The following is a 115,097-nucleotide window of genomic DNA, read 5'->3' on the forward strand; positions in this document are numbered from 1 at the left end:
TTGTATTTTCAGTAGAGACCGGGTTTCGCCGTGTTGGCCAGGCTGGTCTCGAACTCCTGACCTCAGGTGATCCGCCCACCTCAGCCTCCCAAAGTGCTGGGATTACAGGTGTGAGCCACCACACCTGGCCTGGCCCCAGATGATTTCATCTCAAAATCCTTGCCTTGATTATATTTGCAAAAATTCATTCCAAATACGGTTACATTCTGATGTTCCAGGTGGATGTATTTTTGGGGGGCCACCATTGGATCTGGGAACAGGCTGAACAGTCCCAGACAAACTCAGTGGCAGACTCCAGCCAGAGCCTTTTCTGGGGTGGCAGTGGTTGCCTCCTCCCTCGGCAGAACCCGAGCTAGAGCCTTGAAGGAACCTGTCTTCAAGTCTGGGTGGGTCAGGGTATGGGTTTTAGATGTGGAAAAGCGACTGAGGATGACTGAAAACCTGAGCTTTGTTCACTTTTTACATAAAATCTTAGTATCATAACTAGAACCTTTTTCAAGAGGGAAAAAAGTACTTTTTTATTAGGATGATTGGGGTCTGTGAGGACCCTGCATGCTGGGGGAGGCTCCTTCCATCCAGCTGTCCTGCTCCAGGCCCTGTCCCCCTCCCCTGCCACCGAAAACATGGCCTCTGTGAGGGCTTCACAAACGAAGACAGTGTCTGTCCAGGGGAAGGTAGGCAGGACCGGACGGTGGGATGCTGACCTCACCAGGAGCCACAGCCTGTGCCGGGCTGGCGAGGGCTCCTGTCCAACTCCAACTGGCCCCAGGCCCCTGCAGCTGAGCTGGGGTCACGTCTAGACCTGACCTCTCGGGTCCCTGCCCAGGCCCCATGGATGCCACGTAAGCATGGGAGCCCTGCCAGCTGTCCTCAGGTCAAGTGGGGCCAGGAAGGCCCCTCTGGGGCAGACCAGCCCACCCCTGGGCAGATGCCAAGGACTTCAGCTGCCAGCCCTCACTATCTGGCGTTCTGCCTTCTTCAGCTGCCCCGGCTCCCTGCTGCCCTGAGGACCCCTGGCCTCGCCTCCTGCTCTCATCCCTTTTTGCCCACTGCTCCTCCCAGGGAGCCCTTATGAGGGCTGCTGGACCCAAGCTTTGACCTCAGATGTGGCCTATTGTTGGAGCTGGATGTTTGGCCTCCTGGCTGAAGCAAAGGCTAGGGCTGCTGGGCTCTGGGCCAGTCCAGCTTGTCCTTGCCGCCTGCAGTGGGCCCCAAGGGTGGGGGGCCACCCTCAGGAGCCTGTGTGAGCTCAGGTTATGCCCTTCCCCACATGGAGCTCCCCTCCCCAGCACCGCCCTCACTCTAACCCAGCTGCTCCTTGCTGCCAGGTTTTCCGAAGGAGCACATGCCCTCAGGCCACAGGGGCCCCAGCACCCTGTCCTGCCTCCCTGGCCTGTGTGTGACTGTGCTGAAGGCCACTGGGAGAAGCCTGGGCAGGACACAGGCTGCACAGATGGCGGGGGATCACACTGGCCTTCCATGAAGGACACACTGCCTGGTGCTGGTGGGGGGAGGGGAAGTGGGGGAGTGGGGAAGGTGGGGGCAGCGGTGGGAGCAGAAGGCAGAAAAGAGGCAGTCCCCGAGGAGTCCTTCCTAGGGGACATGTCAGGCTTGGCCTCCCTGAATGTGGCTCTCCAGCTCCTCTGCCCTCAGGGCCACAGGCCTGGCCCAGCCCTGCAGAGAAGGCAGCTGGGGATGGAAACTGCTCTCCTTCAGCTCTTCAGCCATGCTGAGGACGGGTGCAGGGCCAAGGGCCATCTGGGTCAGAAGCTGCCCTGAGGGCTTCCCAGTAAGCCTGGAGCTCCCAGAAGAGAAGAGAAGCAGGGCCAGTGCATGGGGTGTGGGTTCCTCGGGCTGACACCCCCACCACCAAGAGCCTCCCCTCACCCCTCCGTGCAGTGCATGTTCCTCGCCTGGAGATTTAGACAGAAAGACTCTGGGCCCCGCCGCCCACCCGCCACAGCTCGGATTTCAGCCACAGCATCCCTGACCTCTCCTCGGAGAATGTGGGGGCCACTGGACACCTCAGGCCCTGACACTGGCATAGGCAGAGTCTCCTCTTGTTGCTGGACCAAACTGAGAGTCACGCTGCTGTTTCTCGTGCTCTAGTAACGAGATGCAGAGGAACTGGGGAGGAAGAGGGTTTTTATTTCTGCAACCAGTTACAGGCAGAAGGCCTGGAAATTCCCGCCAGACCAACTCAAATTACAAAGTTTTCCAGAGGTTATGTACCTTCCAAGCTGTATGTCTATGTGTAAGTATGCATTCATCTAAAGACACAAGTGATGAGCTTTTTTTTTTTTTTTTTTTTGGAGACGGAGTCTTGCCCTGTCGCCCAGGCTGGAGTGCAGCGGCGTGATCTCGGCTCACTATTTTTAGTACAGACAGGGTTTCACCGTGTTAGCCAAGATGGTCTCTATCTCCTGACCTCGTGATCCGCCCACCTTGGCCTCCCAAAGTGCTGGGATTGCAGGCGTGAGCCACCGCGCCCAGCCAAGTGATTAACTTCTTTTAGTCTATAATTAAGGTCTGAGTTCTGAAGACCTTCCTCTGGAACCTCAGTAAACTGACTTAATCTTGTCTGCTGCTAAATCATGAAGGTTTGGAGAGTTCCTTCGGGCTCCCAATAAACTTGTCTGTGGAGGCCTGGAGAGTTTCTTCAGACCCCCAATAAACTTGTTTAATCCTAAATGGGTCCTATTAAGAATTCCTGGCCACGCGCAGTGGCTCACGCCTGTAATCCCAGCACTTTGGGAGGCCGAGGTGGGCGGATCACGAGGTCAGGAGATCGAGACCATCCTGGCTAACAAGGTGAAACCCTGTCTCTACTAAAAATACAAAAAATTAGCCAGGCGTGATGGCGGGCGCCTGTAGTCCCAGCTGCTCAGGAGGCTGAGGCAGGAGAATGGCCTGAACCCGGGAGGGGAAGCTTGCAGTGAGCTGAGATTGCACCACTGCACTCCAGCCTGGGCGACAGAGCGAGACTCCATCTCAAAAAAAAAAAAAGAAAAAAGAATTCCTTCATTATCTTGTCATGCTTCAAGGCCCAGGAGAGGACTGGGCACAACTCTTGGTGGGCTTTTGTTACATTTCAGCCTTTGAGGAAGGGTGCTGGCTTTTTTTCTTTAGAGACGGAGTCTTGCTCTGTCACCCAGGCTGGAGTGCAGAGATGTGATCTTGGCTCACTCTAACCTCCGCCTCCCAGGTTCAAGTGATTCTCCTGTTTCAGCCTCCGGAGTAGCTGCAACTACAGGTGCGTGCCACCACACCCGGCATTTTTTTTTTTTTTTTTTTTTTGAGATGGAGTCTCACTCTTTTGCCCAGGCTGGAGTGCAGTGGCATGATCTCGGCTCACTGCAACCTCTGTCTCCCAGGTTCAAGTGATTCTCCTGCCTCAGCCTCTGGAGTAGCTGGGATTATGGGTGCCCACAACCATGCACGGCTAATTGTTTTTTTTTTTTTTTTTAGTAGAGATGGGGTTTCACTAAATTGGCCAGGCTGGTCTCGAACTACTGACCTTAGGTGATCCACCTGCCTGGGCCTCCCAAAGTGCTGGGATTACAGGTGTAAGCCACTGCTCCTGCACAGCTTAGCTTTTAATATTTAACCACTCCGCACTGAAATAATTGTTACGTTACGGAGGCCTGCGTTAGTGAGACCTGGCCTGCCACATTCTCGCATCTGTGGGGCGGGTACAGGAGCCACGAGGGCCGAAGAGGCACATGTCGCGCTTCTGGGTGCACCTCAGCGTGGGGGCCAGGACGTGGGCAGAGTGCAGCCAGGGTTCTGACTCCCGGGATGGAAGGGAGACTCCCAGGGCATCATGTCTCTACCCAAGTCCGGGGGATAAGCCCCTTTTCCTCTTCTTAGATCCAGTCCCAAGACCCAAGCCAAGGGTGACCCTTCACACTGGCTCAGTCCTCTGCAGGCATCTTGGCTGAGGCTCCCCAAGTATGAGTGGTAAACCCTTGCCTACAGCCTCTGCACAAAGCAGCCCAGCACAGACTCCCCCAGCACAGAGCTCCCAACACAGAGCAGCCCAGTAAAGATGCCCCCAGCACAGAGCAGCCCAGCACAGACTCCCCCAGCACAGAGCCCCCAACTCAGAGCAGCCCAGTAAAGACGCCCCCAGCACAGACGCCCCAGCACAGAGTCCCCCAGCACAGAGCCCCCAAGCACAGATCCCCCCAGTACAGACGCCCCCAGCACAGAGTCCCCAACACAGAGCTCCCAAGCACAGAGCCCCCCAGCAGAGTCCCCCAGTACAGACGCCCCCAGCACAGAGTCCCCCAGCACAAAGCCCCCAAGCACAGATCCCCCCAGTACAGACGCCCCCAGCACAGAGTCCCCAACACAGAGCTCCCAAGCACAGAGTCCCCCAGCAGAGTCCCCCAGTACAGACGCCCCCAGCACAGAGTCCCCCAGCACAGAGCTCCCAACTCAGAGCAGCCCAGTAAAGACGCCCCCAGCACAGACGCCCCAGCACAGAGTCCCCCAGCACAGACGCCCCCAGCAGAGTCCCCCAGCACAGAGCTCCCCAGCACAGAGTCCCCAACACAGAGCTCCCAAGCAGAGTCCCCCAGCAGAGTCCCCCAGTACAGACGCCCCCAGCACAGAGTCCCCCAGCACAGAGCTCCCAACTCAGAGCAGCCCAGTAAAGACGCCCCCAGCACAGACGCCCCAGCACAGAGTCCCCCAGCACAGACGCCCCCAGCAGAGTCCCCCAGCACAGAGCTCCCCAGCACAGAGTCCCCCAAGCACAGAGCCCCCAACACAGAGCTCCCCAGCAGATGCCCAACAGAGTCCCCGTGTAGAACCCCCCAGCAAAGCCCCCTTGCACAGACACCTGCAGCACAGGGCCCCCAGTACAGAGCCCCGCAGCACAGGAATCTCCCCAGCACAGGAATCCCAGCACAGGGATCCCAGCACAGGGATCCCCTGGCATAGGGCCCCTCAGCACGGGGACCCCCAGCACAGGTTCTCCTCCAACGCCTGTCAAAGGTGGGCCCCGGGGCTCCCAGGACCCTGCTGGCACATCGCGGCTGACCCCGCAGGGCCCTTGGGACCTGCCGCCAGCAGTCTTGAGTCCGGTGCCCCGGGACTCACCTAGCCTCCAGGCAGCAACTGCCTTCCCGGGCCGCAGGGCGCTTCGTCCGCCCTGGCCTCGCGCCGCCGGGGGCTGGGGCGGGGTTGCTGCCGGCTCCGCCCCCGCCTGCCAGCTTCCCAAAGGGCCCGAGCGCTGCCTCCGCCGCGAGTCCCGGGGTTGGCCCGAGCCCGTGCGGGCCCTTTAAGGGCCGGGGGCGTGTGACGGGCCCGCCCCCTCCCCGCAGCGCCCGCCGTCCGTTAAGTGCGAGCCCGGGCGCAGGGGCCGGATCTGGCCGGGGGCCGGCGGTGGTGTGGAAGCGGCGCGCCATGTACACCATCACCAAGGGGCCCAGCAAGCTGGTCGCGCAGCGCCGCACAGGTGCGCACGGGCCGGGGAACGGGGACGGGGACGGGGCGGGGCGCGGCGGCGGCTGACCGCCCTCCGGTGCCCGCAGGTCCCACGCAGCAGCAGGTGGAGGGCCGGCTGGGCGAGCTCCTGAAATGCCGGCAGCCCGCGCCGCCGACCTCGCAGCCCCCGCGGGCGCAGCCCTTCGCGCAGCCGCCGGGACCTTGGCCCCTGTCGAGGTGAGACGCGAGCGGCCCCGGCCCGGCCCGGCTTCCCCTCCCCCGCCGGCCGCCTGGCGCGGAGGGTGACCTTGGGGGAAATGTTAGTAAGGTCCGGCCACGTGCTGCGGGCGGGGCGAGCGCTGCGAGCGCTCCGGCGGCGGGGGGTGCGCGGGTCCTGCCCACTACGCGCCCGCGGGCCTGCGCCTCGCGCTTCCGCCTCACCTGGCCGGGCCCGGGCCCCCAGCGGGGAGAAAGCTGGCCCGCTCTTGGGTCGCGGGGGCCTCCAGCCTTGGGCGGCGGCTGGAACCCTGACGTGCAGCAGGCCCAGGCCACCGTTCGCGGAGAGCGCCGGGCGCTGCTCCTCAAGGTCTCCCGGCTCTGCCCTTGCAGAGCTCAGTGGGGGAGACGTGCGTGTGCTTCCGTCGGGCAGGGCCTCTGCCCTCCTCCGGCCTTCACCCCAGACACCCTGGGGCAGTGGGGCCTCCTCCTCCCCTTGCTTCTGCCTTTCCTAACCCAGTGCCCTCCCAAGACCACAGGCGCCTCAGTCCGGCCACTGTGGCCTCCCCTTGGAACCTCAAGGGTCCCAGTGGGCAACACCAGGCCCACTGGCTGTTGTCTCTCTTTTTTTTTTGGAGTCGGAGTCTCGCTCTGTCGCCCAGGCTGGCGTGTTCTGGTGCGATCTCAGCTCACTGCAACCTCTGCCTCCCGGGTTCAAGCGATTCTCCTCCCTCAGCCTCCTGAGTAGTTGGGACTACAGGCGCCTGCCACCATGCCCAGCTAATTTGTATTTTTGTATTTCACCATGTTGGCCAGGATGGTCTCGATCTCCTGACCTCGTGATCTGCCCGCCTCAGCCCCCTAAAGTGCTGGGATTACAGGTGTGAGCCACCGCGCCCGGCCTGTTCTCTTAAAGTCCCCATCTGAGGTCCTCTGTCAGCCAGTGAGACATGTGGGAGTCGAGTGGAGTTCACCCCATGTGCGGCAGGGCTGGAGGAGCCCTGGGCAGGGCAGGGTGTGTGCTGCCCTCTGCTCCCTGGGGTCACCCACCTCCCCACCCCCAGGATCCAGTGCTGGGAGCTTCTGGCAGCAGTGGGACCTCTGCATGAAGGCCCCACCCTGCTCCTGCACCTTCTTGGGGCAACCACCTTCCCTCTGTCTTTTTTTTTTTTTTGAAATGGAGTTTCGCTCTTGTTGTCCAGGCTGGAGTGCAATGGCAGGATCTCCACTCACCGCAACCTCCGCCTCCCAGGTTCAAGCGATTCTCCTGCCTCAGCCTCCTGAGTAGCTGGGATTACAGGCACGTGCCACCACACCCAGCTAATCTTGTATTTTTAGTAGAGTCCATGTTTTCTCCATGTTGGTCAGGCTGGTCTCGAACTCCCAACCTCCAGTGATGCGCCCATCTCGGCCTCCCAAAGTGCTAGGATTACAGGTGTGAGCCACCGTGCCTGGCCAACCAACCCCCTTCCCTCTGAACCACCCCACCCCATGCTGCCACCCATCTCCCTGCCTCATTTTATTTTTTTCTTTCTTTTTTTTTTGAGACGGAGTCTCGCTCTGTCGCCCAGGTTGGAGTGCAGTGGCCGGATCTCAGCTCACTGCAAGCTCCGCCTCCCGGGTTCCTGCCATTCTCCTGGCTCAGCCCCCCAAGTAGCTGGGACTACAGGCGCCCGCCACCTCGCCTGGCTAGTTTTTGTATTTTTTTTTAGTGGAGACGGGGTTTCACCATATTAGTTAGGATGCTGTCGATCTCCCGACCTCGTGATCCGCCCATCTCAGCCTCCCAAAGTGCTGGGATTACGGGCTTGAGCCACCGCGCCCGGCCTTATTTTTTTCTTTCTGAGACGAGGTCTTGTTCTGTCACCCAGACCGGGGGGTGCAGTGGTGCAGTCATGGCTCACTGCAGCCTCAACCTCCCAGGTGCAAGCGATCCTCCCACCTCTCAACTTCTTGAGTAGCTGGGACGATAGGCGAGCACCACACCTGGTGAATTGTTAAATTTTATGCAGATGGGTCTCACTATGTTGCCCAGGCTAGTATTCAATTCCTGGGCTCGAGCAATCCTCCCGCCTTGGCCTGTGGAAGCGTTGGGGTTATAGGCGTGGGCCACTGTGCCTGGCCCTGCCCTGCCCTGCCCTTTTTTCTCCTTGCTGCTTTTCGATACTCCTCATCCCTCACTGACTGGGCGCAGGAGGAGGGTGTCGGGGTCCCTGCGCGTCTCCTCTGCTGCACCCGGAGGGTCAAGTCTTGTCATCCACGATGTGTGCTGGCTCTGGTTCCTGCCAGGTATGGGTCTGGGCACTGCCCAGGACAGTGACAGGCCAGATACACCTTTGTTTGTTTTTGAGACGGAGTCTCGCTCTGTCACCAGGCTGGAGTGCAGTGGCGTGATCTCGGCTCACTGCAACCTCCCCCTCCCAGTTTCAAGTGCAACCCCAGCCTCCCGAGTAGCTGATATTACAGGTGCCCGCTACCATGCTTCGCTAATTTTTAGTATTTTTAGTAGAGATGGAGTTTCACCATGTTGGCTAGGCTGGTCTTGAACTCCTGACCTCAGGCGATCCGCCCTCCTCGGCCTCCCAAAGTGCTAGGATTACAGACGTAAGCCACCAGGCCCTGCCCAGATACACCTTTGAAAAGTTCTTTCTCCTGGTGGGAGACAGGTTGGGAGGCAGTAAGATAAACTAAGGTGATATAAGTCATTGAGGAGATAAGATGGGGCCATGTGGTCACCCGACCCCAGGGCAGATGGAGGGCATGGGGACTGCCACAGGAAGGGACAATGGGATGAGCCCCACAGGGTGAGATGGGGCAGCCTGCGAGAGACGGGGGGGTCTGAGGCCCAGTGAGGGCAGGCTGGGGGGTTGGCTTGGGGGCTGTACTAGGTCAGGGCCGTGGACTCTGTTGTTGGATTTTCGATGACATCCTAGCGTTGCCCCCACTCAGCATGTGATGTGCTCAGGTGGATTCTCTCCCAAGCCCAGCTTCATGGGCTGAAAAAATGGTGAACTGTGGAGGGGAGATGAAAGGATACACTCCACAGCTTTCAGCTCCCTGGGCTGAAGTTTGCCCGGAGCAGTGTCCCTGGAAGTGGGAGAGGTTGGCAGTGGTCCACAGGTGCACGCTGGGTGGGTGCCCTTTCCCCCAGAGAGCCGCAGCCTTACGTAACCAGAACCCCTGGGGTGGTGCCTGCCTCCCGGGGCCCATCTCAGCCCGAGGGCCTCCACCTCCGCCCTGCGATTCACAGCCCCTGGCAATGTTCTTCTCTCCTTAGACATTGATAATCCAACCGCCAAGCTTTCTTGGAGTTTTTGGCTTTCCAAGATGGGAGTGGGTTGCAGGCAAGAGAGCTTTCCAAGTGGACAAACTTTATTCCCTGTGGTTTGTGCAGAAACTCAGGCAGCGGGCAGGCCTGGGAGGTGTCGGTGCCCCTGCCCCTGTCCCATCTCCACCACCTGCACGTTTTAAGATCCTCTGCGGCCACCAGACCCTGCCAGCCCCGGAGCCGGCGGGACCCTGCGCCCCTCAAGACGCTCCTCTTTATTTTAGTGCCCCTCTCAGCTGAGGAGGAACCGAGAGCGGCGCTGGGGCACCTGAGCCCAGGAAGGCAAGCAGGCCGGCCGGGACCGCGAGTGCCTGGCGGAGCAGGCGCAGCCCAGGACTCCCGGCTCCCACCTCCGGCTGTAGGTGCGGCCCCATTCCCTCCACAGCCCTGTGCCGGGCTTTGTGTGCTCAGGGCTTGGCTAGCTGGGGCCGCCCATCCCTGCCCTAGGCCCTGCTGGCCTGGACGGGCCCAGGGACCTGCTAGATGTTGCGTGCAGCACTGCGGGAGCCATCTCATTTGGCATCGCCCCTTGTCTCGGGCTGGTGGGGAGTGAGTGAGGGTTATAGTCACTCTCCCCACTCAGGGACTGCCTATCCCGGCACCCAGTGCTCATCCCATGGGACCTGGGGGCAGCCAGGGAGAGGGCAGAAGCCCCTCGTTCCCGTCCAGGTCCATCCGTCCACAGAGGGAAACATCATGGAGATGGAGGCGCTTCTGTGGGGCGAGAATGTGGCCTAGAACCGCACCCAGAGTGGGGGTTTGGGGCAGAGACATGGTCACGGACCAGGTCGTGGCTCAGGTCAGAATCTGGGCTGCTGATGGGATGCAGGTGGCAGCACGGGCACCTGCAAGACCCTTGGAGGGGCACGGAGTGGGGCCCGACCAGGGGTTTGGGACACCAAGACTGAGGCCCCCACCCTACAGTCACTCACTTCCCTCAGGGCAGAGGGCTGCAGGTGTAAGCTGAGCTGCCGATGACTTGGGGCCTGCAAGAGAGAGGCCTGGGCCACTGGCTGCTGCAGGTGGCTGCTCTCTGGGGTTCAGGAAGTGCTTAGGCTGGCCGGGTCTGGGGACAGTGGGCTGGCCCGGGGCTGCTCCTGAGTTCTGCCAGGCAGCACCGGGCCTGGGACGGGCACCAACCATGTCCGTCTCCTCCCTCCCTGCAGTCCAGGGCCAAGGCTTGTGTTCAATCGTGTGAATGGCCGGCGGGCCCCCTCCACGTCCCCATCCCTCGAGGGGACCCAGGAGACCTACACACTGGCCCACGAGGAGAATGTCCGCTTTGTGTCCGAAGGTAGCGAGCAGGGCCAGAGGGTGCGGCTCAGGCTGCTGGGTGCAGTAACATGGACCTGGGATGGCCCCACTTCAAGCTGACCCCCAGCCGCTGCAGGGCTGTGCTTTTCCTTGGCACTCTGCCCTTGTGTCCTGTGACCAGCCCTGTGTGGGGCTGGAGTCCAGGGTGACCATCAGGCCCTGGGTGGGCGATGGGGTGCCTGGGACCTGGCTCAGCCCGACTACCCTCCTCCCACAGCCTGGCAGCAGGTGCAGCAGCAGCTGGATGGTGGCCCAGCCGGTGAGGGCAGGCCAAGGCCTGTGCAGTACGTGGAGAGGACCCCCAATCCCCGGCTGCAGAGTGAGCCCCCCAACCCTGTCCCCCCAGGAGAAACCCCCCAGTCCCTCTGATCCTGACCCAGGCCCTGCCAGGTTCCCACCCCAGGGGATGAGGGAGGGGACTCTTGTGCAGCAACCTCTTCTTCCCAGCGCCTGCCGCACTCAGAGCCCGGGTGAGTGGCTTGTGGTTAGCTCCAGGGGAGAAATGCTGGCCAGCCTGGGAGGCAGCATCACTGTCCAGCATTCTCTGCCCACAGACTTCGTGCCCATTGACCTGGATGAGTGGTGGGCACAACAGTTCCTGGCGAGAATCACCAGCTGTTCGTAGTGGCTGCTGGGAGAGGGCGCTGCTGCACAGCCGACCTGTGGCCAGGAGAGAAGCATGGTGCCCCACCCACCCACTGCACCTGGCTGGGCGCCGGCCACACCTGAAGTGCCAGCATTTGGACTTTTGCACCTGTTGTTCCCTTGGCCCGGCTGTCCCAACCAAGCTGCCATGGCGAGGGGCCGAACCCATCTGACCTCAGCCCTGCTCACTGTGCCCAGGGACCAGCAACCGGCCCCTGGGGCTGGTGGGGAGGAGCTCCAGGCTAATAAAGTCGAGAAACTGCCTTTTTGGAGTGTCTTTGACTTGGGAGGGTGTAGGGGAGTCCTCATGTCCAGTTCCAGTCCGCAGCCTGGGACACCAGGCCCAGCACAAACTCCCCTTGTAGCCCTGTCCCCTCAGGCCCTTGGCTTCTCACCCAGCTGCCCTCTGACAGGTGGGAGGAACGTTGGCCAGCTCACCTTGCTTGGAAGTCTGTGGACCCCACTTTGCTCCTCCTTCCTCTCCCGTTGGCGTTGACTGGGACAAGAGCCGAGACTCAAGGCCTAAAGACATGAAAAGGTCCTGACCACCTCCCCCCACCACCAGGATTGGGGCTATGTCTCAGAACGCCAGGCCCCATTCTGAATCCGCGGGCCCGGCCGCGGGACACTGAGCGAAGGAGTGCGTGGGGAACCTGCCAGGACGAGCACGGGAACCAGGCACTCCGCGGGCGCCGGCACTACCTTCCCTGATGAGCTGGGGTGACCCAGTCCACCTGAGTCAGGACCCAGGGTACCCAGGTGTGGACCAGGGGCCTCCGGACGGCGAGAGAGCGGAAGGGTGAGGCCCGGCTGTCCGTGGCATGGCCAGGCCTCAGTGCAACCTCGCCTTGCTGCTTGCACGCGGCAGGAGCTCCGGCCGAGGCGCTGACAGGTGGGCAGGGGGGAGGGTCCGCAACCTGCCCGGGCTTCGAAGCCGGTCGGGCTAACACGGGGCTGCCTCGGGAGGGCCGCGGGGCAAAGGGCAGCGGGGTCAGCTGCCGGAGCAACCCTGGAGGCTGTCGACGTGAGCGGGGTGCTTACAAGGGGGAGGTCACGTGGCCAGGGTGCCGCCATGACGGCGGAAGTGATGGCGGAAGTAGCACCGTTGTCAGGCAGCCGTTGCCAGGCGCCGCGCTGCGTGTCCCGCGCTGGGCGCGCGGACGCTAAGGCGGGAAGCTCGAGCGGCGCCATGGCCCCAGGTAGCGCGCGGCGGGCGCGGGTCCCGGGTTCCGGGATTCCGGCGTCCAGGGTCGGCGGCCGGGGCGCTCAGGGCCCCCGCCTAGGCCCCGAGGCCAGAGTCCCCGCTCGGGCAGGGTACCGCCTGCCGGGCGCCCACCCTCGGGCTCCCGGAGCTTGGCTTCCCTCGGGCGCCCGGACTCGTCCCGCCCGCCTCGCTGGCGTTGGCGTCGCCGGGGAAGGCGCGGGGAGCCCTGGCCCCACCGGCTCCTGCCTGGTCCCCGAGGCCCGGCTCAGCCCCGCAGTGGCTCCCGCTCGCGTGGCCGGGCCCCCTGACGCCCGCCGCCCGCTCCCCGCAGCGTGGCAGCACCCGTTCCTCAACGTCTTCAGACACTTCCGGGTGGACGAGTGGAAGCGCTCCGCCAAGCAGGGGGACGTGGCCGTGGTGACGGTAGGCGGCCGGGGCTCGCCCGGAGCCCACACCCCTGCCCTGCCCCCGGGAGAACGGCCCCGCCCCCGAGGGCCCCCTCAGCCCCGCTGCACTTCTCCTGGGTGCCGTCGGTGACGCGGGCTCCCGCTTCTCCAGGACAAGACCCTGAAGGGCGCCGTGTATCGCATTCGGGGCTCAGTCTCTGCCGCCAACTACATCCAGCTGCCTAAGAACAGCACCCAGTCCCTGGGGCTGACCGGGCGGTACCTGTATGTGCTCTTTCGGCCCCTGCCCAGCAAGCACTTCGTTATCCACTTGGATGTGTCCACCGAGGTACAGAGCCCGCGGCTGGGGGCTGCATGGGAGCCCCAGCACCCCTGCGGCCGGTCTCCTCAAGGCCCTGCTCCGTCCCCACAGGACAACCAGGTCATCCGTGTGTCTTTCTCCAACCTCTTCAAGGAATTTAAATCTACGGCCACCCGGCTCCAGTTTCCCTTCGTCCTGGAGGCCAGGACACCCCAGAGAGGTGACACTGAGATGGGGTGTGGATGGTCCAGGACAGGCGGCTGGAGAGAGCTGGTGCAGGCCCAGTGAGGCTTCTCTGTGGCCTGGGGGACAACCTGGCAGGGGCACAAGCTCACAGTTCTGGGAGTCGGGCTGTCAGGCGGGTGGGCGCTGACCCTGAGTGCCTGTCCTGCAGCTCTGGTGGGTTTGGTCCCCCATGGAGCCCGCTGGACCTGCCTGCAGCTCGACCTGCAGGACATTCTCCTGGTTTACCTGAACCGTCGCTACGGCCATCTCAAGAGCGTCAGGCTGTGCGCCAGCCTGCTGGTCAGGAACCTTTACACCAGCGACCTGTGCTTTGAGCCTGGTGAGGGCCGCACCTGTGCTCCCCACTCCACGTCTCACCCGTGCTGTCAGCCCTGGAGAGGCCCGAGTCCAGGGTGCTTGGGAAAGTACAGTACTCAAATCTGTGCTGTTTCTGATCTCTGGGAGAACCCCATCCCGGAGGCGCCCAGGGGTGGGGTGGTGGCTGGGCTGGTGGTATGGCGGTGCCTTGGCAGGTGCCCTGTGCTCAGGTGGCCAAACAGCCTCCCTTGACCTGGAACAACCCTGCTCCTTGTAGCCATCTCTGGGGCCCCGTGGGCAAAGCTGCCCGTCACTCCTATGCCTCGGGAAATGGCTTTCCCTGTGCCCAAGGGAGAGAGTTGGCATGACCGCTACGTCCATGTCCGGTGAGTGGTTCTGCTTTTTTCCACGGCGGCCTTGGTGGTGGGAGGGTAGGTGGCCCTTGGGCCCCCAGACGCTGACTCTCCCTCTGCCTGCCAAGGTTTCCAAGCAACAGCTTGAAAGTGCCTTCCAAGCCGATTGACAAGAGCTGTTCACCTCCTGAGGCAGGTGGGCCCGTGGGGTCAGCCGGGACCCAGGTTAAGGCCTATAGGGTGCGTGGGGCTTGGTAGGAGAGGGGAGGGCTGGGAAAGGACCCAGTGGTGTGCTGGCTGCAGCTGGTGCAGGGACCCAGGGAAGGCTGTATGTAGGTTGTCCGAGCTCCCAGAACCACATGGGTGGGAGGTCTGTGTGAGGGGTACCTGGGGTCCCCAAGCTTTCTAGCTGGAAGAGGGGGGTTTCAGGGCCTAGGGCGGAAGTGGGATGCTGGCTGTGGGTCCTGCAGAGCCTGTGAGGCTAGGCCACTTGCTGCTGCTCCTCCCCAGGCGTCACCTTCACCAGGGGTCTGCATAGCTCACCCCTGGGTCACTGGGGGTCTTTGCTCTGTTGTAGTCCTCCTGGGGCTGGGGCCACAGCCTCTCCCTTGCCCGGTGGCCTCCGGCAAACCTGTGCAATTCAGTGTGTCTCCAGTGGTCCAGACACCCAGCCCCACAGCCGTGAGTATCCCCTTCGCCCTCTGAGATGGGGTTGGGGCGTGACGGCCCAGGGCACTGATGGGCACTTGTCCCCCAACAGTCCGGCCAGGCCCCCTTGGCACCCAGGCCCTTCCCAGAGGTCAGCCTGTCCCAAGAGCGCTCAGAGGCCTCCAACTCGGATGGCCCCGTTTTCCATAGCCTTGAGCCCTGGGCCCAGGTGAAGGCCTCTGACGTCCCCACGACTGCTGCCGGCACCCACGTGTTGACTCACGAGTCGACTGAGGTGCCTGTGGCCCTTGAGGACGCCAGCTCCTGCAAGGTGAGTGCCCATCCCACAGCAGGCGGGGTCCGGTGATGTGTGGGCCGGGGCAGCTGGTAGCCTCCCACGAGATGGGTTCAGGATGAATGTGTCTCTGACGGTCTCCTCTGATTCAGCCTCCTGAGGCTGGCGGGAGGCAGCTTTGGGGAAGAATCTCTGTCCACAAAGAGTAAGGAAGCCCCAGCTGGTCTGTGGGGGGCCTTGGAAGGTCTGGCAGTGCAGCCGGAGTCCCAGCTTCCTCCCTAGCACACCAACAGGAGCTACCCAGGAGCAGGGCAGTCTTCTTGAGAGGCAGGACCCAGTTAGGGGTTGGCGGGGCCCGGAGTTGGTCAGGGGCGTTCTGGGGGCCTGGCTGAGCCTTCCAGGGCCTTGATGTGAATGGCTGTTTCAGCGCTTCCTCCCGGACCCTATCCTGAGGCTCAAGGGCGTCATCGGCTTTGGGGGCCACAGCACCAGACAGGTGAGGCTCCTGTGGCTGTGTCCAGAGCAGCTCCTGTTGGCTGACTTGAGCGCTGATATGGGACGGGGAGAAAGGAGAGACCTATATATCCTGTGGTGGCTATGTGGGCTCCCGAGCCCCCTGGCCACAGCGGTCCCGTCCCCCTGCAGACTGCTGCTTCCCGCGTGCTCAGGCATCTGCCCCGCCCACAGCTGCTGTCACCTCCTGGTACCAGGGGGCTCTCAGGGTCACAGGCATCTCTTACTTGCTGGGCTAAGTGCTCCCCCCGAAGACCCAGAGCTCTCACGTCTTTAGAGCTCTGATGGTCCATACCAGCAGCGTGGGGCAAGGCTGTGGGCACAACCTGTGGGTCCCTGATGGGTGGCGACGGCCTTCTAGGAGAAGGCCTGCTGGGTGCCTGCTCTGAGTGTTTGGGGGCCCTTTGGCTTTTTGTTATCCCCACCCCGGAGTTTCTTGCACTGGAGGCAGGGCTTAGAGGACAGGCGTCTGTGCATGTGTGTGCGCGTGCCTGCTTGCATGTTCCAGCTGTTTTGACATCTGCAGCCTGTGACTCGGGTGTGTAGCGTGTGCAGGGTGTTTTCTCTTGCCCCTGGGTGGCTGTGTGCCCAGGTGTATGTGCCGGGCCTGCCACCCCCTCTCCCTCGGCTGGAGTGGGAGGTGAAGCTGACCTCCCAGCAGACAGGAGGGGCCTGGCATAGCACCAGTCCTAAGCTCCCTGCCCCCTTGTGCCAGGCCCTGTGGACCCCGGACGGGACAGCTGTTGTATACCCCTGCCATGCGGTCATCGTCGTCCTGCTCGTGGACACGGGGGAGCAGCGCTTCTTCCTCGGCCACACAGACAAGGTGGGTGCTGCCTGGGCCCAGGGCAGCTCGCACCTGCAGCCTCTGCACCCTCCCTCACCCTTCTGCCTCCTAGGTATCCGCCCTGGCGCTGGATGGCAGCAGCTCACTATTGGCCTCGGCCCAGGCAAGGACCCCCAGTGTGATGCGGCTCTGGGACTTCCAGACCGGGCGGTGCCTGTGCCTGTTCCAGAGCCCAGTGCATGTCGTCTGCTCCCTCAGGTGGGCACAGGTCTGCCCCACGCAGGGGGTGGGGGTCAGCCCAGGCGACACTGACCACCTCCCCCCGTTTACAGCTTCTCTGACAGTGGGGCCCTTCTCTGCGGGGTTGGCAAGGACCGCCACGGGAGGACGGTAACAGGGCCCTGGCCGGGGGCTGGGGGCCGGGGGGGCCGTCCTGATGCACGCAGGCAGCTTAAAGGGTCTTGGTTTTCTGAACCTCCACCTCATGTGATCCTGGGTCCCTGCTCTGTGTCCTCCCTGTGGTGGGGCTCTGTGCACTCCGATGTTCATGCCGCCCCCCTGCTCTCTACAGAAAGCACCAGCAGCTCACATTTCTCACATGTCTTCGTTTATCGGCCATTGGAGTCGGTTTAAGTCAGCGTTTACACACCTTGCCTCGTTCTCTCTGCTGGTGATGCGGTTATGAGATTTTCACATGGCAGAGCCCCTGCAGCTACCCACGCTTGGGCACGTCCACACAGCCAAAGCGCCTGGCGTCTCGGTGGGGGCACTTTTTTAGAACACTTTGTTTTGAGGGAGGGCCTTGTTCTGTCACCTAGGCTGGAATGCATTGGGGCAATCATGGCTCACTGCAGCCTCGACCCCTCCCTGACCTCCCTGCCAGCTGGACTCGAGCCATCCTCCTGCCTCACCTTCCCAGACAGCGGGACACAGGCGCGGGCCACTGCACCTGGCTAGCGTTTTGTTTCTTTAACTTTTTGTAGAGATGGGGTTTCGTTACATTGGCCAGGCTGGTCTCAAACTCCAGGGCTCAAGCAGTCCTCCTACCTCAAGCCCCCCAAAGTGCTAGAATCACAGGCGTGAGCCACTGTGCCCGGCCGCGAGCTGCTTTTTATCTGCCTTCCGGCTTGTGGGGGGGTTTTTACTTCTGTGGATGGGATGCAGCACTCAGCATCGTGGGTCTCTGTAGTCGTCCCAAAGCTGCCACATGTCAGGGCGAGAAGATGGAGGGGCTGGTTTCCTTCCACCCTCCACAGCCACACGCTCAGAGGCTGGTCTCTGCGTGAGAGAAAAGCCACCTCCAGGTGGGGCTCAGCTGGGCCTGGCAGAATCAAGGCGGCACTGACTGGCCCTGCTGTGCGGGCTCAGCCTGGGCTTGTTGCAGATGGTGGTGGCCTGGGGCACTGGCCAGGTGGGCCTCGGTGGCGAGGTGGTCGTTCTGGCAAAGGCGCACACTGACTTTGACGTCCAGGCCTTCCGGGTCACCTTTTTTGATGAAACCAGGTGATGCAGCCACCCATCCACGATGCTGGGAGAGGGACTGGGGTCCGGAGCGGGGACTGGGGCCCGGAGTGGGGACTGCGGCCCGAGCACCTCCCCCTGGCTCGGGGACCGTCGTTCCCAGCCTTGGTTGTGTATCACGTCTCCTGGCGGGTCAGGGCACTGCGGGCTGCTGCGGTGCTCAGTTCTCATTCCTCGCAGGATGGCATCGTGTGGGCAGGGCAGCGTGCGGCTCTGGCGGCTGCGTGGCGGGGCGCTGCGTTCCTGCCCCGTGGACCTGGGGGAGCACCACGTGCTGCAGTTCACCGACCTCGCCTTCAAGCAGGCCCAGGACGGCTGCCCGGAACCCTCGGCTGCCATGCTGTGAGCCCCTGCCCTACCCCACAGCTTGCCCCAGCGTGGGGGCCCTGGTGCTTGGTACCCTGAGGGCCTTACCTCCCCTGTTGCCTTCTTGGGCAGCTTCGTGTGCAGCCGCAGCGGCCACATCTTGGAGATCGACTGTCGGTGCATGGTCGTGCGGCATGCCCGCCGCCTGCTCCCCACACAGACTCCGGGCGGCCCCCACCCGCAGAAACAGACCTTCAGCACAGGTAAGAGGGCTCCTGCCGTGTGGCGAGGGTGGCAGGGACACTGAGGCACTGACGCCCCCTGCCCCCAGGCCCCGGCATTGCCATCAGCAGCCTCAGTGTCTCCCCGGCCATGTGTGCTGTGGGTTCTGCGGACGGCTACTTGCGGCTCTGGCCCCTGGACTTTTCCTCGGTGCTCCTGGAGGCAGGTGAGGTTGTAGGCACGCTCCTCCAACTCGGGGAGAGCCTCGCCTGGATGCTGGGGCAGGGAAGGCCAAGTCCCTGGGGCTCTGCTGTCAGCCGCCCTGGCTCCTGGCTGCACAGGGAGCCACGGGGCCAAGCGATGTGTCCTGAGCCCTGGGGTGGCTGATGCCAGGGTGGCCCACAGGGCAGCCTCACAGAAGGGCTTGGTGGGCCATGGGTAGTGGGCAAAGCCCCTCAGCCTGGGTCCTGCCTAGCCTCAGAGTGGTGGTCTCAAGGGAGCTGCAGCTTGCAGCCATGTGGAGCCTGGGACTTTGAGCAGCAGGGAGTGCATTTGCTCAGGTCTTGGGGACCTGAAGCCTGAGCAGTGGCTGCCCAGGGTTGGCTCTGGCATGCCGCTCACCCCGGGGTGGCCCTGGGAGGTCCCTGATCCTGCCCCACCCACAGAGCACGAGGGCCCCGTCAGCTCAGTCTGTGTCAGCCCCGACGGCCTCCGTGTGCTGTCCGCCACCTCCTCGGGCCACCTGGGCTTCCTGGACACGCCGTCCCGGGTGTACCACATGCTGGCTCGCTCCCACACCGCCCCAGTGCTGGCCCTCGCCACGGAGCAGAGGCGGGGACAGCTGGCCACCGTGTCCCAGGACCGCACCGTCCGCATCTGGGACCTGGCCACCCTGCAGCAGGTGCGGTTGGTGGGGCGGCGCGGCAGAGAAGGCCAGGAGGTCGTGAAGCAGGGGTTTGTCAGCAGGGGTGAGGGGGGCCTATAGGGACCTAGTCTTTCCAGGCTGTGTCGGCCCTGTGGGTTTGGGCCTCCTGGAGAACCTTTGGGCCCTTGTGATCCCTGCCGTCCCCTCAGCACGGCCCCTGTCCCACAGCTGTACGACTTCACATCATCAGAGGAGGCCCCCTGCACCGTCACCTTCCACCCCACAAGGTCGATCTTCTTCTGCGGCTTTAGCAGTGGGGCCGTGCGCTCCTTCAGCCTGGAGGCCGCTGAGGTCCTGGTGGAACACACGTAAGTGCCCAGCCAGCCACCAGCCCCACGGAGACCCGCGGTGGAAGCTGGGGTGGCCAGGCGGGGGTCATATGCAGGATGGCCAGCGCTGGCCGGAGCCCCACCCTTTGCTGCCCCACAGGGACTTCTGTGGCCAGGCTGGTTGGCTGGAGGTCGAGGGACCCTGTGGTTCTTGGGGGTTCACGTCCTAGCTGGGCTTTGGGGCTGGGTCCAGCGGGGTCCCTGTGTGTACTGCAGGTGCCACCAAGGAGCCATCACCGGCCTGACCGCCACCCCTGACGGCCGCCTGCTCTTCAGCTCCTGCTCCCGGGGCTCCCTGGCCCAGTACAACTGTGCGGACCCCCAGTGGCATGTCCTCCGAGTGGCAGGTTGGGCCCCCCGCAGCCGCTCCAGGGGACTCCTCCAGGTGGGAGAGGCCTGGGTCTGGTGCAGGCCAACACCTCGACACACGTGCCGGTTTCCTGGTCCACTGGCTGGGTCCTGTGGGGCGGCGCGGCTGCCTCAGTCACCTTGTCAAGGCCCTGAGATTGTGGTTTAGCGTTTGCCTGCCCCCAAGGCCAGAGGTCAGCCCAGGTCTGTGCCCAGGAGGAGGCAGGCAGCCCAAGCTCCAGGTCAGCAGCTGGGGTCAGACCCAGCCACGGGCACCTGACCTGTCCTGCGGCTACCATAACTTGGGCCACCTGAGTGGTCACTTGTGACCACTGCTGGCCCACAGGGATTCCCAGCTCCCCTGGCAGCGCCTGGCGCCCACTGGCACCTTGGCGTTCCTCTGCCACTGTGACGCATCTGCGCTCCTGGGCTGGTGTTTCCCGAAAGTGGGGGCAGGGGCAGCGGCCTCCTTGGGCCCTGGCCACGTGTACCCTGGCGCTCCCTCCCCCCGAGCTGACCCCTGCCCCGCCCCATGTGGCCACAGCGGACATGGTATGGCCGGATGCCCCTGCGAGCCCCAGCACTCTGGCAGTCAGCAGGGATGGCCGCCTGCTGGCCTTCGTGGGACCCTCCAAGCACACAGTGACACTTATGTGCTCGGCCTCCCTGGACGAGGTGAGTCCAGCCCTCCTGGGTCGACTGGGCCATGAGAGGCTGGCTGCAGGGGCAGGAGGGAGGTCACGGCCACTCGAGCAGGACCTAGGCCCTGTCCCGCCTCCTGTCACAGTACACATCAGCCATGTGGGGTCCAGGTGTGGCCAGGTTCCTGTACAGGGCAGACGCTGCCTGGGTGTCTAGTGAGTGTCCCCGGGGCCTCCCTCCCGAGCCTGGCCCTGGGTGGCACCAGCTCTGCCTGGGGACCTGACTGTCGGCCACTTGCTGCTATCCCAGCTGCTGCGAGTCGACATCAGCACTCTGGACCTGGCCAGCGGCCGCCTGGACTCAGCCATGGCTGTGTGCTTTGGCCCTGCAGCCCTGGGCCACCTGCTGGTGTCCACCTCATCCAACAGAGTCGTGGTGCTGGATGCTGCGTCAGGCCGCATCATCCGGGAGGTGAGCCTCAGGGCTGCAGCCCGCCGACCTGGCCCTCCCTGTGCTGTCCAGGCCCGGCCTCTGTGCCTGCAGCCCCTCCAGCTGGGTGGGGGGCCATCGCCACACCCACAATGAAGGGAGGCCACAGGCTGCCAGCCACTTCCCTGAGACACGGCATTTCCCAAGAGCACTGTGTTCCAGCTGCCCGGTGTCCACCCTGAGCGCTGCTCCTCCTTGATGCTCAGTGAGGATGCCCGCTTCCTGCTGATGGCCGCTGGCCGGGCGGTCAAGGTGTGGGACTACACGACACAGGCCAGCCCAGGCCCCCAGGTGTGTGCGTGGGGAGGCAGGTGGCTTTGGCCATCAGGAAAACCTCCTCAGGTGGCCCGGGAGACCCCTGCAGGTATGGGTGGGGGCAGGGAGAGCAGAAGGTGAGAGGTAAGAGTGAGCCCTCAAGGACCCCCCATGCCTCCAGGGTCTCACGCTGTGTGGGGCTCACCACCCCCAGGGGCTGCGCACACGGCAGCATCCATGCCCTGCCTCAGGGTCCCTGCATGTGACGCCACTACCTCTAGGTGTACATCGGCCACTCGGAGCCTGTGCAGGCTGTGACCTTCTCTCCTGACCAGCAGCAGGTCCTCAGCGCAGGGGACGCCGTCTTCCTCTGGGATATCCTGGCCACTACTGAGAGGCAAGTGCCTACTCTCAGCTGTGTCTGCTTAGGCCCCCCGGCCCTCCTGAAACCCTCTCTCCTCCTTCTCCAGCGACCAAAGGTTCCCTGGGCCCTCCCCAGCCTGCGAGGCAGGTGAGTGGCTGTGCTCTGCAAGGGGGCAGGCACTGCGCTGACTCTGGGGCTGGTCCTGTGTCTGCCCAGCAGCCCTTCCTCTTCCTCCCCAAACATCACAGGGCTCCTTATTCCCCAGGCCTGGGCACAGGACAGCTAGAGGATGCTGCGTCCAGGGCCAGTGAGCTCCCCCAGCAGCAGGTCCCCAAGCCATCTCAGGCATCTCCACCACGGCTGGGCATTTGTGCCAGGCCTCCCGAAGGTGGCGATGGTGAGCAGCAGGGGTCCTGGGGGAGTGGGGGGATTCGGGTCTGAGGGCACAGGCCCAGTGACAGCAGGTACTCACGCATGTCCAGCTCTGGGGTGCAGGTACCATCACTGCTCATCAGGTGGGACACAGTGGGGTGAGGGGATGTGGGCAGCTTTTCCTATCCTCATTGGGCCCAGGCACTTTCACCACGTCGGATGAGGAAGGACCCTGTGAGGAGAGCTGTGACCCCGAGGGGTCACTGCTTACGGAGGAGGAGGCCGGCAGGGCTGGAGACGGGGCCTGGGCTGCTGCAGTGGGCTCCTGGGGGCTTGCCCTATCTCCCCGTTCCCCCAGCCAACGCTGTGAGCAGTGGAGGGCAGGGCAGGGACGCTGGTGCCGGTGCAGGGACCTGAGGGCGGTCGGTGAGTCCACCGTGTGAAGAGGCGAGGTCACCTGCCTGTGCCTGTGGCCCCGGCCTCTGCCCCGCTGTGCATTCTCACTGTGTGGTAGACCAGGGCCTTGTGGGGAGACTGCGTGTAGTGTGTGGGGTCTCTGAAAAGCTACAGGGCAGTGTGATGCCACAGGCTCTGCCTCCTCCCTGCCAGGCACCAGTGTCACCAAGAATTCAGGGGCCCCATGCACCACCTGCCCAGCTTCCCACAAGGCCTTCACACCTGCCAGGGCCAGCCGCGGCCCCCACTCTGCCAAGGTGGGGAGTGGTTTCTGGGAGCCCTCTTTTTCCCCAGCAAGCACAGAGGCCCCCCCAGGGCTCCCCAGCACCTCCTCAGGGTTGTTTTTGGTCTCCAAAGGTGATGCTCTGGCCTTCAGGCACCTGTCTCCTGGAGGCACCTTCATCCCGCACCCCCGCCCCTGCCCTCCGCCGGCCTCCAGACGGCACCCTGTGGTGGCCTCCTGCTGACCCGCCTTCCCCTCTCATCCAGAAGCTGCCCTTGAGAGCCCTACGGGCCTGTGTCCCTCCTGGCTCTGGCACACCGAGTGCCCACACCTCCCACCCCTGCTTCCCCATCTATACCCCTGGGTGCCCTCTGCAGCTGGTCTGGGTGTGCCCCAAAGCAGCCTCCCATGTGCAGGCTTTGGGGCCCAGGTGGCCATGCTGGGCCCCAGCAGCATCCGGGTCTCCTTCCTTGCAGGGCACTTCCCTGCCTCCCGCCAGCGGTGAGTGGCTGCGTCTGAAGGCTGTCGTTGGCTACAGCGGGAATGGGCGGGCCAACATGGTCTGGAGGCCGGACACAGGTGGGGGCCCAGAGCTTACCCCCACCCCCCCCCCCCCCCCGAAGATGCCCCCGCGCGTGGTCCAGCTGTCTCCACCCCAAGGCCAGGCCCTGGCGTCGTATGAGCGCCAGGCATCAATGTGGGGCTCTGTTCTCCCGGTAGCGCCTCCTGGCGATCCAGCCCAGGACATGGGAAGCACTTTGGCGGCCGGGCGATGGGGAGGGCGCGCCTGTGCCTGGGATGATGCTGACCCCGCGCCCCGCCAGGCCCCGCCCCCTGCGCGGCCCCGCCCCCAGGCCCCGCCCTCTCTCCGCACAGGCTTCTTTGCCTACACGTGCGGCCGCCTGGTGGTGGTGGAAGACCTGCACTCTGGCGCCCAGCAGCACTGGCCCGGCCACCCTGCGGAGATCTCCACGCTGGCCCTCAGCCACAGTGCCCAGGTGCCCGCCTTCGTTGCCCTCCTCCTCACCCAGGACCACTGTGCCTGGCAGAACCCAGCTCCCGGACCAATGCAGGCCCTCACCACCACAGACGGAGCCGATGGCCACCCCAGCCTCCACTCCAGCCAGAGCTGGCAGAGCTGAGGTGGGGCCAGCCGGCCGCGGCCTCCCCACTCACTGCATGCCCTCTTGCCTGCCAGGTCTTGGCCTCTGCCTCGGGCCGTAGCAGCATGACTGCCCATTGTCAGATCCGCGTCTGGGACGTGTCTGGTGGCCTCTGCCAGCATCTCATTTCCCACCGTAGCACCACTGTGCTGGCCCTGGCCTTCTCACCAGATGACAGGCTTCTCGTCACATTGGGTCAGTGGCAGAGGTGTCGGAGGCCACGGGCTTCCCTAGACCCCGGAGGGGGCTGCACCTGTGCACCTGACGCGGCTGCTGTGTGTCCTTCCCAGGGGACCACGACGGCCGCACCCTCGCCCTGTGGGGCACGGCCACCTATGACCTTGTGTCCTCCACCCGCCTCCCGGAGCCGGTTCATGGCGTGGCCTTCAACCCCTGGGACGCCGGCGAGCTCACCTGTGTGGGCCAGGGCACTGTCACCTTCTGGCTCCTGCAGCAACGCGGGGCAGACATCAGCCTTCAGGTGCCAGGTCACCCGCTTGGTGTTTGGGCCCAGGGGTCGTTTTGTGGGGTGGAATCTGACTGGGCCCTGGGACACCACTGACCCATGGCTACTCGTACCCTGCCAGGTGCATCGAGAGCAAGTCCCAGAGACAGTGGGGGCTGGAGAGCTGACCTCGCTCTGCTACGGGGCACCTCCCCTGCTTTATTGTGGCACCAGCTCCGGCCAGGTCTGTGTCTGGGACACACGTGCTGGCCGCTGCTTCCTGTCCTGGGAGGCAGACGACGGTGGCATTGGTGAGTGCCCTGCAGAAGCCCTGTGGCCCTCAGGACCCCTACCTGGTATCCTCAGAACTGGGGCAGAGGCCTCGTCTCCAGCCCTGGCGTCCGGGCAGCCTTGTGACCCAGGGCCTCTGGGAGGGCGGCCGTGGCCCCTTATGGCTCCTTCTGCCCCCAGGGCTGTTGCTGTGTTCGAGCTCTCGACTGGTCAGCGGCAGCAGCACAGGGCGGCTTCGCCTGTGGGTTGTGGGGGCTCTGTCGGAGCTGAGGTGTGAGGGCTCAGGCGCCAGGTGAGCCGTTCACCCCTGTGTGTTTGAGCTGCAGGTGGGTGTTGGTGTCCCTGACCGGGGCTTGCAGCCAGTGCCCCCCACTAGGCTGCCTTGTAGACCAGTCGTCTGCTAGCCCCTCCGAGGGACAGGCTTGGGTGTGGCCTGGGCCTCGCTGGCTGCCATTGAGGACGGGCACGGGCCCAGAAGCCCCAGCTCCACGGGCTTTCTCTTCTCCACCAGGAGGGCACAGATGGGTCCCAAGATGCCATGCTGAAGGCCCTGCCTCAGCCGGGGACCCAGCTGGCTCTTGTCAGCCTTGAGACCCGCTATTCTCTCCTCTCTTCTCCTCCCCTGCACCCTCAGGTCCAGTTCTGTGTTCATGGAACGCGAGCTGGTGCTGGACGGGGCTGTGGTGAGCGCCAGCTTCGATGACAGCGTGGACATGGGCGTCGTGGGCACCAGAGCAGGCACGCTCTGGTTCATCAGCTGGGCCGAGGGCACTAGCACACGTCTCATCAGTGGCCACAGGAGCAAGGTGAGGGATTTCCAGCCTGGACAGAGGCAGGGCAGCCGAACCTGGCGCCCTCCTGCCTGCTGGCCCCATCTCCGCCAGCCCGGAGTATTCCAAGTCCTGCAGTCAGTGGCTCACAGTGGCCGCCTGGGGTTCACAGGAGGGAGGCCTTGGGTGTGCACGTCCCTCAGTGCCATCCCGGGTGTGTCTGCACCAGGGAGCCGCCTGGCAGGCCTTGAAGGTATTCTCAAACTGTCCTTTCTATGCTATTGCTGTGCGTTTTTTTGTTTTCTTTTGTTTTGTTTTTTAATTGTCAAACCACATTAATCCGGGTGTGGGGGCTCATGCCCATAATCCCAGCACTTTGGGAGGCCGAGGCAGGCGGATCACCTGAGGTCAGGAGTTTGAGACCAGCTTGGCCAACATGGCGAAACCCTGTCTCTACTAAAAATACAAAAATTAGCTGGGCCTCCTGATGTATACCTGTAATCCCAGTTACTCTGGAAGCTGAGGCAAGAGAATCACTTGAACCCGGCGGGCAGAGGTTGCAGTGAGCCAAGATTGTACCACTGCACTCCAGCCTGGGCGACAGAGCAAGACTCTATCTCAAAGGGAAGAAAAAGATTAAAAACCCCACATCGTCTGTCCCCGCACCTCCCATAGACTGGCTTTGCTGACTCAGTCTCGTGGGCTCAAGAGGTCAGGAGGCCAGGCGGCTACTGGGTCGAGTTCTGCTCTCTCTGGGTCAGATCTGATCAGGTTCTGGTCGGTGTTGGGTCCAGTTCTATAAGGCCCAGCTCTGTCCTGCAGCCTCCTGGTGCTGGAGCCATGTCTCCAAGAAGCACACAGCACTCACCTCTCTGGGACCACCTGGCCTGGAAGCTCCGTGGCCTCATGGGGTTGGGGCAGCCACCGTGTCACCCCCTCACCCGCCAGCTACAGCCTTAGGAGAGGTGGCCTCCCGGGCTGAATTGGGGCAGCAGGACAGGTGCCAGTCCTTCCCTGCTGGACCAGGTTTCTGGTGTGGCGTTGGTCCAGCAGCTGCGGCCACGGGCTTCCTCCTGTGGGTCTAAGAGCTCTGCTTGTGGTCAGCTGGTCCCCACGGGATTGATTGTTCCTTGATGCCGAGTCCCATCTTCCAGTTGTCCCACACTTCTTTCTTTAGGCACCTGTCTTTAGTATTTGAAGATGACGATAGCCAGCAGAGGAAGTTGAGTGTGAGACGGGTGAGGGCTGTTTGCCTTTCTGGCGGCAGGTTTATTGAGGTGTGGTTGTCACAGCATGAGTTCTGTGCACTTCAGTAGGTGAGTTTCAGCATATTGAGCAGCTGTGGAACCAGAGGAAACCTTGTGTGTGCCTGTTCCTCGGTCGCTCTCCGTTTCCCGCCTCCCCAGCCCCTGGCAACCACTGAGCGGCTTTCTGTGTCTAGATTTTCCCGTTCAGGATGTTCTGTAGGAACTGGCTCACCTGGCTTCTCTCCCCGACTGTGGTTTCCAGGGTCATCCCGGCCGCTGTGTGTGCCAAGCCAGTCATTCCTCTTTACGGCCAAATACTGTTCCATTGTATGGGTAGATCATGCGTGTGTCCAACCACCAGGGCCGGGAAATTCAGGTCCTGAGTCCGTGACCTGAGCCTGTGGCCGCTGGTGGCCTCCCTGTGATGTGGAAGTGTAAGGAATTCCGGGCCCCGCCTGTATGGTTCTGCCCGCGCCCGGACTTCACCATTTCCTTACAGGGCCCCGGGCCCCTCCTGGGGAGACAGACTGAGACGTCCCAGTCTGAGTCCCTGCAGTCCCTCATCGCTCAGCTGAACTGATTTTGTTTGTTTGAGACGGAGTTGCTTGTCACCCAGGCTGGAGTGCAGTGGCCCGATCTCAGCTCACTGCAAGCTCCGCCTCCCGGGTTCACGCCATTCTGCCTCAGCCTCCTGAGTAGCTGGGAGTACAGGCGCCCGCCACCTCGCCTGGCTAGTGTTTTTTTGTATTTTTTAGTAGAGATGGGGTTTCACCGTGTCAGCCAAGATGGTCTCAGTCTCCTGAGCTTGTGATCCGCCCGTCTCGGCCTCCCAAAGTGCTGGGGTCACAGGCGTGAGCCACCGCGCCCGGCTGAACTGATTTTCTTAACGAAGTGCATCGTGTTCTCACTTGCACGTAAAGTCCACATTTGGTGCCAGCTGCGTCGCTTCCTCTCACTAGTGAGTGGCACCTGTGTCTCTTTTCTGCCAGTCCAGCAGTCCCAGCTGTCAGTGGCACCCATATAATGACACGTCTGCCTTTCCCCCCGATCGGCGTGCAGCGGTTTTGGGAGGAGAAACGCGACTGCCTGGTGTGCTCGCTGCAACCAGCAGCGTCTGTGCTTTCAACCTCGTTCTGCAGCCTGCTAGGGACACACAGCCACACTGCTGTGTTTCAGGTGCCGTCAAAACAGCTTTCTTCTCGGTATCCCACCGGGTTTGACTGGCTAGTAGGCTTGCTTTGGTTTGGACTCACCCAGATCTAGCGCAGGGACGCACACAGGAGGCTGGAACTGCTCCTTTTCGCCATGTGCAGTTGGCCAGGGCCAGAGGCACGTGCTCTGGTTTGGACAGCCCGGCCCTGGAGGCTGGAATAGAAAATGCCTGTGTCCCTTTCTCCTGCCAAGGGGCCAATACCCCCAGCCTAGCTATGGCTTCCCTCAGGTGAACGAGGTGGTCTTCAGCCCCGGGGAGTCCCACTGTGCCACGTGCGGTGAGGACGGGAGTGTGCGGGTGTGGGCCTTGGCCAGCATGGAGCTTGTGATCCAGTTCCAGGTGCTGAACCAGGTGTGTGGGGAGTGCCCAGGCTGGGGATGGGGTGAGGGCCTGCTCACAGGGGGCCTGGCATGGGTGGGGCAGCTGTATCCTCTCTCTGGCCTGAGTGTGTGTCCCCAGGACCCCTGTGAGTTTTGAAGTTTCCCCACTGTGGGTCCTCAGAGTTGCCTCTGCCTCGCATGGAGCCCCCGGTGCTGTGGCCGCCCTGAGCAGCAGCGGCTAGCGGCAGGCTATGGCGACGGCTCCCTGCGCATCTTCAGCGTCTCCCGCACAGCCATGGAGCTCAAGATGCATCCCCACCCGGTGGCGCTGACCACTGTTACCTTCTCCACCGATGGTGAGGAGTTGGGTGTGTAGGGGATGGTGCCGTCCTCACCTGGCCCAGGTCCAGTCTCTGGGCTGGGGGCTCACAGGGTGACGGTGTGGTCCCAGGTCAGACTGTCCTCTCTGGAGACAAGGATGGGCTCGTGGCTGTGAGCCACTCCCGCACAGGGATGACCTTCCGTGTGCTGAGTGACCACCAGGGCGCCCCGATCTCAACCATCTGTGTCACACGCAAAGAGGTAAAGCAGCCCCAAGAGCCAGGGAGCAGGGGCTGGGGTGTTGGGGGGGCAGGCCCCATCTTGGCAGAAGGCACATATCAGCCTTCACCCACTCCATTCCCAGTGTGAAGACTTAGGGGTGGAGGGCGCAGACCTATGGCTGGCTGCCAGTGGGGACCAGCGGGTCAGTGTCTGGGCCTCCGACTGGCTGCAGAACCGCTGTGAGCTTGTGGACTGGTTGAGTTTCCCAATGCCTGCCACCACGGAGGTAAAGCATGCTTCTGGCACTGTGGGTGGGGCTGGCGCCCGTCCACCCCACCACAGCATGCTGTGCCTTTGCAGACTCAGGGCCACCTGCCGCCCTCCCTCGCTGCCTTCTGCCCCTGGGATGGGGCGCTGCTGATGTACGTGGGCCCTGGCGTTGACAAGGAGGTGATCATCTACGACCTCTCCCAGAAGCAGGTACACGCACCTGCTGCTTGTCACCGGAGCCCCAGGGATCCGGCGTGGTGGGTGGGACCTGGCTGAGCCCTGAGCCCACAGGCCTGGAGCCTCACGCTGGCTGCCCACAGGTGGTGGAGAAGATACCACTGCCCTTTTTTGCCATGTCCCTGAGCCTGTCCCCGGGGACCCGCCTCCTGGCTCTTGGCTTTGCTGGTGAGTACTGGGGTGGGCCGGTCTTAGGTGGGGGCCATGTAGGCTGACTGGTGCCCTGCTCCAAGACAGGTGCCTCACCCGTGCCCGGGCCCCTCGTCTCTGGGGTGGGGTGAGGACACCTGCCCTAGAGAGGGTCCCGGGGCCAGGAGACCATGATGCCGGTGAGGAACCAGGCACGACGCCCAGCACAGGGCCTGAATGCAGGGTGGCCAACAGCCTGGCAGTGATGGGCCCCCTAGTCCCAGTGGCACGTGGAGGGCACAGCCAGGAGCCCTTGTAGCACCGGCTCCCCCGACCAGCATCGCGCCCAGCGGGGATAGTCCGGGTGGGTTGGGGGAGCCCTCTGCGTGCTGCCTGGCCCTGACCCTGGCCCACCTGCGCCATCTGCCGCAGAGTGCATGCTGAGGCTGGTGGACTGTGCCACGGGGACTGCGCAGGACTTTGCTGGCCACAACAATGCAGTGCACCTGTGCAGGTTTACACCGTCTGCCAGGCTGCTCTTCACGGCCGCCTGCAACGAGATCCTGGTGTGGGAGGTCTCTGGCCGCTGAGATGCAGCAGGGACATGGTGCTGTGTGTCACGGCTGGTACCTGGACACAGGCTTGGCAGAGAAGTCAGGTGGTCAGTGGCCTCATGCTGGGACAGGCCAGGATTCATGTAAATCGTCTGGACAAAGCTGTTGTGAATTTCGCGATCTGAAAATACTTTAATCTGTTGCCCTTTTGCCTAAAGAAATTTTAATATATCTTGTAATAAACATGGGCATTTATTGCATTATTGCTGCATTGTTGCACCGGCTGTCTCTGGTCACTCCTGGCCTGAGCTCAGCCTCTGCCCGTCCCTTAATGGGCTGTTTGTCAAGGTTCCTGTAGTGCTCTGAAGCAATGACGGGTCGGCCTGGCGCCGGGAGCCTGCGCTGCCTGCAGTGCCCGGCGCGTCCACGCAGTGGCGCTGCCACACATCTGGCCGTTCTGGCCCGCCCGACTCGCTTGTGCGGCTGTGCGGGCGGGGCCGGAAGTATGGGGCCAGCGCGGGGCCGAATACCGGAAGTGCGGGGCGGGCACGGGGGCAGAGCGAAAGCCTGAGGACCCGGTCGGGGCCGGGTTCCGGGTCCGGGAGCGGCAGCCATGAGGCGGGACGTGCGCATCCTGTTACTGGGCGAGGGTAGGCGCCGGGCCGGGGGTCTCGGAGCTGCGGCGGCCGGGGCGCGAGGTGAGGGTCTCGGGGGTCGGGGGGCGCCTTGACCTTGGTCCCCGCGCTGACCGCCCTGCCCCGCGCAGCCCAGGTGGGGAAGACGTCGCTGATCCTGTCCCTGGTGGGCGAGGAGTTCCCCGAGGAGGTGAGGGGCGCGCCCGCCGTGGGGGTGGGAGCGGGCCCAGCCGGGGGTCCCTGGTGAGCGCGCGGGTCCCTTGCAGGTCCCTCCCCGCGCGGAGGAGATCACGATCCCCGCGGACGTCACCCCGGAGAAGGTGCCCACTCACATCGTGGACTACTCAGGTAGCGGCCGTAGCCTCCCGGGGGCCCGGCCCGGAGCGGTCCGGCGGGCCTGCTGGGTCTGCAGTGGGGTCTCTTCCTCCCCCTAGAAGCCGAGCAGACGGATGAGGAGCTGCGGGAGGAGATCCACAAGGTACCCGTGGTGCGCGGGACGAGGGAGGGGCTGGGCGCGGGCTCGGCCTAATCCGCTTCGCCGGCTGGGGGATTGGACTGAGGTGCTCAGGGTGTCCTTGGCCCTGATCGTTCTGTGACCTCCGCACTGAGGGTTGTTGGGGCCCCCACAGCGCACCCCGCTGGGAGCCGGCACCGCTCAGTCCAGTGGTGCTCCAGGGATAACAGGGCCCTTCCCCGCGGGCTGTTCCTCCCTCCTGCCCAGGTGGCAGCAGCGTTTGCTCTTTCTGTGGGCTCTGTGTGCGCCACCTGCCCCTGCTGTGTACTCCAGCCCACCGCCCCGGCCTCTGGGCACCCGGAGCTCCTAGTACCAGAGCACGTGTGCCGGGGACATCCCAGGCGAGGGCGCAGGCCACAGCCACCTGGCAGCCCCTACTGCCAGCGCCCCTCACTGCGGTCCTGTCACTCTGCAGCCAGGGGAGAGGCAGGGGCCAAGACAGCGGCTGTCTTGCATGGTGTAGGGTTGCAGGTGTGGCCGTGTCTGTCCTGAGCCCTCTGCTCTAAGGGTCTTGCCAGCCACAGCTATGCTGCTGGGGCCTGGTGTGCCTGCACTGGCAGTGGGTGGGGAAGAGGCTTCTCTGAGGGTTCAGCAGCAGCTGTCAGTGTGACAACGGGGAGTGCCTGCTCTGCCAACACCAGGCTGGAGGCAGGTTTTAGGAAAGGCTGGGCTTTCCCGGCCTCAGAGCTGCAGTCATGCTACCTGTGAGCGTCTGGGGCCTCCTGGAGCCTTGAGATGGTGTGGAGCGGCCAGGATCGTCAGTGGTGAGCCAACAGCCCTCACCCACGCCTCGTCACTGTTCCCTCAGGCAAACGTGGTGTGCGTGGTGTACGACGTTTCTGAGGAGGCCACCATTGAGAAGGTGAGCCCTCAGTGCAGACCCCAATGGCAGAGACACAGTGGTCCCTGGTGGCCCTGGTGGCCCCTCACTCAACCCATGACCAGTGCCATCTCTCACAGCATTTTGGGGAGCACAGGCTCTCTCCTGTGATCCCACTTCCCCCTAGAGGATATGGGACGGCCCCATTCTGAGCCATTTAGGCCAGCAGCCCCCTTTCTTCTCCAGTTTCCAAACCCCTGGGGGAACCTCAGAGGGCCTGTGTCAGAGGCTGCCCTGGGCTTGGGCCCCAGTGATCTTGGGGGCATTTGGGAGCCACTGGGGTTGTGCAGATGAGGCTGCACCTGCTGCCTGCCTTCTCCCACCAGCTTGGTTCCTGTGGCCGGGACTTGGGCCATCAGTGGGCCTTGACCTCCCGCTTCTGCTCTCCCCGAGCCAGGCTCGAGCTCCAGCTGGGAGCCATGTGCCCACGGGCAGCCTCACCTCACAGCCAGGCTTTGCTTTTCAGATTCGAACTAAGTGGATTCCACTGGTGAATGGGGGGACCACGCGGGGGCCCAGGTAATGAGGGGGATGTGGAAGGGGCTGGGACCCCCGGCTTCCCTGCCCCTGGTGACCATGGGCCTTCAACCCAGGGTGCCCATCATCCTAGTGGGCAACAAGTCAGATCTGCGGGCAGGGAGCTCCATGGAGGCCGTGCTCCCCATCATGAGCCAGTTTCCTGAGATTGAGACCTGCGTGGAGGTGAGTGGGTCCCGGCTGAGGGGCTGAGCTAGGGGCAGGGCCTCCTTCATTCCTCGTGTCCTCGGTCGGTTCCTCGGGGCATGTCCCTGAGTCTGTTCCCACTTTCCCAGTGTTCAGCCAAGAACCTGAGGAACATCTCAGAGCTGTTCTACTATGCCCAGAAGGCTGTCCTGCACCCCACAGCCCCCCTCTATGACCCTGAGACCAAGCAGGTGAGCATTGGCGGGGGCCCCACACACTGCTTCCTTCCCCAGGGGCCTGGGGCGTGCTGGGTGGGGTGGCGTGGCGGGCGGGCACAGGCCGCCTGAGAGTGCTGAGCCAACATCCCCGCAGTTGAGGCCCGCGTGCGCCCAGGCGCTGACACGCATCTTCAGGCTCTCAGATCAGGACCTGGACCAGGCGCTCAGTGACGAGGAGCTCAACGCCTTCCAGGTGTGCCCCTGCCCCACCCTCGGTGCCCAGCCCCCTCGATCCTCCGCTGCTGTTAGTGACCAGAACAGGCCGTCTCCGGGTAACTGGCTGACTCCCAGCAACGTTCTCTCGGAGGCAGAAATCCTGCTTCGGGCACCCCCTGGCCCCGCAGGCCCTGGAGGACGTGAAGACGGTGGTGTGCAGGAACGTAGCGGGCGGCGTGTGGGAGGACCGGCTGACCCTGGATGGTGAGGCCGGGTGCCCACCTGCGCCTGGGGAGTGTGGGGAGGGTGCTGTGCCTGGTGCTCCCCCTGCTCTGTCTCGGTGCAGGTTTCCTCTTCCTGAACACGCTCTTCATCCAGCGTGGCCGGCACGAGACCACATGGACCATCCTGCGGAGCTTCGGCTACAGCGACACACTGGAGCTGACAGCCGACTATCTCTTCCCTCCGTGAGTGGGCCTGGGGTCGAGGCCTACCCTCCCTGAGGGGAGGTCTCACTCAGCAGGCCGTCTGGCATAGTGCCCTGCCTGGCTGTGCCCTGAATCCCTCAGCATCCACAGAGCTCTGAGTCAGGTGGGGGCTGGCCCCTTGCCAATCCCGCATGCGTGACTTGCTCACCCTGCTGGGGTCAGCAGCTTGGGCTGTGGCCTGGGGGCTTCAGCCAGGCCTCCCATGTGCTGGAGTCAGATAGGCACCCTCCTCCCCATCGCAGCTGCAGGGTTGGGGGCGTACAGGAGCCTCTGGGTCCTACAGGGAGGGTCCGACTGCACAGACGGGGCCGGCAGGGTGACAGGTGCCGAGCGTGGTGGCGCAGAGTCTCCTGGGAACCGGATGGGCTGTCACCTCCCCGCAGGCTCCACGTGCCCCCCGGCTGCAGCACTGAGCTCAACCACCTTGGCTACCAGTTTGTGCAGAGGGTGTTTGAGAAGCACGACCAGGTGAGAGCATGGCGACGCCCCCGCCCCCGCCCCTCGCCGGCACACATGCCACCGCATCCCTCCTCCTGCAGGACCGCGACGGCGCCCTCTCGCCCACGGAGCTGCAGAGCCTCTTCAGTGTGTTCCCAGCAGCCCCCTGGGGCCCTGAGCTCCCGCGCACAGTCCGCACAGAGGCCGGCCGGCTGCCGCTGCACGGATACCTCTGCCAGTGGACGTAAGCACGGCCCGCACCACACCCTCCCGTCGCGCCACCCTCCCCACCGTAACACTGTGTCTCCCGCCCACCCCCAGCCTGGTGACCTACCTGGACGTCCGGAGCTGCCTCGGACACCTGGGCTACCTGGGTTACCCCACCCTCTGTGATCAGGACTCGCAGACTCGTGCCATCACAGGTGGGCACCCACCTCCCTGGGCCTGGGCCCAGCATCCTGGCGGCCGTCCTAACCTGTGTCCATCCTCACAGTCACCCGTGAGAAGAGGCTGGACCAGGAGAAGGGACAGACGCTGCGGAGTGTTCTCCTCTGCAAGGTGGTGGGGGCCCGTGGAGTGGGCAAGTCTGCCTTCCTGCAGGCCTTCCTCGGCCACAGCCTGGGGGTAAGCACCCTAGACCCCCCCACCCCCACCCCAGGGGCTCCAGGTGCGGGGCAGGGCAATCTGGGGGGGCGCCGGAGCCAGCGAATGTCGGGACCTCACCTCCCTCAGCACCAGGACACGAGGGAGCAGCCTCCCGGCTACACCATCGACACGGTGCAGGTCAACGGACAGGAGAAGTACTTGATCGTGAGTGCTGGGGCGGCATGGCCTGTGCCTGAGGGTGGACCCAGGGACACCTGGGCCTGCCTGGCAGAGCTGGCCCAGCACGGCCCTAGGGGGACCGAGCCCAGGGACCCTCCCTAAGGCCACTGTCTGTCCCAGCTGTGTGAGGTGGGCACAGATGATCTGGCCACATCGCTGGACGCCGCCTGTGATGTTGCCTGCTTGATGTTTGATGGCAGTGACCCAAAGTCCTTTGCACATTGTGCCAGCGTCTACAAGGTGGGGTCCTGCAGGGGCCACGTGGCCACGGGGCAGGGTCTGTCCCCCCAGCGGTGCTTCAGCCACCTCAGACTGTACCTCATACCGCTCTCTGCCCACAGCACCATTACATGGACGGGCAGACCCCCTGCCTCTTCGTCTCCTCCAAGGCTGACCTGCCCGAAGGTGGTGTGCTGGTTGGCCCATCGCCAGCCGAGTTTTGCCGCAAGCACCGGCTACCAGCTCCCGTGCCATTCTCCTGTGCTGGCCCAGCTGAGCCCAGCACTGCCATCTTCACCCAGCTTGCCACCATGGCCACCTTCCCGTGGGTACCTGGCAGCACAGCCCTAGGGACTAGCAGCGTCTGTCATCTGGGCAGTGGGCAGCTGTGGTGTCAGGCCTGGAAATGGGGCCAGAGTGACGGATGGGGTGGAGCTTTGTGTGGCAGAGGGAGCCAGTGTCCAGGCGCGCTCCTGCAGGGCCTGGCCTCTGCCGGCTGTGCCTCTGGTCTGGGAACCTGGCTCTGAGGTCCTGTGAGTCCAGGACATGGGAGGGTGCCCAGCAGGAAGCCAGGGACATGTGCCTGAGGCATCTGCCGATGATCCTTTTCTCTTTCAGACATTTGGTCCATGCAGAGCTGCGTCCCTCTTCCTTCTGGCTCCGGGGCCTGCTGGGGGTTCTCGGGGCCGCCATGGCCGCAGTCCTCAGCTTCTCGCTCTACAGGGTCCTGGTGAAGAGCCAGTGAGGCCCCTGGTACCTAAGTCCCCTCCCCTGATGGTGTGGCCCACTGCTGGGGCTCTGCAGGGGCCTCACAGTTGGGGTGCAGGCCGGGCTGCCACTCTGGGAATGCCCTTCTGCCCGGACTTTTTGTTTCTGAAGGCAGTCGGTCTGCAGCAGGGCCTCAGGCTGCCATGCACTGTCCTGGCTCCTGCCAGACCCCCAGGGTGGGCCGTGGCAGGTGGCTGAGCAGGAGCTCCCGAGTGCTGGCCACCGCTGTCAGGGGTTGCCCACCTCTGGGCATCATGTGTGTTGGGCTGGGGAGCACAGGTGTGGGAGCCGGTGACCCCAGACCTGGAATTCTCAGGGCTCTAACCCCCTTTCCTGGTCCTGGGTGGCCAGTGGGTGTGAGGAGGGCTGGAAGGCGGAGCTTTGGGCCAAAAGCAGGCATTGGGGGGTTCCCCCATCAAGTTTGGAGCTATTTCTGTGATTGCAGCAGGGACTGGAGGTTGGGTTCCTGATTAAACTTCACTGTGTCTTTTCCATCTGGGATCCCAGTCTCTGAAGACAACTTGGCTTGATTCAACCTAGAATGTGTTCCTTATCTTCACGTGGGCTGGAAACGCCACCCCTCCCTTTGTCCCTGGGTCACTGTCCTGAGGTCTCAGGCATGTGCATATGGCCTCTGGAAGGTCCACTCTGGGGCGCTGTGGCCTGGGAGCCAGTGTCCCTGGAGGTCTTGCGGTCTGGGAGTAGGAGCTCACTGCATGAGGACGGTGTGTGCCTGGCATGGACTGGGGGGCACCGGTACCTGAGATGTTTTCCTGATGGCCCCTTCTGAGGGTCCAGTGTGCCCTGGCACTGCCCGCCCACTCCCCAGAGTGTCCTGTCGGCCTCGCTGAGCTGCGCCAAGAACCTGGGCTTGTGTGACCAGATGTGGTCACAGAGCAGGGTGACCCTGGGGCCCTGACCCAAGGGAGGGAGGCAGGATGGACCAGAAGGAGGGACAGGCTGGGATTTGAGTCCAGATACCTGCTTCTCGGGACCCAGGGCATGGCCTTCCCAAAGTCACCCAGACACGTCGAAAGGCCTGGTCCCCACCTCCGGTGTCTGCCTGTAGGGAGTGGCAAGTGGGGTTCCCTCCCGAGTCCTGGCCCAGGCGGGCCCTGCCTTGGAGCTTGTGGCATTGGCCCCTGAGGTACCTACCGCCTAATGCTGTTTGAGCCCGCTGTGCCCCACGGCCTGCCTTCTGGGACCACTGCAACCCTAGGAGGAGCCCTCTGAGTGGCTCTTGCAGGGGCTGCCATAGTCACGTGTATCTTTTTTTTTCGAGACAGAGTTTCACTCTTGTTCCCCAGGCTAGAGTGCAATGGCGTGATCTCGGCTCACTGCAACCTCTGCCTCCCGGGTCCTGGTTCAAGCAGTTCTCCTGTGTAGCTGGGATTACAGGCACGTGCCACCACACCCAGCCAATTTTAGAGACCGGGTTTCATCATGTTGGCCAGGCTGGTCTCGAACTCCTGACCTCGTGATCTGCCCGTCTTGACCTCCCAAAGTGCTGGGATTACAGGTGTGAGCCACCGTGCCCGGCAGTCACACGTGTTTTATCTGTCACCTCCATTGTGGAGGGGTTGGCCCACCTTCCCAGGAGTAGGTCCCCTCATCCCAACTGCAGCCCTGCCTCCTGGGGGTTCCACTCAGTGTCGGAATGCCCCTTGTGCCCAGCCCTGGCGCCTTCTTAGGGCGGGAGGTTTTGCTGTCCTTCATGGAGTTGCAAGAGCGGTCAGGGGCCTCCACCCCAGGGTGTGGATGAGTGGGCTGGGCTTGGTCGTCAGAGTCAAGGCGACTGAAGCAGGGTCTTCCTCACCCTAAGGTGGCTGTAGCAGCCATGCAGGGTGAGGGGCTTCCTTGCTGCGGTGCTAGGTGGGGCAGGGCGGGGGGGGGGGGCGGTGTGTCTGCCGCAAGAAAGGATCTGCAGCCCTGGGAACATGAACCGCAGGGAGCACTGGGTCAGCCTGTGGCGGGTGGCAAGCAGTGGTCAGGGAAGGCTTCGTGGAGGCGGTGACGTCCTCACAGGCTTGAGCCCAGGAGGGCTGTGAGAGGACGAACGGACTTACATGGGGGTTTTAGGTGCCCCCTCAACTGCCCTGTGACTCCATTTACCAGCGGCTGCCGCGGAGGTCGTCCAATGTGCTGGAGCTGCGCCAGAGCGGGGGTGGGGGTCGGCACTGAGACGCGGTGCTCGCTGGAGGCGGTTCCTGTCCGGGGTGTGCGTCCGCGTGCAGGGTGCGCGCGTGTCTTGGCCGCGCGTGGCGGCGTGTGCGGCAGGGGCGGGCAGGCGGGCGACTCGGTGACGCGGCCCAAGCGCGGCGCCGAGCGGAGCGGGCGGAGCGGGCCGGCTGGGGCGGAGCGGAGTCGTCCGCAGAGCAGCCCCTCCCGGCCGCGGCCGCCGACCCCGGCCCCCGGCCCGGCTCTATGGACAGGAGCTCCCTGCTGCAGCTCATCCAGGAGCAGGTGCGTCGCGGGGTGGTCTGGGGAGCTGGCACCGCCCCCAATGCGGCCCTCCTGCCGCTGAGCTGAGCTTGTGCAGGACCGAGCTCCCCGAGAGCCCCGCTCGGCACCCACCCCATCCCTGCACGACCTTGGCCCCTGTGTCTGGGACCCCAGGAGAGGGCTGACTGGACCAGGGCTCCTGGCTGGAGAAGGGAGAGTCGGGGGAAGGGAGGGAGGGAGGGAGGGAGAGCGGGCAGCTGGCTGGTCTTGGACCTTGGCCCTCCCCTTCCAGGATGGGTAGGGTGGAAGACGGGGTAACAGCTGAGGAGCTGGAGGACTGGGACCCAGGCACCAGTGCCCTGCCAGCTCCTGGGATCAAGCAGGGTCCCGGGGAACAGGCAGGCATGGGGCGCCTGTCCCAAAAGTGCTGGGAGCCTGAGCCTGATGCTCGCAGCCAGCCTGGCCCAGCCCTTTGGTCCAGGGGTCGGGCGGGCACTCAGGCCTTGGCTGGCGGCTCCTCACTGCAGCAGCTGGACCCCGAGAACACAGGCTTCATCGGTGCGGACACCTTCGCTGGCCTGGTGCACAGCCATGAACTGCCCCTGGACCCGGCCAAGCTGGACATGCTGGTGGCCCTGGCTCAGAGCAACGAGCAGGGCCAGGTCTGCTACCAGGAGCTGGTGGACCTGGTCAGTGCCACGGTGGGCAGGCGGCAGGGGCACGGTGTCCTGGCCAGAGGAGGCGGGAAGGCGACTCCTCACTGCAGGGGTTTTGTGGATGCGGGAAGCTGGGCGAGCCTCCCAGGCAGGGGTGCCGTGAGGAGGTCCATGGCCCATGCTCAGGCCCCTGTCCCCAGATCAGCAGCAAGCGCTCCAGCAGCTTCAAGCGGGCCATTGCTAATGGACAGCGGGCACTGCCCCGGGATGGGTTGCTGGACGAGCCGGGCCTAGGTGTCTACAAGCGGTTTGTGCGTTACGTGGCCTATGAGATCCTGCCCTGCGAGGTGGACCGCCGCTGGTACTTCTACCGTCACCGCAGCTGCCCACCCCCTGTGTTCATGGCCTCGGTCACCCTTGCCCAGGTGGGCCCCCCAGCCGCTGCCCCGGGAGCCTCCGGCGCTCCTGGCCTTGACCAGCCTAACACTCGTGTCCCCAGATCATCGTGTTCCTGTGCTACGGGGCCCGCCTCAACAAGTGGGTGCTGCAGACCTACCACCCCGAGTACATGAAGAGCCCCCTCGTGTACCACCCTGGGCACCGTGCCCGCGCCTGGCGCTTCCTCACGTACATGTTCATGCACGTTGGGTGAGTAGCGCTGCTGCCCGGTGAGCCCCCTCCCTGCACTGCTATTACATCAGAAAGACTAACCCCAGGGCAGGTGGAGCAACTTGAGGCAAGGGCTGGGGGTGGGGCCGGACGGCTGACCCCACCCCTTGTGCCTGTTTGCTGTCCTGTGGCCAGGCTGGAGCAGCTGGGGTTCAACGCTCTCCTGCAGCTGATGATCGGGGTGCCCCTGGAGATGGTGCACGGCCTGCTCCGCATCAGCCTGCTCTACCTGGCAGGCGTGCTGGCAGGTGAGGCAGGCGCGCACCCCCACCCCCTGCCCTGGCCGGCTGCACCCTCACCCGCCGCTTGCTCACACAGGCTCCCTAACTGTCTCCATCACCGACATGCGGGCCCCGGTGGTGGGAGGCTCCGGCGGGGTCTACGCCCTGTGCTCAGCACACCTGGCCAACGTCGTCATGGTAACGGGCCTGCCCGGTGGGGGGTGTGGGGAGGGGCCCCTGGTGAGCCTCACCACTTCTCATCTGCACACCCCCATAGAACTGGGCTGGGATGAGATGTCCCTACAAGTTGCTGAGGATGGTGCTGGCCTTGGTGTGCAGTGAGTAGGGGGCTGGGGGGAGGGCCGGGGGGCCTCTCAGCCTGCAGCCAGGGCACCTCCCACCTGCCGCGTCCCTCTGCAGTGAGCTCCGAGGTGGGCCGGGCCGTGTGGCTGCGCTTCTCCCCGCCGCTGCCCGCCTCGGGCCCGCAGCCCAGCTTCATGGCGCACCTGGCGGGCGCGGTGGTGGGGGTGAGCATGGGCCTGACCATCCTGCGTAGCTACGAGGAGCGCCTGCGGGACCAGTGCGGCTGGTGGGTGGTGCTGCTGGCCTACGGCACCTTCCTGCTCTTCGCCGTCTTCTGGAACGTCTTCGCCTACGACCTGCTGGGCGCCCACATCCCCCCACCGCCCTGACGGGCTACCTGAGGCTGCACAGGCCAGGGCTCGGCATGTGGTGGCCGCCCACCAGGGGCCTTCACGTCTGCCCTTTGCGAACGGACATCTCAGGGCTGCTGCGCCCCTCGGGTGTGGGTGGCCTCAGAGGAGACCCTGTCCCAGCCACCCCCCTACCCCCAGGACTTGCGGTCTGAGCCTTTTTGGATAATTAATAAATATTTTACACAGCACCAGGGGGCTGTCCGGGGCTTTGGAGACTTGTCAGGACCCCCACACCTGCTGAACAGACCATGAGGGCCCTCCCCACCACTAGGGCCCGGACTTCCCTCCCTGTGCACCTCTGCACCTGAGGTCAGGTGTGGGAGTTGTTTGCGGGCCACGGGTGCTGTCTGTGGGAGCTGGAGGCACCCGGGAGGGCTGGGGGCCGGGTGTGCGGTCAGGCCGGGTGTGTCATCACGCGTGAGTCTGGGAAGTGTTTACTGAGCTCCCATAGTGGCTGGCCGACTCTTCAGCCTCCCTCCATCCAGGGAGACCCGGAGGCCTAAGATTGTGTGGCAGGTGAGCAGGCCTGGACTATAGCCAAGTTCACTCGGCCTGGGTCCCATGCTTCTTGGCGGGCCTAGTGTCCTCGTGGGTGGCCAGGCTGGGGCCACGGTTGGGCAGCAGGTCTGGGCACAGCCTCTGCCCCACGGCCCAGGTCCACAGTGCTGTCTCCACTAGGTGGGGAGCACACAGACTCAGGCCCAGGGGCAGGGGCCACCCCAACCTGCCCACACACAGTTCATTCACCTTGGCTCAGAGCTGTGGCCCGCTCTTGAACCTGGCCCAGGTACAGCAGGTAGTACGTGAGGGTGTACTGTGGGGCCGGCAGGCCGGGCACTGTGACCACTGCCTCATCTGACATGAAGGCCTCCGTCTCGAGCTCCAGCCACCAGGACTGCTGTGAGCAGCGAGAAGCAGCCAGACACCCCATCAGGACAAGCTCTGGCTCCGACTCCTGGTCCTAGAGACACACAAGGGCCCAGACTGTCTGCTTCACAGACAAGGACGCTTATGTACCCAAGTCGTGCCCACCCAACTCACCTGAGTCTGTGGCTGTGGTGGGTCCACACCGCAGAGGGCAGACAGCTGGGTGACCCTGGCCCCCACATCTGGCAGGAGGCAGAAGGTGGTGGTCGAACAGTGCACAGCCAGCTCAGGGGGATTGGTGGTCACCAGCTGCTGCAGACGTGGCTGGAAGCGGCCCCTCTGTGGGAAGCCAGGTCAGGGTGCCCGGGGTGGTGGACCCACAGTGAGGCCAACCCACAGGGAGGCCCCGCCCCACGAAGACCCGCTCTGGAGGCCCCGCCCCGCCGATGCCACGCCCGATGAAGACCCGCCCTACGGAGTCCCCGCCCTCGAGTCAGGCCGCCCCTCACCGCCAGCTTCCAGGCCAGCAGCCGCTCCAGCTCCCTGTCACATAGTTCTCCACTCTGCCCCTGATGGCCGCTGGCAACTCCTCCCGATACCTGGGGAAGGGCGGTGAGGGGAGGTCCGGCCACAGGGGACGCTCGCCCCACCGATCCCTTTATCCCCTTCCACTCTACCAGCGGCCCAGGGCTTCCAGCCGCACTCGGGGGTCCGCGCGCGCCCGTAGGACCTCTCGATGGCGCTCCAGAATGGCGGCCCAGCGACTGGGGTCCTCACACCCAACAGCGCGGGAAGGCGCTATGTTCACGCGGAGGGGCGGGGACGCTGCAGGGGGCGGGGCCGGCTGCTGGGGGCGGGGCCTCTGGGTAGGGGCGGGCTGGTAGGGGCGGGGCCTCTGGGTGGGGCGGGCGGTTGGGGGCGGGGCCTCTGCCGATGGGGCGGGCTGCTGGGGGCGGGGCCGGCTGCCGGGGGAAGGGCCTCTGGATGGGGCCCGCTGCTTGGGGAGGGGTCTCTGCGCGTTGCGGCGGGGGCGGAACGCCAGGTGGTCGGGACAGGCTGTTGGGGGAGTGCGCCCTCAGCGAACCAAGTAAGGCATCTCACTGGGAAAGTCGAATGTGTGTGGCGGCCGCCGCCGAGGCCGGTTCCGAAGAGGCCTCAGCAGGGCGGGCCAGGGCCTCCGCGAACGCCGACCCCTAAGAGCGCCGAGCGAAGGAACCGGAGTGTTCCTCCCAGCCCCCGACGCCGCGGGCCTAGCGTCCCCGTCCAGGCTGATTGGGCGCACGCGCAGCCCCACTCGCCCCCACCCGTGCGTCCCCGCTGGTCCCGCCCCCGGCCGGAAGTTCCGGCGGTGGAGCTGGGCCGGGCCCGAGAGGATCGCGGGTTCGAGCTGCGGGGCTCGGGCTGCGGGCGCTGGGCCGCCAGGCGCGGAGCTTGGGAGCGCAGCCCAGGCCGTGCCGCGCGGCGCCATGAAGGGCAAGGAGGAGAAGGAGGGGGGCGCGCGGCTGGGCGCTGGCGGCGGAAGCCCCGAGAAGAGCCCGAGTGCGCAGGAGCTCAAGGAGCAGGGCAACCGTCTGTTCGTGGGCCGAAAGTACCCGGAGGCGGCGGCCTGCTACGGCCGTGCGATCGTGAGTGCGCTCGCGCGGGAAGGGCGGCGGCGGCGGCGCCGGGGAGGGCTGGGCCCGTGCCCGGCTGGCCCCACCGAGGGTCTGGTTCCTCTGCGGGGCATGTCCTGGGCTCCCAAAGCCCAGCCGTGGTTCTCGAGCCCAGCACCGGGTGCCGGAGAACGAGGGTGGGATGCTGGATGGAGGCCGGCCGGGTCGGGGGGAGGGCAGGGACCCTCGCCCCTTGAGGATCCCAGGTCCAAAGCCCGGACTCTCCAAAGATTTGGAAAACTTTACAAAACCAAGTGGAGTCAAGCGGATAGGCTCAGCCAGTACTCCACTGTCTGCAGATCCTTGGATCCAGGGGCTTTGACGACTGAGAAGCCTAGTTTCTTGATTCTAGCCAGAGCGCAGAAGCTGGGACGGGCCGTGGGACAGAGGGGGCGCGCTGAGCCTACACCCTCATGCGGCTGGCCCGGCCTTGGTCCCTAGACCCGGAACCCGCTGGTGGCCGTATATTACACCAACCGTGCCCTGTGCTACCTGAAGATGCAGCAGCACGAGCAGGCCCTGGCCGACTGCCGGCGCGCCCTGGAACTGGACGGGCAGTCTGTGAAGGCGCACTTCTTCCTGGGGCAGTGCCAGCTGGAGATGGAGAGCTATGATGAGGCCATCGCCAATCTGCAGCGAGGTTGGCTGACAAGCTGCCCGATTGTGGGGCCCCTGGGGCCAGGCGGGTGGACTGGCCAGAGAGTGACCTGAAGCCCCCGTTCCCCAGCTTACAGCCTGGCCAAGGAGCAGCGGCTGAACTTCGGGGACGACATCCCCAGCGCTCTTCGAATCGCGAAGAAGAAGCGCTGGAATAGCATCGAGGAGCGGCGCATCCACCAGGAGAGCGAGCTGCACTCCTACCTCTCCAGGCTCATTGCCGCGGAGCGTGAGAGGTGGGACCCTCACCCCAGGTCGCCCTGTCTTGGGATAATTCTGAATCACCAACTACCAACATGAGCATTTATTGAAGGCTTTACTGGCAAGCAGAAAACGTGGGGAAGCAGCATGAATGTTAGCCCTGAGGTTGGGGTGTGGTCAGACATCTGGCCAGGTCCATCTCTTACTGGCTCCTGGTCAACCCCCAGGGAGCTGGAAGAGTGCCAGCGGAACCACGAGGGTGATGAGGACGACAGCCACGTCCGGGCCCAGCAGGCCTGCATTGAGGCTAAGCACGTGAGGGTGCCCCCCTCCCACATGTGGGTCTGTGTGTGTGCCCCTGGCGTGGGAGCATCCCCGCCTTGTGTTGGGTCTGTGCCCCATGGAGGAGGGAGGTGGGGTGTCCTACACAAGTGCAGCACTCAACTCTTCACAGGACAAGTACATGGCGGACATGGACGAGCTCTTCTCTCAGGTGGACGAGAAGAGGAAGGTGAGTGTCTGTCACTTGCCACGGTGGGTGACAGGTGCTGGAGCAGTGCCCCTTCCCAGCCTCTGATCGTGTGCCCCTGTGCCACAGAAGCGTGACATCCCCGACTACCTGTGTGGTAAGATCAGCTTTGAGCTGATGCGGGAGCCGTGCATCACGCCCAGTGGCATCACCTACGACCGCAAGGACATCGAGGAGCACCTGCAGGTGAGGCTGCGGCTGGGGGAGCAGGGCCAGCAGCATGGTCCTGGGCCCACTGACTGCCCTCTGCCCTTCTTGTCACTGCAGCGCGTGGGTCATTTTGACCCCGTGACCCGGAGCCCCCTGACCCAGGAACAGCTCATCCCCAACCTGGCCATGAAGGAGGTTATTGACGCATTCATCTCTGAGAATGGTTGGGTGGAGGACTACTGAGATTCCTTGCCCTGCCCAGCATCCTGGTCCAGGAGAGCCCTGGGCGGAAGCCCTCCACCCCTGTACATAGTTTGTGTTGCTGGCCACCCCGGCCCCTTCCAAGTTCTGCTGTTGGGCTCTGGACTATTCCCCCTCTCAGCATAGCTCTTGCTGGGCCGTGATTGACCCCCTTTGTGGGCTGGAAAAGCAGGTGAGGGTGGGCTGGGCTGAAGCCACTGCCGCCACTGTCTGTGTAATAAAATCCGTGAGCACGAGGTGGGACGTGCTGGTGTGTGGCAGGCATGCCTGCCAGCTGCTTTAGCTAGCCGAGGAAGGTGGAGATGAAGACGCTGGTGTCAAGGTTGAGTGTGGCATGCCACCAGCGGTCAGGGAAGTACAGCACCTGATGGAGAAAAGGGGTGCAGCACAGATTAGCTGGGGGCCTCTGGTCTGGCCTGGCCCTCTCCTGCCAGCTACTGACCTCACCAGCCCGGATGGTACACTCCAGGGGCCGTGCAGACGGTGGCAGGGCTGGGTATGTGTCCCGGAGCCAGGCCAGCGTGGTCTTGTTGGGGTGGAACTCTGGTGTCTTCTCAGGTGGGTAGAGGAACCAGCGCTGGGAGCAGGAGCAGCAGCGTCACCCTTGCCCGTTTTGGTCACCGAACCCCAAGCCTCAACCCCAACCCTGTGCTGACCTTACGGCCGTAGATCACCTCTGAGTACCCGGGCCCATGCCAGTGGAAGGGCACCCCCGAGCCAGCTCCTGTGGGGTTATGAGCACCTGGTGACCAAGCCATTTTGTACCCACCCTCAGAAGCCTCACTCCTCCCCAGTCCCGAGCAGCGTTCACCTGCGATTCCAAAGCTGTAAGCTGGAGCGGTTCCCAGCAGGCCAAACGGGGGTGGGGAGTAGTGCCGAAAGAGAGAGGCCCACTCGGTGAAGTTGTTATCCCCGAAGAAGTACAGGGTGTCTGCCAGCAGAGACGGTGAGGGCAGGGATCCTGGCACCTGGAAACTCCAAGCGTCCCCACCCCCTACCGCCACCTAAGTCTGACTCACCATTGCCCAGGGAGGTGGGGTCCTGGGGGTGCAGCAGCTGCTCCACATACTCCTGGAAGAGCAAGTCCACTGCGGGAGAGAGACGGGTCAGGACCGGCTGGTCCAGCCGTCCCGGTGCTGGCAAACGGGCGGGCCGCAGGGGTGGGGCCGCTCACCTTTCTGGTAGGAGTAGGTGTTGGCGGTGCTCAGGCGGACCACTCTGTCTCCAAACGAGGCCAGCAACCTTTCGCGGGAGCACAGGGCCCGGAACCTCTGCGGGGGCGGGGAGGGGGCTTAGTGGCCGGACCCCAGTATGGGCAAGAGTGGCCGGGGACGGGCGCGCGCTCACCGAGTTGTCCGTGAGTCCCTGCAGGATAACGGGCCTGACGAAGGCGTACCTGGAAAGAAGTGCAGAGTCGCGGCCAGGTCCGACCGTCACCCTCGCCGCCCCCGCCCCACACGCGCGCGCGAGATCAGGGAAGGCGGCCTTGGGCGGTCCGGGCAGACGGGCGTGTGAACAGAGCCCGACCTCCGCGATCAAGGAAGCACGTACTGCTGCACGAACTCGGCGTAGGTGAGGTCGGCCCGACGCTCCACCGTGCAGCGCTCCTCCTCCGCCACGGCCCCCGGCCCGCCCAGGCGCCTGCGGGCACAGCTGGGTCAGCCCGCGCCCCGCCCGCCGCACGTGCCTCCACCGCCCCGGCCCCTCCCGGGCCGCTCACCACCCGCCGTCGCCCTCCTCCCCGGAGCCGGGTAGAGCCACAGCCGCCAACGCCCAGAGCGCGAGCAGCCGCGACGCCGGCGCCATGAGCCCGCCGCCCTCAGACAGCCGCGTTGCACGCCGGGAACCTCGGGCCCGTCCGCCAGCCATTGGCCGGCAGCTTCGTCGTCGTGGCAACGGCCGGCAGCCGGGACGGACGCCGGAAGTGACCTCCTTTGGGCCGCCCCGGAAGAAGCCTCTACGGGAACGCGGGGAAGGCCGCCCGAAAGCGACTATTGGCGCCGCCGGTTACCATGGCGACAGCGCCGAAAGCCCCCGCCCGCCAGCAGCACCGCGGGCATACGGCGGGCCCGCCGCGCGATGGGGTGACACGCAGTGCTGAGAGCCGCTCCACTTCCTTTATTGGGGTCTCAGCCTCCGCCCGTCTCGGGCACAAGACCAGGCGGGGTTCTGCACGCGGTCGGCCGGACAGTCAGGTCCCCAGGCCCCAGGCAAGCCCAGCAGATGCCCCGTCAGGAGTACTCGCAGAGGTGGCCGCAGCCCGCGGGACAGTGGGAGCTGCCTTCCAGCCATTTCATGATGTGCTGCAGGTGGCCGCCGTGGCTGCAGCCCTGGCACCACACAAACAAACCCTTGACCACGTGGTGGCAGACGGCACACATGCTAGCGCAGCGGTGGCACCTGGGGCGGGCAGGAGGGAGGGCGCCTGAGCGGGGGCTCCTGCGCTGCCTGCAGGCCCCTGCCCCACCTCCCAACTCCACTGCCCCACCTGTCGCAGACCCAGCCCCGGCTGCTCATGGGCCGCTTGCAGTGGCTGCAGTTGACGTGCAGGGTGGTGGAGGCCTGGTTGAGGCAGCTGACGGCGCGGCTAGTGCTCAGCTTGACCACCTCGTTGGACACGTTCCAGAGGCGGAAGCGCTGCAGTAGGTCGATGTAGGAAGTGTACCAGTGCTCCTGGAGGAGGGAGCGCCCGGTGGTCAGGATCTGGGTGCCAGGGGCGGCGCTGCAGAGGGGGGAGGCCCCGCCCACCACACACCTGGGTCTGCTCGTCGATGTCCTTGCGCACCCGTTCACCGAGGATAATGAGCACAGACACAGCCATCTGCACGTCGCCCTGCTCGGCGTAGAAATGCAGCATGTCGCGCACCAGCACGCTGAAGAAGTCAGGTGGCAGGCGGCTGTCGTAAAGTGCGTGTGAGACAGACAGGAGCGAGAAAGAGGAGTCCACGGGGGCCAGGGAGGCCACATCCGCCTCGCTGCCGCTCACGTGCGGGGAGTCGGCCTTGTCCTGCAGGTGCTCGGGCCCGGGAGGCGTGTCCACGATCTCGTGGCGCAGTGGAAAGGCCTCTTGCGGCAGCACACACTCAGGCTCCTCGGCTGGGAGGCAGGGACCAGCAGAAGCTCTGAGTCTCTGTCCTCCATTCACCTCTGAACCCCACCCTGCCCAGACCCCCACTCACGGTGCGCGTGTTCTGGATCCAGCAGGTACAGCTCGTCCTCCTCACCCTCCACATCACCCAGCAGGTAGTCGGCAGGTACGTCGCTGCCCTCGGTTTCCTCGTTATCTGCCCGACAATGGGGTGGGCGTTCAGGGTCCTCTGGGACACCCCCACCCCTCTCCCGTCAGCACCCCAGCCTACCCTCGTTGGTGATGAGTGTGGCCGAGGAGTCGAGCAGAACTGTATCGCTCCGTGCATCTCCTTTGCTGCGGTCCAGCCGCGCCTCACTGCCCAACCCTGGGGCCATATCCTTCAGGTTGAAACTGGGGGCAGGAAGGGCCCATGGGTGGGGGGGCTCGAGCAGCCCCAGCCCCTGGGGAGAGCTGCCCCCGGCATCTACCTGTTCATGAGAGGCAGGCCACAGGAGCCACCCTTGCCCACGCTGTGGTTGAGGTTCGCAGTGGGCACCAGGCCAGGGCTGCAGTAGATGATCCGCAGCATGGTCCACGTTTGCGCCACCTAGGGGCGGGCACTGGTCACTTGCGGGCGTCCTGGACACCCAGAACCCCATGCAGGTCCCCCTCTGCCTGGACAGAATCACAAGCCCTCAGCATTCAGCTGTCTCAGGTACCCAATGTCCAGGCCCACCCCAAGTAGGAAAGCTGAGGCTCATGGGAAAGACAAAAATCTCAGGCACTGCCCTAGAGCAGCACAGAGGGAAACAGAACTGGGTGATGGGGACCTGTGGGGCAGCCAGAGATGGGCATGGGAGCGGCAGCTCACAGCTCCACCACTGCTGGTGCGGGGAGAGCTCCAGAAGCAAGAGGGCAGAACAGAGAGCTTCAGTCACACGACTCCCTAGACCACCCCAGAGGACAGTCCAGGGTCTGGCCCACTCTGGAGCCCTGGCCCTGTGTGATCCTCACACCCTCATCGATCGGGGCAAGGGCTGTTGGTGTGACCCGCTGGAATCCATTGCGGAGCTTGAGGTCGGGGGGTGGGCGCAGCTGACAGAGGAACAAGCCCCTGCCCTGAGGTCATGGCCCCGGGGCCCCCAGGCTCAGCACCTACCTACCTGGTTGCGGCCAAGCTCTCGAGCCACCTTTGCGTTGTGGTCACAGAGCTCTGCCAGTGGCCGGCCAGCCAGCGCGTAACGCTCAGCTGTATCTACAAACCAGCGCATGCCACCGCCACCCGGCTCTGTCTCAAAGACGCTGAGAGCGCTGGAGGCCAGGCCTGCGAAGGGCTCGGCAGGGTCCAGCTTGCGCTTAAAGAAGATGGGGTGGCGCCGGTCGCCAGTGTAGGGCTTGCGCCCTGACTCAGCAGCCACTAGGCTTTCCTTGGCGGCAAAGGCCAGGTCCCCGAAGAGGCCGTAGCAGAGGCCCTCGGGGTTGGCGCGCTCAACAGGCTGGCTGGCATCGCGGAACAGGTGCTGGCACAGTGAGCTGTCCTTGGAGCCAGACAGCAGGAAGGAGGGGTCGTGGGGGTGGCGCCAGGCGATTCCCGTAGTGACGTCTCGGTGCTCCTCAAACATGGCAGCTGGCACGAAGGGCCGGCGCACATCCCAGACATAGATGTTGTGGTCCACCATCATGGAGCACGTGGCCAGGTGGTGGCGGCACTCAGGCCGCCACTTGACACGGGCCACTGAGGCGATGGTCTGCACACAGTGCATCTCCTTGGCACGATGTGTGGTCATGTCCCAGACCTTCACCATCTTGTCACGCCCTCCTGTGGCCAACCAGCCCCTGTGGGAAGGCCCACCCAAACCCTCAGTGGCCTTTCCTGTGGAGAGGGGATCCCCCAGCTCTGCTGCTCCGGACTGACTCACAAGTCTGAGGCAGTGAGAGCTTACTGTGAACCTGCTGCCCCCTGCACCCCATGCCACACCTATCCTCGGGGTGCCAGTCGCAGCAGAAGACAGGTCCATTGTGGGCTGTGAACATCCTCTCACACCGGTCAGGACGCCGGATGTCCCAGAGCTGCACGTTGCCATTCTCGAAGGTGGAAGCAAAGGTGAAGTAGTCCCGGACACTGAACTGCACGTCCCGCACGCTCTCAGACTGGCCTGCAGGCAGGGGAGCGATGCAGTGGAGGTGACGCGGCTGGCCCGCGAGGTGCACCCTCAGAGCAGCTGTGGCATGGTGTCACACATCTGCCTGTGGCCCAAAACAGAGGCCCAGAGGGTAGACTGGACATCCCCAAGATCTGCCCAAGAAAGCAGCCACACACAGTCGCCACAAGAGCCTGGGCCCGGGAGCAGGACGCCAGGTGGTTTTTAACACATACTCCCGGGCCTCATTTGCCCTAGATTCTGCATCCTGCATCGGTCCCTGAGCAAAGCTGTGGTGCATCCTCAGGATGCAGCAGCTGAGCACTGGGCGAGCAGGAACCCACCCAGCCGTAACCCACCCCACGGCCCTGTGGGAGGCCCGAGCAGGAACCTGCCCGGCCATAACCCACCCCACGGCCCTGTGGGAGGCCCGAGCAGGAACCTGCCTGGCCATAACCCACCCCACGGCCCTGTGGGAGGCCCGACCGGCCATAACCCACCCCACGGCCCTGTGGGAGGCCCGAGCAGGAACCTGCCCGGCCAGAACCCACCCCACGGCCCTGTGGGAGGCGCAAGGAGGTGTTGACGAGGGTGCCCCAGTCTCGGCCCAGTCCCTTCACCTGGAGCTGGAACTGCCTGGTCCGCCCCAAAGGACTGGATGAGTCAGGGTCCAGGTCCACCCTAGGGCACCACCACACCAAGAGACTGCGAGGGCGGTGCCCAACCTTCCTCTAGGGCCCTCCAGGGGAGGCAGCTCAAGATGTCTCTTTTTTGTGAGATGGAGTGTCCCTCTGTCGCCCAGGCTGGACGGCAGTGGCACGATCTTGGCTCACTGCAGTCTCCGCCTCCCGGGTTCAAGCGATTCTCCTGCCCCAGCCTCACGAGTAGCTAGGATTATAGGCGCGTGCCACCAGGCCTGGCTAATTTTTTGTTTTGTATTTTTAGTAGAGACGGGGTTTCACCGTGTTAGCCAGGATGGTCTCAATCTCCTGACCTCATGATCGGCCCGCCTCGGCCTCCCAAAGTGCTGGGATTACAGGCGTGAGCCACCGCGCCCGGCCAGGATCTGTCTAAAGTGGCCCGTAAATTCTCTGAGTCCCTTGAGGGCTCCGCCTTGTGCTTCATACCTAGTCTCCTCCAGGTGAACAAGGGAGAGCTGGTTCAGATCAGCCATCAGGGAGCTGGGCCTGTTAGGAAAAGGGCCCCGGGGCACTGGACAGCAAACCCACCTCCTCTGCCTCCCTGGGTCAGGAAACCTGGAATTCCTGGTGGACCTCCTGCTATGAGGCGGCCTCTGCAGCTCCGAGGTGAGGGAAGAGAGTCATGCAGTGGCTCTCTGCTCATCACCGGGGCTGGCTGGGAGACTGCTGGGGCTCTGCCCTCCCTTACCCCACAGTTAGCCTCAATTTCTGTTGGTCTCATCTCTTGCCTCTTCCCACTTCACTGCCCTGGCTCACATGCAGTCCAGCCCAACCTGCCCCAACCCTCCCGTGCTGATTCCCTTTCCCCCTGAGAAAGCACTCTGAGTGATCCTGAGGGCCTCTGATGCACGGAGCCCTTCTCCGCCTGCATGGACAGGCTGGGCACTGGCAGAGATGCCCACCTGCCCTGACCCGCCTCTGTGGCCTCACCCGAGAAGGTGCTGACAGAGTCCTTTCTGCGGAGGTCAAAGCACTTCATGAAGCCATCCTGGGAGCCACTGAGCAGCACGTGGGCTTCAGTGGGGTGGAAGCACACTTTGTTCACCGTGCGCTTGTGTTCTGTGAACAGCTGGTCCTGCTTGTTGCGGGACGGCCGGCCCAGGTTCCACGTGACCACCACACCATTGGTGGCTGCTGTGGCCAGCAGGTTCTCATCCATCTGGTGCCACACCACGTCAGCGCAGCTCAGATTAAGTGAAGGCTTACGCCCCACACGCAGGTTCAGCTTCTCCACGAACTGTTCCTCTTCGATGGCATAGATCTTGAAGATGCTACGGCCTGCCACGACCACCTGGGCTGCGTCACGGCACACACTGATGGCATTGGCGGGAGCATCCAGGTGGCAATGCATGGTGCGACCCGTCAGCACGCTGCCACCAAGGGCTGTGGTCACACGGGACATCTTCTCCATGGCTGCACAGGTGATGAGGTCAGGAGTTAGGAGGTCAGTGAGGTGGGCTGGTCTGGTCAGCCTGGGTGGGTCATCAGTTCAGACCTTCCACCCAGGTTGGGACCCCAGAACTGCTTGGGCCCGGGCTGGTCAGCCTTAGTGAGCCAGTCCAGGGCTGTCTATCAACCGATCAGCCTGACAGGCTCAAATTCACTGGAGTCCGTCCGTCCAGTCCATCACCCTGGCTGAGCGGTGAGGGGGCGCCCTAGCTTCCCTTAGGCCTGTCAGTTTCATGTCCAATTTCCATGGAAGACCCTAGCTGGACATTCCCGGCCCAGGCCACCTCTCGGTCCCCCTATCAGCCAGATCCGGGTCAGTCAATCCCAGCAGGGGAGCGAGGAAACTCCCGCCGTCCGCACTGTCAGCCCTGGGGGCCTCCGAGGGCGGCGGGGCTCTAGGGAGGAACAAAAAAGGGGAGGGAACAGAGGGCTAGAACAGTCAGGCATCAGACGCGAGAAGGGCCCAGAGGGACCTCAAGGACCGAGCTACTCAAGGAGCTCGAGGTGTCTGGCGGGACCGGAGGCAGGAGAGAAGCCGGCGACCCGGAGAACAGGGTTCCTGGGAGCGGTGCAGAGGTTCCCCGGCGCAGTGGCGCGGGGGAGCGGACGCTGCGGGACGAGAACCAGAGGTCCCGGGCCGCCGTTCTCGCCGCGCGAACCCCAATCTTTTACTAAAAGCGCACGGCTATCCGGAACCGCCGCGCCGGAAGACGCTGTCTTTCCCGCCCCTCGCCGGAAGTGGTCCTTTCTTACCCTCCCCTCTCAGGTAGTGGGAACAGACTCTCGCCCCACACCACGAAAGTTCCGGGTCAGGAAGCTGCGTTGGCTGAGGCCGGGAGAGGCCCAGGACTGGAGCCTGCGGGCCGCCCTGAGCGTCGCCATTGCGCTTCGGTGCTGTGCTTGTGTGTTGTGTATTTATTTAAACGGAGTCTCGCTCAGTCGCCCAGGCTGGAGGACAGTGGCGGGACCTCGGCTCACTGCAAGCTCCACCTCCCAGGTTCAAGCGATTCTCCTGCCTCAGCCTCCCGAGTAGCTGGCACTACAGGCGCCCAGCACCATGCCCGGCTAATTTTGTATTTTTAGTAGAGACGGGGTTTCACCATGTTGGCCAGGCTGCTCTCAAACTCCTGAACTCAAGCGATCCTCTGGCTTCAGCCTCCCAAACTGCTGAGATTGCAGGTGTGAGCCACCGCGCCTGGTCTGTGTTTTTTAAGTCTCAATTTCAGTATGTTAATACCATCTCCTATTCCAGTCCCCAGGTTCATCATGACGTCTGGTCATCCCTCGACAGGTTCTGAGCTTCCCCTCCTTCCTCACTCCTGGGACCTCAGGAGCAGCCTCCCAGCAGCTTTCCTGGGTCCGTGGTTCCCCTCTGATCTGAAACCCGCACGGAAGTCAGGTACCAGGTCTTCTGCCTGAGGCCTCTGGCAGCTCCCACTCTGCTGTGAATGAACCCCCAACCCCTGGCCTCTGCCTTCCCTGTGTACCTCCAGCCACAGCAGCTTCCACCCCCATTCCCAGCTCACAAGCCCTTTCCTGTCTCGGGGACATTGCACATGCGATGCCTCCTCCACAGAGAGGACCTCCCTGACCACTGTCCTAATGGGCCTTTCCATACTGTGGCCTCCACGGCACTTGTCACCACCCATTCGTTTGTTTACTGGTTGTTGGTCACATACGAGTGTGAATTCCACCAGGGCAGGAAATCACATTCTGGCTCAGTCCCCACCGAATGCTCAGTGCCTGACACACCTGTTCAACCAGTTGCCCTCTTTCTTTTTTCAAAACGTTTTGAAATGGAGTTTTGCTCTTGTTGCCCAGGCTGGAGTGCAGTGGTGCGATCTTGGCTCACCGCAACCTCCGGCTCCCGGGTTCAAGCGATTCTCCTGCCTCAGCTTCCTGAGTAGCTGGGATTACAGGCATGCGCCACCATGCTGGGCTAATTTTGTATTTTTAGTAGAGACGGGGCTTGTCTATGTTGCTCAGGCTGGTCTCAAACTCCCGACCTCAGGTGATCCACCCGCCTTGGCCTCCCAAAGTGCTAGAATTACAGGTGTGAGCCACCGTGCCCAGTATCTTTTTAAAATTTTTTGAGACGGAGTTTTGCAGTTTCACCCAGGTTGGAGTGAGGTGGCGCAATCTGAGCTCACAGCAACCTCCACCCCCTGGGTTCAAGTGATTCTGCTTCAGGCTCCGTAGTAGCTGGGATTACAGGCAACCACCACCACGCCCGGTTAATTTTTTGTATATTTAGTAGAGACAGGGTTTCACCATGTTGGCCAGGCTGGTCTCGAACTCCTGACCTCAGGTGATCCACCCCCGCCCTTTGGCCTCCCTAAGTGCTAGGATTACAGGCGTGAGCCACCATGCCCAGCCTCAGTTACCCTCTTTCGACCTTCCTCCCCTGGGTGTGAGACATTGTCTGCTATTGGTGCATTGTGTAATCTTTTGCGACATCCTTGTCCCTGCCCGTTACTCTGTGCATAGAATAGGGCTCATTTCTGCTTCTCTGGAAGGGTGGGCTAGAGTCTAGATATTTTGGAGGGAATATTATGTGTAGTGACTTTAGTGTCGTCTCTGCCTTCCGTGTAGTCACTGCTGCTTCCATTCTACCACATTGGCATCCAGCCTCTACCCCTTTGTTGCAAGAAAGAATAAATCTGATAAGAGGTACAGGAGAATCCCGAGACCTGGGATGCCCAGGGCAGATATGCCATCCTACACTGTGGTCTGGTGACCTAAAAACAACTCAGACACATATTTTTACAATTTTTTTAATATATATTTTTATAAACAGGTCACGTGATAAAATAGCACAAGAAACACTTACCAAATATAAGGTTATATCTTCCGCATATACAGGAGAATGAGGTCGCTATGTACAATAAGAAAATGTTTTAGGGGTTGGTTGGTTTTGTTTTCCTCTGTCCCCTTAATTTTTCCTCCTACAGTCGTTGGAAATATCACAGCTTCAGTTGCATTAATACTTTGGGCAAATGGACAGCTGCCCCTCCCCACTAGGGGTTGTGGGGAGGAGGGGCTGGAGAAACTGGCTCCTGACCACTCAGCCCTGGAGCTTCCTGGGGCTGGAAAATCTTTGGGCTGTTGATCTGTTTCTGATTCAACAGCATCTCTCTCTCTCTTTCTCTCTCTCTCTCACTCTTTCTCTCTCACTCTCTGGCTCTCTGGAAACTGGTTACTCTCTTCCAACCAGATAGGGAGTGTCCCAAGATTGGGTGTGGGCGCTGTATCTCCTGGGGCTTAAGGTTGGGATGGGAAGGGGCCCCAGCCCCCTCCTCAGCGACGGCTGAGGTTTGCCAGCATCCCCCAGGACTTCCAAATGTCTCGGGCCGACAGAGCACGGTCAGAGCCCATTTGGGCAGGCAGAAGTTTGGGAAGCTGGGGAGGAGTGAAGTGGGGGGGAGGCTAGAAAGGAGCCCTCCCTCCTCGGGGTGTCTAGGGTGTGCTGGCCACTGGAAGATTGGAGTCGCTGACCCAGTGCTGACCCGGACCCTTGGCTGGGTCCACTCTGCAGACTCCACCTGAGGAGATCGCCCAGGGTGAAGCGCGGTGCCCAGGCCTGAACTGAGCCCGGCTGGGTGCAGGAGCTGAGGTGTGGGGTTGGCCCAGGCCTGAGGGTGGCTCCAGCTTGGAGGCTTGCAAGGTGCCTGTGCCACCCCTGGGTTGAGGCCGACCGGAGTCAGCTGGGATAATGTTAATGACTCCAAGTGATCGCCAGCCCTTCTGCCCTCTCCCTGCCCAATTCTGTCTCAGCCTGGCCAGGGACCAAGGCTGGGTTAGGGGGCGGACAGGGGTCTGCCCCACACAGCGGCAATGAGGAAAGGAGGCCACGTGGGTCAGGCTGGATGGGTGAGGAGGTGTGGGTGGGGCTTGGGCTCTCGGCGGCGGGCCATGGCTTTGGCGGTGGCCTGTTTCCCCTGACACCCCTCGGAGGGCTCCAGACATGGTGCGGTGGAAGATGCAGGAAGCCCGTAGGACTCTTCCGGGCCCCTGTGTCCTGGGGGACCCAGCCCCCTCAATTCCCCTGGGCCCTGCCCGGGATGGGGGGACAGTGGGGAAACAGAGCGGGTGTGGCGGGGAAGGCGGTAAGGACAGTCTGGAGAGCTCAAAGCGCCCCCCAAGGACCGAGCCCCGCCCCCCAAGCGGGCGGGCGAGCGAGTGATGGCGGCGGCTGTGGCTGTGGCGTGGCGGAGGGCGGCGTGCAGTGCGGGCACGAGGGGCATGCACAAAGTCCCCGAGTGTGCGTGCGTGCGTGGGGCGGACCCACCCGCCGCCCCCCTGCCCGGGGCGGGGCCGGGAGGGCGGAGGGGCCGAAGGCCGGGGCGGGGCTTTCCCTCGGTTCGCCCCGCCTCCCGCGCTAGGCCGGGGGCGCGGGGACTTCCCCGAGCGCAAGGCGGGAAGAGGGGGCTCGGTGGGGCCCCGCGCCCCCGCCCAGGTCATGGCCGGGTTCCCGCGACCAGGGCGGGGGCCCCGCGCTACTCAATAACGAGGCAGCGGGGCAGGTGCTGCGAGAAGTACTTGAAGAGCTCGGGGGTGGCCCCGGGGCAGTTGGTGAGTTCCAGCTCCTCCAGCTCCTGCAGCTGCACCAAGCCCGACAGCCCGGTGGTGGTGAGCAGCGGGCAGCCTGCGGCGGGGTTAGAGGGCGGCTCAGTGCGCAGGACCCAGGGCTTGGGCGGGGAAGGCGGGGACGGCGGGGTCATGGGGCGGCCCAGTGCCCGCGTCTCCCTCCTCCTCCGCCTCGGTCCCGGGACGGTGTGTCCGCGCCGGGCGTGAGTTTGCACCAGGACCGGGCAGGCTGGGCGGGCGGACTAGGTGGGGGTGGGTGGTCACTGCTCAGCGTCAGAGTAGAAACGGGGGTCTCACCTGCCAGAGACAGGAGGCGCAAACTTCCCAGGGCCAGGAGGTGCTTCAGCCCGAAGTCCTGCACCTGTCGGGCGTGGAGGTGCGACTTAACGATTTCCGCTCGCACCGAGGCGGAGGGCACCCTGGGGTCCATGGAGGGCTAGGCGGGTTCAAGCCCGGGGTTCCTCAGTCATCCCGGAGCCGGGAGGCAGCTGGGAAGTGCTGGTGGGGGCCGCCGGGGACCCCTGGGTTCCGCTTAGGTCGGCTGCTGGATAGGGGAGGGGCCCCAGACTTTCCCAGGATCTGAGTGGGTCCGGGAGCTCTCCCCGCGCCCCCACCTCCCCGCCGATTCCCCAATCCCGGGGTGTTTGAGAGCCGGTACCTGGCAGCACCATCGCAGGTAGAGGCTGCGGAGGGACGACATGGTGGACAGATAGCTGAGGCCAGTGTCCGTGATGCGTACACACCTGTGGTTGCACCAGAGGGGACCCCCTCCTTCAAATCACCTGGCCCGGGCCCTCCCTCGTCTTCCTGGGAGTGCCCCTGGCGTGAATCCCTTCCTGCCCCACCTGGAGCAGCCACAGGCCCCTCCTCGATCCCACCCACCGGGAAGGACAAGGGGCCAACCCGTGCTACGGTTCTCCCGCTCCCCAGGCGCTCTGCCTCCGAGGGCTCTGCCCGCCGCGCCACAGCCTCGGCCCCACCAGAACCCCCTCCCCCTGCCCCGCCTCTCCCCGTGCAGCCCGGCCCGCCGCGGCCCCGCCCCACCCCCCTCCCCCCCGCCCCACCCCCCCCTCCCCCCGCCCTGTGCTGCCCCGCCCGGCGCGGCCCCGGGGCGCGCACCTGTCGAGCACAAGCTCCTCCAGGCGGTGCAGGTCGCAAGCCACGTACTCCAGCGCCATGTCGGTGATGCGTGGGCACCATGAGAGGTCAAGGCTGCGCAGCTTGCGCAGGTTCTCGGCCACGAGCTCCACGCCGTCGTCAGTGACCTTGGAGCAGCCAGAGAGGCTGAGCGCGGTGAGGTTGGGCAGGCTGTGCACCACGTTGACCACACCGTGGTTGGTGATCTCCCAGCAGGAGAGCAGGCGCAGTGTGTGCGTGCTGTGGCCCTGGCGCGCCGTGAAGTAGGCCAGCGCCGTGTCCGTCACATGGTAGGCCTGCAGGCTCAGCTCCGCCAGGTTGGGCAGCAGCTGCGAGATGGCCGCGATGGCGTCGTCGGCCACGTTGATGCAGTCACTCACGCTCAGCGAGGTGATGCGCGCGCTCAGGCTGGACCACAGCCCGGCCTCGGTGAAGTCGTTGCAGCCCGACAGCTCCAGACGCACCACGCCCTGCATCTGTTCAAGCATAACCTGCAGGCGGGCGGGCGCCGGGTCAGCGGGGTGCCGGGCCTGGGCTCCCCGCCCCCAGCTCAGTGCGTTCCTGCCGGCAGCTAGCGCCAGAGGATTGCAGGAGAAGGGGTGGAGCTCGCAGGGAGGAGGCAGTGGTCCTGGGTAGGGTGTAAACATGCAGGGAGCTGAACCCTGAAAACACTTGGCAGTGTGTGAGGAGGTGGGGCATCGGGACGAGAGCCCAGGGCCTGGCAGAGCAGGTGCCAGGGGCGTTGGCACCAATGTTACAATTAAACTACAGGCCCAGCTGCCAGGCGGCTCCTCTGACCTCTGCTCCTGGGAGATCCTTTCCCAGCTGCTCCTCAGCTTCCCCCAGCATCCTCCCCACCCTGCATTTATTTTATTTATTTATGCATTCATTTTGAGATAGTCTTACACTGTTGCCCAGGTTCCAGGCTGGAGTGCAGTGGCATGATCTCAGCTCACTGCACCCTCGGCCTCCCGGGTTCAAGCAATTCTCTTGCCTCAGTGTCCTCCCAAGTAGCTGGGACTACAGGTGCCCGCCACCAGGCCTGGCTAATTTTTGCATTTTAAATAGAAACAGAGTTTCACCATGTTGACCAGGCTGGTCTCCAACTTCTGACCTCCTGACCTCAAGTAAGCGGCCCGCCTTGGCCTCCCATAGTGCTGGGATGACAGGCATGAGCCACCGGGCCTGGGCCCTGCATTTAATTGACTGCTCTGCTGCTGCCATCTTGAATATCTTGATTGTCTTTGAGCAAGGGACGCACATTTTCCCTTTGCTTGAGGTCCCCTGGTAGTCAGTCCTGCTTTCCCCCACCCCAAAGCCACCATCCTCTCCAGCCCGTTGCTGCTGCCTGGCCCTGTCCCCCAGCACTGTCCCCCTCACCCCAGCCTGGGTGCACACCCCCCCACCCCAAAGCCACCATCCTCTCCAGCCACCACAGGGTTGCTGCTGCCCAGCCCTGCCTCCCAGCCCTGTCCCCCTCACCCCAGCCTGGGCACACGCCCCCAACCCCAAAGCCACCATCCTCTCCGGCCCCCACAGGGTTGCTGCTGCCCGACCCTGCCCCCAGCCCTGTCCCCCTGCAGCCTGGCGCACACCTCGAGGCCTGCGTCCGTGATGGTGGAGCGCTTGAGGCTCATGGCTTTGACACCCTTCTTGGAGAGCGCATAGTTGTCAATGAACTCACAGATGTCCAGGTCGGAGACGCCAACCAGGCAGAAGCCCTCGAAGCCTCTTGCAGCAAAGCCCTGCAGGTTCACGAACTCCTTCTCGCCACCAGGTAGCACATTGTAGAGCTCCTTGGCGTGCAGCACCGGCGTGAGGCCTGCCCAGAACTTGGGCTGGTAAAGCACGCGCCGCCAGGCCTTGCACACCTGGGCCAGCACACACTTCTCGCAGGCCGAGAAATACCAGAAGAGCCCATTGAGGATCTTCTCGTCCGTGGCCAGTGGCGGCCGCTCCGCTGGGGGCCCAGGTGCCAAGGCTGAGGCTGGTCCACCTGCCAGGGGGCACGGGCCCCCAGCCAGGGCAGCCCGGGGCAGCGGAGCAGCCAGGCTGGGTGGTGGGAGGGTGGGCGGGGGTGGTGGCTGGCAGGGACGGTTCTTGGTGGCTGGCGTGCCCTTGGTGATGCTGGCCGCACCCAGGCCGTTGGGCTGGCCTGGCAGCTTCACCAGACCATTTCGAGGCAAGCATGGAGGCTTGGGGTCGCCGTCGATGCCCGGGCTCGACATCTTCCTGGCACGCTCTGTGGATGAGGGCCAGTAAGGGGAGTGAGTCTATTGCTGAGTCTGGAAGGCCGGGGTTGGGGACAGGTGCATTGGGGCTCCTTCCCTCCCTGGGTGTCCCCACAGTGCTCCAGAACCACCAGACAGAGAGCGTGGGAGTGCCTGCCTCTCCCTCCCTGACTGTGAGCGGCAACAGGAAGCTGACCATGGCCACTCACGGCACTCACTGGGCACCTACAGTATGCACTGAGCTCAACTTTCATTGCCCATTGCCCATGGACACCTTTTCTTTTCTTTCTCTCTCTCTTTCTTTTCTTTTCTTTTCTTTTCTTTTTTTTTTTTTTGAAACAGTTTCTTGTTGCCTGGAATGCAGACTGGAGTACAGAGAGGTGATCTTGGCTCGCTGCAACCCCTCCGCCTCACAGGTTCAAGTGATTCTCCTGCCTCAGCCGCCTTAGTAGCTGGAACTACAGGCGCCTGCCACCACCCCTGGCTAATTTTGTATTTTTAGTAGAGAAGGGGTTTCTCCATGTTGGTCAGGCTGGTCTCAAACTCATGACCTCAAGTGATCCACCTACCTTGGCCTCCCAAAATCCTGGGATTACGGGCATGAGCCACTGCTTTTAACCAGACACCTTTTTGTCTGCCCAGTGAGGCCAAGAAACACCAACACTTTTTGGCACTTAGGTACCATGATGCCCATTTTACAGAGAAGAAAATGGAGGTGGACCTGGTAAGGCCAGGACTGCCCTCTTCACCTCTTCTGCTGTGCTGTCCACTGTCAGTACCCACCAGGCCCACCCCTCTGGGCAGGCTTGGGGAACTGAAGGGAAGGGTCTGGAATGGACTCTGGCCCCTCCCCTGCAGGGTGACTGTGCAGCTCTCAGGAGGTACTCTGGTGTTGGCTCTGTAGCCAACCTCCACGCGCACAGGAGCTTCCCTGGCTCAGAATCTACTCAAGGAGCTGGGTGCACTGGCTGATGCCTGTAATCCTGCACTTCGGGAGGCTGAGGCAGGTGGATTACAAGGTCAGGAGTTTGAGACCAGCCTGGCCAGCATGGTGAAACCCTGTCTCTACTAAAAATACAAAAATTAGCCAGGCTTGGTGGCAGGCTCCTGTAGTCCAGCTACTTGGGAGTCTGAGGCTGGAGAATCACTTGAGCCCTGGAGGCGGAGGTTGCAGTGAGCTGAGATCACGCCATTGCACTCCAGCCTGGGCAACAGAGTTAGACTTTGTCTCAAAAAAAGAAAAAAAAGAATCAATGCCAAGAAAGGGTAGGCATCTTCCCAGGGTTTGCCATGGTGCCAGCATGGTTAGCCCTGGACACAAGCTGTCACTTTAACCTCCCCAATGGGGATGATGCTGTGATAACCATACCCACTGCACAGATGAGGAAACTGAGGCCAAGGCCGGGCAAACTGCCTGCCCGAGGTCATGGCCAGATAAGTGGTGAAGCCAATGTTCGGGCGAGCTGGCTGCGAAGGCCATGTGGAGGGTATCTTCAGGCCAGTGACATCCACCCACAGGGTGGGGTGGGACCAGTCCTGGGCACCCTCCACAGGCCTCCAGTCTGTGAGTGGGGTGGCAGGGGGCACTGCCCACAGCCACGGAGTGAAGGAGAGGTGGGACCCTCACGGTGTTACCATCTGCTCCGCAGTCCGGATCTCCTGCCGCCCCCACCCCAGCATCCGGGGAGGAGGTTAGAGCCCCTGGGGTCACAGCCCTGGACTTGAAATGGGCCCCACCCTGGCTCTGTGGTCTTGGCAAGCCACTTCCCTTCTCTGAGCCTCAATTTCCTCACCCTGAAGCCTGGAGAGGTGACGGTACTACTGCCTTGGGGCATTGCAATGTGAATGAGCTCAGTGCATGGCTCATAGCAAGGGCTGGGAGAGTGACGTCTGAGCCCCGCGGCCACACTGCAAGGCAAAGCAAGATTCATCTTTCTGGGTCTTAGGTGACCCCAGGACTAAGCCTGGAGCCTCATGCAGGTCCTGCCGCAAAATCTCACAGGAGGGGCCAAAGCCACTCCCAGCCCACCCTGCCCCCTCCTGCCACGGCCTCGCTGGGAGGTCTCTTGGAGCCACCAAGGGGGTGTCCGAGAGTCTCTCAGAAGATTCCAAGGCTTGGGGTGGGCCCTGGAATACTCTCGGGAAGAGGACGGCTCACATCTTTTTTGCCGAGTATCTCTTCTGGGTCTACAGGGCCTGGTCAGCTCCACCACAGAGAGTGCTGGGGTCTGGGATGGCACTGCAACCCCAAGGCCGGCAGCCCATTCCCCATAATCTGGTCAGGGCAGAAGGGAGGGAGGGAGGCCGTGGGAGGTCCTGCCCTGCTCTTCCCAGAACCAGGCCCCCGCACTGGCTTCCAAGCCCCAGACAGGGCCAGCCTTGCCACCGGCCCACATCTGGGGAGGGGTGCAGACCGGGGCCAGGACCAGGAGTCTCACCAGAACATGTGGCCCTTGTGGCTGAGAACCCAGCTTTGGGTTTAAAGTCCTTCCTGCCCTGATGGCAGGAGCCCCAGCCCCACCCTCTGTACCATCTCCCTCTCCCCAAAGGTGTCATTCAGGTCCTGGGAAGTGGGGCCAGGCCCTCCACAGAGGAGGCACCCACAGCCGGTGACCCCCGTCATGTGTTCATGATAAGGCTCAGCCTCCCAGAGGCTGACGCCATCACAACGTTTACAAGGGCCCGCCGGGGTCACACATGTTCCGACCTCACGGCCGCCCTTAGGGGTGGGGGTGTCGCTGCCTCAGGTTTCGGGTAAAGAATACGAGGCTCTGAGGAGTAATTTGCCCCCGGTGTCCGGGGAGGCCTGGCGCGGGGCTGCCTTGGTTCCCTCCCAGAGCAGGGGAGAGGGGACATCGAAGGATGCCTGCGCCCGAGGGGGCAGCACCAGGCCCACGGCCACCCCGACTCCAGAGCGGGAGGCAGCCCCAGCCTAAATATGATCCGTGCCCCCAGATCCGGGAGCGCCGACTTCACCGCCAGGGACGCCTGGGCCTCCGCAGACCCCGCCGGTCGGCGCGTCACCCGCGCCAGCACCATGGACAGCGTCCGCCCCCGCCGCGCGCTCAGGGCCAGGCCCAAGCCGGCTTCACCGCGGACAGCGGCAGGGTCGGGGCAGCCCCGCAATCCCCGCTCAGCAGGGAGGGGCCCCGGGGGCGGGCAGTGGGGGAGAAGCCGAGAACGATCTGGAGGAGGCGGCGGGGGCGGTGCCAGGGTAGGAATAATCCCGGAGCAGTGCCGATTTAGGTTGAAAACGCTCCCAGTCATGGGCCTGCACGTGGAGCGCCGGGGCTGGGGGGGCCTGGGGGAGGCATTTGCAGGGCTCCTTTCCCGCCCCGCTAGGGAGCTCACGTTTCCTGGCGCCCACAGTCCTGTCCCTACCTCCAGGCCTCAGGGTCGAGATGGAGAAATCAAGCCACACTTTGAGAGCCCACAGGAGGGAGGGGACAGGTTGAGGAGCGGCTGTCCGGGTATGGGTCCGGGCCTGGCTGCCCTCATCCACACCCACACCACAGCCAGAAGACGTTGCTCTGCCTGGGGTCAGCCCTCGACCCGTGCGCTTGGTGGCAGCTGCGTCCCTGCACAGGCGGCCCCGCTGCCCCCCAATCTCGCGTCCGTGTTCCTGCCGGCCCCCGCTGCTCCTCACACTCCCGGCTTGACTGACTCAGCCCGAGAATCTCCCACCCTGTAGCTCAAAAATGCAAACAGCCACACACTTTGGCCCAGGCATGGGCGCTGTGGGAGAAAGCCAAGCTCCCAGTGGAGACTGGGGTCTTTCTGCTGGTTAAGCGAGAAGTCCCTGGGGGCTCAGACAAGGACCCTCTGCCTGGCCCTGGCCCCACCCACCCAGCCAGACGGTCACCAAGGAGCAGGTTCCCATGGCTCCCAGAGCCCCCTTTCCTGCTGGTGACTGTGAGAGCCCTCATTCCACCCAAAGGGGCTCGGACGACCTGCATGGGCTGCTAGGGACTACCTCTCCCTTTAGGGACAAGCACCCCGAGTGCTAATACGGGAAGAGACTTGCTAAAAAGGTGGCCATGCCTGCACCATCCTCAGCCTCAGTCCTGGGGTGCTGGCTCAGCTTGAAGTGGAAGTCTGTTGAGGCTCCTGGGCTCACCCCAGGGGAAAGAGAGGTTACCCTACCTCAGCTGTTTTGTCCTCAGCAGCCTGAGCCTGGCCTGGGAGCTGCTGGGGAGAGGTGACCGTGGCCTCTATGTCCTCCCCAGGGGATGCAGTGTGAAGCGGGTGGCCAGAGTGAGCCTAGAGAGCACAGTGGGGCCCGGGTGCTCCTGGGAGGACCCCACATGTAAGGCGTCCAGGCTGACCATTCCCAAATGGTCATGCTGGGACCCCACAAGAGCTGCCTCTTCTGCGAAGCAAGTCACTGAGCCCTGAGACCTCAGCTCCTGCCCCTTCCCAGCCCTGATGCCACAGCCCAGTCATGCCATTCCCCCTCCCCTGCCCCTCTGCTTGGGCAAACGCCATTCCCCCTGCTTGCCTGGCAGGGTTTCCCTGCCTTAGCCCTGCAAGCTCTTCTCCTCCATCCCTCAGCTCCTGGTGTGAGGTGGCCCCTGCCTCCTGCTCCAGGACCCCCAGCTCTTGAGAAAGCGCCTCCAGGGTCTCACAACCCCACGGGTCATCACCACCGTCCATCTGGTGCCTCTCCTCCTGGCCTGAGGACTCTTGAGGACGGACGACACCAATGTGCATAGCCTCTGCATGTTTGCGGAATTAATGAATGAGGAATTCGGCCCCACTAGCTCAGTCATGCAGAAAGGGGTGCAGCTGCCAGGGCCCCCGGAGGGCTGATGGAGGATTGCTCAAATGTAGGAGGAGGCCAGTCAGTGGAGAAGGCATAGCTAGGAAAATTAATCCAGATTGTGCCAGGGCAGTGTCCATGGGGAGAGTGGCCTCTGGGGTTGGGATTAGGTTGGTACCTGAGTCACTGAGAGGGCTCCCAAGACCCCGGGGCTGGGGTGGGCCTTGGAATAAACAGAGCCTTCAGATGAGGAGAGCCCATCTCCTTTTCAGCTGGCTCCCTCCTCAGGAGCTGCAGGGCTGAGGAAGCGGCTGCCTGTCCTCCACCATCTGGCCCAAGCCAAGAGAGGGAAGGGGGCTCTCCTGCCCCGCTCTCTCCGGCACCACACGCGCCCCTCCTCCGACTGACCGGAGCCCTTCGTTCACACACTGCCTAACCAGGACTGGGGAAGCAGAGCTTGCAAAGGGATTTTCCAGAAGTTACATAGAGCTACGATTGGCTCCAAGAGCCCCGGGGCTGGCTGATTCCATGTACCTGGGCCCTGGCCAGGCGCACCTCACAGGGTCCTCGCTCTGCCCTGTTCTGCCTCATGGGGTCTCGATGCCTTCCTGCTGGGCCCCGGGCTGGTGGTCTCTCCAAGCACTGCCCTCGTCCTGCAGGGTCCCTGCCACAGCGCTGAGTTCCTTGTAGAGGCTGCACACTGCGTGCCCACCCCTGGGACATCCTTTTGGACGCATGCCTGGAAAACCTCCTCACCCCTCAGCGCCCCCAGTTTGAAGGTCTCTTCCCCCATCTCTGGTGCCCCCATCTCTGTGAGCATCAGACCAGGGCACAGCCTAACCAAATACTCGGCCCTCATAGAACCTCAGGGACCATCGAGGCCTGCCCACGGAGGGCCTTGGAGTTGCGCAGGGCCCTGGTGGCCAGAAAAAACGCACATCGGGCTCCATCTGCAGCGGCAGCCCCAGAGACTAGGGTGACAGCTGGGGTGGCTGGGGATTGGGGACAGGGTGCAGGCTGACACATTCCGTGGCAGCCCCGTGACGCAGGCACACCCGTGTCCCTGCCACTTGGCACGTGGCACAGCGGCAGAGCTCCTCTCCCGCCCCCAGCTTGAGATGCTTCTGGGGGTGCACCAGGGGCTCTGGGGAGGGGCACCATGGCCCAGCAGGCACGTGGCCTCGAAAGAGACCCGTGTTGCTGCCCCAGCAGACTAAGGACCCATGGTCAAGCCCAGGGCAGCTGAGCCTTGCAGGCTGGACACCCTGGGGAGTGGGTGCTGGGATCCAGGCCTCATCTCAGCCCCTGCTCGGGAGAGCGTGAGCACTCTCAGAGGTGAGGCCTGGGCCCCTAGTGCCTGAGGCCCGAACCCACACACGGCAGCCGCTTTGGCCGTTGGTTCCTCCTGCACCACTGGTGGGGAAGGCTCAGGTCACCTGCTCACCCACAGAGCTCCCTTCACTGCCACCCAGTCATGGGAGGCACAGCAGTGGGTGCCCACACGCAAGGAGATGGGGTCTTTGGGTGGCTGAGCAGTGCCACCCATTAGGGTGGGACATCCCTAATCCCCGGCAACACAGGGCTTCCTGGGTCCATGTATGGCTGGTTCAAGGGCCCCGTTCCTCCCACCCACAAAGCCGTCTGTGTCCTTCTCAGCAGTGGGAGTCGGACTCATTCAGCTGCCCTGGAAGTGGGTGTGAGCTGGAGGCGGTGAGTCCATCAATGAAGGGGCTGAACTCATGGGTCTGGCCCCAGGTGAGGGGCGGTTGGGGTGGCAGGGGGCAGGGAGTGGGGCAAGTGAGTCCTAGGGTCGCCCCACACAGCCATGTTTGCAGCTGGGCCTTGAATTTCCCTCCCCTCCAGGCGGCTCCAGGTCCAGCCCTGTGTCCATCTCTGGCCAGGCCAGCCAGGTTCCTCCAGGCCTCTGCCCTGGCCTGAGAGATGCAAAACCCCTCAGTCTCCTGGCCTCACCCAAACCTTCTGCTCCGAGGCTGCTGTCCAGCACCACGCCGAGGGAGTGGGCTGGGAGAGGGCCCTGTGTCCAGCTGCGCGCCAGGGAGGCCTGAGCTGCCCCTGGCCATTGGGCCCTCGGATGCATGGGTGTGGGGGAAGGGCCTGAAGGAAGAGGCAGGTGAGGTGGCCTCCGCCATCTGCTCCTCCTGCGGAGGGCAGGCTGCCCGAGCAGAGCCTGGAGCCTGAGAAGGGCCTGGAGTGGCCGCTGGGCCGTAGGTTCCTGAGGCGGCCACCGCAGCCCTCTCTCCTTCTGGGGTGATGAGTGGGGAAACCTCTCCACCCACCTAATCCCCAGGAGAACACAGGACCCCTCCCCAGCAGGTTTCCCTTCTGAGGCCCTCCAACCTTGGCCAAGGCCCGGTCCCGCCTCCAGAACCAGCAAAGTGCCAGCCTCCCTCCACCCTCCTCCTCCCGAGGGCGGCAGCTCAGTGCAGGCCTCGGGTCCAGAAGCAGCCCAGAAGCAGCCCGGGGAGGGCCGGCCCGCAGGCCGCACAGCCACGCGCCCCCCCTGCAGTTTAACGGCCCCTGGCCTGTCACTTAGGTCCGAGGGCGCCCTCTGAGCCCACCAGGCGGGGTGAGGGCCGGGGGCCTACAATTCCTCCTTTCCGTGGCCCAGGTGGCACCGATCCTTAGCCCCGGCCGAGTGGCCGGTGGGGAGCGGGCCTCTTCCAGGCCAGGGGCCGGGTCGCGGGGCTGCGGGAAGGCCAGGCAGGGACGGAGGCCCAGCGGCCGCGGGGGAGGTGGGGAAGGGGCTGCCGTTACATAAGCCCTTACCCGGAGGCGGCGGCGCGGCCCCCACCCCTACCCCGCCCCCTCCTCATTGTGGCCGCCGCGGAGGTGCGGCCTGGCCCCCTCCCCGCCCCGCAGCCCGGCCGCACGCGCACCTTACCTCGGCCCGGGCTCCTGGCTCATGCCACGTTGTCTGCCGGGCGACCTCCCGTCATGGGGAGCCCGGCATGGGCGTCGGCGCGCGCGGGGGCCGCCGGGGTGCTGGACTGGCCGGCAGGGCCCGGCCGCGCCCTGCGCCCCGCGCCCCGCGTCCCGGCCGGGCCGGGCCCCCTTGGCCGCGCACGGAAAGGAGCTCCCCGGTGGGAGAGGATCGGCCGCCCCAAGCCTCCCACCGGGGAGGCTGAGGCTGTGCCCAGATAAATAAGGCCGCTTTGCAGGGAACCAGGCGGGCGCCTCCTCCTCCCCTCGCCCTCCCCGCGCTCCTCCGCGGCCGCCGCCGGCGCCGCGCGCGGCCCCCGCCCGGCCCCAAACGCCGCGCCCTGGCGCGCTCCCGGCGTGGGGAGCCAATCCGGGTTCGCGAGCCCAGGCGGGGGCGCCGATAATGCCGAGCCCCGCCCCCGCCCCGCCCCGGCCCCCGCGCGCGGCGCGCTCCCGGCACGGCGTCCACAAGCACGCGGCAGGCCCGGCACGCGCCCCCGCCCCCCTCGCCGCGGGCACCCGCTCAATAACAAACCCGGGCGCGCGGCGGGCGGGCGGGGAGGGCGCGGGAGGCGGAAGGGAGGGCGAGGGGAGGCGGGAGAGCGGGCGCCGGCGGGTGGCCCAGGGGTCCGGGGTCCTATGGGAACGGGGGCGGCACCGCGCGTCCCTGCCCTTGGCCACCACCTGGGGAGGCGAGGAAGGTGAGACCCGGCCCAGAGGAGACAGGGTGGTCAGACCCCCATCTCTGGACCCTCCCGCCCAGCCCGCGGCCAGGGCCCTTCACAGCCCTCACACCCCCCCGTGCACCTGCTGCGTGCCCGGCCAGAAGCCCCTCATTGGAGACCCTGGCACACCCGCAGAGCGCGAAAACAAGTGATTGCACGGATCATTTCAGATAGTGACAGTGAAAGCATCCGAGGGCTTGCGGTGGTGACTTCTGACGGGGGCGGGGGCGTCCTGAGGGTGCCCCACTGGAGCTGAGACCCCCACGGTCCGAGGGAGGGATGGCTCGGGAATGGGTGTGCAAAGATCCGAGCAGCCTGGCAAGTTCCCTCGGGAATAAACTGGAGGCTGAAGGCGGCGGCCGCTGAAGGCGGCGGCCGCTGCAGCCCAGGCAGGGGTGGGGCGTGCTGGGTAAGGTGGAGGACTCGGTGGGAACCGCTGGAGACCCAGACGCCCCAGCAGGCTCAGGGCAGGAGAACGGAGGCCAATCCTGGGGGTCTCCTGGGAGCAGGGTCGGGGGAGGGAGCGGGTGTGGGGAGAGCAGAGGGGGTCTGCATCGGGGAAGAGCTGCAGGCCTGAATGGGGTTCCTGAGAGTATCTGAACAAGAGTGAAACCAGCTGCTGTTCCCAGCGTCCTGATGGGAAGCCCGACCGGAGGGGCCGGTGTGAGACCTGGGGGCAGCGGGAAGGAGGGTCAGACTGACGGCATCCTGGCTGGGTCCCGGGATGGGGCTGGTTCTGTGCGTGCTGTGGGGTGCCACTGGGTCTACCTGGGGTGAGCGCAGCTCTTCTGCGTGTCTTGCCCCGTACCTGGGTACTGACCAAAGAAGGTGCCCGGAGTGGGGCAGACAGGACGAACCTCGTGAAGACCGTTGGGGCAACAGGGGAGGGTCCGTCCAACCTATCCAGGAGTCTCCAGTGCGTGGGTCTGGCTGGCCTTCCGGCAGCAACTTCCACCTGGCTGAGAGCAGGCGTGGACCGCTCCTGGTAGGAAGGTTTCACCTCATGCTTGGGGCTCTCACCCCACAGCAGGTGCCAGAGTCTCAGGCAGAGAACAAGCTGTGCTTGTGTTGAGTCCCAGCTGGGGCGGGGGCTGGACACACCCCAACTGCATAGGGTGAGTGTGGGGGTCAGGCATTTGGGTCATGCAACCCTGGCGAGGCCCAAGAAGCCAGCCCTACCTTTGCGGAATCTAAGCAGGAGAGAATGCGTGGAAGATCATCACAGAAAGGCTGACCGTGCTCCTTCAAAGCTGTGAACCCACCTACCCTCCACCTGTCACCAGCCATGACCCACCTACCCTCCACCTGTCACCAGCCGTGACCCACCTACCCTCCACCTGTGTCACCAGCCGTGACCCACCTACCCTCCACCTGTCACCAGCCGTGACCCACCTACCCTCCACCTCTGTCACCAGCCGTGACCCACCTACCCTCCACCTGTCACCAGCCGTGACCCACCTACCCTCCACCTGTCACCAGCCGTGACCCACCTACCCTCCACCTGTGTCACCAGCCGTGACCCACCTACCCTCCACCTCTGTCACCAGCTGTGAACCATCTACCCTCCACCTCTGTCACCAGCTGTGAACCCACCTACCCTCCACCTGTGTCACCAGCTGTGAACCCACCTACCCTCCACCTCTGTCACCAGCTGTGAACCCACCTACCCTTCACCTGTCACCCCACCTGTGCCAGGCAACTTTGTCTCCACCATAGTTGGTGGCAGCTACTTCCCCATTGGTCTCTCCATCCCTCTCCCATCTCCTGTTCTCCCCAGGATGCAGTGGGGTCATTTTGCCGTGCAGATACGGTCCTCTTCTTCCCAGGGCCCTGTCCATTCTTTGCTGCAGTCTGCACAGCCCTGAGGGCCTGGCACGGCTGGCCCACAGCCTCGATCTATACCTGGCCCCTTGAGGATGAAGCTTCAGCCACACTGGCCTTCCTCTGGGTCCAGGAGGGTGCCCATCCTTCACCTGGAGCACCCCTCACCTGGAGCACCCCTCACCGGGAGCACCCCTCACCGGGAGCACCCCCTCCCTTCACCTGGAGCACCCCTCACCTGGAGCACCCCTCACCTGGAGCACCCCTCCCTTCACCTGGAGCACCCCTCACCTGGAGCACCCCCCCTTCACCTGGAGCACCCCCTCCCTTCACCTGGAGCACCCCTCCTTTCACCTGGAGCACCCCTCACCGGGAGCACCCCCTCCCTTCACCTGAAGCACCCCTCCTTTCACCTGGAGCACCCCCTCCCCTCACCTGGAGCACCCGTCCTTTCACCTGGAGCACCCCTCACCGGGAGCACCCCCTCCCTTCACCTGAAGCACCCCTCCCTTCACCTGGAGCACCCCTCCCCTCACCTGGAGCACCCCCTCTCTTCACCTGGAGCACCCCTCACCAGGAGCACCCCTCCCCTCACCTGGAGCTACCCTGCAGCACCCCTCCCCTAGAGCACCCCTTCCTGGAACATGTCCTCATGTGGAGCACCCTTCACCTGGAGCACTCCTGTCCTGGCACCTTGCCTGGAGCACTCCCTTGCCACCTGCACCTGGGTGACTACTTGCCTCTCAGACCTTGGCTAATGTGTTCTTCCCTAGGAGCCCTCCCTCAGGTGGACAGGGCCACAGACCCATGTCCTCACCTCCCCAGCACCAAGGACCTTTTTTCTCAGCCTGTATCTGCCTGTTGTCTGATGGTGCATTTGATGAGCTGTTGGCTGACTGTGCCCGCTGAGGGCCAGGGTGGGGTCTTCTTCCTCACCACCCTGTCCCTGGGCACTGAGCCTCCAGCTCAGTACATCACGGATGCATGGCAAATGTGGCGAATGAGAGAGAAAGCGATGCACCAGCAGCATGAAAGGTGACTGGCACCAGCAGTTTGGATCCTCTCCCATGGTGGGAGGACCATTGTAGAGGATACCTTTGGAGAACAACTCACACCCCAGAGGGAAGTGGCTTGAACAAAGAGGGCTGCTCAGCAGACTCATCCCCCTCCAGGGTCTCCTCTGGGGGATGTGGATACCGCTCAGGCCCGCAACCCTCCATTGGTCCTGGGGACTGATATGTGCCTGGGCTCCAGAGGGCACCTGGAGCACCCCTCACCTGGAGAAGCCTCATCAAGAGCACTCCGTTCCTGGAGCACCCTCACCTGGAGAACCCTCAGCTGGAGCACCCTCAGCTGGAGCACCCTCAGCTGGAGAACCCTCACCTAGAGAGCCCCTCACCTTGAGGACCCTCTCACCTAGAGAGCCCCTCTCCTGCAGAACCCCTACCGGGAGCATGCTTCACCTGGGCCACCCTTTGCCTTGATGCCTGAGCCCTGAGCGGTCTCCCATCTAGGTGGCTAGGAGGGCACTCTGGAGCCATGGGGTGAGGACCAGAGGCTGTGGCACATCTTGCCCTGAGACTTTGGAGGACTGCGAGGGGACCCACATTGACTTCAGCTCTGCACCTGTGGTGAGACCCCCACCTGGAAGGCAAAGTGATTGCTCCAGGGGTCACATGGTCATGCCACCCCCCACCCACTGCTCCTGCCCCCTGCCCGGAGCACAGCCCGAGAGCACCTGGGACCATCCATGTGAGGCCATGGGCTGTGGGTGTGTTTGGCCGTCCTGGCCCCTCCACAGTCAGAATGGGCACCCATAGGCGTGAGAACCTCACAGCCATGGGGGGTGCCCTGAGTGCCATGGGTGGTGGGATTTCTCTGATGCCCTCCAGCTCTGCTCCCTGCCTGGCCCGCCCCCATCAAAGCTGAGGATGACTCAGGGCCCAGCCATCACCATAGCAACACGCGTCGCCTAGCAATGGCGGTCTCCCGGCAACGGTTGTCTCCTAGCAATGGGATGTTTTCCTGGGCCCTGGCTGGAGCCCGGTGGTTATTTTTAGCCCCGCAGCAAATCAGTCGGCAGCTGCATTTTCGGCTCCTTGAAGAGATGCAAGGTGTGGGGGGGGGGGGGGGTGGGTCTCTTGGCAAAGGGAGGAAAGCATGCCCAAGATAGGAACCTTGCTGCCGTGGGCCCGGAGGTGCAGGCCTGTGGGTGGGCGAGGCCGGATCCTGCCTGTGCAGGGGGGCTGGTGGCCGGTGGAGGGGAGCCAGGGTTGTGCAGGCTGCCTGGGTGAGTTGGCAGCTAGGACTATGTCTTTGGGGGGCCCCCAAGCACCCTGAGCCTCGTAGGTCAGCTGGGTGGAGGGGACGCAGGCCAGTGCTCACAGTTGCACTATCAGAGCGTGTTTCTGGGTGGCCCAGGGTCTGGCAAGCTCTTGGTACCCACTGCCCCTCAGTCATGGCAGCCATCTTCACTGTCCCAGACCTGGGACACCCAGGGAGGGGGCAGCAGGGGGGCCAGCAGAGCAGCACATTTGGCCAGTCCCATGCAGGGCTCAGCTGGGGACACAGGAGGGGCTGGCCTCAGGTCAGCCCACACCTCTCTCCTCGCTCTGCTCCCAGTGAACGGAGACACAGGCGGGCGTCTTGGCCTGCGATCTGACCCTTCTCTCTATGCTTCCTCCCCATTTCCTAGGGGACTCTGTTCACTGGTGCATCCAAACTCCCCAACTCCCTCAGGGCCAATGGGCTGGGTGGGGCCGGCCTTACCCGCCTCCCCTTTGCAGTGGGTCAAAGGCTCTGAGGCAGATGGAGCTTCCAGCAAACAAGGAGCCCCCAGGGCTCACCCTTTGTGGTTCCTGGTTTACTCGAAGTTCCATCTGCCTCAGGGCCTTTGCCCCTCTGCTCCCCAGGGTTGAGGCTCCCTTCCTGCCCCCTTCCGTCAACTGCCCTTGCCCTTGGTGTTGCTCCCCCAGGGCCCCAGCCAGCCCAGCTCCTGCCCTGGCTGTGACAGCTCCTATTCTGTGCCCAGCACTGTGGTTTCCCGTCGAGTCACTCTGCACTCCATGGAGCAGCCACCTGTCCACAGCCGCTTCCCTGCTGGACATGGGGCTGCCTGTGCCAGGCACTGCTCGGGCCTAGCTCATGGCAAATGCAGCATTGGTGTCCTCCACTGACCAGGACCTGTGTCTAGTGGGGAGAACACAACGGCCAAAGGCGGGAACTGTGTGGCAGTGACCAGGGTCTCGACCGCCCCCACCTCAGCACCCCCTCAGGCTGCAGCTCCAAGGACCCTCTGGGCAAGCCAGGAACAGAAACTAAGTCTCAGGCTTTGGGACAAGCTGTGAGGCTGGCTGCCCTGCTTTGGGCTGAGGGGCCTTGTGATACAGTGTCTGTGTTTGGCCATGGCCAGGCCGACCCCCAGGCAGGGGAGATGATTGTCCCAGCCTCTGCACACTCCAGGGGCGGCCTCACGCGCCAGGCCCAAGCTTCCTGAAGCAGAACCTGAGGGAAGTTCTTCCTTTTGTCTGACTTGAGTACATCTTGCTGCTGTCGTTCTTGTTCTGACCTCGGTGGAAATGGAGAGAGGCCCCTTCTGGGGTTTCAGGGCACTGGAGGCGCTGGGGCTTAGGGCACTTCAGGAGGCCCCCAAACAGCACAGACAGCCGGGACGTCACCTGAGCTTGGGGATGCCTTCCGGGCTCTCCTCCACCCGGCCACCCCCCACTTTGTGGGTATTTACTGAACGTGTGCACTGTGGCATGTCGGGTCCTGTACCCATAGCAACTGAGGCCAGACTCGGCCTTCCAGGCCCCTCGTGTAGGCAGCAGAGCACCCACTGATGCCAGGTGCTTTCCTGGATGGGGCCAGGGGCTGTGAGGAGAAGGGGTGTGTGTCCAGGGCTTCTCCTGTGGGTGGCTGCATTGGCACCGGACCCCTGGAGATGAGGCTGGGGAGGAGGCAGGGATGCCGGGGTTGAGGCGTCAACTCGGGGTCAGGCATGTGCCCTTCCAGACCAGGTAACCCCAAGAACCCCTCCCTCCAACCACAGACACGGGTCCCTCTTTGGGGGAGGCCTGGAGGGAGGTCCAGGGCCCAGGCTGTCAGGAGGGTGTCTGGGGCTGACCCTCACGCCGCCACCAGAGGGCGCGTGGAGCCCGCCGTGCTGACCCGGGACCGCCAAGCGGCAGCAGCCAACCTGCGTGCCTCTCCCCACCTCTGCGAGCACCTCATGTGCCCAGCCCCAGGCAGAGTCTACTCTTTTACCTTTACGATTTTTATTTTTAGTTTATTCATTTATTTATTATTTATTTTGAGATGGAGTTTCGCTCTGTCGCCCAAGCTGGAGTGCAGTGGTGCGATCTTGGCTCACTGCAAGCTCTGCCTCCCGGGTTTCATGCCATTCTCCTGCCTCAGCCTTCTGAGCAGCTGGGACTACAGGCGCCTGCCACTATGTCCAGCTAATTTTTTGTATTTTTAATAGAGATGGGGTTTCACTGTGTTAGCCAGGATGGTCTCCATCTCCTGACCACAATTGTGCTCCACCCGCCTCGGCCTCCCAAAGTGCTGGGATTACAGGCGTGAGCCACCACGCCCGGCCTATTTTTATTTTTATTTATTTATTTTTTTGAGGCGGAGTTTCACTCTTGTTGCCCAGGCTGGAGTGCAATGGCACGATCTCGGCTCACTGCAACCTCCGCCTCCCAGGTTCAAGCAATTCTCCTGCCTCAGGCTCCCTAGTAGCTGGGATTATACACATGAGACACCATGCCCAGCTAATTTTGTATTTTTAGTAGAGACGGGGTTTCTCCATGTTGGTCAGGCTGGTCTCAAACTCCCAACCTCAGGTGATCCACCCGCCTTGGCCTCCCAAAGTACTGGGATTACAGGCGTGAGCCACCGTGCCCGGCCTCTTTTTAATTTTTATTGAGACAGGGTCTCACTCTCTCGCCCAGGATGGAGTGCAGTGGTGCAATCACAGCTCACTGCAGCCTCATCCTCCTGGGCTTAAGCAATGCTCCCGCCACAGCCTCCCAAAGTGCTGGGACTACAGGCATGAGCTGCTGCACCCAGCTAATTTTTGTATTTTTAGTGGAGTTGAGGTTTCACCATGTTGACCAGGCTGGTCTTGAACTCCTGACTTCAAGCGATTGTCCTGCCTCAGCCTCCCAAAGTGCTGAGATTACAGGCATGAGCTGCCACACCTGGCCTTAATTTTTATGCAATTATTTTTTTTGAGACGGAGTCTCGCTCTGTCACCCAGGCTGAGTGCAGTGGCGTGATCTCAGCTCACTGCAACCTCCACCTCCTGGGTTCAAGTGATTCTCCTACCTCAGCCTCCTGAGTAGCTGGGACTACAGGTGTGCACCACCACACTCGGCTAACTTTTGTATTTTTAGTAGAGATGGGGTTTCACCATGTTGGCCAGGCTGGTCTTGATCTCCTGACCTTGTGATCCACCTGCCTTGGCCTCCCAAAGTGCTGAGATTACAGGTGTGAGCTGCTGTGCCTTGCCAATTTTTATTTCTAATCGTAAGATATACATCATAACATCTACCATTTTACCCATTTTAAAGTGTGTAGTTCGGTACTGTGGAGTACATTTACGTTGCTGTGTAATCAAGCTCCAGAGTTTTGTCCCCACTCAGCCCCAACCCCTCATTCCCCTCCCCAGCCCTTGCTCCACTTTCTGTCCTCATGACCGCGGCTACTCTAAGGTGACTCACAGAAGTGGAATCCAACAGTGTTTGTCCTTTTGTCTCTGGCTTATTTTGCTCAGCATATAAGCCTCCAGGCTCATCCAGGCTGTAGCGGGTGTGAAAGGCCAGAATTTCATTCCTTTTTATGGCTTAATAATGAACCCACCGCCAGGGGGCGCGGTGGCTCTCCCCTGTAATCCCAGCACTTTGGGAGGCCAAGGCGGGCGGATCACGACATCAGGAGATCGAGACCATCCTGGCTAACACGGTGAAACCCCGTCTCTACTAAAAAATACAAAAAACTAGCCGGGCGAGGTGGCGGGCGCCTGTAGTCCCAGCTACTTGGGAGGCTGAGGCAGGAGAATGGCGTGAACCCGGGAGGCGGAGCTTGCAGTGAGCTGAGATCCGGCCACTGCACTCCAGCCTGGGCGACAGAGCGAGACTCCGTCTCAAAAAAAAAAAAAAAATAAAATAAAATAAAATAATAATAATAATGAACCCACCGCCAGGGGGCGCGGTGGCTCTCCCCTGTAATCCCAGCACTTTGGGAGGCCGAGACGGGCGGATCACCTGAGTTCGGGAGTTCAAGACCAGCCTGACTAACATGGAGCAACCTCGTCTCTACTAAAAATACAAAATTAGCCAGGCGTGGTGGCACATGCCTGTAATCCCAGCTACTCGGGAGGCTAAGGTAGGAGAACGCTTGAACCCAGGAAGGGAGTTTGCAGTGAGCCAAGATTGCGCCATTGCACTCCAGCCTGGGCAAAGAGCAAAACTCTATCTCAAAAAAAAAAACCAAAAAAACAAAAAAATAGACCCACTGCACTTGCTTGTCCACTCAGCTGCAGACAGGCATTTGGGCGGCTTTCACCTTTTGGGGATTGTGATGGCTACTTCTGACCTGAACCTCGCCCAGAGAAAGGGGCTGGCCAAGCCCAGTAGGCGCCCGCAGGGGTGCCCATGGCTGCTCCATTCACGCCCCTCCAGGAGCCCCGTCTGGCCCGGGGTCAGTCCTCCGGCAACCATGGGGTGCTGCTAGGTCTGAGGAAAGGGGACTAACCCTGTGGGCTGCGCGCTTCACAGGAAGACCCCCTCCTGCAGACAGCCTTACCAAAACCCGAGGCCTGGCCCAGCTCCAAAGCGCAGCCCTGAGGCCAGCCCTCCCCAGCTCTGGAGTCATGACCTCTCTCCTCTGGAGCACCACCCGCCTCTGGGGAGGGGTCAGCAGGACCAGGCCAGGTTGGGAGGGATGTGGCCAATAGGCTCAGGTCCCAGTGTTAGGAAGAACCAGGCCCGGCCGCCCGATCAGGAGGCAAGGCGGAGCCACCAGGTGGGCCACCATCCCTACCCCCTGAGGTTTCAGTGGACATCAAAACCCCGGCTCCATCAAGGGCTCCAGGACTCCGATCTGGACGGCGCAGGGGGCGAGTCCAGGGTGAGGGCGCGGCGAAGGGGCGACGCACAGCATGGGCTGGGCAAGGAGCCTCCCTCCCGCGCCGAGGCCCCCCGCAACCTCCGAGGTGCTGGGACCGTGGGACCGTCCTCCCGCGGCGCCGGGGCTCCGGCCCCGCCCCCAATCCGCCTCGCCCCTGCTATTGGTGGAAAGTTCCGGGCCGCGCCGCGATTCGCCGGGACGCCGCAGGCCCCGCCCCCTTCCCGACCCTCTCCAAGGCGGCCAGGGCGCCGGGGCTGCGCGGCGGGCGGAGCGGCGGCGGGCATGGGGGCTTCGCCGGGGCCGGGCGGCCGGCGCGCCGGGCTGCTCCCGCCGCCGCCCGGACCCGCGCCCCGCCGGGGCAGCGGTGGTGGGAGCCCCGACTACCCGGACGCCGCCCGCCGCGCCATGGGGTTCCCGGCCCCGGCGCTGCTCTGCGCGCTGTGCTGCGGCCTCCTGGCCCCGGCCGCCCGCGCCGGCTACTCCGAGGAGCGCTGCAGCTGGAGGGGCAGGTACGGCCCGGGCGGGGGGCTGTCCCCGCACTTGGGACGGGGTGCGCTGCGGCCCGGACCCCCCAGGCGCCCCTCGGAGCGCGCAGAGCGCTGGTCCAGTTTCCCCCTCCGCGAGGCGGCCCCGGGAGGCTGCGGGGGCTGCGCCGGGCCGGGACTCGCCCCCGCCTCAGCGCCCCGTCCCGTCCTGTCCCCAGCGGCCTCACCCAGGAGCCTGGCAGCGTGGGGCAGCTGGCCCTGGCCTGTGCGGAGGGCGCGGTTGAGTGGCTGTACCCGGCTGGGGCGCTGCGCCTGACCCTGGGCGGCCCCGACCTCAGCGCGCGGCCCAGCATCGCCTGTCTGCGGCCCGTGCGACCCTTCGCGGGCGCCCAGGTCTTCGCGGAGCGCGCAGGGGGCGCCCTGGAGCTGCTGCTGGCCGAAGGCCCGGGTCCGGCAGGGGGCCGCTGCGTGCGCTGGGGTCCCCGCGAGCGCCGGGCCCTCTTCCTGCAGGCCACGCCACACCGGGACATCAGCCGCCGCGTGGCCGCCTTCCGCTTTGAGCTGCGCGAGGACGGGCGCCCCGAGCTGCCCCCGCAGGCCCACGGTCTCGGCGTAGACGGTGAGTGGCGGTCTGGGTGGGACGGGGTGGGAGTTCCGAACTCTCACCCTGCCTGGGCTTGGCGGGAATGTGCCTTGTCGGCCCCACTGCAGAGGGAAAAAGTGAGCTCCAAGGGTTAAATGGACTTGTCAAAGGCCACACAGCCAGGGACTGCCTGGGAGGGATGGCCTTCCCGCCCTCCCTTCCCAATTCATCTCGGGAAAGAACTGGCAGGAGCAGAGTGGAGGAAAGGGGAGGCCGAGCAGGGCAACCCTGGGCCTCTGGTCCCTGAAGGGTTAGGGGAGGGGATGGTGGGGGCAGAATCAAAGCCTCCGGCCAAAGCTGTCCGGGGCTCCCTGGCCCAGCGGTGACCTCTCTCCCCTCCCCCAGCCCAACCAACAAAAGTCCAGTGTGCAGCCCGGTCACCATGGAGACGCCGCCCGCCTCCCTGCAGGGCACCAGGCCCAGCTCTTGGCTCTCCTGGAGCTTGGCGCCTGACCCTGAAAGGGATGGGCTTTCACTATTCTGCCCCCTGGCCCTGGGCCAGGGACCCCAGACCACCCTTCCTCTGCCCCCACCTCCTGTCACCCTAGCTGGGCTGCTGCTCTTCAGGCCCCAGATTCGGGAAACTAGAGGGGTCCCAGATGCTGGGCTGTGTCTTCAGATGGGGGTGCAGGAGGGCAGCCCAGGACAGCTGATCGCTAGGCACGGCCCCCAGGCCCATGTCTTGGAGACACGTGCCTGCAGGTGTGCTTCCTGAGTACAGGTGTCGCCCAGGGCACGCACACTTGCTGTGTGGCTCCCTGGGACCCCCAGGTGCCATCAGGCCCTGAGCGCGGGCTCTGCTCATTTGCCCACTGCCTCCTGCCGCCTGTGCAGACAAGGGACGGGGCCTGAGGTGCTGCCGGGAGAGGGCAGGGTCTGTCCTCACCACCCCCTCTGCATGCCAGGTGCCTGCAGGCCCTGCAGCGATGCTGAGCTGCTCCTGGCCGCATGCACCAGCGACTTCGGTGAGTGTCCCCACCATGGGGGGAGCTTGGAGCCTGCCTTCCCCTGAATGCCCACCCCAGCCACATGCCTCCCCACAGTAATTCACGGGATCATCCATGCGGTTGCCCATGACGTGGACCTGCAGGAGTCTGTCATCACCGTGATGGCTGCCCGTGTCCTCCGCCAGACGCTGCCGCTGTTCGGGAGGCGGGGATCCGGGGAGGAGGGGCTGACCTCCATTCGTACCCCACTGCGCTGTGGCGTCCGCCCAGGCCCAGGCACCTTCCTCTTCATGGGCTGGAGCCGCTTCGGGGAGGCCTGGCTGGGCTGTGCCCCACGATTCCAGGAGTTCCGCCGTGCCTACGAGGCTGCCCGCACTGCCCACCTCCACCCCTGTGAGGTGGCGCTGCACTGAGGGGCCAGATGCTGGGAGGGGCTGGTAGGAGGGAGGGTGGGGGGCCCACTGCGTTGGAGGTGATGGGGACTATCAATAAGAACTTTGTTTACACAAGCTGCTATGGACCTGGTCTGCTGTGTCCAGCCCAGCGTTGGGCCTGCCTTGCAGCTGTGAGGACGGCTCCAATTCCTGCCTCTGGCGGGAGACTGACACTCGGGGGAATGGTATCTTGTTCAAGACCATTTGGCAACTGAGAGGGAGAGCAAATGTGAGGAGGAGTTACACCCACATTCTGGGGAGGGGCTGCTGCTGGGTGGGGGCACATGGGGACCTGCACTCATGCAAGCTTCTGCTCTGCTGCACCTACCAGCCCCGTCCTTGCCTGTGCCCTCGCCCGCTACCCTGGCTGGCTCCCACTTGCCTCCCGTGCCAGGTGCTTCTGGGGCTCAGCAGGAGAAGAAAGGGGCAGAGGAGCATAGGGTCCCTCGGGTACGGTGGGGGCAGGCGGGCACACAGTGCTCCGGCTCTGAGCCAGGCCTGTGAGGGAAGGGGCTGCAGTCTGGCAGGGTGCCGACTTCCCCTGTGGCCGCTGTGAGCCCGCAGAGTCATCCTTGGCCCCGTCCCGCCCTTGGGGAAGAATGGGCCCCTCTGTCCGCAGGCCCCTTCGACGTGCTGAGCATCCAGACGTGGCGAGGAGCCCGAAGGGTGTGGGGTCCCCTCTGCAGGGTCCTGCTTGTTGCCTGTTTCCGGCAGGCAGGGTGCACAATGGGTTCTCTAAGGACCGTTTCCCGCCACTGGCCCCATTGTCACTGTCTCCGCCTTCCTCCTCAGCCTTTCAGCCACATAAAGGGCCAGTGAGGTTTGGGACAGCCACAGCCCAAGGTCCCGAGGCTAAAAGCCCCTGGGTGGGGGTGTTCCAGGTCCCCTGGCCTTGTGCGAGCTGCCTCCTCTCACCCCAACCCCTCGGATCCTGGGAAAGAGACAGTCACAGCTCAAGGGCCAGGGGACCCCGGGGCTGAGGCCCAGAAATGGCTTTCCGTTCTCACCTGGGCCAGGGGTGGGGGTGGAGGCCAGAGGCCCTGCCCAGGCAGACGAAGCCCCCAGCTTTCAAGGGGGAAACTGAGACTGTGTGAGGGACACGGCTGTGCAGAGCCCACAAACACGGTCCTTTCTCCAGGTGGGCGGATATAGATGTCTGATGAGTGCCATGCTCTCTGTGGACATCTGGGGGGTCACCTCCAGTGCCGTCCTGGGACTTCCATGGGGCAGGCTGTCTGAAAGTTGCACGTGCAAGTTACCCTTTCACACAGATCGCCTGCCTGCCACAGGGCTGACGAGGACGGGCATCATGCACTGTGGGGGGTCCTCCCACCTTCTGCCCCCCCTCAGGTTCCTTGCTGCTTCTCTCCTCTCCCCAGAGTCCCAACTGGCATGCTGAGGGCTCACACACAGGACCGCTCCTCTGGGGCAGCCAGCCTCCAATAACCCCTGGACAACCTCCACTTTTTCATCTCCAGCCCTGACCACTTCCTGGGACCCACAGCCTTACATCCACCTGCCCCTAGCCCAAACACCCACAAAGAGTAGAGGAGGAGGTAGCCCGTGTGCCCTCCCGCACCGCCTCCTCCACTCCTGTCTTGGGGAGGCTTTCCCATGGGCAGAGCAACCCCCTCACCTTTGGCACCTGCCCTGCTTCTCTGGCCAGCTTTCTACAACCTCCCCTTTTTGGCCACACCCAAGTCTACCTGTTCACAAACACCCTGGGCTGGGCCCTGGCCGCACCCTGGCCTCTACCCACCTATCCCAGGAAGTGCCTGAGCCCTGCACCTACAGAGCCTCCCAGAGAAAGCCCTGGCTTTGCAACCAGCCATCTTCTCATGAGACACAGGCAGACGCAGGGCCACAGGAGCACCATGGTGCCCCAGTGGGTCTTGGAACATTAGGCCAGGGGCTTCATGCCTGCCCTGGGGAAGGGTGGCCAAAGTGGCATGGGAGATAGGGAGATGGTGTGGGTGAGCACATGGGCAGGAGCTACAGGAGCCTGGGGCCTATGGATCACAGACACCTCCAGGCAAGTGCCAATTCACACAGGCACAGGTGGCTGGGGGTTGCCCAAAGACCAAGAAGCAGAGTGCCTGGTGTGGATGTGAGAGGAGTGGGAAGGCCGGGCGTGGGGGCTCACGCCTGCAATCCCAGCACTTTGGGAGGCCGAGGCGGGCGGACCATGAGGTCAGGAGATGGAGACTATCCTGGCCAACATGGTGAAACCCAGTCTCTAATAAAACACAAAAAATTGGCTGGGCGTGGTGGCATGCACCTGTAATCCCAGCTACTCAGATGGCTGAGGCAGAGGAATCACTTGAACCTGGGAGGCAGAAGTTGCAGTGAGACAAGATTGCGCCACTGCACTCCAACCTGGGCGACAGAGTGAGACTCAGTCTCAAAAAAAAAAAAAGAAAGAAAGAAAAAAAGATGAGTGGGGAGTGCACACTAGAGCCCAGTTAGGTACATTCATCCAATAAGCTTTTTCTCAGTGCTTCCTAGGTAACTGCTCTAGGTGCAGGAAACAATGCAGGCAGCAGGACAGGAATGGACTGTCAGCTCCCCCTAGAGCTCAGTGTACACCCTTCCTTTCCTGGGAGGGCTGTTCCAGGCCCCCAGGGGACAGGACACACTGCGCTGGGTGGGGCTGGTGCCAACATGTGGGCAGGCCTGTGAGACACTCTGCATTTGGGGGCTGTGGTCTGGGGAATACCCAGGTCTGGAAGCAGCCTCTCCCTGCAAGGGCTCCCGACCCCAGCCACGGATACTTAAGGAAGAGCCAGGCCAGGGCGCGCACAGGCAATCGCCGACATCCGTGGGTGTCCAGCCCTACCCTGGGTGTGGAGGTCGTGGCCCAGCTGCCTGACCCAGAGCTCGGCTCTTCCACTTGCACCTCCCACCCCCGGCTTCACAAGGTCAACTCCAGGAACTCGGTCTTTTTGTGTGTTGCTTTCTGGAAAAGGAAGGTGATCTCCCAACTCCCGGGGCTGTCTGCCTCCCCTGCAGCTGGGCAGGCGCCAGAGGCCCCCACCTGTGACATCCGGCTTTCCTCCCACCACACTCGCCTGAGAGCCAGCATCTGTTTTCTTGGGCTTGCTCAAGCTCTCCTCCGTGTCAGCCCCTCCTCCATGCCCTTCTCCCTTAGACCCCAGACCCCCATCTCTTTCCCGCCCACTGGGGTTCATCGCTCAGGCTGCAGGAAAGAACTGGAAGGACGTCCTCCAGGGATCTGGCTGGCGCTGGGTGTCCGAGTCAGTTGAGCGCCCCCGACCAGTCTCCCCGAGGCAGTCATGGGGGTGCTGGCGCCTGGACGATGTCTCATCCCGGGGAGCCGTTTTCCCACCGGCTCCCTGGGCTCCAGCAGCCCCACACGAGCCCCCGTTTGCTTCTGGGGCCAGGATCGCCCCTTTTCCAAGGCAGGCTTCCCTTCCTTCCACGCCAAAGACGCGCAGCCACGTTTCCCTGGGCCTCTAGCCCGTGAGATCGCCGGGTGTATCCCGCTGGGACGTGCGCTCCCCCAGGGCAGGGCCTGCCTGTCCCCTTCCGCGGGTCGCCAGCAGCCAGCACAGGCCGCAGACAGCGGTCCGCAGAGCGGACCAACGGAGCCGACCCTCGCTGGCTTGCAGCGGGACAGGGCGGGGCAGAGCCCGCGAGGCTGCCGCTCGCCGGAACCCGCGGGAGGGCAGCCGGTCCGGGCGGAGCGCACAGCGCGACGGACCGACCGCGCGGGCTCTGCCGCCACTTCCGGTGTCGCGCGGCGGCTCCCGGCAGGAGGGGAAGGGCACACCGCCAGCTCCGGGCCAGGCTGCGAAGGCCGCGGACCCGAGCCGGGAAGGACCTTGGGCGGACGACCCTGAGCCGCGCGTCCCGCAGCCATGGAGCAGGACGACCCGGCCGAGGCGCTGACGGAGCTACGCGAGCGGCGGCTGGGCGCGCTGGAGCTGCTGCAGGCTGCGGCCGGCTCGGGCTTGGCGGCCTACGCGGTGTGGGCGCTGCTGCTCCAGCCCGGCTTCCGGCGCGTGCCGCTGCGGCTGCAGGTGCGGGGCGGGACCAGGCCGGGGGCGGGGCCGGGTAGGGGAGCGCGGCTGCCGCTCAGGGGCTCAAGGTCTGGGCGGGGCCGGGGTGAGCTCCGCCCCACGTCGAGTGGTTCGGGCCGGGAGCGGCCAGTGGACTCCCGCCGCCTCCCGGTCCAGGTGCCCTACGTTGGCGCGAGCGCGCGGCAGGTGGAGCACGTGTTGTCGCTGCTGCGAGGCCGCCCCGGAAAAACGGTGGATCTGGGCTCTGGCGACGGCAGGATCGTAAGTGCCCGTGTCTACGTCTTCGCTGCCCCACACCCCCTACCTGCCGGCGGGCGCCCCTGCCCCCATCCTGGTTCCCACACTCTCGGTGCCCACAGGTGCTGGCGGCCCACAGGTGCGGCCTCCGCCCGGCCGTGGGCTACGAGCTGAACCCGTGGCTGGTGGCGCTGGCGCGGCTGCACGCCTGGAGGGCCGGCTGTGCCGGCAGCGTCTGCTATCGCCGCAAGGATCTCTGGAAGGTAACTTGGGGAGCCCTGGCCACCCGCTGACAGCCCAGGGTGCGGCTGACACCTGCCAGGGCTGGGGGCTGGGACTCGGAAGCTGCCGTTACCCCCGTGCCCACCAGGCCTGTCCCCCGCTGGGGCGACTCCTCTTCCGGCAGGTGAGCCTGAGGGACTGCCGCAACGTGTCTGTGTTCCTGGCCCCTAGCGTGGTAGGTCCGGGGTTGCCAGCCCTGCTGGGAAGTTCCAGCCACACCCCACGGTGTTTGCTGCTGAGGCTTGGGCCCGCCCGGTGAGTGCAAGGCTTGGGGGCCCTGCCCCCCCAACTCTGCTGCTCTCTCCCTCAGCTCCCACTGCTGGAGGACAAGCTGAGAGCAGAGCTGCCTGCCGGGGCCCGCGTGGTGTCTGGGCGCTTCCCGCTCCCCACCTGGCAGCCTGTGGCCGTGGCTGGCGAGGGCCTGGACCAAGTCTGGGCCTACGATGTTCCTGGGGGTGGGTAGGCTGGGGAGGCCGTCTCCTCGCAGATACCCATCCAGGCTGCCCCCTGACCTAGTTCTGCCTTCGTCCTGGGGGCCCATGTTTCTCAGGCCAGCTGAGTGTTCAAATACGATAAAGACTCTGGGGTTGTATCCCGACTCATGTTTCGTGGGAGACGGGGTGGGAGGGCTCCATGCTGGCTGTGATGGGCTCTGCTCTGGTCCTGGGAGACGGGCTAGTGGCTGCCGGTCCTTGGATGCTGGAGCTTGGCTGGAGGCACAGCCCCCACTTTCCAGGGGTTCCCTGAACCTGCCAGCTTCCTCAGCCTCAGGATTTCTTGCTTGTACCTGCTCAGAGGAACCATGCTTAAGTGACTTGCCCATCTGTGGACGGGTCTGCCTCTAGTGCCTGAGGCAGCCATCGTCCTCCATTCCGGCCAGACCAGGGCCCTGGGGTCACACCGTGCTCCCTCTCGAGAGCCCACCTGCCCAGGTGCTGGTCCACGTACTCCTGTAGCTCAGAAAGTTGCTCTTCAGCCACCGTGGCCCGGACCAGCAGCTGTGCCCGCTCCCGTTCCAGCTCTGCCTGCCATGGGGGTATAAACCATGAGCTGGGGCATGGCATGAGGAGGGGCCTGGGCCAGCCCTTGCCTCCTACCTGGGTGCTGCGGGAGAAGTCCCGGAGCTTCTGGTGGATCTGGGCCCAGGATGCAGCGTCCAGGCCCCTGTGAGGGGAGAGGAAAGGAGGAGTGGTTTCAGACCTGTGACCGTGCTGAGTCAGGTTCCCAGAGCCAGGAGGGGACACCTGGGAGTGAGTGAGGGAGGCGTTGGCCCCCCATGCTCCTGTGGCCCGGCCTAGGCCTTGGAGCCATCCATGTGTAGGGGCAGCCCGGGCCCAAGGGGTCTGCTGGCTGCTCAGGGAGGACTAAACCACAAGGCCGGCCCAGACAGTGACCCCAGCGTCAACAGGGATGCCACCCTCACACGGGTGTGCCCTAAACCCTGGGAGATGGTCCTTGGGGAGCCCTGCCCATTGTACAGCTGCGAACATGGAGGCCCAGTGGCAAGGGCTGACCAGGTCACCAGGCACCCTGCTCCCACCCCGTGTCCTCCAGGTCTCAGCGGAAACCTCCCTCGGGTGTGCTCTCTCTGATCCTCCGTGTTTAAGGCCAGCTCCACCTGCAGCAGCTCCTCTTCCCTCTCCTGTGATTATCAGTGTCCCCAGGACCCACGGAGGGACCCCAGTGTGGGGACATGCCACTGAGTGTGTTGCTGTGACCAGACTCTGTCTGGCAGGGGCTTGGTGGAGCAACTGGGAGCCCTAGGGTGTAGGTGTTGCACTCTCTGCCCATCCCCCACAAGTCCCCCACACCCATGAGGGCACTCACTGTGGCTCTGATGTTCCCCCTTGGGAGGCTCCACCGGGTCCCTTCTGTGGGGATGAGAGCAGTGCCTCAGGCCCGCCGTGCTGCACAGGTTTGTGGTGGGGACATCTCAGTTGGCTGAACAAGGCAGGCCCCTGAGAAGCCTGGGGCTGAGGTCTCTTTTGAGCCCAGGATGAGGCCTGGGGCAAGTTTTGGGGCCAAGGCCAGTGTGGGGCAGTGGGTGGGTGGGGGACACGTGGGCCTGGAGCTTCTGGGGGTCTCTAGCCTCACCTGGTCCTCCCGATGGCTGAAGTCAGTGACCAGGGGCACGGGCAATGGTTCCAGGTCCAAGCTGGCTGCGTCAAAAATAGCTTGGGGGTTCCCAGGTGCCCTGTCAGCGTAGACCAGTCTCTGTCTTGGGCCACTCCTGCTGGACACCAAGCCTTTGAGACACAGGCTTAAAGACCCACAGATGCTTGATGCCTCCCACCCCAGCGGGGCCCACCTGTAGGCAGCCAACAGCTCCTCATGCCTGCGGCTCAGATCCACCAGCCGCTTGTGGTAGGTGCGGGCGGCCCGGGCCAGGTGCTGCTCACGGCTGCGGTGTGCTGCCCGGATGTCCTCCAGAGTGGCCTCCAGGAATGTCCGGAGGGCCGTGTTGGCTGGCGCCTGGCCTGCACTGTCTGCGTGCTCCTGGAGGTGGCGGGCTGTGTCCGCCTGGGGCCCACCCCCCATCTTTTCCAACCATCCCCCCACCCCAGCAGGCTGAGCAGTGCGGGTGCCCCGGGGTCTCCCTGAAGCTATCCAACACACCCAGGCCAGGCTTGGGCTCCCCAGGCCTCAGGGTGCTCCTGCAGGGCTCACCACCGCCTCCAGAGCGCAGTGCTGCAGCCGCAGGACGTACTCGTCCTTCAGCTTCTTGAGCTGCAGCTGCAGCCGGGCGTTCTCGGCCTCTGCCTGGCGGAGCTGGCCTCGGCAGCCGCACAGCACCTGGGATGGAGGCAGCCCTCATCCTGTGCCCTTGGAGTGGACCCCGGCTGAGTTTTTGGGGCCCCCACCCTCCAGGTCTCCAAGCAGGCAGGGCAGGGCCTCACCACAGCCTGTGTGGCCAGTTGCTGTCCAGCTGCTCTAGCCTCCTCTCGGGCTCCCTGCAGCTGCCGGCCCAGGGCTTCCCTGAGGACACAGAGGTGAGGCTCAGGCCCACGGTGAGGGGTTCTCTCTGCTCCGGGATGGGGCCCCAGGTGAGACAACCACTCACACACGAGTCTCCAGTGCCTGCTGCCGGGCCTCCTGACGCTCCAGCGCCCACTTCACTTGTTTCTGCAGCTGCTCCTGGCTTCCCAGCAGCTGTGGGGTACATAGGGCTGGCTGGACGAGACCCTAGGTTTGGAGTCCCAGGTGCTGCCCACTCCCCTGAGCTAGGTGGCTACACACTCACGCCATTCCCCAGCCTCTGTTGCTCATTCTCGGGGTTCATGGCGTTCTTAGGCTGCACCTGAATGGAACGGAGGGCAGGGAGGGCTAAGAGGGGGGTGAGCCCCAGTCTCGCTGAGGCCCCTGCTGAGGCTTCCCTCTGGCCTCTCCCAGCCAGGCCCTCCGTGTGCTCATGTGACCTGGAGTCTGCAGTCTCATCAGAGTGTCCAGGCACCTGGGCTTTGTGTCTTAGCTCTTGGGCTGGTGCCCGGCGGTACATGGGGTCAGCCTCCACTGGGACCGCACAGCCCTGGCTGGTGTGATCTCCATGCAGCTCCAGCTCCAGCACCCGGCTCTCCAGTCGAAGGATCTGTAGGACAACTGGCATGAGCGGGTGCACCTGCCTGCGGGCCACCTGGGGGAGGTGAACATTCACCTGGTGCACGCTCAGGGACACGCAGCACTCACGGGGCAGGCCAAGACCCACAGATGCCACGTGCGTGTGCACACCCGTGCAGGGCACGTGTCCTGGGCCTGCACCCCTCTGTCCCCCATGCACTGAGGCTGGCTCACACGGCTGCTCACCTCACTCTTCAGCTGGAAGATTTCAGCCTCATGCTGCTCCTGTAGGCGGTGGGTTGTGATCTGAATGTCGACCAGCTCCTTGGAGATCTGTGGGTGGCCAGGTGAGAGGTGGCATCTGTGGAGCCCTGCTGGCACTCTCCCTCCTCACAGCACCCTGGGGCCCCACACCCACCTGCAGCTGCTGCTCCTCACTGAGCACCAGATCTGGTGGGACCTCTGCTTCCAGGCTGGTGGCCCATGCTGTGGTGCCCCCAGGAGCTCCTGGCAGCCAGTCCTTGGCTCGTAGCACAACCTGGGGAGGCACCGCCACCCATTCCCCAGGTGGGTCCCTGGAGCGGTGGCCCCACTCCCATGCAGTCACTGACCCCCTCTCCCTGCCTGGCTGAGCAGCAAAAGTCCCTCCCGTTGGCTGAGATTAGACCCAGGGTGCAGGCACCTGCACCCTCCTGGCCTCTGGGGGAAAGGGCAGACTCCAGCCCCGTGGCAGGAGTGGTGCGTCCCAGAGGACTCACGTTGTCCACCCGCCGAGGGGGAGGTCCAGGTCTGGGGCCTGTGGTGGCTGCGTGCTCCATAGGCAAAGGGACCCTGGCCAGCTCCGAGCCCGGTGCCGCCTCCACGCTTGGCCTCCCTATGGCGGCTGCTGCCACAAGCACTGCTGTGTGCGTTGCCAAGGCCTCTGTTGGTTCCAGATGACTCTCAGGGCCCCGCCCACAGTGGCAGGCCAGACGTGTGGTTGTGGAGGAGGAAGGACAGCTCTTCCTCTCCGTGCCTCCATTTCCCCATCTGGGGAATGCGGCCCAGCGCCCCCTGCACATTCCCTGTGCAGATGGAACCAGGTGCGTGAAAGCACCCAGCCTGGGCGCTGCAGACAAGCACGAAGAACGGAGCAGCAGCCCGCCCGCAGGATGCCCTGAGCTACACTCGCTGGACACCTTCTGTGTACCTAGCAATGCTGGCTGGGCCCCGGACGGGGAGGTATGTCTCTGCACCTCCGGCCTGAGAAGCGGGGCGCGCAGGTCCCAATCAGGGGCCAGAGAACTCGGAAACTACTGGCTCAGCCGGGGCGTTCCGGAGGGCTTTCTGGAGGAGGTGCCAGCGCGGGGCGCGACGGGGTCGGAGCGCGCGCGCAGCGCCCCACCGGGCACGCGCACCCCCGGCTGCGGGCCTTGTGGTCTCACCGCGCGCAGGATCCGGGCCGGGCGGGGGCGGGGCGCGTCCGCGGAGGGGGGCGGTTGGCTGCTCCCGAGCCCGGCGCCGCGCTCCGTCCAGACCCCGTGACCGGCAGCCGAGGCCCCGCCTCCGTCTGTCTGTCCTTCGGGCCGTCAGCGCAGCAGTGCGGGTGAGGCAGGCGGCGGGGGAACGCGGCTGCCCGGGGTCAGGGGTCTTGCGGCGGCAGGGCGGGGGGCCGAGGGGCGGGGCCTGGGAGGAAGGCGTGGCCTTCGGGGACTGCAGCTCGGCCTGGGGGCGGAGCCGGGGCGGGTTGGGGACCGGCTGGGTTCCGCTCCTACTGGAGCCCGGTGCGTGGAATTCCACGCGAGTGCCGGGGAGTTCCTGGGGAGCCGGGCTCCTCATTTGGCCCCCAGCGTGTTGACCGAGCCCGCTTCGCACAGCCCTTCCTAGGGTGTGGAGAGCGGGCCCCGCCCTGAAGGGGCACCGTGGGCTGGGGGGTTTGTTTTGGAGCAGGCACGGGTGGCCGAGCTTCGTGACCATGAAGGTCAAGGTCATCCCCGTGCTCGAGGACAACTACATGTACCTGGTCATCGAGGAGATCACGCGCGAGGCGGTGGCCGTGGACGTGGCCGTGCCCAAGAGGGTGAGGGCAGGCCGCGGGCGGCCGGGACCCCGCCGTGACCCTCGAGAGCCTCCCCTACCCCCCTGGCAGGAGCGAGCCCCCACGTGCAGTGCTCTCCGGGCGTCATTGGCGGCTGGGGTTCCTCGATTATCTCGGGGCTCCCTGAAGTTAGGGCGCCTCTGGCCTCCGCCCTTTCGCTGCTGCCTGGCGGTCTCCGCACGCGCTAGGCGCAGTCACCGCCCGCTGGGTCCCCGTTCCCTGGCGCTGCCCCGGGCCCTGGCCAGCCTGGGGCAGGACCTGGCGCCCCGATATGGAGGGGGTGGCCCACTGGGACCGTCTGCGTTATCGTCACTCCCGTCCCTTTCAGCTGCTGGAAATCGTGGGCCGGGAGGGGGTGTCTCTGACTGCCGTGCTGACCACCCACCATCACTGGTGAGCGCCGGCGGGGCGGGGTAGGCGGGAGGATGCCGCCGCCCTGTCCCACCCCGACCTAACCCGGCCCCCGCCCGCCCGCCCGCAGGGACCACGCGCGGGGAAACCCGGAGTTGGCGCGGCTGCGTCCTGGGCTGGCAGTGCTGGGCGCGGACGAGCGCATCTTCTCGCTGACGCGCAGGCTGGCGCACGGCGAGGAGCTGCGGGTGAGCGCGTGCCCCATGGAGAGGCGGGGAGGGCGTCCCGGTTCCGCCCGCCCTCACAGGTCTGCGCGCTCCTCCGCTGCAGTTCGGGGCCATCCACGTGCGCTGCCTCCTGACGCCCGGTCACACCTCCGGCCACATGAGCTACTTCCTGTGGGAGGACGATTGCCCGGACCCACCTGCCTTGTTCTCGGGTACCCGCAGCGCAGAGCGTGCCCACCCCGCCTCCCGCCGGCCCCGCCCCATCTGCTCTGACCCGCCCTCCCCCGCCAGGGGACGCGCTGTCGGTGGCCGGCTGCGGCTCGTGCCTGGAGGGCAGCGCCCAGCAGATGTACCAGAGCCTGGCCGAGCTGGGCACCCTGCCCCCCGAGACGGTGAGCAGGCCTGGACCCTCCCCTCCTCTCCCGTGGGCACAGGCCCCACGCTCCACACTTGCACTGTGCCAGGGGTGCAGAGTGAATGCCCACCTGAGGGCGGCCGGCGAGGGGAGGCCAGGCCTGCGGCGCGAGCACCTTCCCCGCTTCCTGGCCGCCCGCGCGCTCACCGAGCGCTCTTCCTGCAGAAGGTGTTCTGCGGCCACGAGCACACGCTCAGCAACCTGGAGTTTGCGCAGAAAGTAGAGCCGTGCAACGACCACGTGAGAGCCAAGCTGTCCTGGGCTAAGGCACGGCCCCTTTCCGGCCTCGGCAAGAGGGTGGGGGGCACAGGCTTTGGGGGGCTTTCAGAGAAGGCCCAATGGTGACCAGGGCCTGTGGTCATTCCAGAAGAGGGATGAGGATGACGTGCCCACAGTGCCGTCGACTCTGGGCGAGGAACGCCTCTACAACCCCTTCCTGCGGGTAGCGTGAGTATGGCTGTCGTCCCGGGGCCTCCACCGTCACGTGGACCCTTAGGAAGGCATCTGGGGACCGCGTGTTGGGCTGAGTGAGCATCTCTGGCTTGAGGGAGGCTGCTTATTAAGTGCCTCCCCGCCCGCCCCCGCCCCTCGGCACCATCCTCATGCGTGGGCAGTGGGCCCTGCGCCTCACTGTACTCCTCCCTGCAGAGAGGAGCCGGTGCGCAAGTTCACGGGCAAGGCGGTCCCCGCTGACGTCCTGGAGGCGCTCTACAAGGAGCGGGCGCGCTTCGAGCAGGCAGGCGAGCCGCGGCAGCCACAGGCGCGGGCCCTCCTTGCGCTGCAGTGGGGGCTCCTGAGTGCAGCCCCACAGGAGTGACCCATCCAGGCCCTCACAGGGCTAGGGCCTGCGTCCCTCCTCGTGACCTCAGCCAGGGGGACCCGCGCGAGGGCCACCTCTGGAACATTCTTTGAGGCCCTGGCCAGCCGTTTGCGCAGCCTCAGAGTGTGCGCCTCGGCAGGCTTGTGCTTCCTGGGTGGACACACAGGACCACTGTGCGGGGCCGTGTGGGCCCTGAGACCTGAGTTTCTGGGAAGCGGCGCGCATGGAGCTTCTGAACTACAAATAAAGCTTCGAAAGGCCATTCTGTGTTGGCAGATGTGCCAGGAGAGGAACCGTTTCATAGGCATGTTGAGGGGATGCCTTTATTAGACAAACGCTGGGAGACAGGCCTGGTGGGGACCAGGCTGGGGGATGACACAGCTAGTGATGGCTGCCACTTCGTACTTGGCTTGCTTTGGACCACAGCCTCGTAACAGTAACCCCTGCTTTCCAGGGGCCCAGCACCCCCTCTTGCCAGGGTCCACACACAGGGTTGTGGTGGGACCACCCCTGCAGGTCCAGCTCTGTCTCCCACCTTCTGCACAGAGCTTCAGGGGAAGCCTACAGAAGTCAGGGGTGGGAACCCGTCTTGCTCTTCCTCAGGCAACCCCAAGACAGGCTGAAGCCCCTCAAGCACTTGGGTGCCCGACTAGCAACAGCAAGGGCAGCACCTGTGGGCCTCGGCCCAGGGCCAACGAACAGGCTGTGGGACCTCAGGGACCTTCTACTGCCTGGGCCACCCCACCTGCGCAGAGCCAGCGGGGAACCCAGAGGCACCCAACTGGAGGTGACGGGGCAGCCGTGGGTCCTGGCCAGTCCCAGCTCCTGCTTGGGTCCCAGCACACCCTGCAGCTCACTCACAGTTTTTGGAGGAGCCCTGGGGTCTTGGGGCATGTGGTTCCGCTGTCACGCACACGCATGGCCTCCTGGGAGTCCTGGTCCTGCAGCCCCTACCACCGGATGCCCAGGCCAGTGCTGGCCTTCTCCACGGCGTGGTACTGTGTATGCAGCAAGCGGCCTGCACACTCCGAGTCCGTGCCCTGCAGCCAGTGTGTGTACAGCTCCTGAACCCCAGGCGCATCCTCGGGCACCTCAGCCTGGACCATGCCGTACAGTCTCTCCACGTGCTGGAGGAGCTCCCTGCTGGGCCTGTCTGGGGCCTGCAGCTGGCCCCCGCCGTTCAGGCAGCCTGTGGGAGAGCAGACGGGACACATGGGTCACAGCCTGTGCCCCAGCGGAGCCTCCTGACCACCTGGGAGCAGGGAGGTGACCGGGCCCCTCTGTGCCCCACTTCCTCCCACTCCCAGCCTGGTAGGTGGTGGCCCACAGCTCTGGTCCCAGAAGGGGCCCTCGTGTCCTGTCCCTCACGGGAGCTACCTGAGGGGCAGGCCATGACCTCCACGTAGTGGTAGGGGCAGCGCCCGCGTTTGAGCCTCTGCACCAGGTTCTGGATGTTGCGGAAGCCGTACACCATCGCGAAGTGCAGCAGCACCTGGCCCTCCTTCTCCAGGGTCACCTCCTGGAAGTCCTTGTTCCTGGGGGGCACAGGTGGGGTTTGTCTACATGGCACACCCACCGGGCTCCTGCCCGCTTGGAAGGGGAGGCCTGCTGGGCTTCAGGGGATGACCGGGCAGCTCCCAGGGCTCTCTCCCTCTCTCTTGGGCAGGGGGACGGACAAGAACGGAGAGAGGGTGGAAAGCTCACTGCCACGAGTCCAGAGGGGACCTCACCTCCAGCTTTGGGCTCCCTGTCTGTAAAACAGGCCTCCCTCCCCAGGGATGGCTGTGAGGCCCTGGCCCTCCCACCTGGGATGTGGTTGCATGCCCTGCGCCAGACACCCACCACCCTTGCCCACGCTGGCCCCTTGGGCTCAGGGTCACCATCCCCCACGATGGGCCGACTGAGGCCTGGAGGGCTTAAGTGAAGTCACACCCTGAGTCCACCAGGAGGGCCCTGCCTGGGCCCAGGGTCCCCTCCAAACCCTACAGGCCGTCCTCCACCCAGCCCATCTCTGTGGGAGGACCCCGGGTGAGGCAGCAGCCCAAGGAAGGCTGGGGGCTGTGTGGTCGCTCTGCCCAGAGATCTGGCCCATCCCACTGACCTCAGGGGTTTGTAGGTAACCTCAGCCACGTGGATTCCAAAGAGCTCTCGGGCTGCGTGCCGGAACACGTGCTCCAGGTAGCCCCCCGAGCCCCCTCCCCGATGGCTGGTGGGCTCCTCTGCAGAGGCACCGCTGCACCTGGCAAGGAGGGAGGGGCCTCAGCACTGCTGGGGCTGCTGCCTGCCAACCGCCGGAGCAGGGCCTCTGTCCCTCACACATGAGCGTTTGCGTTTCCAAGCGGGAGACAAGTCACAGGCACAGAGGAACAGCTCCAGTGTCCCCGGCCATCACAGGGGCCCCGCCATTTCTTTTCTTTTCTTTTTTTTTTGAGATGGAGTTTCACTTTTGTTGCCCAGGCTGGAGTGCAGTGGCACGATCTCGTCTCACTGCAACCTCCACCTTCTGGGTTCAAGCAATTCTCATGCCTCAACCTCCCAACTAGCTGGGATTACAGGTGCCCACCACCGCCCCTGGCTAAATTTTGTATTTTTAGTAGAGATGGGGTTTTACCATGTTGGCCGGGCTTGTCTCAAACTCCTGACCTCAGGTGATCTGCCCACCTCGGCCTCTCAAAGTGCCAGGGTGACAGGCATGAGCCGCTGCGCCCAGCCACTCAGCCACTTCTGACGTGGGGCAATGAATGGGGCGAATAGATTTTTGTTCATTTTAATTCTCAAGGGTGGTTGTGATTTTGTATATTCATTATTTTTGGTGGGGTAAATAGATGGTAATTTATGCTTAATCATTTTAGTTGAACGATGAGGAAGAACGTAAAGACCATGGATATAATAATAGGTGGTCACGTGGATGTGTCTAGTTGAGGCATTTCACCGTAGAGAGAGATTATTTCTCTCAGTCTTTAACTTAAAAGGTGAATGCTGGGGCAGCTGTACAGTGCATGTGTGGAAATAGTTGATAGAGGGCTTATAGAGTGGAGGTGTAGTAAATATATGGGGTGAAAGTACAGATTTATAGAGTAAATACAGGTCGCCAAGATGGGCTGTGGGGAGGCAAGCCCAGAGCAGGAGGATGCTATCCCCAGAGGCGGCGTTAGAAGCTAAAATAACAGTTCTTGGTGGCAGACATACGTACAGGCTGTCCAGAGGCGCTGGTTCCAGGTCGGGGAGGGAGACGTCCTCTTCCTCCAGCAACCTGAAAACTTCTCCTGCAAGGAAACCACAGCATAGACACTCTTTAGCTGAGATCCCAGCAACAAAGTCAGAGAACATCCTAGCCGCCTGCGTCCCTAGCAGTCTCCACTTTGGCCCCAGAAGGCCACAAATGTCCACCCCAGCCCGTGGTAGGGAGGCCGGGCCTGGTCACTCCTGAAGCCCCTCTGGAGGCCACCTGGTCCTGCCTAGATGGACACTTTGCTCACCCAGTGTCCATCTGTCCAGCCTCTTGGGCAGTCTGCTTTTCTTTCTTTTTTTTTTTTTTTGAGATGGAGTCTCACTCTGTCACCCTGGCTGGAGTGCAATGGTGCGATCTCAGCTCACTGCAAGCTCTGTCCTCCGGGAATCAAGTGATTCTCCTGCCTCAGCCTCCGAGTAGCTGGCACTCCAGGTGCGCTACCACTACTCCCAGCTAATTTTCATATTTTTAGTATATACAGGGTTTCACCATCTCGGCCAGGCTGGTCTTGAACTCCTGACCTCGTGATCCACCTGCCTCTGCCTCCCAAAGTGTTGGGATTACAGGCGTGAGCCACCGCGCCCAGCCGCAGTTTGCTTTTCTGCCTCACACTGGGGAGACTGTGGGGCTGCTTGACTCAGGAATGGGGTGACTAATGGGAGCTGAAGGGGCTGCACTTGAGAATCTCTGCCCACCTCCAAAGACTCATTTCAGAGCCAGCAAGGAGGTACTACTGAGGGCCACTTGGCTGCAGGTCCCCGAGACAGGCCAGCTGCACATGGGCCCACCTGGCTCCAAGGGGAGAGATGAGGGTACGCGCACGCGTGCAAGCCCCCAGGCTCTAGCCAGAGCCCCCGCAAGCAGGATCCTGGGCAGTCACCACCTGTGCCTGGGGCTCAGGAAGCAGACCAGGAGGCTCGAGGGCTCCGGGCCGCACGGCGAGACCGCACCTGTTGTGAGGACACAGTCCACGTCCCGCGTCTGGTGCTCCTGGTTGAAAAAGTCGGGTCTAGAGGCTTCCAGCTTTTTGTCGTAGCAGGGCATCACCGTGACGTGGTAGATCTTGTCAGGAGTCAAGCGCTACGAGGAGAAACACACACACGTCTCCCCAATCCCAGCAGTACAGTGGCCGAGGCGTGACCTGGAACTCAGCCATCCTGCAGCCAGGCCGGACCCCGAGGGACAGTGAGCCTCACTCCATTTCCCAGGAAGCTTCCTGCTGGCTCTGCGGATGTGCCCTGGGACAGGACAGGCCTTGGCTGTGACAGAAAACGACGCTGACCCGTTCCCAGCATGCCTGCACTCCCTAACAGCCAAGTCCAAAGGAGGAGAAGTGGCCTTGCCATAGCTCAGGCCCTCTCACTGCACACCAGCCGGGGAAAGGGATGTCACGGGGGAACCAACCAGCCCCAGCCCTAGGTGAAAATCCGTGTTTTCAGGCGGGAGGTGCTGTAGGGGACACGGGCACTCCGGGCCCAGGCACCACCAGGGCCGCCCTCACTCTCTCCCGCCCCCCGCTGGCTGAGTGTCGTCAGGCTCCAATCCCGCTGGGCCTCAGGTGGGGGTCGTGCTGGGCACCCTGTGGATCTGGTGGCCAGGGCTGCCTGAGGGCCTCCTGCTCCCGCAGCCTCAGGCCTGGCTGCCTCTGGGTGAGCAGTGAGCACCTTTGGATCAGAACTTTGCTGGCCCTGTGCTGCCCAGCAGAAGAGGAATGGCCTGAACTAGGAGGGAACAAGGGTGGAGGTGTGCTCGGGAAGGCCACACACCAGGGCAAGGACTCTGTTTCCTGCAGCCTCGCGGCAAGCAGTCAGAATAGTCACTTCTGGCCGCTCCCCAGCCTGAGCCTGGGGTGGCCCAACGCCGTTACCTGCTGCTGGGCGAAGAAGTCCTTGACCAGGGAGCCCATGACCTGCTGCGGGGACCGGGCGGTGCTGATGTGGGGGAGGATGAAGCTGCCGTGGGTCTTCTCGGCATAGCAGATCCAGCCTGAGGCGACAGGGGCACACGGGGCTGGCGGGGGCGCACGGCGGCCCCCGCACCCGCAGGCAGCAGCACGACATTCTGGAGGCGGGCCCGCTCACACAGGAGATCACGATGACATTAAAGAGTGCTCGTTCCTGTTCTTCCCACCACCACGTGGAGCTCAGCGTGCACGCAACACCACCTAGGGACCTGAGGTGACTGCGGGTGGCTCCCAAGGGAGGGCAGCCCCTTCTCCACAAAAGGCCATTTGTGCCAACATTTCTAACCCGTCCTGCGAAACCGGCTTGCGTCTCCACTCCCTATCCCCCGCCTTGTCATCTGTGTCCATATCATGTCACATTTTAACTTAACTCGAACTTGACTCTCACACCACCCACACCATGAGCACACCTGGGCAGGCGGAGGCCAGCAGGGGCAGGGCCTGTTTGCAGTCGGCCTGTCCTCGGAATCGCCGCACAAACTCTCGCTGGCTCTCCAGGAGGCTGAAGTGCCTTGAGAAGGCGGTGTCGAAGACAAAGTGCACCCCTGGAAGGTGAAGGTGGGTGCCTGGCTAACCCCGCGCGGGATGCCCACGCGAGTACACGCCTGTGTGTGGACCACCGTGGTGCTGCTGGGGGACGTGTGTGGCACCCACTTCCCGTGCCAAAGCCCCCGCCCCACTGTGGGGACCTCCTTAAGCCGCGTTGCCTCGGCATCCCCTGCGAATGCAGGCCTTGCTTTCCCACCCCAGAGGCAGGGCAGCCGCTTGGCAGCTCAGTCCTCCACCCTCCCAGCTCCTTAGCGTGGCTGGTTCAGGGAACTGCCACGTGCGCTGCTCCCGGTGACCCTCCCTAGGGCACAGCTGGACGTGGCCTGCTGGACTGGCCCCTCGGACCCTGAGTGTGCAGACCTGCCACGGTGGCCGCCCCTCACACACAGCAGGACTCCTGGGACAGGCCCGCCGGCTCCACGCCCAGCAATTAGAACTGCTTGGTAAACCTGCCTGATCATGCCCTGGACCCCAGCAGAGGCACCAGCGCATGGGTCCCTCTCTCTCTGCCTGACCTGTCATTCCTGCCTTGTGTAACCCATGGTTGGAGGACTGCCTTCAGACTCACTGTGCCCCACCTGCCCATGATCTGTAAGTAAAAATCTTTGAACTTACTTCCTATTCCGGTGGGGCGAAACCCACACCTTCCACCTGGAGAACCACGGGCTGCCCCAGGCCAGGTTTTCCCTGAGACACCAGGTCAGGCTCCCAGTGCCAGAGCACTGCTCAGGCACCAACTGGACGTGGGTGTGGGTCAGACAAGAGCCATGGGGCACCTGCCAGTGTCAACAGGTTTCCAATGTGAGGGACCCAGGACACAGTTGGATGACAGGCAGTCTGCCGGGTACAAAGCACACAGCCCTGCCTCACTGGGAACGAAGGGACTGGACGTGGCGGTTACCCGTGAAAGGCACACAGTAGCCATGAGGTCCAGACCCTTCATTCCCAGTGAGCCACCGGGCACAGGAGCCTGGTTAGCTGGGGGCTCTCAAGACACCCAAGCCCAGCTCCAGGCACACAACCGAAGTCCGCCGAAGCTGGCCTTAGCTGAACCCAGCAGAGCCCCGGAGAGAGTGCCTTAATATCATCAGCTAAAAAAGTACAAGGAGTTGGTCAGCCCCAGCTTACAGAAAGTGCACAGTCAGAATGCAGACGTTTTCTGTGAGAAGGCGCTGCTCTCAAATGTCAAATCAAAACTTCAGGCTGAGGTCACAGAGGGAATAAAGTTTCCGTAGCACTGAAGTTCAGGGCTGGGTGGCATGTCAGTGACTCAGAGGCACGAGGAGCCTGGGCTCACTCAGACGCCCCCTTGGTGTGGAGTGGCAGTGTTACCCCAGGTTCAAAGCCTACCTATTTTTTTAAAGAATGAGGTTAATTTCCTGGCAGTGTCTGTAGGATTCAGCTGAAACCGTGCAGCCAGCGATGCTCTAGACTGTGGCGAGACTGAAACTACAACCAGCCTCTGCTGACTGGGCGCCACCATCTGCAAAGCAAGGGGAAGATGCTGCTTACTCTGCCGGCCTTATGCTGATTCCTGGTGGCCAGAGCTGCCCGGTGAGATGCCATGGGCTGTGGAGAGGGCATGCCAGCTCTATCAAGAGTGTCTTTTTTTTTTTTTCCCCCCACACAGAGTCTTGCTCTGTTGCCCAGGCTGGAGTGCAGTGCTGTGATCAGAACTCACTGCAGCCTCTGCCTCCCAGGTTCAAGGGATTCTCCTGCCTTAGCCTCCTGGGTAGGTGGGATTACAGGTGTGAACCACTGTGCCTGGCCAAGGATAACATTTTTTTTTTTTTTTTGACAGAGTCTCGCTCTGTCACCCAGGCTGGAGGGCAATGGCATGATCTTGGCTCACTGCAACCTCTGTCTCCTGGGTTCAGGTGATTCTCTGGCCTCAGCCTCCCGAGTAGCTGGGATTACAGGTGTGCGCCACCATACCTGGCTAATTCTTGTATTTTTAGTAGAGACGGGGTTTTGCCATGTTGGCCAGGGTGGTGTTGAACTCCTGACCTCAGATGATCCACCCGCCTCAGCTTCCCAAAGTGCTGGGATTACAGGCGCGAGCCACTGCGCCTAGCAAGGGTGTCATTTTGATGTATATTTAGAACCTGAAGTTCCGGGCCTGACACGTTCACCACTGGCACCAACTGACAGGTAAATCACCGAGATCCCAAGCCTCAGAAAGGCAGGTGCCACCTGCAGGCAGGACGGCGGCACCGCACAAGCTGCCCTTGGCAAAATGTCTCGGCTGCTGGGGTGGATTTCAGGTTAAAGCAGAGTCCTCGGGCCGCCCACCACTTACTTTGTTAGCATCTAGAACCTTCTTCAGCTCTTCGTGGCTCTGCTGGGTGATAAGCACGGTCTCTGCAGAGGTGATGCAGCCGCTGCACGCCAGGCAGTCATTTAGGGAGACCTTGGCCTTCTCCAGCCTCCGGGTCCCGCCGTCCTACAAGGGAGAAGAACTCAGTGCGCACGACGAGCCCCCTCTGCATGAGGACATGGAGCCAGAGGATAGTGGAGTCCAGCTCATAACCAACAACCAACATGGCTGCTGGCTGGGCTTGTGTGCTGCTTAATTTTAAAAAATTAGACACGTATTACAAAAATGCACACACACGTTCTAGATTTTCATAATGCCATCAAAGTCTACTTTTTGGTACGACTTGGTTCGTGCATCAGAATCACAGGAATAAGGCTTGTCACTGGTTTCTCAGCAGAGCAGCTGCCGCCCCGTCCACCATGGGGTCCTGGACAGGTGCTGGCCCCGGTGCACGCTCACGGGGCTGTGGGGCAGGAAAAAGCTGAAGGTGGGCTCTGAAAGGAGGAGGCGGGAGACCTGAGGACAAAGAAGGAAAGGATGAAGGGATGGGAAGAGGAGAGCAGAGGGAGGAAGGCTGGGAGCCTGGCCCCCCGTTGGCAGGGCAGAAACAATCGTCAGGCTCGGCCAAACAGATGCAGGAACGAGGTGTTCCAGTGGGGACGCTGCGACATCCCTTAGCCACTTTTCTTAGATGCAAAATGCACCAAGCTTGAGCTCCCCCAACTCCTCCTGCAAAGGCAGGAATGGTTTGAGCAGGGCCAGGGGTGCTGCAGTGGCCCAGAACGCAGCCAGAGGAGCAAGGCGACTGGGTGGGACCTGGGTGGGAACCCCTCGCAGCCCAGCTCTCTGCTAGGCCTGTGTGTCATGCAAAGTCACAATCTGAGCTCGCCCTGTATTCCTACGTTGGTTCTGCCTAAAGGCACAAACCGACAGCCGGGCCCACCAGCACCCCAGCACCTTCCAGGGGTTCCCTTCGTTTGTGGGCCAGGCCCCCAGTGCTGGGCTGGAAATCGTCTCGGTGCAGTGGTTCATGAGATCAGGCAGACGTTTTTTAGAGTTCAAATGGCAGACAGTCAGGTGAATTTTAACAGTTTCTTTATTTTTTTGAGATGGAGTCTCTGTCTCTCAGGCTGGAGTGCAGTGGAGCAGTCTCGGTTCACTGCAGTCCCTATCTCCCGGTTTCAAGCGATTCTCCTGACCTCAGGTGATCCACCCCCTGCCCTGGCCTCCCAAAGTGTTGGGAATACAAGCATGAGCCACCATGCCTGGCCTGAATTTTAACAGTTTCATCAGGATTTTATCACTTAGAGAGGAAGTACTATTCTTTTTTTTTTTTTTTGAGACAGAGTCTCGCTCTGTCGCCCATGCTGGAGTGCAGTGGCCGGATCTCAGCTCACTGCAAGCTCCACCTCCCGGGTTTACGCCATTCTCCTGCCTCAGCCTCCCCAGTAGCTGGGACTACAGGCGCCCGCCACCTCGCCCGGCTAGTTTTTTGTATTTTTTTAGTAGAGACGGGGTTTCACCATGTTAGCCAGGATGATCTTGATCTCCTAACCTCATGATCCGCCCGTCTCGGCCTCCCAAAGTGCTGGGATTACAGGCTTGAGCCACCGCGCCCGGCCGGAAGTACTATTCTTTAAGAATAAGGGGACTGAACTAGAAAATTTTACATGGTTAGAACTGGGGGAATGGGTAGACAGGATCCACCATCTCTGCAAAAGAGCCCTCTGCTGAGCAGACCAAGCTTGCTGTTTGGCCTGGGTGCTGCTCATTCACCTGCCCCAGGCACCCTGACCCCCAGCCTCCCAGATGGCAGGTGAATTCGACCAATGGAAAAGGGCTGGTGAGACGTGGAGCGTTTCAGCATCACTGCTCCATGCCAGGAGGAAGCAGAGAAAAGTGTTTCAGACCAGCCAGGCAGGAGAGATGGTGGAGCAGCCTCCTGTGCCTTACTTGGTTAACTTGGAAGTAGCTCCCATCATCTTCTATGCGAATCTTGGCCACGCCACTTCCCGGTCTTTTTTCCACTTTGACAGGCTTGATGCATTCCTAGATCAGGAACAGACCCCAAGTCAGGGCCTGTGAGTGGGCAGAGGCTCCCTGGGAGGCCAGGTCTCAAGAATGGCTGCCCAGCCACATGGCATGAAGGCTCTGCCCGCAGCCATACACTCAGGGACTGAGGCTGGTCCCACCGTCTTCTTCCTGTCCCCCTGCTCTCACCTCAGGGAACGGGTTCCCAACATCCTGCGGCACTGAAGGTCCCAGTGTGCACGAAAGCCAGTGCTAATGGCCCTTGCAAACTGCCCACCCGCGGAGACCACCAACGCTGACCTTTACCCTTCAGGTGAACGGGGGTGTGACTACCACAGAGGCCAGAGGGTTACACTGCCCATCGAGAGGAGGTGTGCTTGGATCTGTTTGGAGATCACCTCCTGCCCAGTGCCCGGGAAACAAGTTCATTTCTCTCCCTTCTCCTTGAGAACCCTGTAAGCCCAGAAAGCCGCCTCCCAGCTCATCCCTGCCGGAAGTGCTCCCAGCCCGCCTCTCGCCCTGCTCAGCTCTGGCCCCGCGGAGCTGTTGGACATGGACAGGCAGGCGCACCCAGATAAGGGCGCCTGCAGCCTCCTGGGTTCAAGGGTAGCTGTCCGGCCCACCTGGGCGACGTCCAGGACAGCTCTACTGAGGAGCCATTGCGGGGCGTCTAGCGGGCCGCCCCCACTGCCCTCAACTGAGGTGGGGTCCCCACCGCGCCTGTTTATGCGGATACAAAGGCTGTGGCTTGGGGGTCCCGAGGTCTGACAGGGTGCCCGTGCAGGGGAGGAGGCCCCGATGCGGGCCCCGCCGCGCTCCAGCTGCGACCCAGGGGTCGGGTTAGAGTTAGGAACCGGTGGGAGCCGCCTCCGCTGCCTCCCCTGGGTTGGGCAGGTGGGCGCCAGCCAGCGACCGCTGGACCCTCCCACGCAGCCCGCCCGGACAGTGTGGGGCACAGGAGCGGGCTGGGGGGCGCCGCCCTCCCTGGCCTCAGTTTCCCTGTTGGTAAGAAGCGGGCCGCAGTGTCTGAGGCCCCGCGCCGGGGTCGATAGAGACCCCGACGGCCCCCACCGGGCTCCCGGGATTCGGATCTCATTCCTCAGGGGAGGAAGTGGGGCGCAGAACAATTTCCCTCCGCGCGAGAGGGCACCGAGCGCAGCCTCGCCCCCGCCCGCCCAGGCCGGCCCACCTGAGACGGCCCGATGAAGTCATCCAGGTCCGTCAGCTGCAGCGCCCCACTGAAGGGCGACGCCATGACGGCCGCACTGCCGCCGCGCGGAGATGTCGCCCAACGGCGTGAAACGAAGGGGTGGTTCCGCCACGCTGCCGGAAAGCGCCTCCAAGGTGCATGCGCACCGCGCACCTCGCCCCGCGACCGGCGCCCTCTGCTGACGAACCCGGGCGCTGCTGCTCCCCGCCCACCCCGCGGGAACCCGGGACCGACCCTTTCCTCCGCCTCCCGCGCGTCCCCGGCCCCGGGTTGGGTTGCAGGGGGCGGCCGGGCCAGCGCCGCAGCTCCGGCCCCGGAGTCTCTCCGCCTTCACAAGAAAGCGGAGGGGATCTTGGCTCCGTCCACTTCGTTATCCGCTGAGTACCTGCGGACCAGGTGTTCCCGGATGCAACCCAAGAACCCGGAACTCGCGTGGCAGGCAGAAGGCGCTCAGCTAGTGTTGGGGAATTCAGGCAGGGAAGAAAGCAGGGATGGGGGCAGGCCTCACCTTCCTGGGGAGCCGCTCCCAGGGCCTCCAGCACCCTTTTCTGTTATCTTGGAGATCAGTCTGGAAAAGTCCATACCCCTGGGAGACCCTGAAACAGGACTCTGCGGACCGATTCGCTTTTTTTTTTTTTTTTTTTTTTTTTTAGACGGAGTCTTGCTCTGTCGCCCAGGCTGGAGTGCAGTGGCGCAATCTCGGCTCACTGCAACCTCCGCCCCCTGGGTTCAAGCGATTCTCCTGCCTCAGCCTCCCGAATAGCTGGGACTACAGACGCCCGCCACCACGCCCGGCTAATTTTTTGTATTTTTATTAGAGACGAGGTTTCACCATATTAGCCAGGATGGTGTCGAACTTCTGACCTCGTGATCTGCCCTCCTTGGCCTCCCAAAGTGCTGGGATTACAGGCGTGAACCTCTGTGCCCGGCCCTGACTCACTTTTTTTTTTTCTTTTTTGAGATAAGAGTCTCACTGTTGCCCAGGCTGGAGTGCAGTGGCGCGATCTCGGTTCACTGCAACGTCTGTGGCCCGGATTCAAGCGATTCTCCTGCCTCAGCTTCCCGAGTAGCTGGGATTACAGGCACCTGCCACTGCGTCCGGCTAAATTTTGTAGTTTTTAGTAGAGATGGGGTTTCACCATCTTGGCCAGGCTGGTCTTGAACTCCTTACCTAGTGATCCACCCACCTCAGCCTCCCAAAGTGCTGAGATTACAGGCGTGAGCCACTGTGCTCGGCCCCGACTCGCTTTTTAAGCCGTTGTTTGTTGTATGTCCAGTTACACGTCTAACGGCCAGTTTTATGGGAACTTTGAAGGAAATTCCTGGATCTGGGCTGGCATCTTTCCAGCCCAGGCAGGCTCAGCCCATGGAGATCTCACGGTGGCAACATCCTAGGCCCCAGCCTGTGCCGCACCCTCCCCGGGGTTCTAGGCCCTGATTCCGACCACGTGTCCGCACCTGGATGCGGCCTGGGCACTCCTGCACCTGCCTGCACCTGCCCGTGGGGTTTGGGCCACCAGCCTGTGTGGCCTCCTCCATCGCCTGCCTGCAGCTGCTCCTCTCGGCCAGACAGGACTTTCTTCTGCTGCTGCATGGAGGAGCTGTCCCCAGCACCTGGGCCAGGTGGGCTTCCAGGCAATACCTGGCTGAGCTTGGAGATGAGGTGCCTGAAATATGTTCTATTAAAAACAAAAGGGGACTGGGCACGGTGGCTCACACCTGTAATCCCAGCACTTTGGGAGGCCGAGGCGGGTGGATCACCTGAGGTCAGGAGTTGGAGACCAGCCCAGTCAACATGGTGAAACCCTGTCTCAACTAAAAATGCAAAAATTAGCCCAGCATGGTGGTGTGCGCCTAGAATCCCAGCTACTCTGGAGGGTGAGGCAGGAGAATCGCTTGAGCCTGGAAGGTAGAGGTTGCGGTGAGAGCGCATCATTGCTCTCCAGGCTGAGCAACAGAGTAAGACACTATCTAAAAAAAACCAAGAAAAATTAGCCAGGCGTGGTGGCACACGCCTATAATTTCAGCTACTAGGGAGGCTGAGACAGGAGAATCACTTGAACCTGGGAGGTGGAGGTTGTAGTGAGCCGAGATTGTGCCATTGCACTCCAGCCTGGGCAATGAGTGAAACTCTATCTCAACAACAACAACAACAACAAAAATAGCCAGGTATGGTGGCACGTGCCTGTAGTCCTAGCTACTCGGGAGGCTGAGACAGGAGAATCGCTTGAACCCAGGAGGTGGAGGTTGCAGTGAGCTGAGATCATACCATTGTACTCCAGCCTGGGCGACTAAGCGAGACTCCGTCTAAAAGAAGAAAGAAAGAAAAAAGTATGAAAGAAACTTAATGCCACTGAAATGCGGTGGAGTGGGTTTACAGAAAATGTGAGAGTGAGGAGGGCTGTTGAGATTAGGGGAAGGGTCTTTGGGCGAGCTTCCTCCTGCTGCTCTGGGTGGAGCTGCAGTGGGGGCTCAGCCCCTTGGGGGTTCTTCATTAACTCACAGGTATTTCCCTGGAGCCCCTGGGCTCTAGTGCCAACCTCGTGCCTCTGGGCTCCCTGCTCTCGATTTTGCAAATTGTTTCATCATCATCATTAGAGAGTATTTACCATGCACTTCCCATGTGCTAGTGCCTGAGCCAGGGCCTGGGAACCCGGGGCTTATGTGGATCAGAGAGGACACGAGGGCCGGCCGGGGACATAGGACGAGGCCGGCTGGACCCCAGGTTGCTGTGATGCTGTGACTGTGTGTGGGCACCCCTTTTCCCTGGGCTGGAAGGGGTGCCTGGTGGAGGCGTCTGCTCTGGGGGCACCCACAGGACCCCCTGTTGCCTACGGCCGCCCCCAGTGGTTGGGAGGGAGGCCGCGTGCTAGCATCCTCTTGCCTGTCTGGGGTCATGGCACTGGTGGAGCCGCGTGGTCCCTCCCCTGGGCTGGTGTCAGAATTTCACCCTCGGGAGGGATCATCCTGTGTCTGTCTCCTGAGGCCTCTGTAACAAATGACCACACGCCAGGGCGAAAGCAGCAGAGATGCATCCCCTGCTAGCTCCGGAGGCCACACATCTGAGGTCACAGTGTCATTTGCCGTGCTCCCTCTGGAGGCTGCAGGGAGGACCCTTCCTGCTTTCTCCAGCTTCCAGGGGCTCCAGGTGTCCTTGGCCCGTGACTGTGTCGCTCCAGCATATATATATATATATATTTTTATATGTATAAAAAATATATATTGATAAAGTGTCTTGCTCTTTTCCCAGGCCAGAGTGCAGTGGCGTGATCACAACTCACTACAACCTCAGGCTCCCAGGTTCAAGGGATCTTCCGGCCTCAGCCTCCCAAGCAGCTGGGACTACAGGTGTGTGCACCACACCCAGCTGTTATTTTTACTGTTATTTATTCTTATTGTTATTATTTTTTGAGACGGAGTCTCGCTCTGTCACCCAGGCTGGAGTGCAGTGGCGCCATCTCGGCTCGCTGCGACCTCCACCTCCTGGGTTCACACCATTCTCCTCCCACAGCTTCCCGAGTAACTGGGACTACAGGCGCCTGCACCACGCCTGGCTAATTTTTGTGTATTTTTAGTAGAGACAGGGTTTCACCATGTTAGCCAGGATGGTCTCCATCTCCTTTACCTTGTGATCTGCCGGCCTCAGCCTCCCAAAGTGCTGGGATTACAGGTGTGAATATTATCATTTTTTGAGACAGAGTCTCACTCTGTCACCCAGGCTGGAGTGCAGTGGCACAATCTTGGCTCACTGCTACCTCTGCCTCCTGGGTTCAAGCGATTCTCCTGCCTTAGCCTCCTGAGTAGCTGGGACTACAGGCGCCTACCACTGCGCCCGGCTAATTTTTGTATTTTCAGTATAGACGGGCTTTCACCATATTGGCCAGGATGGTCTTGATCTCCTGACCTCATGATTTGCCTGCCTCAGCCTCCCAAAGTGCAGGGATTACAGGCGAAAGCCACCATGCCCGGCCCTTATTATTATTATTATTTTTGAGACAGAGTTTTGCTCTTGTTGCCCAGGCTGGAGTGCAGTGGCGTGATCTTGGCTCACCGCAACCTCTGACTGCAGGGTTCTAGCCATTCTCCTGCGTCAGCCTCCCGAGTAGCTGGGATTACAGGAGTCCATCACCAGGCCCAGCTAATTTTTATATTTTTACTAAAGGTGGGGCCGGGCGCGGTGGCTCATGCTTGTAATCCCAGCACTTTGGGAGGCCGAGGCGGGTGGATCACAAGGTCAGGAGATCGAGACCATCCTGGCTAAGACGGTGAAACCCCATCTCTACTAAAAATACAAAAAATTAGCTGGGCGTGGTGGCGGGCGCCTGTAGTCCCAGCTACTCAGGAAGCTGAGGCAGGAGAATGGCATGAACCTGGGAGGCGGAGGTTGCAGTGAGCCGAGATCGCACCACTGCACTCCAGCCTGGGCGACAGAGCGAGACTCCGTCTCAAAACAAAACAAAACAAAACAAAAAAAACGGGTTTTCACCACGTTGGCCAGGCTGGTCTCAAACTCCTGGGCTCAAGTGATCCTTCCACTCAGCCCCCCCGTGCTGGGATTACAGAGTGAGCCGCTAGGGCCCGCCTGGATATATCTTTTGGGAGGCTGCCCTGCAGCCACTGCAGCCCTCATTTCCAGGTTCTTGTGGGACCCTCAGGAGTTGAAGGAGAAAGAGATGCTTTCCACCTCCTAACCGGGTATGCGGCTCAGGGAGGCTATGTGGAGGCTGGGCTGCCCTGTGAGGGGCAGACAGGGTGGACGTGGGGCCTGTGAGTCTGGTGGAGGGGACGGAGCCCAGGTTGGCTGAGGGCCGGCAGGTGGTGCTGTGGAGCCCCCGTGGGCCAGCAGGTGCCACAGCCCGGTACGGGGGAATAAACCCATCCCAGGTCAGAAGTTCCTGGGGAGGAGAACTGAGTTCTCCAGAATTAACTAATTTTTCCTGAACATGTGATTTCAAAACGTTTACTGAACTTTTCTGTGTTCCATCAAGGCCTCTGCTTCCAGGAACTGGGAAGAGAGAAGTGGGTTCACTGCAGGTCTGTCTGGCTGGGCTGCAGGAGAAGAGGTGGGTTCACACCTGGGTCTGTCGGGCTGGGTTGCAGGAGAGGAGACGTGGGGTTCACCTGCAGGTCTGTCTGGCCGGGCGGCAGGAGGGAAGAGGTGGGTTCACTGTGGGTCTGTCCGGCCGGGCTGCAGGATGTGCACTCAGGCTCAGCCCACGTGGTTTCCAAGGCCCTAAGGACACGCCAGGCCAGATGCCCCCATCACACACAGGGCTAGGGAGCGGCAACTGGGCCCACGGTGGTTCCCGCCCCGCCCCGCCCCGCCCCGCAGGGCCACCCTCCGAGAGCGCTGCTGTTCTTGGCTCTCACCATAGAACCCGGTTTTAGGTTTGGGGGCCCAGGAGCTGCCTGGTGGGTGGGTTGTGGGTGGGTTGGGGGTGATATGGTTTGGGTCTGTGTCCCACCCAAATCTCATCTCGAATGGTAATCCCCATGTCGAGGGAGGGAGGCGATTGGATCATGGAGGAGGGTTTCCACGTGCTGTTCTCGTGACGCTGAGTTCTCACGGGGGCGGCTCCCCCTCCGCCCTCTCGCCTCCTGTCACGTGAGACGTGCCTGCGTCCTTCGTCTTCCGCCATGATCCTAAGTTTCCTGAGTCCTCGCCAGCCCTGTCGAACTGGGAGTCAATTAAACCTCTTTCTTTTATTTTTATATTTTTTATTCTTTTTTTTTTTTTTTTTTGAGACGGAGTCTTGCTCAGTCTCCCAGGCTGGAGTGCGGTGGCGCGATTTCGGCTCACTGCAAGCTCCGCCTCCCGGGTTCTCGCCATTCTCCTGCCTCAGCCTCCCAAGTAGCTGGGGCTACAGGCGCCCGCCACTACGCCCGGCTAGTTTTTCGTATTTTTAGTAAAGACGGGGTTTCACCGTGTTAGCGAGGATGGTCTCGATCTGCTGACCTCGTGATCCGCCCGTCTCGGCCTCCCAAAGTGCTGGGATTACAGGCGTGAGCCACCGCGCCCGGCTTATATTTTTTATTCTTGAGGCAGAGTCTCACTCTTGTTGCCCAGGCTGGAATGCAGTGGCATGATCTCAGCTCACTGCAAACTCCGCCTCCTGGGTTCAAGCGATTCTCTTGCCTCAGCCTCTGAGTAGCTGAGACTACAGGTGCGCGCCACAACGCCCGGCTAATTTTTGTATGTTTACTTGAGACACGGTTTCACTGTGTTGGCCAGGCTGGTCTTGAACTTCTGACCTTAGGTGATCCGCCTGCCTCGGCCTCCCAAAGTGCTGGGGTTACAGGTGTGAGCCACCTCGCCTGGCCAGACTTGTTTGTTTATAAATTACCCAGTCTCAGGCACTGTATTTACAGCAGTGTGGGAATGGATTCATGTAAGTGGAGAAGGTGAATCCTCCAACTCCCCACCTGTGTGGCCGCCGACATGCGGGACACGAGGACGAGCTTCCCAGAGGGCCAGGGCCAGGCAACAGAGTGCAGGGTAGGCCCGTGTGGCCTTGGGGTGGCTTAGTACCCAACAGGAATGTGGAGATGAGGCCTGGGGTGACGGCTCACACCAGAAATGCCAACACTTCAAGAGGCTAAGGTGGGAGGATCACTTGAGCCCAGGAGTTTGAGACCAGCCTGGGCAACATATTGAGACCTCGTTCCTACAAAATGATTAGTCGTGTGTGGTGATGCGTGCCTGTGGTCCCAGCTACTCAGGAGGCTGAGGTAGGAGGATTTCCTGGACCCGGGAAGTTGAGGCTGTAGTGAGCCGTGATTGCACCACTGCACTCCAGCCTGGGCGATAGAGCAAGACCCCGTCTCAAGTAACAGTAAAAAATAAATACGGAGATGCTGGCTCCTATGGGAAGCTGGGTGGACGTTGGGGGCACACCCTCCAGTCTGCAGAAACTTCCCACCGCTCTGGGGCTGAGGGGCTTGAGGGCTCCTGAGGCCTCCTGGGTGTCAGAGGGAACGCGGGAAAGGCTGCCGGGCTCTGGGCTCCCCGGTGGGTGGCCCCATGCATCCTGCTGTTCATAAGATTTGGAGAGAAAGTGCGTTTTTGTAGGAAAACATGGGGTGCTGATGGCCATTTCTACCTGCGATCGGACCTGGACTGCCTCCCCACATGTACCCCCACCCTCTGTCAAGCAGGACTCCGGCTGTCCGTTGGCCAGCAGGTGTTTTATTTGTTGAAGGGAATTGCTGTTGGGATGAGCTTGGGGTCATTAGCAGCATAATCAACGCACACGTCTTCCCTGGGGGCAGCCACGTCTTGTCAACAGGTGGAGGCCCCGACATGCTGCAATTAGCAGCTAATGAGGAGGCCTGTGTGACCCACGCCTCCTGCCACAGGTGCACAGTGAGTTGTGAAAATGCTAGCAGGACAGGGCCGGTTGCGGTGTCTTACGCCTGTAATCCCAGCACTTTGGGAGGCCAAGGCGGGTGGATCACCTGAAGTCAAGAGTTCGAGACCAGCCTGGTAACATGGCGAAACCCTGTCTCTACTAAAATACAAAAAAATTAGCCAGGCGTGATGGTGCATGCCTGTAATCCCATCTACTCAGGAGGCTGAGGCAGAAGAATCAATTGAACCTGGGAGGCGGAGGTTGCAGTGAGCCAAAATGACGCCACTGCATTCCAGCTTGGGCAACAGAGCGGGACTCCATCTCAAAAAATAAAAATAAAGTAGTGGAAAAAAACTACAGGAAACAGAAAAGAAAAAAAGCTGAAAAGAAAATTTGACATATGAAAAAGCATATTGGGCCGGGCGCGGTGGCTCACGCCTGTAATCCCAGCACTTTGGGAGGCCGAGGCGGGCGGATCACAAGGTCAGGAGATCGAGACCATGGTGAAACCCCGTCTCTACTAAAAATACAAAAAATTAGCCGGGCGCAGTGGCGGGCGCCTGTAATCCCAGCTACTCGGGAGGCTGAGGCAGGAGAATGGCGTGAACCCGGGAGGCGGAGCTTGCAGTGAGCTGAGATTGCGCCACTGCACTCCAGCCTGGGCAACAGAGCGAGACTCCGTCTCAAAAAAAAAAAAAAAAAAAAAAAAAAAAAAAAGAAAAAGCATATTGGCCGGGCACGGTGGCTCATGCCTGTAGCCTGTAATCCCAACACTTTCAGAGGCCCAGGCAGGCAGATCTTTTGAGCCCAGGAGTTTGAGACCAGCCTGGGCAACATGGTGAGATTCCATCTCTATTCAAAAAGAAAAAGAGCTTATTACAGGAATTCCAGGAATTGACTGTGGGCAGTTGCATGGAGATGGCCTGTAAGAGCTGGCCAGCTTTCACAGTCTTCAGTTTTATTTTGAAATCTTGCATCGAGATGAATAACCGCTTTTCTTTCTTTTAGGACACAGCTACCCCCAGAGAATATGTTCACACTCGTTTTCCATGTGGCACTGCTTTGGTTGAAAAATTTTTTTTTTCTTGAGACGGAGTCTTGCTCTGTCACCCAAGCTGGAGTGCAGTGGAGCAATCTCAGCTCACTGCAACCTCTGCCTCCTGGTTTCAGGCAATTCTCCTACCTCAGCCTCCCAAGTATCTGGGACTACAGGCGTGCGCCACCATGCCCAGCTAATTTTTGTATTTTTAGTACAGGCTTCACCATGTTGTCCAGGATGGTCTCGATCTCCTGACTTCGTGATCCACCTGCCTTGGCCTTCCGAAGTGCTGAGATTACAGGCATAAGCCACCGCACCCAGCCATTGTTGAAACTTTTCTTTTCTTTTTTCTTTTTTTTTTCCTTTTGAGACAGAGTTTTGCTCTTATTGCCCAGGCTGGAGTGAAATGTCAGGATCTTTGCTCACTGCAACCTCTGCCGCCTCCCGGGTTCAAGTGATTCTCCTGCCTCAGCCTCCCGAGTAGCTTGGATTACAGGCGCCCGCCACCACACCTGGCTAATTTTTGTATTTTTAGTAGAGATGGGCTTTCGCCATGATGGTCAGGCTGGTCTCTGACTCCTGACCTTGTGATCTCGCCTTGGCATCCCAAAGTGCTGGGATCACAGGCATGAGCCACCGCGCCCGGCCATTGTTGAAATATTTCTATGGTTCAATACTCACAGATGTGAGTATTCCCTATTAAGTTTTCCCATCTTTTTTTTTCCTTTCTTTTTGAGACAGGGTCTTGCTCTGTCACCCAGGCTGGAGTGCAGTGGTTCAACCTCAGCTCACTGCAGCCTCGACCCCTTGGGCTCAAACAATCCTTCCACCTCACCACCTCGCCTCTCGGGGACCAGCCAGGGTTGGGGATAGATCAGTACCATAGCCCACCAGGAGATCCACCTGGCCCCACCCCTGACCCTGGGATGGGCAGTGGGGGACTGACCTCCTCAGATTCCTGGCTGTGCTGGCCCCATGAACGAGATCCAGGTACCACTTCTGGGTGCACTGGAGACCTGGCCACCTGCTGGGCACCAGACACCTTTCCTCTCCTTGCCTGGGTGGGTCAGGGGCATGTCTGGCACGCTGAGGGGTCACTTTGACACTGGGCCTCTGCACACTGCAGTGTTCTTGGGGAAATGCAGGCAGGACCATTCCCTGGAGGAGAAGACGGGACTGTGGGAGGCAGAGCTGGAGAGAATCAGGTCTCTGCCCAAGCCAAGGGCCCACATGCTGACTGTTGCCAGATAAAGAGGATCCAATCCAGACTCCAAGAGAGGGTTCCTTGGATTTTAAGCAGGAAGGAATTCAAGGGTAGCCACAGAGCACAGTGAGAGACAAGTTTATTTTTTATTATTTTATTTATTTATTTATTTATTTGAGACGGAGTCTCGCTCTGTCACCCAGGCTGGAGTGCAGTGGCCAGATCTCAGCTCACTGCAAGCTCTGCCTCCCGGGTTCACGCCATTCTCCTGCCTCAGCCTCCCGAGTAGCTGGGACTACAGGTGCCGCCACCTCGCCCGGCTAGTTTTTTGTATTTTTTTAGTAGAGACGGGGTTTCACCGTGTTCGCCAGGATGGTCTTGATCTCCTGACCTCATGATCCGCCCGTCTCGGCTTCCCAAAGTGCTGGGATTACAGGCTTGAGCCACCGCGCCCGGCCTTTATTTTATTATTTATTTATTTATTTATTTTGAGACGGAGTCTCGCTCTGTTGCCCAGGCTGGAGTGCAGTGGCGCAATCTCAGCTCACTGCAACCTCTGCCTCCTGGGTTCAAGCAATTTTCCTGCCTCAGCCTCCCAAGTAGCTGGGACTACAGGTGCCCACCACCACGCCTGGCTAATTTTTGCATTTTTTTTTTTTTTTTTTTTTTTTTTTTTTGAGACGGAGTCTCGCTCTGTCGCCCAGGCTGGAGTGCAGTGGCCGGATCTCAGCTCACTGCAAGCTCCGCCTCCCGGGTTCATGCCATTCTCCTGCCTCAGCCTCCCGAGTAACTGGGACTACAGGCGCCCGCTACCTCGCCCGGCTAGTTTTTTTGTAGTTTTTTTTTAGTAGAGACGGGGTTTCACCGTGTTAGCCAGGATAGTCTCGATCTTCTGACCTCGTGATCCGCCCGTCTCGGCCTCCCAAAGTGCTGGGATTACAGGCTTGAGCCACCGCGCCCGGCCTAATTTTTGCATTTTTAATAGAGACAGGGTTTCACCATCTTGGCCAGGCTGGTCTCGAACTCTTGACCTCATGATCCACTCCCACCCAGCCCACCCCCGGACCTCACAAAGTGCTGGGATTACAGGTGTGAGCCACCGTGCCCGGCAAGACAACTTTATTAGAAATGACTCTGGGCTGGGCATGGTGGCAGGTGCCTGTAATCCCAGCTACTTGGGAGGCTCTACTAAAAAAAATACAAAAACTTAGCTGGGCGTGGTGGCGGGTGCCTGTAGTCCCAGCTACTCGGGAGGCTGAGGCAGGAGAATAGCGTAAACTGGGGAGATGGAGTTTGCAGTGAGCCGAGATCACGCCACTGCACTCCAGCCTGGGCAACAGAGTGAGATTCCGTCTCAAAAATAAAAAATAAAAAACCCAAAACGAAACAAAGGAATGATTCTGTTACAGAGCAGACGTGCTTAGAGAGCAGGAAGAAGAACTCACTGGCCTTTGTTAGTGTCTCCACTTATGAGAAACTACAAGGGGCCGGGCGCGGTGGCTCAAGCCTGTAATCCCAGCACTTTGGGAGGCCGAGACGGGCGGATCACGACATCAGGAGATCGAGACCATCCTGGCTAACACGGTGAAACCCCGTCTCTACTAAAAAATACAAAAAACTAGCCGGGCAAGGTGGTGGGCGCCTGTAGTCCCAGCTACTCGGGAGGCTGAGGCAGGAGAATGGCGTGAACCCGGGAGGCGGAGCTTGCAGTGAGCTGAGATCCGGCCACTGCACTCCAGCCTGGGCGACAGAGCGAGACTCCATCTCAAAAAAAAAAAAAAAAAAAGAAACTACAAGGAACTTCTACAAGTAGACCTGAATGTGCAGATGTGATCCCTGAAGGTCGGGGCTGCTGGTTCTCTTGGTGACCACTCATCTTTCAGCCTCAGCCTGCTCACTGGTGCTCTCTCAGTGAAGTCGATTGCACTCTCTGGAGATCTGAATGTTCTCAGGTGTGCTGGGAAATGTCCTGTATGGCCCTAACTATTTTGCAGTTTTGCAACTGTTTGCGTAACTATTTTGCAGTTACAGTTGGTGGTCAGCTTGAGATGTAGCTGTTTTCAGACCCTAAGCATGAACCTTATACTTGCCTTGTGAGTGCCAAGCTAGGTACTTTGAGATGGAGTCACTCTGGTTGTGTTTTATGAGGCTAGAGGCCTGGTAAAGGCAGGGTTTCCTCCATTATCACCATCCTGGCGCCCCGTCTGGGCCCGGCTGTGTGCCAGCATCGCAGCCCCTGGGCCAACTCTGTTCCGTTTGCTGATGTCCGTTTTGCAGAACTGGAATCTCAGCTTCTGGAACTGCTCACCCCTCCATCAGCCAAGTTGGGACCACCCCGGAGTGCCTGGTCCCTGAGCTGTGCCCAAGCTCTTCTGCTGAAGACCTGGTTCCCATGAGGGACCTGGCCCCTCATTTGAAATCTCGGCACCTCAGTTCTCTCCTCTGTACAGTAGGGATAGAAGGCCACCTTCCACAGCCCTGACTGCACA

At 62.6% G+C, this 115,097-nt stretch overlaps 15 protein-coding genes and 4 long non-coding RNA genes across 39 annotated transcripts; 10 read left to right on the top strand and 9 right to left on the bottom strand.

Moving 5' to 3' along the window:
* Positions 1-3,984: 3,984 nt before the first annotated feature.
* LOC119621154 (uncharacterized) lies at positions 3,985-5,414 on the bottom strand. Its single transcript, XM_073015692.1, has 2 exons — positions 5,195-5,414; positions 3,985-5,101 (listed from the first exon to the last, which is right to left on the bottom strand). Exons 1-2 carry the CDS (start codon positions 5,412-5,414, stop codon positions 4,104-4,106), a joined length of 1,218 nt encoding a protein of 405 aa, XP_072871793.1. The 3' UTR covers positions 3,985-4,103.
* MCRIP2 (MAPK regulated corepressor interacting protein 2) lies at positions 5,208-11,200 on the top strand. The gene is made up of 5 exons (XM_007980512.3): positions 5,208-5,464; positions 5,541-5,670; positions 10,144-10,271; positions 10,509-10,610; positions 10,846-11,200. Exons 1-5 carry the CDS (start codon positions 5,413-5,415, stop codon positions 10,914-10,916), a joined length of 483 nt encoding a protein of 160 aa, XP_007978703.1. The 5' UTR covers positions 5,208-5,412; the 3' UTR covers positions 10,917-11,200.
* Positions 10,844-11,971, bottom strand: LOC140711640 (uncharacterized). The gene is made up of 2 exons (XR_012092879.1): positions 11,639-11,971; positions 10,844-11,458 (listed from the first exon to the last, which is right to left on the bottom strand). It is a non-coding gene; the product is annotated as an uncharacterized lncRNA (long non-coding RNA).
* A 22-nt stretch (positions 11,972-11,993) lies between these two features.
* WDR90 (WD repeat domain 90) lies at positions 11,994-29,881 on the top strand. Of its 7 annotated transcripts, none has more exons than XM_007980482.3 (40): positions 11,994-12,563; positions 12,699-12,875; positions 12,960-13,068; positions 13,243-13,413; positions 13,669-13,777; positions 13,873-13,940; positions 14,322-14,425; positions 14,505-14,723; positions 15,115-15,183; positions 15,916-16,026; positions 16,100-16,245; positions 16,320-16,377; positions 17,372-17,490; positions 17,689-17,850; positions 17,947-18,077; positions 18,146-18,262; positions 18,702-18,937; positions 19,130-19,269; positions 19,507-19,637; positions 20,183-20,313; positions 20,590-20,751; positions 20,932-21,060; positions 21,306-21,421; positions 21,495-21,535; positions 21,654-21,785; positions 22,370-22,473; positions 22,916-23,018; positions 23,316-23,437; positions 23,638-23,797; positions 23,893-24,083; positions 24,190-24,358; positions 24,519-24,630; positions 24,973-25,144; positions 27,797-27,919; positions 28,070-28,244; positions 28,340-28,470; positions 28,574-28,717; positions 28,792-28,911; positions 29,022-29,106; positions 29,500-29,881. In XM_007980482.3, exons 1-40 carry the CDS (start codon positions 12,009-12,011, stop codon positions 29,655-29,657), a joined length of 5,712 nt encoding a protein of 1,903 aa, XP_007978673.3. In that variant the 5' UTR covers positions 11,994-12,008; the 3' UTR covers positions 29,658-29,881. The 7 variants fall into 7 exon arrangements, with proteins under 7 accessions (XP_007978673.3, XP_007978632.3, XP_072871071.1 ...); XM_007980441.3 differs by having other exon boundaries at positions 29,582-29,881; XM_073014970.1 differs by having other exon boundaries at positions 21,306-21,535; positions 21,637-21,785.
* Positions 29,882-30,143: 262 nt separating this feature from the next.
* Positions 30,144-35,977, top strand: RHOT2 (ras homolog family member T2). Of its 6 annotated transcripts, none has more exons than XM_007980402.3 (19): positions 30,144-30,271; positions 30,388-30,446; positions 30,523-30,604; positions 30,691-30,734; positions 31,579-31,632; positions 32,117-32,169; positions 32,244-32,352; positions 32,463-32,564; positions 32,686-32,784; positions 32,903-33,011; positions 33,094-33,214; positions 33,619-33,703; positions 33,775-33,917; positions 33,995-34,095; positions 34,167-34,297; positions 34,406-34,483; positions 34,619-34,738; positions 34,840-35,042; positions 35,336-35,977. In XM_007980402.3, the coding sequence occupies exons 1-19, from the start codon at positions 30,235-30,237 to the stop codon at positions 35,460-35,462; spliced, it is 1,857 nt and encodes a 618-aa protein (XP_007978593.2). In that variant the 5' UTR covers positions 30,144-30,234; the 3' UTR covers positions 35,463-35,977. The 6 variants fall into 6 exon arrangements, with proteins under 6 accessions (XP_007978593.2, XP_007978574.2, XP_037845508.1 ...); XM_007980383.3 differs by having other exon boundaries at positions 30,146-30,319; XM_037989577.2 differs by having other exon boundaries at positions 30,161-30,271; positions 30,393-30,446.
* A 1,404-nt stretch (positions 35,978-37,381) lies between these two features.
* On the top strand, positions 37,382-40,380 carry RHBDL1 (rhomboid like 1). 2 transcript variants are annotated; one of them, XM_007980534.3, is made up of 8 exons: positions 37,382-37,948; positions 38,455-38,616; positions 38,784-39,008; positions 39,083-39,231; positions 39,388-39,500; positions 39,571-39,671; positions 39,751-39,811; positions 39,894-40,380. In XM_007980534.3, the coding sequence occupies exons 1-8, from the start codon at positions 37,910-37,912 to the stop codon at positions 40,163-40,165; spliced, it is 1,122 nt and encodes a 373-aa protein (XP_007978725.1). In that variant the 5' UTR covers positions 37,382-37,909; the 3' UTR covers positions 40,166-40,380. The 2 variants fall into 2 exon arrangements, with proteins under 2 accessions (XP_007978725.1, XP_007978716.1); XM_007980525.3 differs by lacking the exon at positions 37,382-37,948 and having other exon boundaries at positions 38,183-38,616.
* On the bottom strand, positions 40,329-42,524 carry LOC119621153 (uncharacterized). The gene is given in 7 exon segments (XM_073015693.1): positions 40,329-40,688; positions 40,937-41,150; positions 41,231-41,395; positions 41,566-41,600; positions 41,603-41,655; positions 41,734-41,918; positions 42,141-42,524. Coding segments are annotated over 7 exon segments (1,101 nt in total). The 3' UTR covers positions 40,329-40,623.
* STUB1 (STIP1 homology and U-box containing protein 1) lies at positions 42,077-44,742 on the top strand. 2 transcript variants are annotated; one of them, XM_007980590.3, is made up of 7 exons: positions 42,083-42,681; positions 43,150-43,348; positions 43,436-43,601; positions 43,794-43,881; positions 44,021-44,077; positions 44,165-44,281; positions 44,363-44,742. In XM_007980590.3, the coding sequence occupies exons 1-7, from the start codon at positions 42,523-42,525 to the stop codon at positions 44,486-44,488; spliced, it is 912 nt and encodes a 303-aa protein (XP_007978781.1). In that variant the 5' UTR covers positions 42,083-42,522; the 3' UTR covers positions 44,489-44,742. The 2 variants fall into 2 exon arrangements, with proteins under 2 accessions (XP_037845499.1, XP_007978781.1); XM_037989571.2 differs by having other exon boundaries at positions 42,077-42,681; positions 44,165-44,742.
* Positions 43,655-46,535, bottom strand: JMJD8 (jumonji domain containing 8). The gene is given in 10 exon segments (XM_073014974.1): positions 43,655-44,870; positions 44,949-45,083; positions 45,163-45,230; positions 45,318-45,437; positions 45,526-45,594; positions 45,681-45,777; positions 45,854-45,902; positions 46,058-46,147; positions 46,227-46,472; positions 46,474-46,535. Coding segments are annotated over 10 exon segments (1,002 nt in total). The 5' UTR covers positions 46,521-46,535; the 3' UTR covers positions 43,655-44,789.
* Positions 46,536-46,604: 69 nt separating this feature from the next.
* WDR24 (WD repeat domain 24) lies at positions 46,605-52,578 on the bottom strand. The gene is made up of 9 exons (XM_007980567.3): positions 51,349-52,578; positions 49,555-49,732; positions 48,740-49,412; positions 48,065-48,183; positions 47,866-47,987; positions 47,686-47,790; positions 47,262-47,602; positions 46,995-47,179; positions 46,605-46,906 (listed from the first exon to the last, which is right to left on the bottom strand). The coding sequence occupies exons 1-9, from the start codon at positions 51,827-51,829 to the stop codon at positions 46,738-46,740; spliced, it is 2,373 nt and encodes a 790-aa protein (XP_007978758.1). The 5' UTR covers positions 51,830-52,578; the 3' UTR covers positions 46,605-46,737.
* LOC140711639 (uncharacterized) lies at positions 52,566-54,538 on the top strand. 2 transcript variants are annotated; one of them, XR_012092878.1, is made up of 3 exons: positions 52,566-52,864; positions 52,951-53,046; positions 53,120-54,538. It is a non-coding gene; the product is annotated as an uncharacterized lncRNA (long non-coding RNA). The 2 variants fall into 2 exon arrangements; XR_012092877.1 differs by having other exon boundaries at positions 52,566-53,046.
* Positions 54,539-54,625: 87 nt separating this feature from the next.
* Positions 54,626-67,828, bottom strand: FBXL16 (F-box and leucine rich repeat protein 16). Its single transcript, XM_007980612.3, has 6 exons — positions 67,484-67,828; positions 59,187-59,833; positions 57,574-58,082; positions 57,113-57,197; positions 56,752-56,815; positions 54,626-56,512 (listed from the first exon to the last, which is right to left on the bottom strand). The coding sequence occupies exons 2-6, from the start codon at positions 59,817-59,819 to the stop codon at positions 56,364-56,366; spliced, it is 1,440 nt and encodes a 479-aa protein (XP_007978803.1). The 5' UTR covers positions 59,820-59,833; positions 67,484-67,828; the 3' UTR covers positions 54,626-56,363.
* Positions 67,829-77,433: 9,605 nt separating this feature from the next.
* Positions 77,434-79,785, top strand: METRN (meteorin, glial cell differentiation regulator). Of its 2 annotated transcripts, XM_037989566.2 has the most exons (4): positions 77,434-77,710; positions 77,905-78,305; positions 79,235-79,294; positions 79,373-79,785. In XM_037989566.2, exons 1-4 carry the CDS (start codon positions 77,484-77,486, stop codon positions 79,687-79,689), a joined length of 1,005 nt encoding a protein of 334 aa, XP_037845494.2. In that variant the 5' UTR covers positions 77,434-77,483; the 3' UTR covers positions 79,690-79,785. The 2 variants fall into 2 exon arrangements, with proteins under 2 accessions (XP_037845494.2, XP_037845495.2); XM_037989567.2 differs by lacking the exon at positions 79,235-79,294 and having other exon boundaries at positions 77,468-77,710.
* Positions 79,177-80,816, bottom strand: LOC140711642 (uncharacterized). The gene is made up of 2 exons (XR_012092881.1): positions 80,718-80,816; positions 79,177-79,921 (listed from the first exon to the last, which is right to left on the bottom strand). It is a non-coding gene; the product is annotated as an uncharacterized lncRNA (long non-coding RNA).
* Positions 80,817-82,083: 1,267 nt separating this feature from the next.
* Positions 82,084-84,861, top strand: ANTKMT (adenine nucleotide translocase lysine methyltransferase). 2 transcript variants are annotated; one of them, XM_007980684.3, is made up of 5 exons: positions 83,418-83,750; positions 83,907-84,011; positions 84,110-84,250; positions 84,394-84,444; positions 84,580-84,861. In XM_007980684.3, the coding sequence occupies exons 1-5, from the start codon at positions 83,589-83,591 to the stop codon at positions 84,730-84,732; spliced, it is 612 nt and encodes a 203-aa protein (XP_007978875.2). In that variant the 5' UTR covers positions 83,418-83,588; the 3' UTR covers positions 84,733-84,861. The 2 variants fall into 2 exon arrangements, with proteins under 2 accessions (XP_037845498.1, XP_007978875.2); XM_037989570.2 differs by lacking the exon at positions 84,394-84,444 and having other exon boundaries at positions 82,084-83,750.
* CCDC78 (coiled-coil domain containing 78) lies at positions 84,857-88,885 on the bottom strand. 4 transcript variants are annotated; one of them, XM_073014979.1, is made up of 13 exons: positions 88,583-88,885; positions 88,243-88,362; positions 88,071-88,157; positions 87,511-87,855; positions 87,331-87,440; positions 87,167-87,245; positions 86,937-87,062; positions 86,578-86,765; positions 86,364-86,463; positions 86,097-86,176; positions 85,367-85,433; positions 85,194-85,290; positions 84,857-85,056 (listed from the first exon to the last, which is right to left on the bottom strand). In XM_073014979.1, the coding sequence occupies exons 1-13, from the start codon at positions 88,883-88,885 to the stop codon at positions 85,037-85,039; spliced, it is 1,722 nt and encodes a 573-aa protein (XP_072871080.1). In that variant the 3' UTR covers positions 84,857-85,036. The 4 variants fall into 4 exon arrangements, with proteins under 4 accessions (XP_072871080.1, XP_037845492.2, XP_072871077.1 ...); XM_037989564.2 differs by having other exon boundaries at positions 85,194-85,294; XM_073014976.1 differs by having other exon boundaries at positions 85,194-85,294; positions 86,364-86,499.
* A 56-nt stretch (positions 88,886-88,941) lies between these two features.
* HAGHL (hydroxyacylglutathione hydrolase like) lies at positions 88,942-91,976 on the top strand. Of its 2 annotated transcripts, XM_073014980.1 has the most exons (9): positions 88,942-89,045; positions 89,754-89,883; positions 90,230-90,294; positions 90,383-90,500; positions 90,583-90,691; positions 90,771-90,871; positions 91,060-91,161; positions 91,262-91,341; positions 91,543-91,976. In XM_073014980.1, the coding sequence occupies exons 1-9, from the start codon at positions 89,020-89,022 to the stop codon at positions 91,709-91,711; spliced, it is 900 nt and encodes a 299-aa protein (XP_072871081.1). In that variant the 5' UTR covers positions 88,942-89,019; the 3' UTR covers positions 91,712-91,976. The 2 variants fall into 2 exon arrangements, with proteins under 2 accessions (XP_072871081.1, XP_007978855.3); XM_007980664.3 differs by lacking the exon at positions 88,942-89,045 and having other exon boundaries at positions 89,662-89,883.
* A 47-nt stretch (positions 91,977-92,023) lies between these two features.
* Positions 92,024-103,122, bottom strand: CIAO3 (cytosolic iron-sulfur assembly component 3). Its single transcript, XM_007980653.3, has 11 exons — positions 102,996-103,122; positions 101,729-101,824; positions 99,758-99,901; positions 98,809-98,941; positions 97,320-97,454; positions 96,814-96,932; positions 95,897-96,026; positions 94,908-94,980; positions 93,816-93,953; positions 93,092-93,249; positions 92,024-92,903 (listed from the first exon to the last, which is right to left on the bottom strand). Exons 1-11 carry the CDS (start codon positions 103,059-103,061, stop codon positions 92,665-92,667), a joined length of 1,431 nt encoding a protein of 476 aa, XP_007978844.3. The 5' UTR covers positions 103,062-103,122; the 3' UTR covers positions 92,024-92,664.
* An 86-nt stretch (positions 103,123-103,208) lies between these two features.
* Positions 103,209-108,350, top strand: LOC140711641 (uncharacterized). Its single transcript, XR_012092880.1, has 3 exons — positions 103,209-104,639; positions 106,267-106,364; positions 108,005-108,350. It is a non-coding gene; the product is annotated as an uncharacterized lncRNA (long non-coding RNA).
* Positions 108,351-115,097: the final 6,747 nt, after the last annotated feature.

This window comes from Chlorocebus sabaeus, chromosome 5, assembly GCF_047675955.1.
Source record: "Chlorocebus sabaeus isolate Y175 chromosome 5, mChlSab1.0.hap1, whole genome shotgun sequence".
Classification (NCBI taxonomy): domain Eukaryota; kingdom Metazoa; phylum Chordata; class Mammalia; order Primates; family Cercopithecidae; genus Chlorocebus; species Chlorocebus sabaeus.

Excerpts from the sequence above, each read along its gene's own strand:
- MCRIP2 (XM_007980512.3), top strand. The coding sequence starts at position 5,413 with ATGTACACCATCACCAAGGGGCCCAGCAAGCTGGTCGCGCAGCGCCGC. Across the intron at positions 10,272-10,508 it reads TGTCCGCTTTGTGTCCGAAG|CCTGGCAGCAGGTGCAGCAG; the intron begins GTAGCGAGCAGG and ends CTCCTCCCACAG. Across the intron at positions 10,611-10,845 it reads CCCCAATCCCCGGCTGCAGA|ACTTCGTGCCCATTGACCTG; the intron begins GTGAGCCCCCCA and ends CTCTGCCCACAG.
- LOC119621154 (XM_073015692.1), bottom strand. The coding sequence starts at position 5,414 with ATGGCGCGCCGCTTCCACACCACCGCCGGCCCCCGGCCAGATCCGGCC. Across the intron at positions 5,102-5,194 it reads AGGCGGGGGCGGAGCCGGCA|TCCCGGGGCACCGGACTCAA; the intron begins GCAACCCCGCCC and ends AGGCTAGGTGAG.
- WDR90 (XM_073014968.1), top strand. The coding sequence starts at position 12,009 with ATGACGGCGGAAGTGATGGCGGAAGTAGCACCGTTGTCAGGCAGCCGT. Across the intron at positions 17,851-17,946 it reads GAACCCTCGGCTGCCATGCT|CTTCGTGTGCAGCCGCAGCG; the intron begins GTGAGCCCCTGC and ends CTTCTTGGGCAG. Across the intron at positions 28,471-28,573 it reads TCTGTGTCACACGCAAAGAG|TGTGAAGACTTAGGGGTGGA; the intron begins GTAAAGCAGCCC and ends CTCCATTCCCAG.
- RHOT2 (XM_007980383.3), top strand. The coding sequence starts at position 30,235 with ATGAGGCGGGACGTGCGCATCCTGTTACTGGGCGAGGGTAGGCGCCGG. Across the intron at positions 32,170-32,243 it reads GGGACCACGCGGGGGCCCAG|GGTGCCCATCATCCTAGTGG; the intron begins GTAATGAGGGGG and ends CCTTCAACCCAG. Across the intron at positions 34,484-34,618 it reads GACAGGAGAAGTACTTGATC|CTGTGTGAGGTGGGCACAGA; the intron begins GTGAGTGCTGGG and ends TGTCTGTCCCAG.
- RHBDL1 (XM_007980525.3), top strand. The coding sequence starts at position 38,221 with ATGGGTAGGGTGGAAGACGGGGTAACAGCTGAGGAGCTGGAGGACTGG. Across the intron at positions 39,009-39,082 it reads CCTCGGTCACCCTTGCCCAG|ATCATCGTGTTCCTGTGCTA; the intron begins GTGGGCCCCCCA and ends TCGTGTCCCCAG. Across the intron at positions 39,672-39,750 it reads ACCTGGCCAACGTCGTCATG|AACTGGGCTGGGATGAGATG; the intron begins GTAACGGGCCTG and ends ACACCCCCATAG.
- STUB1 (XM_037989571.2), top strand. The coding sequence starts at position 42,523 with ATGAAGGGCAAGGAGGAGAAGGAGGGGGGCGCGCGGCTGGGCGCTGGC. Across the intron at positions 43,602-43,793 it reads ATTGCCGCGGAGCGTGAGAG|GGAGCTGGAAGAGTGCCAGC; the intron begins GTGGGACCCTCA and ends GTCAACCCCCAG. Across the intron at positions 43,882-44,020 it reads CCTGCATTGAGGCTAAGCAC|GACAAGTACATGGCGGACAT; the intron begins GTGAGGGTGCCC and ends AACTCTTCACAG.
- WDR24 (XM_007980567.3), bottom strand. The coding sequence starts at position 51,829 with ATGGAGAAGATGTCCCGTGTGACCACAGCCCTTGGTGGCAGCGTGCTG. Across the intron at positions 48,184-48,739 it reads GAGAGCTTGGCCGCAACCAG|GTGGCGCAAACGTGGACCAT; the intron begins GTAGGTAGGTGC and ends GCCCGCCCCTAG. Across the intron at positions 47,180-47,261 it reads ACATCGACGAGCAGACCCAG|GAGCACTGGTACACTTCCTA; the intron begins GTGTGTGGTGGG and ends TCCCTCCTCCAG.
- FBXL16 (XM_007980612.3), bottom strand. The coding sequence starts at position 59,819 with ATGTCGAGCCCGGGCATCGACGGCGACCCCAAGCCTCCATGCTTGCCT. Across the intron at positions 56,816-57,112 it reads ACCTGCGATGGTGCTGCCAG|GTGCAGGACTTCGGGCTGAA; the intron begins GTACCGGCTCTC and ends CACGCCCGACAG. Across the intron at positions 56,513-56,751 it reads GCGCCTCCTGTCTCTGGCAG|GCTGCCCGCTGCTCACCACC; the intron begins GTGAGACCCCCG and ends ACCCCGCCGCAG.
- METRN (XM_037989566.2), top strand. The coding sequence starts at position 77,484 with ATGGGGGCTTCGCCGGGGCCGGGCGGCCGGCGCGCCGGGCTGCTCCCG. Across the intron at positions 78,306-79,234 it reads CCACGGTCTCGGCGTAGACG|GTGCCTGCAGGCCCTGCAGC; the intron begins GTGAGTGGCGGT and ends TCTGCATGCCAG. Across the intron at positions 79,295-79,372 it reads CGCATGCACCAGCGACTTCG|TAATTCACGGGATCATCCAT; the intron begins GTGAGTGTCCCC and ends GCCTCCCCACAG.
- ANTKMT (XM_007980684.3), top strand. The coding sequence starts at position 83,589 with ATGGAGCAGGACGACCCGGCCGAGGCGCTGACGGAGCTACGCGAGCGG. Across the intron at positions 83,751-83,906 it reads GCGTGCCGCTGCGGCTGCAG|GTGCCCTACGTTGGCGCGAG; the intron begins GTGCGGGGCGGG and ends CTCCCGGTCCAG. Across the intron at positions 84,445-84,579 it reads TGTTCCTGGCCCCTAGCGTG|CTCCCACTGCTGGAGGACAA; the intron begins GTAGGTCCGGGG and ends TCTCTCCCTCAG.
- CCDC78 (XM_073014976.1), bottom strand. The coding sequence starts at position 88,885 with ATGTGCAGGGGGCGCTGGGCCGCATTCCCCAGATGGGGAAATGGAGGC. Across the intron at positions 86,766-86,936 it reads ACTGCGCTCTGGAGGCGGTG|GAGCACGCAGACAGTGCAGG; the intron begins GTGAGCCCTGCA and ends CGCCACCTCCAG. Across the intron at positions 86,177-86,363 it reads TCAGCCATCGGGAGGACCAG|CACGGCGGGCCTGAGGCACT; the intron begins GTGAGGCTAGAG and ends AAACCTGTGCAG.
- HAGHL (XM_073014980.1), top strand. The coding sequence starts at position 89,020 with ATGCTGGCTGGGCCCCGGACGGGGAG. Across the intron at positions 90,295-90,382 it reads CTGACCACCCACCATCACTG|GGACCACGCGCGGGGAAACC; the intron begins GTGAGCGCCGGC and ends GCCCGCCCGCAG. Across the intron at positions 90,692-90,770 it reads CCCACCTGCCTTGTTCTCGG|GGGACGCGCTGTCGGTGGCC; the intron begins GTACCCGCAGCG and ends CTCCCCCGCCAG.
- CIAO3 (XM_007980653.3), bottom strand. The coding sequence starts at position 103,061 with ATGGCGTCGCCCTTCAGTGGGGCGCTGCAGCTGACGGACCTGGATGAC. Across the intron at positions 96,933-97,319 it reads GCTGGCCTCCGCCTGCCCAG|GCTGGATCTGCTATGCCGAG; the intron begins GTGTGCTCATGG and ends CTGTCGCCTCAG. Across the intron at positions 96,027-96,813 it reads ACTTCTTCGCCCAGCAGCAG|CGCTTGACTCCTGACAAGAT; the intron begins GTAACGGCGTTG and ends TTCTCCTCGTAG.